Source organism: Megascapheus bottae, chromosome 12, assembly GCF_031878675.1.
Source record: "Megascapheus bottae isolate mThoBot1 chromosome 12, mThoBot2.hap1, whole genome shotgun sequence".
In the NCBI taxonomy this organism is placed as follows: Eukaryota; Metazoa; Chordata; class Mammalia; order Rodentia; family Geomyidae; genus Megascapheus; species Megascapheus bottae.
In genome coordinates this window covers 9,614,515-9,758,693 of record NC_143520.1, presented here as the reverse complement: position 1 = coordinate 9,758,693, position 144,179 = coordinate 9,614,515, and the positions used below count along the sequence as shown (strand labels likewise).

The window sequence follows — 144,179 nt, the reverse complement described above, 5'->3', positions numbered from 1 at the left end:
GACTATGTGCATATCCTAAGATCTCAAAATATACCTTCTATTTTAATTGTTTGGTATAACCTTATTTTCCCATCCTCTGAAAGGTGAGGGCCTGAACGGTAGACATTATCTGAGACAGTTGACTCCCAGGACAGTTGCTGGCATATAATATGCACTCCAGAAATGTTCAACCCATGAATGAGTGAAGGCATTTCAGTGCCCTTCACGGATCCCAGTAGACTCGCTAGGCCCAGTCATCCCCCATGGGCCATCACTGGCTCTTAATGTTCGGATTGGATGTTTTCAAATGAATGATCATGCTTTCTTAAATGTATCTTCCTTCCTACAAAGCTATCAATCCCGGTTTCTCTTCTGAGTTTGCCCAACACCTGACTCTGTCCCACCAAATATCTGAGTGACGAACAGAGTGAATGGACAGATTTTCAAGTGAGGAGCCACAGTGTGAAGATGCCTGCCATTCATAGGCTCTTGGCCATTCTCAAACTCCTCTGAGCGCGGTTACATCTGGAAGCCTCCAGACAGTGTCTCTGTGATCCTGGGTGCCTTCTCTCTATGACCACGTGTCCGCTGTTGCTTAGCCCTCTTTTTCGCTTAGCTCTTGTCAAGGCAGGGTCTGCCCCATGCAAAGATTATTGCTGCTTAAAATTCATTCCTGAGCCCAGGTGCATCCATGAGAGCCTTCTGCCAGGTGACCTCACTGCCCCTCAAGCCCCACTGTGGGTTCCCACACAGGGAGCTGTGGGCACTGACACCCAGCCCCTATCACATTCCCTGAATCCTAAAGAAAGCAATGAAGTCCCTCCTTCCTCCTACAGGAGTGTGGGGTTGAAATTCCCTTTTGTGTGATACATGGTCACCTCCCCACCTACCCATCCCCCCAAAAAAATTCTAGTTCTGTGACATCCACCTATAGCATCTATTTCCTCAGGATTTGTGTACAACATAGCCTCTGTGACACTTTCACAGGCCCCTCTCCCCTACCCCAACTCCACAACCTCTAATATCAGGTAATAGCTGAAAGTGTCATATACTGTTCACATTTAATCATTACCGCAACCTTGCGAGGTTGCTTCTGTTTTCCTGAGAAAACTCAGATAAACAGGTTTTCCAAAACCTGCGTTTTTCTTATTTTTCATTTTGTTAAGTCAGAGTCTCACTGTGCTTGAGCCAGACTGCCGTCAAACTCACAGTCTTCCTGCCTCACCTCTGAGTGTGATGCTTACAGGTATCTGAACTTCTTATGGTATTTCCCATAGAGATGAAGAATGTGATGTAGACACAAATTTTGCCTAAATTCACATCATTCCAACAGGAGATTGTGAACAGAGGCTCAGAATTGCCATGTGGCTTTGCTGCTGGAGGACCACAGAAGTGTTTGTCGGGTGAGTGTTGGCAGATCAGTGAGAATGTCTGAACATCCTGGATTCTCATTGGTGGCCAGAGCCTTAGACTATGGTGAAAGGACCTGCAGTGTGCTATGTTAAAATAAAATTCTATTTTTCTCCATGTTTCCATGGAAACTACAGTATACTTAAGACACACTAAAAGTCTCTAATGGCATGAAGGCATCTTTCTCCTCTTCCCTCCTTTCCACAAGCAAGAATAAATGCCAGAGCTGAAAGCACACGCAGGACAGCTATGCTATCAAATGCGTAAATCATGAAAGAAAGGATTCCAGTTGTCTCCTCTTGGCATTCTGCCCTGACTCCACAAAATACAACTTCTGCCAAGACTGCTCCAAGGGGGAAAAATAGCTTTCCAGCCTCAGAGGACGTAGGCCTTCTTCCTTTTTCCCAGGCAGGAGAGAGATTCACTTCCTGTTCCCGACACTATCATCAGGCCACAGCACACGCACGCACTTTCCCTGTGCTACTGGCTACTCAGTTTGGAGTTTCAATAACTTGGCCAACACATTCAAGGTAAACAAGACTCCCTACAACCAGACTAAGTTGATGTTTGTTACAATGCCATTGAGGAGATACAGAGTTTCAAATAAATTTGATACAAGAGATAGAAAAGAGGTCACACCTGTCACCTGCTGAGCCAATTGTCAACAAGGAAGTGCATAGAGCCAGATAAACTTTCTGGCACTCATCCCAGAACCCCAAGGTCCTTTGCCAACAGATAATTTCCCATGAACTCTCAGTTCTTGGAATCCTAGCACTGTAAATCACTTCTATGCACAATTCTAAGAGGAAATGCCAAAGCCTTGATGCTTTATAGATGCTGTAGAAGCATAAATAACTGATAAGACTATTTTGTTCTGTAACACTACACTACAATTAAGGGCCAAAGGAATGATGTAACTTAAATCCTCTTTCAAAAGAAAACATCTTAAATAATGGAGTGTCTTGTGGCCCATTGCTTAAAGAATTCTTCACATTGTAAAGCACTGGACTCCAAAGATGCTAAGAAGCTCATCTTCACTTGCAACTTGTGTCTCTCCTGTAATATAGGCTTTGTAGGTAATGTGAATGACAGACACTGATTTTTAAATTTTATGTTTGAGAATGGAGAGGAAAATATGAAATAATTCTTACCTTTAAGGTACCCTCAAAAGTTTTCAGAAGAGTCAGGAGTGGTAGGCCCTATCTAAAATCCCAATAAGCAGAAGGCTGAGACAGGAAGATCAGGAATTTGAGACCAGTCTGGGTCGGGCTACATGGAGGGTTCCAGGGCATCCTGAACTATAAAGATAGACAAAATTTTAAATGTTTTCAGAAGAAATAAGATGCAAGAGGGCCCTCATCTCTGTTATTATGTCAAGACAGAGACATAGTCTCTGTTTCCTGAGAAGTTCATTCTCAATGTTAGGATCCAGCCCAGAAAATATGGATGTTGACATTCTTTGACATCTCAAGATACTCTTGTGTAAGCCATTTCAAAGGTCATTGCTTTAATAATTACTTGAAAAATTTTAAACTAAAAGGAAGACTTAAAGCTTTATTCTGTTCTAATTATATGAGCTAATAACCAACTAGTACAGTTGATGAAAGAAAGCTTGCATTTTTTATAGAACTCCAGCTCATATATAATTTAAAAAAAACAATAGAACCTTAAAAGCATCATATTATAACCCTTAATGTAATAACCAGTTTAGACAGTATGCATCCACAGATATGAAGGAAAATGAGATGGAGAACTAGATGTTTTCAGATGATTTCTGGGCAGAACAGAAACTCACAATGTTCTAATGAAAGGAAGTATTTGGCTGACCTGACAATCTTGACTTCACTAAGCTTGGACTAGCCAGTACATCTTCCATTTTGGTATGAAAGAATATGAAGGAAAATCCAAAACCTAGCACCTGTGTATATTAAAAACTTTCGAATGAAAAGGAACACAAGCAAGAGTGGGTTAGGAGCAATGGCTCCAAGAGTAAAATCAGCTAAGGCCAGAACAAAGGACGTTCCAAAGACAATGGTATGAATAAAAACTGAGTAAGAGAAGTATTCTAGATTGAAAGAGATTTAAAAGATCTACAACTAAAGGCAACCTGAAGAACTTTCTTGGATCCCATTCTGACCAAATAACTAAAATAAAAATTGCCGTACACAGAGGATTCAATTCTCATCCAAAATGAGCCTGAGGAACTTCTATAAGTTTAATACTGACCACATCTCAGGTTCTGAGAGTTATAAATAAGCCCATTGTAGTTTTCAGTGCTCTCATTTTGCCTACAATTTTTAAACTACAGGTAAGAATATAGGGTCAGCTAGTTGATCAGTTAAATCTCTGTTGTATTTTTGAAAGGGCGTGCCTGGAGAAGATTGAAAGACTACTTTGTGAAAGACACATCCTCAGTTCAATTCATGAAAACAGTAGCTTTGACTTCATCACATGCACAAGTATTGATGAAGGATTTCAAGTTCAATCTGGTTGCAGTAAGGTTTTACAGTCCTCCCTGGACCTACAAGGTACTTGTTTTGGTCTTCATGTTAGAAAGGAACTAGAGCTCACAGATGCACTGTTAATGCCATTAAGAATCATCCACATATGCCTTAGTTTATCACTGAAAAAAAAACAATAAAAATGCCTACTTCCCCTGTCTCAAAATGCCTACTTGTGAGGCAGAGATAGAAGGATCACAGTTTGAAGCCAGTGCCATAAGAAAAATTAATAAGACTCTATCTCAAATAACAAGCTTGGTAGGGTAGTAAATACCTGACTTCTGGAATTGAAATCCCTTTGTACAACTACTTAATATACATACAACAGGGCCAGCAGTTTGTCCTAGTGGTAGAGTGCTTGCCTAGTATGCACAAAATCCTGGGTTCAATTCGTTGGTACCACATACATAGAAAAAAGCCAGAAGTGGTGCTGTGGCTCAAGTGGTAGAGCTCTAGTCCTGAGAAAGTCCAAGGACAGTGATCAGGCCCTGAGTTCAAGTCCCAGTTCAGACAAATAATAATAATATATATACATATAACATATAAGCAGGCATGCATACATGCATATATACATACATGCATACACACATGCACATGATTATCTTCCAAATATAGATGTTGAATACAAATTAGTTCTTTGTTTCATTTCCCTGACTTACTTTATAGAGCATCTTTATGTGATGCTATTGACAATCCATGACAGGAAGTGCAGGAACCCAGTCCCTCAGTACCGCGGTCTCCAGATATTTCCTAATCAGGGCTACGCATGGAGAATGAGAATGAGCAGAAATGCTTTCTGATGCCCAGTGACCATAACAGAGACACACAATTCTCCTTCAAATGAAACCATTATAGGCTTTTGCTGATACATCAAATCTACCTACTCTATGAGTTAAAGGAAAACAAAGCGTTCCTTGGAAGAGGTCTGCAAATCTATCTTGGATGTAGAGCACAGCAGCTCCAATTGTTTATTCTTCAGAAACTGAAGCAGAAAAATTAAAGAAAGCAGGCTAAACCCCAATGCAACTCTCCCTTCTGGACTGAATTATGTATAAGGGTGGAGAAGAAAAGAGCTTCTGGTTTCTTGGGTGATCTGAGAGTATCGCCTTTGGTAGGTGGCCAGGTGCTGAGAGCTTGGGAGTTCCCCAAGAGAAAGAAGTCAAGTGGTGTCGTGTGGAGGAGATGCAAGTCAGAAAAATATCTCCAGGTCTAAAGAAGACAATTGGAGGACATGAGTGATGCCAGATGGTTCTTTTCTATAGCTATCACATATCTTCATCAACTTCTTACTTATTTGGACTGGTACAGCATCACCTTCCAAGAACTTGCAGCAGCTGAACAATCAAAATCCTTTTTCCCTTTCTAAGCAAAATTAGATCCTAGCTTCCCTACTTCGTAGAAGATGCAGACTTGGGCTTTAGAGGGGAGCCAGCTGAATTGGCAAGGGCCCACCCTTCCACTGTGCATGGACCACAGCCATTTGCATTTTTCTAATTTTGGATTCCTGCTCCAATAGACACAGAGGACATTCTTGAGGATATCTTGGCAATCCACAGCTATGTTCATGCGTGAAGGCGCCTAGTCCCGGGTTGACTAATCCACTTGTCTAAATTACATGTCAGGTGACAAGGGATTTGCCGATTGTGTTCAGTTTGGTGTTGGGCTTTTCAACGTTTTCAGTTGCGTGAAGCATATGTTAGAATAAATCAACTGACTTTTGCTGCTAGGTTTTGGCTCTGTTTCCAGAGTGTTTCAGAGGGAAAATGGAATATGCACTCACTCAGTATGTAAGATCCTTTCCTCTCAGCTGGACTTGAAGCACAGAAAGAGCAAGAAAGTTGAACCTGCCCTGGCCTCGGTTATCTGGAATACTGGAAGCTGAAAGGCAAAGGAAACAAGAGGGAGAGGAGTCACACTAATAAAAAGAAAGAAAACTTCAACCCTGGGATCAAGAAATATGGATCCAAGCCACAGTGTCCCACATGCTTGCATATCATAAGTTCCTTCTCTAAGAATGAAGCAGCTTTTACAATAGAAATCCAGACTTAAAGATGCAGATGCCCATGGGAGGGTCTATAGTGTTTATTTCTTGAAGGATGAGTCAGGTAGTATCCTAAGCTGCTTCTCCAGAGATCTGTGCATCCAGTCATTTACAGCTGGTCAGAGAGGTCGGTGGGAGTTAGGGAAAGTAGAGCAACATCTGATGACCAGCAATCATTGGACCTGGCCCACAAGTGAAGAATGGAGGATGGAGGAGCCACAATGCAAAGAAAACACCAGTGCCCCAACAAAATAATTCCTCTGCCAGTAGCCTGAGACTAAAAAATCTTGGTAATGTTAAATACTCTATAGAGAACTTTTATGACTTCGTGACTTAGGCTCTGATGGATTGTTTTCTGCTGTGGGAAAAAAAAAAGGTAGCCTTAAATCATTTGCTTTTGCAGGTTCAGCCACTGCGCATGCTTAACTTATAGAGTTGTGACACTTTTGAGTTTGGTGAAGCTGAACAGGAACTTCTTTCCAATGCAGCTTGACCCAGAGAGAGCCTTCTATTCAGAGCCTTGAAAAGGAGCACTGAGCACTGTGACCAGCTCAAAAGTCCTAAAGACAATCAGTAGGGTTCAGGGACTCTCAGAAGCATGGTTGTATACAGATAGGCTCACAGAACACGAGAATCTCCGGGTCCCATAAGTCAGCATCGATGTGACTGAGCCCAGTGGTCCTCACCAATCAGTGAAGACCAAGACATTTGGGTGAAGTCTGGAAGAAATCGGCACTTAAAAAAAAACTCCAGGTGCTCTTGGTGATTCTCCCACGCTCCTATCAGAGACTGGGCAGTACTGAGCACTTTCCCAGCTGCAGAATTGTTCTGGTATAGGGAAGCTAGGAAGACAGGAGCTAGTGCCTTTTGAAAGAACCTGCTCATGAATAAAAACTATCAAGGCTTGTTTTCCCCCCTTTCCTATCCTATTTCAAATAACCAAATACAAATATATCCAATATATCAGATAACAAAGTAAGATATTGTAACAATATGAGATAACCAAGGGACAGCAAAAGAGATGAGAGATAACATAGTACAGGGAGGAGGGAAATGGGAACCAAGACATGTGAAAGGGTATCAATGTATGTGAATTAATGCACCTTCTATCTGGCAAATATTATGTAACCCTTCTATTAATTACAACAAAAAAATTAAAAAAATAAAATTCAAAAAAAAAACTATCAAGGCTGCTTTTAACTTACTGTCAAGTTGAGAGAGCTCAGATCACCAACAGAAAAACCCCAGAAGGGCCAAGCATCCACAGACAAGCACATACATTTTTCTTTTTCTTTTTCTTTTTTTTCATCTTAAACAAGAAATTTATTTAAACAACAGGACGCTTGGCTTGAAAGGAAAACTATCTAGGATTATTTTTTTTAAGAGTAATGTACTCCTACTTAAAGACAGATTGCCCTCCATGTAACAGCTACATGCAAAAAAAAGTAATAAAATTGTCCTTGGCTTTACAATGATAAATGAAAACATTAAAATTCTCCAAACAAGGTATGTAAAGATTTTTGTAATGTTTTCTTTTGTTGTTAAAACAGTGAGAGCAAAATAACTTAGTGAAATATAAAGATAAAAGCTGAATGAGTATGCCATTAATGTAGATGGGGATATTTTCACAGAACCAGTATTTTTCCCCATCCCATCTCCATTAGATGTCAATCAAAATATACCATTGGCTGTTTAGTTAAAAAAGAGAAAGAAAAAAGAAAAGCAATGTGCTCGTGCACATACACCAGTTACTTTATGTACAATAAAGGAATGGGGAAGGGGAAAATGAAGAACTAGAGAAAATCATACTGTGGTAAGCAGGAGGTGGTGGAACCAAACTGCAGTTTTCTATTTAAGAATGTATCCTTGGTCTATAAGAACAAAGTCCTGGAGCAAAGTAGCAGATTCCCTCTTTTAGTAGACACCTCCTGTCTGCTGCTGGAACACATCAATCCTATCTTCATCCTCCATTTCCAACTGAGCAGGTGTGTCTGTTTCATTGATTGGCTGCTCATCAAATCAGAATCTGATCCACCTCATTGACAAACCCTGTCATTCACAATAGGCTTTCATTAGTTTACTAAGTGGTGTATGCCTCTTAATCTTAAATTGCACCCCAGAACCATCCTGCCCTGCCCCCTTCATATTAATAGGATTGTTGTTCTCAGTCTTGACTCCTTCCTTGGGCTTTTCATCGAGTCTCCTCAGATGTTGCTTTACAAATGAGGTCCCTGGTCTGCACCGAATGAGCACATAGGCAGCGCCCCAGTGGCTGGAGGAGGTGCGCGCCACACATACATTTTTCACTGTGTTCAACCAGGCACCAAGTACTTATCACACAGGGAGGAAAAAGGGAAGGAAGGGAGGAAAGAATGAAGGAATGAAGGATGGAAGGAAGGTCAGAACCAAGAAACAGAACTCTAAATATTTTAGTCAATTCCTGACACCCAAGCTGGCTTTGCCAGGCGTAATCAATAAATAAATAACTAAAAGATATGCTCTACCAATCTCTAGCTCTTGGATGCTTCCCAAGGTTTTAGAAATGACCTTTTTACATTCTCTGATGGGCTGTATATTACAAAAAATGATTCTAAGGACCCGAGGAGGAATTCCTGTAGCATAGTTCTGGTGTGCAGTTTGGTGTAAGGATCTGTAAGCTTTCCACATTGCCCCAAAGGCTAAAGAGTAGCAGAACCAACAACCATGAAGATTTGGGGTTGCAAGAACATAAATGATAATGTTCTTGAATCAAATGTGGCTCTTTCATGTCAAACTATCATCATTATTTTTTTAAATTCATCTGAGTCTATCAGGCAATTATGGGTACATTTTTATGCTCTAAGGAAAATAAAAACACACACAACTAATGTCTAGAAGGGGGTCATTTTGCTCTTTAGTTTTTTCACAGAATTGGACTAAATCATGGCAATTAGTGTAACGGAAATGTTTACAGCAATCTCTGATGGCAGTTTCACTAATGTAATGATTTAGCTCAAGCCAAGTAAAACATGAACATGTATCATTAGGATGAATCAGAATCCAAAGCAAAGCAACTTTTCACATATAGTAATTCAACATACATCATCTCATCAGCAATACCAACTAAAAAATTAAGGATATACAATTAGTCAATCAGACGGTTCCTGAATTAATTAATTAAGCAAAGAAAATTAGCAAGCAAGGACAGTACTACATCCAGCAACATACTTCTCCCTCCTAGAAAAAATATTTTCCATTAATCTTAACCTAGTTATCCAACAAGCCACAAGACTCAACCCAACACCAGAGACACCAGTATTTGAAGCATCTTCCAGATCAGCTACTATGTTGATGCCCCATAAACTCATCTTCTAAAAGGTCTCTTGGTTTTGTTTCTATCTCTGAGAATTATTTGCTTTTTTTTAATCTGCCTGGAAAAGCCACATCTCAAATATCCTCCAAGGATTTAATCAAGGGTTGTCAATGGAACTATGTTGAAAAAGTTAAGTGCACTCCTTATCAGAGGGGAAAGGAAGGAATTCAGGAATTCAAAACTTAGATTGCAAGAAGACATCATCTTTGTTTTCTTTCCTTTTTTTTTCTTGGCAGTATTGCAGCTTGAATTCAGATCCTTGTACTTGCTAGGCCAGTGCTCGACCCCTTGAGCCACACCCCAGCCTTGCTTATTTTTGCTATATTTTAGGTAGACTCCTATGGCTTTTGCCCAGGGCTGACTTTTGACAGCCATCTAGGGCTGGCCTGCAGTGCAGCTGGGATAACAAACAGGACTATCACTTATTAATTGAGTTGATATTCTCACTTTTCCCCTAGTTGGTTGGTCTTGAACTTAGGTCCTCTAGAGTAGCTAGAACAATATTTTATAATGATAAAGAAATATATAACTTAACCTCACAAAGTTACAAAACACATGAAGCAACAGCTAACAATGGAAGAGACAGATTAACAATTGCACAATCAGTTTTGAAGCATTCTGTTACAGCCAGCCTCTAAAGAAAATATTAGAAAGGAATAATCAGTAACATAAGAAAGTAGGATAGTATATTGTGAAAACCCACATACTCTTATTAAAGTATAATCCTAAAAATCTCTTCACTATTTTAAAAGTATACACATACTACATCATATATCTGCAAATACAAAAGTATAAGTGCAATAACAGTGGTAACCTTTGGGATAGCACTGAATAAACTTACTCTCTCCTCTATATTTTCCTATATCTCCTCATATTGAACTATATTATTATTATTATTGCCAGTCCTGGGTCTTGAACTCAGGGCCTGGGCAAAGTCCTTGGACACTTTTGCTCAAGAGTAGTGCTTTGCCACTTGAGCCACAACACCACTTCCAGCTTTTTCTGAGTCTGTGGTACCAGGGAATTGAACCTAGGGCTTCATGCATGCTAGGCAAGCACTCTACCGCTAGGCCACACTCCCGGCCTGAACTATATTATTTTTATTGTCACTCAAAACTATATTTAAGCTCCACTTTTGAAAACAAATTTTATATACATAAAAGTGATATTACTGGTCTACAAGATCAGACAAGGACTTATTGCTAAATGAACACACGATCAAGGCACAACAAATAGCTTGATATTTAGGTTTGGAAACCAGACTATGCAAGATGCTTTTCAATTCCTTAATTTAATCAGCATGATTCTTTCTTTAATTAGCACTCTTTCCAAAGGAAATCAACATTTGCTTACAAAGACACAGCACAGCATCCCACTTTTATTGTCCGGGAGACTAGAAGACAGTAGAAGACAAATTTACAAAGAGCAGTTACATGCTGTAGCAAAGAGATGTTATCCAGTCAGTTGACCTGGCTCTCTCCCAGGCACTTAGCCCAGACACCAGGACATCTCCCCACAGAGCCTTATAGTATTAAACTGGTAGCAGACAGCGAACAAGTTTGAGGACCCAGTACACAGAGTGCTCAGGGGGTAAATTGGGTAAAGAAGGATAAAGGAAATGTCCTGTGGACAGAACCCAGTAACTGGGGAGAGTGGAGAAAATTGGGTAATGCCAGGAAATGAACTGAATCCCCCTGCCAACCCCATACCCCTTCTAAACTGGGGAAATCCTGGGGATTTTTAAATGTAGAACCACTAATGGCAGAAAGCCAATTTAGACAAATGAAGGAGTTTGCCCGAGGTCACACCATTCACATATATATGGACTAAAATCTGAGGTCAAGCCTGTTTTCTTTTAATTTTCCCCCAATTTCAAAGTGTCTCAGTGGAGAAGTTGAGTCAGGTGCCATTCTTTCTTCCACTCTAGACCCCCAGGACACCACACAAACTGCTGAGGGCAGCAGCTACAGATGGTGTTGCTCTTCCAACATCCTGAATACCAACATTTCAGAAGAAAAAAATACGACAAAACTATATCCTAACTTATTCTAGTACTTCTGAAAAAAAAAGACAAAAGCTGGTGCTTCTGACTCACATCTGTAATCCTAAGGTCTGAGGACAGTGATTCAAAGAAAACAAATCCAAGACACTTATCTCCAGTTAACCAGCAAAAACCCCAAATGGAGGTATGACTCAACCTTGAGCAGAAAAAGCCAAGCAAGAATGCAAGGGTAGGGATTCAAGCCTTATTACTGAGGTGGGATGGGAGAGTGGGGTGGGGGATAGAAGGAGACGGAAGATGACAAAGGAACAAAGGATGAAGAGGAGAAACCAAGGCAGTTGTTAGGATGTTTAACTGATGAAATCAAAGTTATGGTTGAAGACTATTGTTAAGGATCAGAGGGACCTCCAATTTGCTCAGCATCCAGAGACATTGCTCCCAGTGTTATGCCACATGGCCTTTTCCTTGTGTTACTATAGGCAGATTTGATTTAAAAGCCTGTTAGAAGGCCAGAGGGGAGGCAAGTGCCTGTAATCACAACAAAGGCAAAGGCAGGAAGGTAACAAATTCAAGGCCAGCCAGGTTTGCATAGCAAGACAAAACACAAATGTGTATATGTGTGTGTGTGTATACACACACATATATGTGCAATCATTATGTATAATTACTAAATGAAAAGTGTTAGGAAAAGAACTAATAATTTTAGCCCCTTTTCAATTCAGATAAATACTTCACAACAAAAATAAAGTAAAAGAAATATTTCAGCATTGGTTCGAAAGTTTAGATCAAATGATTCTCAGATTAAGTATTGTTTCTACCTACCTTTGCAACCGTCCAACATGCTAAATCTTTAAAATGAATGTTCATTATTACAAGAGCTTGCATTGTACCTGAGTGATTTACTTGCTTTCATAGTTTTCTAAAATGTTGTCTGATCTGCAAATGGTTGCACAAGGAAGTTACAAGTTATCATGTCCATTTATGCGTCCACTGCATCTTGACCACTCACCACTTTTCCTTCCTCCACTACCATCTACCCTCCCCAACAGCTTCCTAATTCATAGATGATTTACAATTCAGGATTTTGTAATAACAGTTGTAATAAAATGTTTAGGATGAATTTATTTTACAACTTAGATCTGTATAATGAACAACTGATTTTTAAATTTTGCATTAGTGGGGTTGTGAGCTCAGCCCCTGTACTTGCCAGACAGGTGCTCTACCACGTCAGTCACACTTCCAGCTCTTTTTACTTTATTTTTTTAAGTGGAGGATCACATTTTTGCCTATAGCCAGTTTCAGATTGTGATCTTTCTATATGCAGCCTCCTTTATGGCTTAGACTTCATGCTCAGATTATTGATTAAGATTAAGATTCAATTTCATTAACTTTATACCTGTGCAGGCCTTGAACTCTGATCCTCCTGATCTCTACCTTCTGAGTAGCAGGGATTACATAGGCTTGAGACTGACTAAACTATGGAATCAGTTACTACTGACTTTTATTTATTTGTTTTTGTCTGGGGGGAAGTAATAGGGCTCTACCACCCAAACCACATCCCCATCCCTAGGTCAAATGAAAAATCACAAATGCGTAATGTGTTAGTTACAGGACTGTCCATTTAGATATGTCAGGTAGGCTAGGAAAGTCTCTTCAACAACACAAAACATTACCTTCAGAAACATTCTGGATGCTATAGTCTTAACAAAAATTTTTATTTAAATATTATAATGCTGTAAAAAAAATGGTAAAACCATTGGCTAGAAGGCTTAGTTCACCGAACTAAGGGGCTCTACTTCCACATTCTCCAGGAGGCCTTACCTGAGAGCCTCTCCACTCACCACAGCCCACCTGGCAAACAGAAGTACAGCTAACATCATTGTGTTTGTGCAGTGATCTGGGCATTAGTTCAACATTGCTTGAGTTGATTTGGGGTTTGTTATCATATATACTTTTCCAGAATATAAGGATGACATGTAAATTTGTTAAAAACATTAAGTTGTATCAAGCAATGAAGAACTTTTTCTTTTTCTTAAGTTTAGTCATTTTAATAAAAAAAAAACATTGCCGAAGAAGTATATAACTTAAACAGCACCTAAATGTAACCTATTTTAATTTACACATATTACTTGTGTTGGGCTTTTTTTAAATTTTTTATTGTAATTAATAAAAGGGTTACATGATATTTGCCAGATAGAAGGTGCATAAATTCACATACATTGATACCCTTTCACATGTCTTGGTACCCATTGCCCTCCCCCCCACCCTCCCCACCCGTCTTGGTTTTCCCCCCTTCCCTATCAAATTTCAAATAACCAAATACAAATAAATTCAATATATCAGATAACAAAGTGAGATACTGTAACAATATGAGATAGCCAAGGGACAGCAAAGGAGATGAGAGACAACATAATATATTAAGGACAACAATCATTCGTTATATGGCTTTTGTTTCAATATCCTGGAGGTCTTTTCAATTAGCTTCATACTATATGGCCTTATGTATCAAGATTTTGCTCTATTGCAGATCTCTGCTAGTAGAGCCCAAGGTTTCTACTGATTATGACGAATGAGGGAAACCATTGAGCCTAAGATCCTTTGAATCTGGCTTACTTCACTTAATATGATTTTTTCTAAGTCTTTCCATTTCCTATCAAATGGGGCGATGTCATTCTTTCTTGTGGTGGGCTTTTGAACATCATAATGCATTTCATCATAATGTATTCATACTGGTGTATAATGTACTTTGATCATACTCTGTCATTACCCTCTCTGGTCCCTGTTCTCTCTTTTTCTCAACTAGCAAAGGACTTTTTCCACTGGAACAAGGCAGATGTTTTGTAAGAGACATTTTACACTTTTCCTTCAGTTTGAAGAGTTAAGTCCTAATCATTCTTAGGTTCTGGTCTCTCTTGCTCCTTCTCCATGGTTAGATGAAGACTCTACAGGGGGATATATCTGGCTTGGGGACAAGAGTAAGATATTTGTCATGGAAAAGAGATTTATAACTATTTTGTTGCATATGCCAAGGGATTCTAGAATATACCGGAGCAGAAATTCTTAGCATATGGTTGGAGAAATGGATATTCATCCAGTCATTATTGAACCCTGACAGAAACATACTCAGACATACTCAATTCATCACCCTGCCTACTTCTCTAATTGCAGGATTGACAAAAAAATGATCAAGAACTTTCCAATAGAACAAATTGCACTATTAATAAGCACTGAGGGAAGCCTCACCCTAACTCCTGCCTGCCAAAATCATAGAGCAAGGCCTAGCACATGGATGAGAGTCTAGGCAAGACAAATTACTCAAGTGTGGTGTGAGACATTTGGTTTTTTTAAGTTCATTAAAACTGCAAATTAGTTTAACTCTGAGACACTCACAAAATGAAATCAAGCGTGGTAGAATTCTTTTTTTTTTCAAGGTCTAATGAGGAGAATCATTAACAAAGCTTGATTGTATCATGGAAAGCACCTGAGCACGCTTTGGGGCGCATGATGGTTGATTCAATGTGTCTTTACAGTTTGAGTCTACTCCCTCGGGTATAGATTAAGGAACTGAGACTCAGAGTGGCTCAACACTTGGCCCAAAGTTTCCCCGCTTATTAGGGATTGGGTGAAACAAGAATGTGGGGTTTTCCCCAACATCTATGAAACACTCTTCTAAGGCAGATCTGGTTACTGCCTCCCTTAGGGGGTCTCCAACCCCTGCACTAATGCCAGCTGTAGTTCCTACCAGGCCAAAAGGTGTGATTGTTTCCTTGTATCTTTAGACCACACATAATGTATTATTCACCTTTTGATCCAGAGTCTAGCACAATACTTACTAGATACACAGTAATACTACTAATAGCCTGCCAGTGGGTCACTGGTTCATGTCAGGCCCATGCTACCTGCCAAATACATTACTTTGGTGCCAACTAGATGCTCTGAGGCAAGTACTATCACTAGATTGTCCTTTAATTCAGGAACTGTCCTCTGAGAAGAGGACAGAATGCCAAGGGCCTGGCAGAGCCTTGATTTTTTCTCAGTTCTGGCATCACTCCAGAAATCTTAGTTCTGTGAGTGAATGAAGGGATGAATGAATGAGCTCAATGTGAGGTACTGTGCCCTTAACCTCACTTGGGCTTTGTCATTTCATAAGTGCTGACCCTGCAAGAAATGAAGCAATTGACTCCTTCTGTCTCCACAGCATAAAGTGGGAGGTCAAACATGTGAACAAACATGCTGGGAAAACTTGTCAGTGTTTCACCCATCAGTAGTGAAACTGCTTTATAGCTTCCATGTTTTGAGGTGCTCAACATCTTAAAACACAAATACATACTGGAAATAACATAATTATTTTATGTGTTCAAACTTGGCAATGTAGCCCATGGCCTCAGGTAACCTCCCCTTTGAGAATAATGTCAAAATGTAAGTGTTAAGATTGCATAAATATGATCACAGCAGCAATAGGTCTTTTGTGCACGCCTGGTGAAAACCCCCATTAGTCTTAAATTCACTCACTCTCGTTTATTTGGAAAAGTGTTGCTATTTTTCCAGGAAAGCATTTATTATAATTAATAATCATTAATTAGGACCGGGAGGGTGTGGCTTACTGCTAGAATGCTTGCCTAACACGCATGGAATGCTGAGTTCCATTCCTCAGTACCACACACACAGAAAATGCTGGAAATGGTGCTGTGGCTCAAATGACAAAGTGCTATCCTTGAGCAAAAGTGCTCAAGAACAGTGCGCAGGCCCAGAGTTCAAGCCCCAGGACTGGCAGTCAGCATCAGCATCATCACCATCATCATCATCATCATCATCATCAATTACATTAAATGTTTATTTCGACCCCAAAATGTCATTGAGGCAAGAAAATGACTTTTCTATCAAAGTTATCCCTCACCCCACACCCATTTAACAAACTAGAGACCCAACTGGTGGAGTGAGCAGAAACAATAAAAACATAATGAATGCCCAACTTCACTGTTCCTCAATTCCAAAAGGTTCTACAAGCGGCAGCTACTGAGAAAACTACAGGGTTAAAGCCAAAAATGATGCCATTCTAAGTTTCCAATGGGGTGTCCCTAAATGCAGTCCCTATATGCAGAAGGAGGCTGTCCTTACAAGCTGATGAGAAAATTTTGTTAAGAGGCAATGGTTACAACTCACTCAGTCTAGATCTGGAATGTCCCCAAGGGCCTCTGTTAGCACCATTAGCATAAATTCGTTGTATGAAACACTATGTTTCACCATATCAGTTTGATACATGCATATCACAAAATTTGATCATATTCATCCTCCCATTAGCCTTATTTGTCCTTGATCAACTTATCATCTTCCCAGACAGTCCTCCTTCCATATCCATGTCTTTTTTGCCTCCCTAGATTCCACATACGAGACAGCTATATTGTTTGTCTTTCTGAATCTGGCTCGTATCAGTTAACATCTAGGTCTATCCATTTTTCTACAGTGACACTCATTTATCATCCTCCTCCTCTTCCTCTTCTTTCTCTCTCTTTTTCTTCCTCTCTCATAGTATAGGGATTGGAATGCAGAGTCTTGTACTTGCTAAATAGAAGCTCTACTATTTGAGTCATGCTCTTCAGCCCTTTTGACTTAGTTATGTTTCCAGTAAGATTTTATGCTTTTGCTCAAGACCGCCTAGACCATGATCTTCTCACGTATGCCACTCACATATCTGAGATGATAAGTGATTATTATCATATCCAGCTTATTTATTAGTTGAGCTGAATGAGTCTCATTAATTTTTTTTTGCCTGGCCTAGCTTCAAACTGTGATCCCCTGGATTTTAACCTCCTCAAATAACTAGGGTTATAGACATGATCCATAATATCTAACCCCATTCTACTTTATGGCTGAATAATACCACACACACACACACACACACACACACACACACACACACACACACACACGTGGTCTGTTGCCAGGTAGGGCTGACAACTATAAGTGCAGGTCACTATAGGTGATTAAACCCTGAAATGAGTGCCTTAACCTCAGATGCACAAATCCTACCACATAAACACAAAAAATGTATTTTTTTCTTTTTCTTTTTTATTATCAAGGTAATGTAGAGTTACAGTTACATTCACCAGATAGTAGGTACATTACTTCTCACACATTGATATCCCTTCTTATGTTTTTGTCTCCCTTTCCCTTCTCCCACCCCCTCCAAATCATTTTGTTTTCCCCCTTCCCTTTCCTATTTCAAATAAACATATATACAATATACCAGGTAACAAAGTCAGATACAGTAACAATACGAAATTAACCAAAGGGCAACAAAGGAGAAGATAAATAACATGGTACATTAAGAACAACAATCACTCAAGACAAAACTCTTGTTTCCATATCCTAGTGATCCTCTCATTTAGTCTCATATGACCTTATGTATCTAGGTTTTGTGCTATTGTAATCCTCTGCTAGGAGAGTCCTAGATGTGTACTAATTATTACAAATAAGGGAAACCATAGAGCCTATGTTCCTTTGGGTCTGGCTTATGTCACTTAATATGATAGAATTCTATGCTGCCTTCAGAAAGAATGACATTGCCCCATTGGTAAGGAAATGGAAAGACCTGGAAGAAATATATTTTAAAGGCAGTCTAGTATAACTCTTCCAAAGGTCAACAATTCCATAATAACAGACTTCAATAGTAGTGAACATTATGGAATCCCAAAGAATTAAAAGAATGACTAATCAATATAAATATAAACAATCAACAAAATTAAAGAAGACATAAACAATGCTCAAATGAGTTATGAGAATATAAATAAACAGCTGAATGAAAGAAGGAGATGAAAGAGGAATTTAATGGTGAATTCAGGATATGAAGATCCCAGAAAAAGAAAGCCAGGCAACTGTGACTCAAGCTTATATTCCTAACTACTTAGGAGGCTGAGATCTGAGGGTCACAATTCAAAACCATCCCAGAAAAGAAAGTCCAAGAATACACTACCAAAAAGCCAGAAGTGGAGCTGTGGCTCAAGTGGTAGAGTGATAGCCTCAGGTCTCAAGCCTTTGATTTAAGCCCTAGAACTGGTGTGCTCACATGCACATGCACACACGTGCATACACACACAGAGACACACACACAATCACACATACACACACACACATGCAATTCTGAAAAAAATCAAATTGAAATTCTGTAAAGGATATTAATTTTTTAAACCCGGTTAAAAATCTTAAAAATAGATTAGATCAAGTAGAAAAAGAATAACACGGCTTAGCCAGGTGCCTGTGGATCACCCTAGCTTCTCAGGAGGCTGAGATCTGATGATTAGATTTGAAGCCAACCAGGGCAGGAAACTCCATGAGATTTATCTCAAATCAACCACAAAAAAAGTTGCAAATGTACCTGTGGCTCAAGTGGTAGAGTACCAACACTGAGGGGGGAAGGGGGGGATAAAAAGTTCAGGATAGTGCCCAGGCCCAGAGTTCAGTCCCAGAACAGGAAACAAATCAGGGCTTGACAACAAGATAGACGAAGTAGAATATTCAGCGATTTTTTTTTTCAGTCTTGGGACTTGAATCCTGGACCTGGGCACTCTCCCTGAGCTCTTCAGCTCAAGGCAATAGCTGGAGCCACAGCGCCACTTTCAGTTTTCTAGTGGTTAATTGGAGATAAGAGTCTCACAGAGGGGCCTGGAGATTGGCCTAGTGGTTAAAGTGCTTGCCTAGCATGCATGAAGACCTGAGTTCGATTCCTCGGTACCACATACATAGAAAAAAGCCGGAAGTGGTGCTGAGGCTCAAGTGGTAGAGCTCTAGCCTTGAGAAAGTCCAAGGACAGTGCTCAGGCCCTGAGCTCAAGCCCAGGACTGGCAAAAAAAAAAAAAAGTCTCACAGACTTTAGTGCCCGGGCTGGCTTTGAACCATGATCCTCAGATCTCAGATTCCTGAGTAGTTAGGATCATAGGCCGGAGCTACCATGCCAAGCCAGACAATAACTCTTAAAAGTAGAAAAATATAAACAGAACATAAAAGATCTCTCAGATTCTTGGATATCATTGAAAAGACCAACCCTAATAATTACAGGCATTGAAGTAGAAAAAGTATAAGCCAAAGGCAAAGAAAACATAATCTATAAAATAATATCATATATTTTCCCAAATGTTGAGAATTAGATTACTCTTCCAGCTACAGAAGGCATTTGAAACATCAGACAGACAAGAACAGGTATATTATAGTTAAAACAGTAGTATACAGAATAAGGAAACAATATTGAAAGCAGTCAAATCACAGAGAAAGATAAATCCATTAGAACTAGAACTAGAACTAGTGAAACTGAAAGTAAAATCTGACAACACAGACTTCGAACCAAAATTAGTCAAAAAAGACAAAGGACATTGCTTTAAATTGGTAAAAGAAGAAAAATTTCATGAGGTTAAACAATTGAAAACATATACATTCCAAACATTGGCATACATAATTCCATAAGAAAAACATTACTAGGAATGCAAGCACAGATAAACTCTAACACAATAATATGGGAAAAATAAGTAACCCACTTTATCCAACAGACAAGTCACCCAGATTTTAAAAAAGAAATCAACAAAGGATTTCAGAATTAAATGACACTAAAGCTCAAATGAACATAACAGACATCTATAAAATATTCCACCCAATCACAAAGAGAATATATGTTTTTCTTGGTACCCAATGGAACATTCCTTGTTATAGATCATATTTTGGAATATAAAACAAGTCAAATGTAATAAAATGGCTTTCTGTGTTTTATCAGCTCACAATTCAATGACACTAGCAATCAATTGCAAGGGAAATTACAGAAAATATACAAAAACTTGAAAATCCATCAACACACATTCATTAATGAGTGGATCATCAAAAGAATAAGAAGGGGCAGAGCACAGTCGCTCATGCCTGTAATCCTAGCTACTCAGGAGGCTGAGATCTGAGGACTGAGGTTCAGTCATCCCAGGCACTAAAGTATGCGTGTGCATACACATGTGTGTGCGTGTTCATGCATGCACATGCACACTCAAGCCTCATCTCAATAGAAGAAACTGGGTATGGTGGTGATACATCAGTGACATCCCAAGTACAGTGGGATCCCATCTCAAAAGAGCTTAAGGTGCATCATCGGGTTATTGAGATCTGAAATTTTTTAAGTGTTGGAGATCAAATCCAGGTCATTGTGCATGGTAGACAAATGCCCTACCACTGAGCTACATCCTCAGCCCATCTGCACTTTTCATATAGGCACTTATTGCTGTAAGCTCAGAACTGCCTTCTGTATATCTCACAGGTTCTGGTAGTTGAGCCTTGGAATTTTAAACTTTTCCTGCTGACTTCTTCAGTGATTCACTAATGGTTCAAAACTATATGGTCTAGTCTCTATGTGTTTATCTATACTATGCAGTTTCCCTTTGTCTTAATCCTTAGCTTTATTCCATTATGATCTGATAAGATTTTCAAACAACTAATTTCAAATGAAACTTTGAAGCATAATCCATTTTAAATTGGAGATTATCAATATGGTATATACTATATAACACAACTATAAAGATAGCCAGGCTATCTATGAAATTATTATTGTAAATTCTCTTGAGAAACAAATGTAAAGTAGATGCACATTTCTCAATGTTACTCATATTATAGAAACATGTTTTCTGTCTTTATATCTTGGAACACCCAGCCAAATGTATTACCCATAGTAGACATTCCAAAAATACTTGCTTATTATCACATTAAAGTAGATAGTCTTCAGGATGTATTTTTCTACTAATAAGAAATAGTTAGATGAGCTTTATAACTATATAAGTTGAGTTGTTTTTTTTTTTTTAAAAAAAAAAAAGGGAAATGGGCACTGTGGTGCTTCTCAGTGATAGCGCACTTGCCTAGCATGTGCAAGGCCTTGGGATCAATTCCCAGCAATGAAAAACATTTGGAAGTTGTTACATAACGTATGAGAATCTATCTTCAAGAAATTCTTCTGGCTTTGTTATCTTGTCAGAAGTGCTAGTGTTTTCCTCATAGCTCAGCAACAGCAATGAAAATGGCACAGATAGCACCAAAAATGTACTTCAAGCACAAAAAACCAACAATGAAAAAATTACATGCAAATCTCCTGAACGTGACTCAAACCTCTCCCTGTGGAGAAGACGCTGTCCATCTCCATCTCTCTTCAGTCTGCCAGTTTCCCAATCACAACACACACACACACACACACACACACACACACACACACACACACACAGAGCTTTCATTGAACAGGAAACTGAAAGGCTGCATTGAGGGTGTGGTTTAGGCCCAAGTGAATCTTACCAGATGCTGTCACTTGAAAGACAGATGCCATTCTTGAGCCAAGCAGAAATTGAATTACTGGCTCAGTTAACTGAATATTTTAGTCACAACTTAGCAAATGAAAACATTTCGTGTTCAATTTAAAAAGCCAATCCTGAAAGAATGATGCCTATTCATGTTTACCCTTAATGCAACTATCTGTTCAGACTGTCTAGCAAATTTGTTGTTATGTCAATGGTTGTAGCACACCACATGATCTCCATGAACTCGACCCTTCTCAACATAGCACCATTTAAAGTCTTCTAAACTGATATGTTTATGATCTAGTGTTTTGGGATATAATGCACATGGTTGTGACAAAGCAAAACCTAAGAAACAACCGGAACTTACCACAATGAAGGATTGCTGTACCTCCTTGGAGTTTCCGCTGGTCAGTACTTTAATGGTTGAACTGAAGAATAACTAGCAGTGCTTCCCCTGTTAGCTTAAGCTGTTGTCTGGTGGCCACACAAAGAGAGACCGCCTTGCTGTTCACACAGATGTGGCTGAAAAGTCTGCACATGAATGCGATCTTTGTTAAGCCATTCTTCTCAGACACCATGAGAACTTATTTCTGTTGTTAACCAATTCCCCTTCTGAAAGCACAGTTTAATACGGTGTTTTATATCAATAGAGAGTACCAGGGTACCTTCAATGAGGAAAACATAAAGCTACATTTGAATCCCAAAGCATCTAGTATGAGAACGTGCTTCCTGTAAATCTTGTGTGTGCCTAATATGCTTGTGAAAAGATAGACATAGTCAAATGTTTCAGTTGGGTAACTGATCGTGGGATTGGATGTTAGACAGTGTCCCGACGAAGCAGCAACAGCCATTAAAATGCTGTTCTAGGTTAGAAATAATTCCAAATGCCAGGACACCCACTTTGAAGGAAACAGCATGCTCTCATTGCAAGTTGGGTATTCTGATGACAGGCACCTTTTTGTTCTACTTAGAGACGTCACCTCAATAGCTACAATTATGGTTTCCCATTCTAACTCTCCTTCAAGAGTGAACCCTCTGTCTAGGGTTCCCATCTTCTCCATTCCACTCATAGCTTCATGATCTCCTCCAAAATGATCAAAACGTCTTCATATTTTGCCTCTACCCTGGCATAATTTTCAAGAACTTCCTGCCAAATCCAGCAGGAGTACAGACACTAAGGTTCCAAAGCAGGGAACGAAACTGTGTTCTAGTTTCAGTGTCTTAACAGATCTAGAAACGACTCTGGAAATGTAATGGATTTTCTAAAACAAACATTTTTATTTCATGAACTTAACTATGTAACCCTTCATTCGTATATGAAAGCCCTCACTCTCAATTTAATGGTGCCTGGAGCGAGAGCGTTAGGGAGGTCATTTGATTCCGATGAGGCTGCCAAGGTGGGCTTCATCATGCAATCTGTGCCTGTAACAAAAGACATACTGGAGCATTATTATGCTCATGCATACGTTCACTCACCCTGTGGTCTCTCTGTTACCCTCGCCTACTTGTTCTGCCTAACACAAGCAGTGTTAGTGAAGTTGTCCTAAAATCCTTTCCAGCTCTCAATTCTTTGAATTGATGTGTGATTTCTAAAAATCTGCTTTGGTTGATATGGGCAGTAGATGGCAGGAGATGGATGCTAAGTGTGGAAGGGATGAAATTGTTAGGATCTGATCATGAGAGATAATGAAATAATGCGAAACTATCCTAAATAAATACTCAAGTACTCCCTGAGTCTTACTAGGGGAGCATAAAACCATGACCTCTTTAGATGTGGTATCACTCTGACCACTTTCTGATTCACTGGCCAACTTTTTCGTGCTTCAGTTCTGAAAAATTAAGTAGGGCCCTTGACCTAAAGGTTACGATATTGACAAACCAATAAAGCAAAAGATGGCTTTGTTGTCTGGTATATAACATCAACTGTTTCTCAAATATGTGTAAGTTATGAATTACAGAGGTTAGGTAAGCTATTAACAAAGCTGGTGACAGGCTAATAGGGTAGGTAGTATGACTGGGTGGGCTGACAAAGCCTGAAGTGCATGGCTTGGGGCTGGCAGTGGAGCTCAGTGACTCGACACTGAGGGTTGCTTTGTCATCACCTATCCTCTCCTCTCGACCCACTCTATTATACACCCATACATACATCCTTGACCACATCCCCAACTATTCACACATGAAGTAAAAAACTATATAGAGACAAAAGTAGATCAGTGGTTACTGCCTGCTCAGGAGGAAGGATGAGGAGAATTGAGATAAGGAGGGGAAAAATGCACTGGACCTAAACAAATTACTTTTCTTTTGGTAAAGACGAAAATGTTCTAATATTGGCTGGGCGCGTGATCAAGCCCTGGGTTCGATTCCTTGGCATCACCTACACAGAGAAATCCAGAAGTGGTGCCGTGGCTCAAATGGTACAGCACTAGCCTCGAGAAAGCCCAAGGCCAGTGCCCAGGCCCTGAGTTCAAGCCCCAGGACTGGCGGGGGGGGGGGGAAGGTTCTAATATTAACTCTAGTAATAAATGTACTTCTCTATGAGTATAGAAGGACCTCTGAATTATATTCTTTTTTGTTATTATAAAGGTGATGTACAGAGGGTTTATAGCTACATAAATCAAGAGTACATTTCTTTGTGTAAAATGTCACCCCTTCCCTCACTCTCTCCCAATTTTTTCCTCCTACCCCCACCCACAAGTTGTAGAGTTCATTTTCAGCACTGCACAGTGAGTACCACTGCTGCTTTTGTTCACGCTTCCTCCCTCCATTGTTGTGCCCCTCTTACATTTCCAGGGACAGGTTAATGACAAACAAGATAAAAGGTAAGTGTGAGAAGTAATGCACCTACCACCCGAAGAATATAACTGTAACCCCTCTATACGTTATCCTGACAATTAAAAAAAAAACAAAAGATAAGAAAAGAAAAACAACAATGAAGAAAAAGCCCCTCTTGTTTCCATTTGAATTATATTCTTTAAATTTAGTGAATTGTGTTGTAATATGTGACTATTACATATCAATGGAGCTGTTTTAAAACATATAGAGACATAAAAGTACCTCTCTCTATATTAATATAATAGCTATACCTGTATATACCTGTATTGATATATAGATAGATAGAGATATATAGATATATTTGGGGCCAGGCATTATGGCACATGCCTATAATCCCAGCAGTCGACAGACCATGGCCTAACAAAGCCTAGTAAAGTTAGCATGGAACAAAAAGCTGATGATGAAAAGACTGGGAGGTATGGATTATGTGGCAGAATTCTTATCTAGTATGTATGAGATGCTAAATTCAACAAAGATAAACCAACAAATAAGATAGCTGGGTTGAGCTGAAATGTCCACTGTTGAGGGTCTTATAAATAAGGAAGCTATGAAAGGATATCAGAGCAGTTAAAGCCACACCTCATGGGCTATCATTATCAATGAGGAAACAGATGCCCACTCATGGTCCCTGGGTGGGTTTCCCCACTAAACTTTCCCTCTTTGGAGCTCCAAGTCTCAGAACCCAGGCTTCATAAATGTCCTTCCACCTCCTGCAGAATAAGCCGAAGCAACAGCGCAGTAGCAGGGCCCCACCAGAATGAACTTGATGGATGACTCCATGCAGATGGGGTGGAGGAGTGCATCAAGTCTCAGGCACTGCGCTGAGGCAGGCAGCAGGGTCCTGGCTGCCTCTCCCACGAGGAAGGCATTAACATGCAGATCTAGCAGTACACTTTCCCCTCATCCTCACAACCCACCTCCTGCCAGATTCTCATCCAAAATTCTAATTAATAGCAAACCATATTTTCACACAGCTCTGGCAGTTTGAATATGCAAAGTGTCTATTCAGTGTTCCGGAGACCCTGCACACCCTTTCAGAGCACAGAGCTCTCTCTGTGTGAGGGCTCTGGTATCTGAGATGGAGACCAGTGCCTCGCAGCCATGCTCCCTGCAGCATGGCAGCTGTGCTCCCCAAAGCCAACAAAGTGGGTCCCGTGTGCAGAAGGCATGGCTCAGCCACCAGCCACCATCTGCCTGGTTGGTGGGTGCAGACCCTCAGTACAGGGAGACAGCTGCCCTTGACAATGGGGAAAAAACAGCATTTCCTCCATGCTTTTGGCAACAAGGAAAAACAGTCTAGAGAAAGATGAAAATTGCTGCAAATTTCAGATGTGGCTGCCATTATGCCTTCTCACAGCTAAATGATCACGCAGAAGGCTGGGTTGTGTTTAGCAACTGCAACAATTAGGCACATTGATATAGAATAAGACGCTAACAAGGCTAAAAGACTATTGTCCTGGACAAAAACTCCCTCTCACAGAAACTCCCAGAATAAAGGGTTCTTCTCAAAAACAACAACAACAAAAAAATCTTTGAAGACCCATCTTTTTAAAGTAAAATTACTATCACTAATTACTTTGTCATGAGCGCAAATAAAAATTACTTTCCTCAAAACTTCTAAGTCTAAATAAATATCTCTAGTTACGAAGATGTCCATGTAAATTCTAAGTGATTACTCTCAGGGAAGTTAAGAAGTACCAGGAAAACATTTACCATTTAGTTATTTACTTAAAAATTGAATGAACAACCCAAAGATTCTTTGTACAGGTCACAGGAAAAAAACTATGCAAGCACCAGTGGCTCATTTCTGTAATCAGAAAGCTGAGATCTAAGGACTGGGTTTGAAACCAGCCTTGTAAATAAAGTCCCTGAGACTCTTATCTCCAATTAACCACCAAGAAGGCCAAGGTGGAGGAGTGGCTCAAGTAGTAAAGTTCCAGCCTTGGGTAAAAAAAAGCTAAGGGACAACATCTAGGTCCTTAGTTCAAGCCCTGGTTCTAGCACACACACATACACACACACACACACACACACACACACACACACACACACACGTGCGTGCATGTGTGAAAAAATACACACAATTATTAATATGAAGAATTCAACATGTGATGGCCAGAAACCGTAGGCTCACCTGAGAACTTGAAAGAACAGACTTACTTGCTCACAACATATTATTTCCAGCTCAGGATTCCCTGGACAACTAAATGGAAGTGGGCCACTGGTTCCCAGTAGTTAGGCATAAAATAATCCACTAAGGACATGGATTTAAATACCATTTAAATATTCAAATGACGTTACTAGTAATTGGGTCTTTTAAAATCTATGTTTATATATTCTATATGTCAGCACACTCTGATTTATATATAATTTACTTATAACCAAGTGCATAATAGAGAATTTACTTATAATCACATCAGCTTCTTTGGGCATACTTAGAAAAGTCTGCAGTCTCCTACTCTGGAAGGCTCCTAAGTTCTGGAAGGGTAGAAGGGTTGTAATCAGACATACAGCTGACAGGTATCCCTGGCAGGTTGATGGGAGGTGGAGAGAAGTGCTAGTTTTTAAAGAGATGATTGGATTTGAAAATGTGCCCCTGCTGAGAGAAGAAAACTTGAGCCTCCACAGAGCTAAGGAGCCAGTCCTGACTCCACGGGTGAGCAGACGGTCCTAGAGCTGTCAGGGCACTAATATGTGCACGGTTCCTCCTGGCCCATTTCCACACTCAGGGGAGGGGCTCAGCATAGAGAGTGGGGGAGCCAGGAACTGCCTGGCAAACACAGAAGTATCTGTATGCTGCTTTTGAATATTCCCAACATTCCTGAGTAAATCTCAGAAATCATGTACACCACAGAGAACCTGTGTGGTCCAAACACCCATCCATTCCAATGGAAGCCAGCCTGGCTGGACAGGACAGCACATCTTGTTCAGGAAGGCATGCATCCTTTGCCTGATGCATTGCACAGTCACCTGTAGGGTGCCACGGACACCACGAAGCTCCAAAGGAGTATTTTTTTGTCTGCATGTCAATAAATATTTCTATATTTTAACCATCAGCACAGCATACGAGTGTGTGGGCACACACGGGTGAATGAGGGGGCCCAAATAGATGGACAACATTTGGCAAATGGGCAATCTTGTCTCATTTTTCTCTCTATTCTTTTTCTCCCCAGTCCTGGGGCTTGAACTCAGAGCCTAGGCATGATCCCTGGGCTTCTTTTGTTCAAGGCTAGTGCTCTACCACTCGAGCCACAGCATCACTTCCAGCCTTTTCTGTGAACCCAGGGCTTCATGCATGCTAGGCAAGCACACTACCACTGAACCACATTCCCAGCCCTCTGGCTATTCTTAGTATTGTTGCACAGCAAGAAAACAGAGAAGCCACATTTTGAGAGGGAAAATTGGGAATCTTTATGAGAAGGCCAGCGGACTCTTGTGAGCCCCCTGAATACAGTCAGAAATCTGAGCCATGAGAGCAGGAGAGAAAAGAAAGAACAGAAAAACAACACTAACAAACCAGATAAGCTCTGATGGAGAGCTGAAGTGGGATGTTATGTGGACCAGAAGAGAGCTAGGGGATCAGACACTAGAAGACAGGAGATGCTTGGCATGGTATAGTAATGTCTGACCTTGTCTGAACCTAAATAGGGTGAGGTCAGGGGCAGAGTCGCAGGGAGCATGAGATTTCACAACCCAAGACTGACAGGTCCAGTAACCCATTGTCCAAGTCCCTGCCATGCTTCTAGGAATTCAGGCATACCCATCACCTGGGAGGTGGGACTTCCCTGCCTCCACCATGAAGACAAGATGGCGCCAGTTAAACCCACTCCTATCATCCACAACGTGACCAAGATGGCACCAGTTAGACTCAGCATTCCTGCTTCAGTATGAGACAGTAGGTTGCAGGATCCCAAACCACGGTGATCTTTGCCCCTGCAGTGATTACTAGAGAAACTAAATGTAGCACCCACATAGCCATACACTGTCTCTGAGCAAACGCAGAACTACTTTAAAAACAAAAACAAAAATAGACACCACGCAGTCTTAATCCTGGCCACTCAGGAAGCTGACATCTGAGGATACAAGATCAAAGTCAGCCCAGGCAGATGAGTACACGAAACTCTCCAATTAACCAGCTGTGGCTTAAGTAGTAAAGTAATATCCAAGAGCAATAATAATAATAATAATAATAATAATAATAGAGAATGGAGTTCAAGCCCCAGTACTAATGTGCATGCATGCATGCACACATGTATCTACTCATATACTCCATAAACTCAACTCTCTGGCTAGCATTGAATAAATGTACATTTTTCCATCCTAATTGTTTTCAGACCACTGACTAGAATTACAGCCTAAAAAAGGCTGCTGTCATGTTCAGTATACATTTTTAATAGACATCTTTAAACATTTACACAAAATATTATCTTAAATGGCAATTCTTTAACTGGTAAATGTAATTATCTAACTTTAAAGAGGGAAAAAAACCTGACAATCAAAATATTCTGTCATTGCTTTCCCGAAGCACCTAAAATATCTTTTCAGCAAATGAAATGATTCTTTATTTTCTGCTTTTAAAAATGCATTAGGGTAATTGCACTGCAACAGACCACCTTTCCTGCTCCAAGCCTGTCTGGTAGCTCCTTCACGCGTCCATCAACTGCGTCCCTTGTCATGATAACCTGACGATCACCAGGGGTGAGTACCCCCCAACAGCGTGTTTATAAGGGTAGTCAGCTGAGCAATCTACAAAACAATTATTTTCAATGGAGATATTATAACGTGAAAAAAAAAAATCTATGAGATGTCAAGTGCTAAATGAAGCATTTATAGAACCAAGTCACATTTACTGGTGCTTTTAATCAAAGCAAATGACTTTTGCAAGCTGATCGGTCCATCGTTTTCTCCTGATTTTATTTGCTTCTTTAATAACAAAAACAGACTTTGCAATTGACAGCTTCCACTTTAGGATGAACAAAATATCATTTGTTCTTTGCACATTCTTGATTTATCACTTCCAAGTAGTTGGAATCTGTTTGCCTAAAGTCCTAAGGCAAAAAAAAGAAGAAGAAAAGAAAGAACAAAGAAAAGAAAGAAAGAAAAGGGAAAAAATGTACAGAACCTAGTCTCCTTACAAAGGCTGTCGGAAGTCCACGTTTTCCTTAAGTCCAAAGAGAGACTAAGAGACCCTTAACCCCATCTGTTGGTGGCAGAGGAGCGGAAGAACTTTTGGTCCCATGCGATTTATTTGTTCCTCTGTAAAGGTGAAAGGTCAAACAAAGTAAGTTCTTTGTCGGCTTTGCATTAAATACAAAGTACATTTTCTTTCAACATACCAGTCATTCCCACTGGAGCAGCAGGAGACTGAAGCTACTTCTCAGAATTCAATTTCAAAAGGTACATTTGTATTGTCTGGAAATTGTGTGCTGGGGGGGCATGCTTGTGTGTGTACGCACACAAGTGCACACACACACACACACACACATACACACATACACATGCCAGTACTGGGGCTTGAACTCAGGGCCTCACACTCCCCACTTGGATTTTTTCCACTTAAGGCTAGTGCTCCACCACTTGAGCCACACCTTCACTTCCAGCTATCTGCTGGTTATTTAGAAATCAGTCTTACAGACTTATCTTTGGACCACTATCCTCAGATCTCAGTCTCCTGAGTAGCTGGGATTAAATATATGAGCTACCAGTAGCCAAGCAGGAAATGTTGGGTCTACAAAGAGATAACTCTCTTAAACCTCCGGATGTAATAAGAGCCATGGACACTGACAATGAAATTCCCTATATCTTTGCAAACTGACAGTGAACACTTGTCGTCCATATAATACTGGTGGAGTCCTCAGGAAAACCATAGCCCACACTTCCCAAAGCCTTACACCAAGATGTGGTGTAAGTACCTCCGAGCGCCGCCCCACACCCCAATAGTCCTGTGAGATAAATCCTATCATTATCCCAGTTTACACAGAGGAACCAAAACCTAGGGAGATGAAGGAACCTGCTCAGCCAGCAGCTCCTTTTCCAGCTGTCCCTTGTGGATGCCCAACCATGTTCCCTGAGAGCAGGTAAGTCCTGCCTTTTCCAGGATGTGGTGGCCCCCTGTATGTGAGTAATAGCTAGTGTCTTGGACAGGAAATTCATCCCCATCTTTTTTCCTTTTTAATAGTTTATTGGAGATAAAGTTTCATGACTTTGTGGCCTGGGCTGGATTCAAACTATGATTCTCAGCTTCCAGAGCAGGTGGGATTATAGAAGTCACTCATGCTCCACTGAGCAGAGAGTTCTTAATCTAAACTTATAGTTTCTCCAGCAAAAGAAGCTGTCTTCCGTTCTATACAGTGTTATCTCCCCATCATTCCTCCAGAGAAGATGAGAGCAGATAACCAGTTCCATTTCTGGAACCCTCTCTTCTGTAGACTTAATGCATGCACATGCTCCCGTATTATGCATACTTGAGTGTACACAAACATACATACTTGCTTGATCTCTCTCTGTCAGGCAAGCACAAATGCTTTCATACCCTAACAGATTCACTCAGAGTCATGTTTGCCATTTCTAAGAAGGCTTTCTTGCTAGGAGTTGGAATGGTTGAACTTTGTTCTGGATAAGCTTTGAGGCTTCACTCTCCTTTCCCACATTCATACTGAACTGCAGTAGATGGGTGAGACCACATGTCCCTTACAAAAGGGGCTAGTATGAAGGTGACAACAGGCAGACCTGGTGGCTGGAGGTGGCAGTAGGAGGGGTAGAGGAGTAGAAAAAGCAACAGTTAGTGTCTTTTTCCTGGCTGGCTGGAGCCAGAAACCTCTTCTTTCTTTGCTGTGACCTGCAGAGTCAGGACTGAGGGTGAGGTGGAGGGAGTGGGGGGGGAGGGGCTTCCTGGTGCTGGTCCTGCTTGCTGAAGTCTGAAGGAGCATGGAATGTAATCAGAGCCAGGCACAGAGAGCCCTCCATAGGCTCTTCCAATCACAATGTTGTGATTAGCTACACTTCCTGCTTGGAAAACAGGCAGATATTACAAAGGGAAATCGTATCGTGAGGTTTAGATGAAATTTCAAATTGATTTTTTTTCAACAAAATTAAAGGCAGAAGGAAGACAGTAATCCATCTAAAATGTTCCTGCAGGCTAGGGCTTATTGAGCCTCGGAGAGAAAGGTGTCAAGATTCCTGTCTTCCTGTACAATTCCTGGAGCAATGGTTCAATAGTAGAAAACTATCCTTGAGCAAAAAAGCTCAGGGACAACAATCAGGCCCTGAGTTCAAACCCAGGACAAACACAAAAAGACAAAAGTAAAAGCAAAAAACAAAAGTTTCTCAAGATCACAAGGGCTGGGTCTCCATTTTACCTTCTTGTACACTAAATACAGGTCTGTCTGTGTAAGAATTTCACACAAATCCCAATATACACCCTATAAAATGAATGGTATAATTTCTGTTTTTACAGATAAGGAACCTAGGAATCAGAGAGGATGTAGGTAGGTAGGAAAGTCTGAGAGACTCTTACCTCCAATTAACCCCCAAAACAAAACAAATAAAAAGCTGGGAGTAGGTTCAAGAGGTAGAGTGTCAGGCTTGAGTAAAACAACTAAGGAACAAAATCTAGGCCATGAGTGCAAGCCACAGCAGAGGCAAAAAGAAAGGGAGAGTGGGGAAGAAAAGGAAAAGAACAACACATCTAGATACGTTTGAAGTCCCTGTCCTCACAAACCCCCAGCAGCACCCACCATCCACCTCACTAGCTCCAGAACACTCACTAGGGCCAGGTGTGTACAAGACTCAAATCAGATCATTTTTTTCCACTCAGAGAAATTTGGTTTTGCTGCACTAAAATTAGGAGGAGGGAGGAATATTCATTTCCCTAGAGTAGACCAAAAATAAAAATGGAGCCAACGGATTTGAAGAGGTTGTTAAGTTTTGTGAGAACAGTCACCGTACCTGGTCCTTAGTAGACATGAATGTGTGGAAAGATGAGTGAATGCAGAATGAAGTCAATTCTCTCATAATTTGGGGATGTTTCTTGGAAACTTTGGGTTTCCCAATCTCCTCCCTGTTGATATTTGAAGCTGACATTGTTTTGGGAGACCTCCTAGGCATCATAGTGCCTTATCAACATTCTCGGCAGGTTAGACAGCTCTTCGTTGCTGTGATAGAATACCTGAGAAGACAACTTAAGGGAGGAAGGGTTTCTTTGACTCACATAGCAGTGGTCTTAGTCTATGGCTGCTAGGCCTCTTTGCTCTGATGAGGTAGAGCAGCAGGGTAGAGAGCATGCAGGGTAGGAAAGCTGCTCACCTTGTGGTAGCTGGAAAGCAGAGAGAGCAAAGGAAAGGACCAGGTACATCCTTCAAAGTCCACATCCCAGTGACCTATTCCTCCAACCAGACTCCATCCTAGTCCTATCACCTCCCAATAATGCCATCAAATTATGAATCCATCAAGGAATTAATACATTGCTGAATTTAATGTCTTTCGTGCCGGTACTCGGCCTTGAACTCAGGGTCTTGGCACTGTCCCCAAGCTTTTCTGTTCAAAGCTAGTATTCTACTACTTAGCTACAGCTCTAATTTTGGCCCTTTGCTGGTTGATTTAAGGGTCTCATGACTTTTCTGCCTGGCTTTGAACCATGATCCTCAGCTCTCAGTCTCCTGAGTAGCTAGGGCTACAGGGGTGAGTCACCTGCTCCTGGCCTATGCTTCAATTATTTTCCAAAAATTGGATCAGCTTGTAACCAAGCTTTTAACACACAGAGCTTTTAGGGGATAGTTTATATTGTAACTGTAATACCTGTTCTCCACCTATCATATTCCATGTCTAATCATGCCAGCCCAAAATACCTCCAGATCATTCCAAGAGACTTCATTAAAATAAAAATTATCCCCGATTGACAACCTCTGCAATGTCTGATTGTTCCTGAATTATTATTTGCACTACCCTACATCAACTTTTTCCCAAAAGCAGTATTTTTTTTAATAACCTCAGATTTTCTGAAAACTTCATACTTCTTTTCAGGACTCTTTTCTAATATGTTTATTGAATGGAGATGTAAAGGTATAACAATATTAAATTTCAGAACACCAGGAATCCCACAGCACACTAGGAATATCACAAATAGTACACAAGACTTTCAAAATTAAACATTACATATAAAAAGAGAGAGATCCATTGAGCATGGTAGGGCATACCTGAAAATTCCAACTTGAATAGGTTAATATAGGAGGATTCTTAGTTCAAGGACAGCCTGGGCCATAGTGAAAACCTGTCTCAACAAAATACTATATATACATACATATATACATACCAGGTGGGGGGGAGAAACCAGAACACTGTAATGCTTCTTCTAGATGCTAGAAGACAAAGTCAAAGTCAGCACTTATTATGCATAGCCAATAGCTTTTTAAGCATTGGACCTCAGGTTTCTGACAGGACAGGACAAGGACAAGTAACAGACTAACATAATAAAGAATGTACAAGCACTTGACCCAAGTCCCCAGGGAACCTGTGCTATTATCTGTCTGGTTTGTACCTGCAGGAATTTAATTGATGAAGGTGATTGAGTGACAACACAGAGGCAATGCCACCACAGAAGAATGTCTCTCTTAACATTTCCCAAGAGGAGAGGCAGCACTCCAAACCATCCAGGTGGCATGTTAGGAGGCACTGTGGGGTCAAGAGGTCAGGAGTGATGGGGAGGCAGAGTCGGACCTTTTATTGGGTTTTCTGAGGGAAAAGCAGGACAGGGCCAGGCAGATAAAATGGCTTAGGACTATGAGGTTTGAATAATGTGTGGGGCTTAGAGGGGTTATCTCTAGTTGTCTGGGACCTGTCTCTGGATGATTTGGGGCAGAAATACTAGTCAGTGTGTTAAAAATGAGCTAAGGAGGTGGTTCAGAGCTTGAGCCCTGGAATGCAGGGAACATGAAAACCACTTTGGCTTAGTTTGGCCTCTAATGAATGGACACTAACTAGACAAACAAAGAACCTAAGAAAGCACAGTTGGGAAATCACTGTCCATAAAATCTAAGCCGATCTTTGCTTAGATGAAACTGGATACAACATGCTGAGAAGAAGATTGCTATTAACACATCCTAGACTTATTCATTTCCTGGCTACATCTCTGAAATGTGCTGCGTATCCGCAGGCTCACCCACACTTCTAGTCCTAGACAGGAGGATTGTGAGCTTGAGGCCAAGCAGGGAGACTATGTTTCCAAAACTAAAAAGCAAAGCAAAACAAAAAATTCTGTGTGTAATCTATTCATTTCTGTCAGTACTGAAAAAATAAACCTTAAAAATATGCTCAGCTTTGGCCTATTGGTAGAATGCTTGGCTAGTATGCACAAACACCTGGGTTCGATTCCTCGGTACCATGTACATAGAAAAAAGTCAGAAGTGGTGCTGAGGCTCAAGTGGTAGAGCCTCTAGCCTTGAGAAAGTCCAAGGACAGTGCTCAGGACCTGAGCTCAAGCCCAGGACTGGCAAAAAAAAAAAAAAAAAGATGTTCAGCAGCATTAACAAATCCAAACCATTTGTAATTCATGGGTTTTAAAATTCCACTCACAAAGGCTGATATACTATTGTAACTTCCAAGATTTAAAAACCCCAGTGGCTTTTATTACAGAAGTGTAAATAATCCAGAGTCAAATATTTTTTAGAAATTGAGAAAACTTTATTTCCCCAGGAACATTAGAAGCATCCATTTTAAAATGAGAACAACTCATTTCCTCAAGTTAATAAGAATTAATCATCTCAAATCATAAATAATTAGAGCCTGCTTTAATTCTCATATGCCATATCAGTATGAATTATGAAATGAGAAAAAAGAATAAAATTGGTTTAATGTGTTTTAACTTAAAAATGAATGTGACTCTCCCAGGTCCTGATGGTTGAGATTCTTTTAAGAAAGTACAGTGTCTTGGAGATGGTCTCTGCCCAGACACTCACACTGAGTTGTATTTCTGTCCCAATATGATTTCTACTCATGGACAGTGACACTGAGCAGGCTAACAAGCACTGGTTGGGCTGGGATGTAACCATATCCATGTATATTCCTCTTTTGGCGCCTTGTACTCCAAGAAACACAAAAGAGCCAGAAGATCATGAGATTTGAACCAAGAATGTGTAAGCAGTGATGGAGGGGGGAGGGGAAAAGAATTCAGGCTTAAGACAAAGGCCCAGGGGGAATAGATAGTCTCTGGAGGCATTTTAAGGAGACTAAGCCAGTGTTCTAAGAGAGGGCCAGGCCCCTCGTCCTGGTTCAGGGGATGGAACGTAACCTCAGGAGACCTAAGAATCATCTGCTCTCCACTGACAACTAGCTCACCTTGGTGCTGATTTATCTGAGAAATGTACCATGACCCTTGCCTCACGTAGGCAAGGGAGAAAGGAGTCATGAAGATTAAAAGCATGGATGTGTGTTAGCTCAAGTCTGGCAGGATGAGAGTTTGATAAATATAAAATGGCTTTAAATCTTCACAAATGTTACATTGGTATTCTGAGAGAAGACTGGAGATAATTCCTCCATTTTTAACACAGGATGCTGGGTTGGCACAGGCAGACCAGAAAGAGGAATCATCCATAGGAGGTGGGCAGTGGGCTAACAGAGTTGCAGAAGGGGGAATAGACAGAGAGAGAGGACCCAAGAGGAGGGTTTATGATTAAAATGTTACAGTATAAACCAGGTGCTGGTGGCTCATGCCAATAATCCTAGCTACTCTGGAGGCTGAGGTCTGAGGATGGCGGTTTAAAGCCAGCCTGGGATGAAAGTCCATAAGATTCTTAACCTCCAATTCACCACCAAAAAGCTAGACAGCAGAGCTGTGTGAATCAAGTGGCAAAGTGCCAGCTTTGAGTGAAAAAGAAAAGAGGCAGTATCCAGGTCTTGAGTTCAAGACCCAGTACTCGCAAAAGATGTTACAATTTAAAGCTAGGACTCAGAAATGAAATCCACTCTGCAGGACAAACTGCTAAGCTTTACTTCTAATCTATTCCTCAAAAGACACTGCTGAGAAGCAGGTCTGGCATAATGATAAGCAGATTTTAAAGACATTTCAGCTGGAAGAGCCCTGTAGTTTAAAAAAAGAAAGAAAGAAAAGGTTATTGAAATTTGATCACTGAGTCTGAGAGTTATACTGGGCAATCGAATAATTTCTACTTTTTTGCTGAATGTGTTTTCTATTTCTGTCCTTCTGTATTAAAAGTTTACAGAAGTCAATTTTCAATTAGCTTTGTTCACAGAGCAGAGAGGTGACACAGATAAAAAACAAACTCCAGATGACACTAAAATGATTCACTAGCTCCCAGGTTCACGCTTTGGCCCCTGCACCGCCCCTTTCCCAAGGCCTCCAATCAGCATCTGCAGCCCCCTCCCCCACATCCAGTATGGTATCAGAAGGGGACAGTGGGTCACACAGATAATCTAACTCAAGGGTAATGGATTTGACTACAATTTAGCATTGATTAATTATAGTGTCCAATTTTAATTCACTGCTATTCACTAACTAATTAGGTAAGGTTTTTTCCACATTCTATTTTTGGTACAGAAAATTCTAAGCATAGGTACTTTAAAATTAGCAGGTGCCATTGAAAATTAATAATCCCTCATACTCAGCCCCACAATAAGTGCAGTATGAGGGTCAGGAGACCTAGATTCTTCCCAGTCCTCCCCACAGCAGGGACTTTGTGCCCCCAGATTATAAACGTGGTCTTTCTGGGTTTTGTTGTTTGTTTTTTTTTCTGTCTGTGAAGGGAAGTCTGAGCCTGCTTCCACAGCTGGTATTTTAGTCTGGGTCACAGGTATGATGCATGTTGGTCCATAGATTCACACGTTCATGCCAGGTGCAATTTCCCCTCAAGAGACATCTGGCAAGGTCTAGAGATGTTTTGGTTATCATGCTTGTGGGGACAGGAGTAGGAGGGGTGGTGTGTGACATTGGGACCTAGTGAGTGGCGGCTAAACACTTCAGCATGTCCAGGATACTCTTCCAAATGCTAGCAGTGCTGACATTCAACAGCCCTAATACATAGAAGCTATTTAGACACAAGTCAATAGTCCCAAGAATGAGAAATAGAATACAGAACTTAAAGTCACAACAGGGGCACCAATGATTCCTATTTAGGACATTTCAAAATGAGACAGTCTACCACAAGGTGGAAGCATCAGAGAGCTACAAAAATGGAGAAACCCTCAACCCACAGGGGGCATATCACATGGTTCAAGGGTGACATTAAAAAGGAAGGATGACAGGTATTCTTTTGCAGAAAGCTGCCTCCCTGTGGACACCAGATCATACATCTCTACCGGGGAAGGGTTAGGCTACAGCTATTGTGAATTTTGCTCTGGAGAATCTCCCCAGAGTAATGCATTTCCAAGTTCTTGTGGGGCAATGTCTGGGAAGAATAATCTATACACTCCACCTCCCAGCCTGATTTTGCAGGGACCCTGCAGTGGAAACTACCAAAACACCAGCATCCTCAGGGAAACATTCACCTTGAGCATCTGCCAGACTGGAGAATGCAAGCCATTCACACCCAGTTCTCAAGTAAGAACTCCACTCCATCTCCAACTCCATGCCATCCTTTCCTTCCCACCTCCCATGGGTACTCACCTCCAGAAGAAGCCTAGAAGTTAGAAAGTGGAGATTGAAGAAAGAAAAAGCCACCAATCCCTGCTTCATGGCAGATGGACTGAGATGAGGGCAGCAAGAAAAGTCTTTAGTATGTTTTGAAACATTGCTTATATACAGTAGATGGGATTCTATTCATAAATTGAGACTGTTTCAGATTAAGTTAATGGTAGGATTTTCTACTTCTTAAGTGACTACAGCAATCCTAACATCTGTCAGAGCTTTTATCCAACCAAAACCTCACCCACTGAATACATTTTAAAGAGCACTGGAAGTCAGAAATACATTTCGTTTCAATTACCTCTTACTCATCACAGTTGTTCAACATACCAGTTATATAAACAAACTTAGATAGTGTTCCTCTAGGAATGTAATCAAGACTTCATATGAGCTCTTTGCCTAAGTGAAACATGAAGAGGAGGAGGAGCAGAAGGAGAAAAAGGAGGAGGAGGAAGATCCTTTTTTGTTGTTTAAATGAGATACTAAAAATTTCATAAAGTAACTTTTCAGTTCCTAAATTTTTGAGTGTATTTACTTGTTTTTATTGTATTTTATTCTCAGGGTGATGAATAGAGGGGTTACAGGGTAGTGGGTACATTGATACTCCTTTCCATGTTTTTAATCCCAATTTCCCTTCCTCCTTCCCCCTCCCAATCACCTTGTTTTTCCCCTTCCCTTCCTTATTTCAAATAAACAAATTAACTTACATACAATATACCAGGAACCAAAGTCAGATATAGTAACAACATGAGGTAAGCCATAAGAGGAAAAAAAAAGAGAAAAGAAGTAACTTCACATAGTACATTAGGAAAAATAATCACAAAGATCAACATCTTGTTTAAATATCCTGAAATTCATTTCACTTGGCTTCATCCTATATGGCCATATGCACATAGCTTTTGAAAGAAAGATTGTGATCCTCTGCTAGGAAAATCCTAAATGTATATTAAGTATTACAAAGGAGGGAAACCATGGAGCCTATGTTTCTTTGGGTCTGGCTTACTTCACTTAATATGATTTTTTTCCAAGTCTTTCCATTTCCTTATGAATGGGATGATACCAGTCTTTCTGATGGCAGCATAGAATTCCATTAAGTGTAGATACCACATCTTCTTGATCCATTCATCTACTGAGGGGTATATAGGTTGATTCCATAGTTTCGCTATGGTAAATAATGCTGCAATGAACATGGTTGTGCTAGTAGCTTTATGTCCTTGTTTATGGACATAAATGCCCAGGAATGGGATTATACCCATTAATATCCCAATGTCATTTTTTAATGAAATAGAGGAAACAATCCAAAAATTCATATGTAATAATAAAAGGCCTCGTACAGGAAAAACAATCCATACTGAAAAGCAATATGGTGGTTCCTCAAAAGAACAAACATGGAATGCACCTTCTACCTGTCAAATATCATGTAACCCTTTTATTAATTACAATAAAAAATTTAAAAAAAGAACAAACATGGAGCTCTCTTATGACTCAGTTCCTAATTTTTAATCCATTTTATTGAACTCTGTCTTGAAGCTTACCTGACTGTCACCAATACAAAGCTCAAAAATTAACATATAATAATGCATTCTTCTACCACTTAAGAGCCCTGGCTTTTATGATCTCTGATTGACAAAAAAAATGAGTTGATAACATGAGCATGTGTCATATATCCAGCTCTTGACCCACATTAACTTCAGCTGCCCCCTTTGTTAACTATAGGATCCTGCTCCATTGCAATCCACCTTAACCTAGTCCAAACAATAGAATCTCAATTTATATTTGCAGGGGCCTGAAGTAATTTCCTCTGGGTGTCAGAAAGGGCACAAGAGTAAAGATATCATGCACAGCAAGTGCCAGTGGCTCCCGCTTGCAATCCTAACTACTCAGGAGGCTAAGATCTAAGGATCACGGTTCAAAGCCAGTCTGGACAGGAAAGTCCATAAGACTCTTGTTTCCAGTAAACCACTCAGAAAGAAAGCTGGAAGAAGCACTGTTTGGCTCAAGTGGTAGAGTGCTAGTCTTGAGCAGGAAGAGACTGGGGGATAGCACTCAGGCCCTGACTTTAAACCTCTCTCTGGCAAAAGAGAGAGGGGGGCGGGAAATCATGCAAAACAGAAAGATGATTTGACATCTTGTTGTTGAGTTCATCAACAACCACAAATAATACCTCATCTACAGATTTTGTGGGGGATTAAATACTATTCTTCAATATTCTCCTCATGTGGTTATAATTGAAAATTAAAGGAAAGCTGGGCATGGTGGTATACATCTGTGATTGCAGCACTGAGGAGACTGAGGCAGAAGGACTCAAGTTCAAGGCCACTGTGGACTACATAGTGAAAGTCTGTTAAGAGAGAGAGAAAGGGAAAGGGGAGGGAAAGAGAGAGAAAAGGGGATAAGGAGGAGAAAAGGAGGATGGGAAGGAAGGAAGGAAGGAAGGAAGGAAGGAAGGAAGGAAGGAAGGAAGGAAGGAAGGAAGGAAAGAAGGAAGGAAAGAAGGAAGGAAGGAAGGAAGGATAAGCAGGACACAGTAAAACTCAAAAGCCTATGCCAAGCCTTTCCCACCCCCTCACCGCAGCCCTGGAATCCCTGAACAGCTCTTCAAGATACCGGCAAGTCTTGGGCTGCCTATTCTAAACTAACAGAAGGCTCCACACTTGTATTTCCTTATCAAGGAATGTCATTTCTGAACTAGAGTAGAGCCTGGAAGAAACAAATTGCAAAGCCAAGAATATCCTAAGAGAAGTGTTAAGACATAACTTTTTAAATGTCAGATACATAGATAGATGTTCAGAGCTCAGGCTTTTCTTCTCATCCAAACTCATGTCGTTATCAGACTTCTGTCCTAGAAATCGTTTCTTACTTAGAAAGTGTGCAATTTCCAACCAGCCTCAGGAGCAGAGCTTAGGATTCAAAGGGTGCCAGTTCAGTGAGATCACTGTGAGCACAGATTTCAAGGTAAGTCTGTTGGTGGTTCTTGTTGTTATTGTTGTTTCCTAATGACCATTACCATTAGATACATCTTAAGAAACAGAAAAAAAATCTGATTTGGATCCAGATTTTTGTTTTGTAATGGAGTTTGAACTCAGGGCTTTGCCAGACATGCCACTCGAGCCATGCCTCGAGCCATTTTTCATTTAGTTATTTCTCAAGTCGGCTCTCACCTGTTTGCCTAGCTGGTCTATTTACATCTCCTTCATAGCCGGGATCACAGACAGGAACGACCACGCACTGAAATTGGTTGAGATGGGGGAATCAAATTTTATTTGTTGAGATGGGGGAATCTCTCAAACCTTTTTCTGGACTAGTTTCAAACTATGATCTTCTGTATCTTCTCAGTTTCCCAAGTAACCAGCATTACAGCTGGGAGGCACCATATCTAATGGGCTCCAGTTTTAAGAAGAAATCACATATAAAACATGAATATGGGGGCTGGGAACTCGGCCTAGTGGTAGAGTGCTTGGCATAAACAAATACCTGAGTTCTATTCGTTGGTACCATATACATACAAAAAGCCAGCAGTGGTACTGAGGCTCAACTGGTAGAGTTCTAGCCTTGAGAAAGCCCAAGGACAGTGCTCAGACCCTGAGTTCAAACCCCAGGATTGGCAAAAAATAAATAAAAATAAAAACAAGAATATGGGACTAGTAATGTACTTAATGGTAGAACCATGAGCTTGTCTGGCTAACGCTTGCCAATCTTACAGGAGTAAAATAGGACCCACACTCCAGAGAAACCAATAATAAACTGACAGTAAAAAGGTAACAACCTCTCCATAGCATGTCCAAGAATTAAATGATAAATTAAGGAGTCATTTTAGCCCCTAATCTATGGTCCATATTTGCTCCGCAAGGTTCATAGTGATAGTTTGCATCCTGGCTTATAGGAAGAAGATAATATAATCTAACAAAATAAAATAGAATTGAATATTGCTGACGACCCAACGATGGCAAGAAGACCGTGATACTTCCATGCTTTGTTCAAGGGGCTTTTTCCAAGGTCAATGTGAGTTTCACTGTATGGATCGTGTTTATATATAAGATACAAGCACTTTTTAAACTGTCTGAAAATACTGGTAATCTGGAAACTATGACTTGCTTAAAATCATATACTCTGTGATATCTTCTCAATAGTCCCTGTGATCTTCTAATATGGGGAAGTGGTTTTTACCAAGCTAACCACCAGCCTTGAAATACCTAATGATGCCCTGAGACGGAGGGAATCATTCCAAATTGCTCTAAATTGAACTTCCCATGGTAAGAACAAAGGGTGACACTTAACTCAAGGCCAACAGCCATGGGCCTTGGGGGGTCCAATTTTCCACTCAGGACTCCAGTCTTGGGAACTTCAGGATTTTAAAATACACTCTTCTCAATCTGGCATGCAGAGTGAACTTGCCCATTTACCCAGAGAAAGAGCCTGTGTGGTGGTTTGCAATTTCTCTGAGATTCCTCTCCCCTCCCCTTTTCTATTTTACAACAAGCTGGAGACCTCCAGGCTACAGATGGAGTGAACTAATGATCAAGTCACTGCCATTTGCCATCATTTATCCAGACAGACATATTTCAAAGTACTTCCCTTAAAGATATGCCACTTCATTCTCAAAATGTATACACTCCCTCTATGTCAGATCTGTTACAACCCATAATAAGTAATGAAGCAAATTGATCCCCTCTGGGAAAAACTAGTTTATTAGGTTGTTTTGTTTTTTTCTTGTTTGCAAAAGATAGAACTTCATTGGAGCTAGCTTAAGCAAAGAAAGGGTGTATTGTAAGGATTTTAAAAGTATTTTAGGGACTTTAAGAGTAGTTAAAAAGTCAAGCTTCAGAAGGAATGAGGTTTGAAACGTTATAGAGAACCACCTCAGCAACCACTTCTGTTACCCAGTCTTCCCCCAGGAAATGGCCAGCACCCACAAGTCCGCACTGATGTGCTTTCCATTCAGGGCATCACTGACCCCAATTTCACTCTCTCAAAGAAGACATCTGATTGGCTCAACTTGGAAGATAGGCTGTCACTCACCCAACCAATTGTGGCTTGAGGGAGGGTTCATTTGTTCAAAGGTATCCATTCCCATGAAACAGAGGGATGGAGGAAGACTGGGGTGCACAAACTGAATAGATCAACTTTAAAACAAGTCATTCTTCAGGAGTAGTAAGTCCTGTGCAGAGCACCTGTGTACCACGAGAGAGTTATTTTGTAAGTTTTCTTCAAATGATCTTTCAGTATTCAAGAAGATGGGGTGATGGCTGGCACTGGTGGCTCACATCTATAATCCTAAATACTCAGAAGGCTGAGATCTGAGGGCTGTAGTTTGAAGCCAACACTGAGCAAAAAAGTCCATGTGACTCTTCTCTTCAATTAAAGAGCAAAAAGGCAGAACTGGAGTTTTGGCTGAAGCTGTAGAGCACTAATGCTGGCATAAGGCAAAATATCAGCAAAGTAAAACCCAACCAGAAGTATGGACAATCAGCTCCCAGTAATTCTGGAGGTTTCTTGAGCGAATTGGATGTTCAAAAGTTCTACAACCTCCTAGAGTTCCAGATCATTTCTCAGATTAGCATATATTTGACTTAAAGTGACAGTACTTTTTCATTGACTTTGATTATTTTGAAGCTAGTTTCAGCTTCCTTTTCATAAGGCTTTAGACCCTTTTCTGACAGCTGTATCCCCCACCAAAATCCACACTCTCTGTATACTGTCTGACAATCCAGAAGGAAATTCTATGTGGCCAGAGATACTGGCAATAAAAGATGACAACATGAGTCTTGGTGCAGTGATGCACAATTGTAATCCTAACTATACTGGAAATAAGGATAGAAGAATCATGATTGAAGACTAGCCCAAATAAAAATTCAAAAACTCAAGAACAAGCCAGAATGCAGTAGACACACCTGCGATGATATCTATGTAGGAGGTGAAGGTAGAAAGATCACCAACAAGGCTGGTGAGGCAAAAACTCAAGACCCTGTCTTGGGGAAAAAACAAAACAAAAACACTGAAATCAAAAGGTTGGTGTTGGACCGGGAGTTTGGCCTAGTGGTAGAGTGCTTGCCTAGCCTGCATGAGGAGCCAAAAGTGGTCCTGTGGCTTAAGTCATAGATCTCTAGCCTTGAGAAAGCCCAAGGACAGTGCCCAGGCCCTGAGTTCAAGCCCCAGGACTGGCAAAAAAAAAAAAAAAAGATTGGTGTCATAGTGTTAGAGCACTTGCCATTTAAATGTATAGGAAATGTGAGCAATGTAGGGTAGTTGATGATGTTAATATCTTACTGAAGGGTGTAGATCTCTTGAGAGCCCTCCTAGTTGCTGTCCCTTCTCTGTCACCTTCTTGACCCCATACTGAAGTGACAGGAGATGTTCTCCAAACCCAGCAAGCCGGATGCCTTTCTGAGAAAAGTACAAACTTGAACAGCACTCTCTGCATGGTAACAGTAACTGGGGAACAGTCTTAAACCTGCTCAGCAGCTGCAAACCAAGAGCACCATGTATGCATAACAAAAATCAAGTGCTGACAGTGATCCTGGGCCCACAAGCAGACCTCATGTGGAAGAGGATGGCTGCTGGAAGACTCTACCACCTTCAGACAGAGGCTACTTTCTGGCTGTGCTCAGATAATTGAGTTCAAATGACTAGCACCCATTTGAGCTGATTTAAGCACGGAATAGTTTACTGAAAAGATGTGTACCTACACTTCAGGGTTCTCCAAGAAATCTGGAGAAGCATGTTCACAAAACTGGCAGGAACAAGGAAGCAGACTTTCCTGGGCAACAGCTATAAGTCATTGCCCCACTTTTTAACAATAGAAATGTCTGTGACACAGACCCTAGTCCTAGAGGCTATCAGGCTCTCCCTCCCAATTCGGTTGGGACAGGTGTCAGTGGCTCATGCCTGTAATCCTGGCTACTCAGGAGACTGAAATCTGAGGATCTTCGTTTGGAACCAGCCTGGGCAGACAAATCTGTGAAACTCGTCTCTAATTAGTCAGAAAAAGCTAGAAGTGGAGGTATGACTCGACTGGCAAAATGCCAGCCTTCAGTAAAAAAAAAGTCTAGTAAGAATATGATATCCTGAGTTCAATCCCTAGTACTAGCACACACAAAATAGTGTCCAAAATGTATTTTGTTATAGCAACAGAAAGCAGACTAAGATGACCATCCTATTTTAGAAGGCAAGTCTGCTTTCTGTTGCTGTAACAAAGTACTTGAGAATGGATCACTTAGAATAGAAGTTGATGATACCCATGGCTCTGACGGTGGGCATGTTCTTGAGCATGCCGTCAGCATGTGCTGTGCTTCTGGTGGAGGGTCGTGTGCTGCTTCTAGCACGGCAGAGGGCAGAGGTGATGAGACAAAGCAAGTGGGCAAGCCCACTTGGGTTTCTTCATCTTCTAAAGCCACCACAGAAGAGCCACAGGGCCCATGTTCATAGTTGTATCTGATTCTCACATCTCCCCAACAGCCCTTCTTCAAACATCATTAACAAATGACTTGAGGACTCAGTTTTAACACACAGCTTATGTGTTCTCACACACAGCCTAAACCTGCTCTAGGAAAGAAGCCTGAGTTCCTGAGCAAGTTGGAACTCTCCACTTAGAATATTCTACAGTTCACAGATGGAGTCATAAACTATTGCATCTTGGACTACTTCAGAATTAAATCTACAGATGTTGACGAGTACAGCAAACCTGAACTGCCTGCTTCCAAATGCTGTCTTCATTCATATCAATTATCAGCACCTTCTGGGGCTGCACTCGGACTCTACTTGATCCCCTACCCAATGCGCGTAATTTGCCAGGTAGCTGACTGCCTCATTGCACCTCAAGGCTGTGATGGGGTCATCTCACCTCAGGAGGGCACCTGGCCTCCCTGGGCCAATGAGGAGCACATTGGAAATTCTGCTGAGTCCCTGCTTTCTCTCACAGCCTGAGCTCAAGTTACAGCCATTTACTTTTGCAGCCTCTATTTCCAGGGTTAGGTCATGGCTAATTATATCTAAAAATGAAGACACTAACCAAGTTTACTAGGGTCTTGTCAAAATGATTCAGGAGCTACCTCAAATAGCTCTCACCAATCAATCAAAGTTATTACACAATTTGAGTGTGAGACAGGAGAAAGTCAATAAGACGCGGACATTACTTACACCCATGAATTAGGAGGATCACTTTACAAATCACAATAGTGCACTGATCACACTGGGAGCCTGTTGGAGAACCAATTTGCTATTTTGAAAACAGACAAGACAAGTATTTGTGCCCCTCTCTTCATTCAAGTTGTACCACTGGATCATCAAACAATAGATAGAGAAAAATGTCTCTGTCTGGACATATTCTGGCTTAAAGAACAAAGGGCAATGACAAAATTAGAAAACCATCCCTTTGCAACAAACGTCTAGTTGACGAGTGAATTGAAGTCATGATCACCCATGGCCACTCTAATCACAGAGCGGGTCACGTACCATGCAGCACCTAACGAAGGAAGTGGTATCCTGGGCAACTGTAGTCCTTCCAAGAGAGAGCATGAAGCCTGATGCTGATGAAGTTAGCCCCAGTGGCCCATTTATAAGAGGTACAGTTTCAAAGGACTATTTTAAGTGACACTTTAATATTCAATGTCACCAGGTGTGGTGGCTCATGCATATAATCCTAGCTACTCAGGAGGCTGAGATCTGAGGATTGAGGCTCAAAGTCATGGGCACTAAAGTCCATGAAACTTATCTCCAATTAAACCACTAGAAAAGTGGAAGTGATGCTGTAGCTACAGGGGTATGGTGGTAGCCCTGAGTTGAAGAGCTCAGGGAAAAGTGGCCAGGCCCAGAGTACAAGCCCCATGACTGACAAAAAAGTATATATGTATATGCATTATATATACATATATATTGCAATCTCTGGGTGTCAAGACTCTGGAAAACCCTATGGGATAATAATTTTTTCCACAGTAACAATAATAAAAGTTGCAAGGGAAAAGGAATATAGGCAGGCTTTCAGATCAAACACTCTTGTTTACTCACCACCAAAGCCAAAACAGGAAGTCAGGTACTGCTGGCTTACATCTGTAATCCTAGCTATTCGGGGGACTGAGGACTGAAGATTGTGGTTCAAAGCCAGCCTAAGCAAAGCAATCCAAAAGAAGAAGAGGAAGAAAAGAAGGAGGAATGGGTGAGGGGAGATGGAAATGTGGTTTATGTATACAAATACAAAGCTAAGTTCAAACCTGATTACCATCAACAGAAGGAAGAAAGGGAGGAAGGAAGGAAGGAAGGAAGGAAGGAAGGAAGGAAGGAAGGAAGGAAGGAAGGAAGGAAGGAAGGAAGGAAGGAAGGAAAGAAGAAGAGAGCGAGGCAGACAGACACAGACAGACTGACCTACCATTGTGATACATGTCTGTAATCCAGCTACTGGAGAAGATTGCTGTACACAGCAGGGTAGCCCAGGCAACAGAGTTACTAAGATCCTATCTTGCTATCATTAAATTTAGCAAGACCTTGGACTAGGGCTACAGTGGAGTTGCACCCATTTCTACCTTGTACCCATACAGGGACCAATGAATCAATCTGAAGGTTTATTCTCCTCCACCTATGGCAATGACTGCCAGTATAATAACAGTGATAGATGTAAGGCCATGGACTACCTGTGCATGCAGCTTGCTTATGTCCTCGGGCCTAGCCTGGGTTTGATCTCAAATCTTCCACTTCTGTTGTAAAGGATGGTTACAACCATCTACCAGTCCTTTGACCTGGTAGAGCTGATAGAACCCAGTACAAGCCAGCTCCGTGATCCCTGGCCACCATGTTCTGACATTCTGTCTCCATTGGAACCCAGCAGCAACCTCAGTGTGGTTATTCAAAGGCTTATAATTCTCTGATCAAATTAGAATTCTAGAGATCAGCATAGCAATTGCCAAAAAGTAATCCACATAGTGTCTTTTCCCACTACTGATTCACCTAACACCATTAGGACTACTGAATCCTGGGACAAGCAAATTCAAAGCCTGGACTACCAGCCCGGACCAGCGGCAGAACCCCTTCCTGCTCTGAGAACCACTCTAAATTAGTTTATGTCACCTAGTAGTTGGATCACAATTGGAGCACATGACTTCTAAGACCCCAAAAGACCTTCCATATGTTATTCTTTTCTTTTTGTGGTACAATGTATAAGAACTTGATCTAAATTATAAATGTCTACAAAAATCCATGCAGGCCATTATGCATATATATACACACAGACATTGCGTAAAGTACGGCATATAGAGAGGATGATTCAATGGTATAACTCCTTTGAACAGCCAGCCTACAGTTTAACAAAATGAATCCAGGAAGTGAAATATGTGTTGGAAGGGTCAATGGACAGAGGGATGGGGGAAGAGTGCTGGGTCATACAGAGTCAAACATTCAGTGCATATATATGAAAATGGAAGCAGGTAACAAGGTGAGGCTTGAAGAAATGGAGGAGAATGGTGGAAGGGGTGACATTGATCAAGATGCATTACAATCAAAACTTGACATGTTGGGGCTGGGAGTTTGGCCTAGAGGTAGAGTGCTTGCCTAGCATGCACGAAGACCCCTGTTCGATTCCTTGGTACCACATGCATAGAAAAACCGGAAGTGGTACTGAGGTTCAAGTGGTAGAGCACTAGCCTTGAGGAAAGCCCAAGGACAATGCTCAGGCCCTGAGTTCAGTCCCCAGGACTGGTTTAAAAAAAAAAACTTGACATGTTAGATTGAAACCCCTTTACACAACTACTTAAAATATTTTTTTTAAATTGAAAGATATTGACATTGACATTGTCCAAAAAGAAATATACTCATTACTTGACTTATATAACTATAACCTCTCTGTATATCACTTTTATAATAACAATAAAATAATTTTTAAAGATACAATAATTTTTTTCTTTAGGGATAGCCAGCACACTCATGAGCACTGATCTGTTGAAATTTTACTTATATAGCAAGATCCTAAATTGCCAAAAAGTTTATATCCCAGTCTCACAAGTATATTTCCAAGGTTTCCAAGGTACTGGCCAGTCATTTCTTCCGAAGTGTAATGAACATAGAATAATCAACAAAGTCCACAACGCACAGTTCTATCAGATGTTCAGTGGGGCAGATCTTTTTTAACTATATTGTAATTGAACTAGGAGAGCGGAGTGAATGTGGTCCTAGGACAAAGCTCGAACTGGATAGTAATGTTGGCTCCACTGAATGAAAAGTATTCTTGATCATCTATTTTGACTGTGATTAAAAAGCCACCTGTAACCCTAGCTACTGATAGTCTTACATCTGAGGATTGCAGTTTGAAGCCAACTTGGGCAGGAAAGTCCATAAGACTCTATCTCCAATAAAAACTACAACTGAAAAAAAATAATCCATTAGTAGAGCTGTGATTCGAGTGATAGCATGTGCTAGCCTTGAGCAAAAGAAGCACAGTTATAATACCCAAACCCTGAGTTCCAGTCCCAGGACTAGCATCAAAACAACAACAACAAAACCCGACATTTACCAAAGCAGTAGATAGGCCATGTACCACAAACTCAAGGCAATATGAATCTGCCCCCGCAAACATATATTCACACAGTGAGATACAATGCACCCCCGGGGATAAGTCTTGGTAGAATTTGCAGGGGCTTGCTGTCATTATTCAGAATTTCCCTGGTTTTGGTAGAGGCTGAACGGGTCACTTATATATACGACACGGACAATCTCTCATCTATCTTTAAGGGTGGCATGAATGTCAGCATAGCTTCCAGAATATACTGCTTGTTACTTTCTGTCTTGATAGCAGCGGGGGGGGGGGGGGGGGGGGGGGAGGGGAGGAGAGGGAAGGAGAGGAGTTCATTTCAGAAACTCAACAAACTGACAAAATCTAAGCATAGCTTCAAGAACTGGAGAGTGACACTGCATGGGTCAGTAAGACGCATTAGGACTGAACCTCGTCCAGTGGACCACCTATTACAGCGTCCCACTGTGGCTCTCTTGTAGGGTGGGGTGGGAGGTGGGGAGAGGAGACTGAGATAATGATCATACCCTGCTACTAACAGCACCTGAGATATTTGTATTATTTCTCTTTCCCCAGTACCCAGTTACTCAACTAAATAACTGTAGGTCTGTTTGGGAAAGACCAGGGAAAACAGTTACTATTTACTCTTATTAGGATACTATAGGATTCTTTGTCCTGACAGCCCAGATTCCTTCTCAATCAAAGGATTCTGGGTTGAAAAACTAGCTGTGATCCAAATACTGCACAAAGGATAGAGGCTATTGGTTGGAGCAAACACTTTCAGCCTCTTAATCTCCATGATCTATTTCAATAGTTTAAACTAAGTAGGGTTCTTATCGACTGATGACCATTAATAAATGGACATCATTTCCATCTTTGCTTGTATTATGTTCTCCACATTTTCCTGCCTTCTCTCTGTAACTTGGCCATTGACTGTCATTACAAGCATTGCTCTCACACAAACTCAAGATTTTAGAGATCACCACACTCAGATCTCTGCATCTTATTAGGCAACATCACATTTGTGGGCTAGCTGTGGTGGCTCACACCTGCAATCTGATCTACTCAGAAAGCAGAAATCAGGAGAATCAGACCAAGCAGAAAACTCAGTGAGACCATCCTCCCTAATCTTAATCAGCAGAATATATGTAATTTCAGTTGCACAAGAGGTATCAAGGTCCAAGGCCAGCCATAGGCAAAAAGTTGAAACACAGTTGGATTGGAGGCATGGCTTAAGTGGTGGAGTACCTACCTAGCAAGTGTAAGGCCCTGAGTTCAAACTTTAGTCCCGCCTAAATAAACAAGTAACATTAAAAAAAAACTTTAAAGAAACTGGATATGTGCAGAATGCATGCATAGAGACATGGGTACATTCACATGTGCATCCCAGCTGCTGAATGAACAGCACTTGGGGGGGCGGGAGGCTGCAGGAATTGTAGTAGCTCTTCTGGGATCTCTCATTTTTCAGGCCCCCACACTCCCCTGTTAAAATGGAGCAGACAGAGCTGCTGGAAGATGTAGCAGCTTCATTCCAACTGAGCACTAACAACGTGCTTTTAATAGAAAGCAAACACCAACTGCAGCTGAAGTGCAGAGCACGCTGTCAGATGGCCACTCACAAGATACTTGCAGCAAATGACACACGGGCCACCCGATGCGTCAGAAACTCGACCTCACTGCTGACAGCACAATGCTCCCCCTGAGAATGCATCCTCCACTTCCCTGGCAAAACATGGCTTCCTAAATGAAGGAGGAGGCACCGGCAAGGTGGGCTCTTATAAATTTGGGCCACCTTAGGTTTGTCCCGAAGAGGAGAGGAGGTCAAAGTTGGCACTTGTGATTCAGAGGTCTCTGGCTCAGAGGACAACTGGATGTGGCAACAGTGGTATGGCTGAAACAGACACTGGTGTTCTGGCTTCAGGGCCTTCCCCTACCCCCAGCCCATTTGCTTGCTTAGGTTTGTCTTCCTTTGTCCTTTTCTGCCTCTCGTGATACAAGTATGCCACCCACCATCTATTCAAATGTCCTATACAATTCCATCATGCTCCTCCCTGCTCCCCACACCGAGCCTGCTGCAACTGCATCTATGGAGAGAAGCAGACATGTAGGGAAGGGGGTGGGAAAAAGGAAGCAATGCCTGTAATCCCAGCTCCTCAGGAAACTGAGATCTGAGGATCAGGTTCAAAGCCAACTGAGAAAAGAAGGTCCTGACACTGTTATCTCCAAGTGACCAGCAAAAAACTGAATGTGGAGCTGTGGCTCAAATGGTAGACCACCAGCCTTGACAGAAAAAAAGAGAAAGTACCCAGGACCTGAGTTCAAGACAAACACACTCAGAAAACAAATTTGAGAAAATCTTTTAGCAAACTTCTTTTGATGCTAAAAGTGCTGTGGACAACTCAGTTGGTATACCTTTGATTTAGAAAAGCACTTCTAAGTCCTTTTCCCTTCTTAAGGATTTGCTTATTAGTGAATATGATCATAGACTGGTTTGAAAGACCACTAAGTGGGTTTGGAACCACTAATGAATGCTCTTTTAATAAACCTGGATGTTCTCCAAGTTCCACAAGATGTAATTGAATTCAGCTTTGCTGTCAGACGCTGCTTCTTTCAATACTGCAAGTCGCTTGGAGTTTATTGGGGAAAGCGGATGGCTCTCAGACTCCCAGCAGCCACTGGCTCTACAGCTGGACTTGTCTCACAAGTAGCACTCATTTTCTCATTGATTCAACGAGCAAGAATAAATATGATGGACACAGGCCCTGCTTTCCAGTATCTGAAGATACAGAATAGCCCAACTGGGGTAGGAAGGCACAGTAGCAGACCAATCCCTTTCTTGGAGTGGGGATTTCCAGGCATGGAGAAGGTAGAACTGAGGCTGAGTTCTCTGGTATTTGCCTAGTAGACCAAGTGAGGCCAATTTATTTACAAGATGGGATGAGACCAGAGTGATCTCACAGAGGCACTATATTATTTGGGATCTGCAAGTCATTCTTGTAGCTGGGAATGAAGCTGGGAAGAGTTGGTGAGAGAGGCAGGTGGGGGCAACATGTAGCACTCTGCTTTATCCTAAAAATAGTGGGGGGTCTCCCAGTGTGGAAAGCTGAGGGGCCAAGATAAATACAGGACAATTAATACAGAAAACAGATCTGAAAGCTCAGTGTGGATGCAGGAAGGGCAACAGGAAGCCGAAAGAATTCAACGCAGGGAGGGCTGGGAGCATGGACAAAGAGATGGCATGCAGATGTGAAGGAGGCGGGGTAGATGGAATCCATCTACTCTGTGGGCATGTGGAGGGAGGCCTGGAGGTCTGGAGGTGTGGGGCTCTTGGCTGAACTATCTGGAGCACAATGTGTCTTCCCCAAAAATAGTGAGCATGGGAAAGTCAGTGCTGTGTGGAAGAAGGATGGATTCTCTCTTCCTGGTTTCTGAGTGTGGGGGCACTGATGAAGAAGGAACAGGACATAGCAACAGAATCTCCTATGTATATATGCAAAATATATTGTCAAGTTATAAAAAAGAAAAATCACCCAATCCACCATTGTACACACAAGATTTCTGAATAGCTGATAAAGCCAATAGATCTGGATGTAGTAAGTATTCAACTGTTACTCATTTCTTTGCAAACAAGCATTTAAATTCCTTTAATTTAAATAAAAATTGAAATTCCTACATACTAAGCCACAACATAAGTCTTAACACGTCTCAAGAAAACCCTATATTCTTTACAATATAAAAAGTTTAAGAAAAATGAATGACAAGCCAATCAACCACTAGAAGACTGGAAGTGGCACTGTGGCTCCAGGGCGAGAGTGGTAGCCTTGAGCTAAAGAGCTCAGGGATAATACCCAGGCCCAGAGTTCAAGCCCCAGGACCAAAAAAAAAAAAAAAAAAAAGACAAAATATAATCTAAATAGTTAGACTTCTAAATTTCCAAATAATTCTTAAATTAAAGTTAATATCATAATAAAAACTAGAAATTAAAACTGATTGTAAATGTATCAAAATTTACAAGATAATACTAAAACAATATTTATAGAGAGAAATATTTGGTACTAAATGAAAACAATTAAAAAGTTATTGAGATTGATTAAAATACTTAATGAATATGTGAAAATGCAACAATAGCTTTCTCCCTATAACTAATATAAGTTAATGAATATTAAAATAAAATAAAAAATTATTGGGCTAGGATGTAGCTCAGTGGCAAAGCGCTTGCCTAGCAAGTGCAACATCCTAGGTTTGATCCCCAATACCACTGAAAAAATTATTGAGCTAAAAATTCAAACAAGAATATAAAAGAAAAATGCAGGCGTAAAACTTCAAAATCCCTCAATGTAAAGAAAACAACGAAGAGCAAAAATTAATAAGCTATGACAAGAAAACAAAAGCTGAGTGACTCAGATTAATAAGAGATAAAGTTCTTGCAGGATGAATAAATTTTGTCAGAAAAAGATGACCAATACAATGGTTTCCCTCATCTGAAATAATTAGTACACATCTAGAACTCTCCTAGCAGAGGACTACAATAGCTCAAACCCTAGACACATAAGGCCTTATAGGATGAGGCCAAATTAATGGACCTTCAGGACATGGAAACAAGAGCTTAACAATGAGTGACTGTTATTCTTTATGTATTATGCTTTTCTCTCTTCTCTTATGTTGCCTTTTGGTTAATCTCATATTGTTACAGTATCCCACTTTGTTACCTGGTATATTATATAGATGCTTAGATGTTTATTTGAAATAGGAGGGGGAAAATGAGGGGAGGGGGTGAGAGGAGGGAAATGGGGACAAAAACATAAGAAGGGATATCAATGTGTAAAAAGTAATGCACCTTCTATCTGGCGAATATAACTTTAACCCCTCTGTACATTAACATTTTAAAAATATTAAAAAATAAAAAGATGAGCAATAGGGGAAGAAAGGGTATTGCTTGTATACAGAAATGTGAAACTGAGAACATTATGCCAGTAACACCAAACAATTAAACAAAAATGAGTCATTTCTCAGAAAAAAACCCAAAATGAACAAAAAAGGAAAAATAAATATAACTACTACTTTAATAGCTGAAACATACTCAAATTCTGCAAATATCATTTCAAACATTGCCAACAATCAAAGTAATTCTTACACCAAGATATATTATAATGCCATAAATGTATTGAAGATAAGAATAAATCCAACAAAAAACACACAAGAAAATATTATAAAGGTGTAACAAAGGACATAAAGATATCGGATGCATAAAACTGATCATTTCCCCCAAATCATTCTATAAATTCAATTTTCTCCTAGTCAGTATCCTAAAAGAGCAATTCACATAACTTGACAAGGTGACCTTGAAATTTAGAAAGAAGAGTGCAAAAAATAACCAAGAAAAATCTAAATATAGATAGACTCATCCTCTAATCAAGATTATTATAAAGTAACATGTAAGCCAGAGCTGGTGGCTCATACCTACTACTTGCCCTCTCTATGCAGAAGCTGAGATCTGAGGATCTCAAAGCCAGCCCAGCAGGAAAATCCAAGAGTCTCTTCTTACCTTTGATTAGCCACCAAAAAGCCAGAAGTAGAGGTAGGGTTCAAGTGGTAGAGCACCAGCCTTGAACAAAAGAGCACAAAAGCCAAGCAAAAGCAAAAGTTCAACTCTCCCTCTCCCTCTCCCTCTCCCTCTCCCTCTCCCTCTCTCTCTCTCTCTCTCTCTCTCTCTCACACACACACACACACACACACACACACCCACTTAAGACAATATAAATAAGAACAAAAAAGAGAAAGAGAAAGAAAACAGTATAGAAAAAACCCACCCTACTTATATGAGTCTCTCCACAGTGGCCCAGTGGCAGAGGAAACAGGATGGATTGCTTAGTAACACACGGACAACAGGCCACATACAGATTCCTACCTCTTCCTGATGGGCTAACAGCATGCAGGTAATAGAGATCAGACACATTTCTATTAGGATAGCAGAAGATTATAGGGAAAGAATTCTTACATTTAAAGCCAAAGTACAATCCATAAAGAGTGATGTGAGATTTGATTATGTTAAAGTAAAAAATCTGAGCTGAGATGCAGCTCAGTAGTAGACTGCTTGCCTAGCTCATACAAAGTTCTGGCTTTGATCCCTGACACTACAAGAAAGACAGAAAGAAAGACAGAAAGAAAGAAAGAAAGAAAGAAAGAAAGAAAGAAAGAAAGAAAGAAAGAAAGAAAGAAAGAAAGAAAGAGAAAAGAAAAGAAAAGAAAAGAGAGAAAGGAAGAACTTAAATTTTGAAGTTTTAGAGCCAAAGTTGTAGCTCAGTGACCAAGCCTGTGATTAACATACACAAGGAACCTGGGATTGATTCCAGTACCCCAGGAAAGAAAAGATGTTTGCTTCTTAGATGTCACTAACAAAAGGTTAATGTCCAGAAAATAAAATTGGGGACTATAAATAGCCCCAAATATTTTTGTGGAACAACCTGGTGATCTTGGGTCAACTGAAGACCCGGTTACCTTGTGACCACTAACATGCTTCTCAGGAATCTCAGAAAACCATCCCCCCCACACACACACCCGGGCTCAGGTCCACAGCTATTCATTCCACATCACTGTCATAAGAACAGGAGATGCAGAAGCAACCTCTTGTGTGGCTCAGAGTCTGACATCCCAGGATGTGGCACTTTGGCCTATTCCATACTTCTAGGTGAAATGAAGAAAACTACATAAGTCAAAAGTCACTCTGACATCCCTTCTTTCTCCCTGAAGCAGGCCATAAAAGAGTCACTGATCCTTCTCCCCACAACGTATGTCAGAAGACCTTTACTCCAGAAGGCCCTACGCCATACCAGCAGCTAACAAGAAGGGCCCTGCTAAGTCCCCTTGCCTTTGTTCATTGCCAGGAGTTGGGGAAGGGAGTGTAAGGGGAGGGATTTTTATTTCTTTTCCTTGGGATCCTGAGAATTAAGAGTCTCTTGCTTGCTAAGGAAGCACTCTACCAATCCAGCCTTTTCCCTCTCATTTTGCCTTTGCCCATGAAACAGCAAGGTTCCCATTTTTGAGTGTCATTTCATTAAGTTTCTCAAACAGCTATTCTACATCCTCAAAGTAGCTCATGTCTGAGGGGAAGTGTAAGTGGTTTATCGGTGCATAATGCACTTTGTCAAAAAAATTCCTCTCAGTAATGCGTATGTCCCTTTTGTCGTGTTTGGGGACATCAGTTAATGTCAGGAGCCTGACAATTCTCTGAACACATGCCTTTGACTGGAGATGCAGGCTGACATATGCTGACACCAGGGCCAAGCTTTCTCCTCATGGCTCAGTCCTCTTTCCTTGCTCTCCACAACATTCTGCTGCTGGTTCCTCATTTCCTGCTCCTTTGGAGGACCGAGTGTAAAAGAGTGAACCTTTAGCAGACCTTTCTTTGCTTTCTATAAGAAACCTACTCAGAGCTACTCATTAAGAATGGTAAAACAATACTATTATAATCCTCAACCCAACATTCCTATAGTTATTACATGACCAGGATTTTAAAGAAAAGTCTTCGACCATATAAGAAATGATAACACCTTAGTATTAAAAGACAAGACCAGGATATAGAAACAAAAGCCATATAATGAGTGATTGTTGTCCTTAATGTACTATGTTATCTCTCATCTCTTTTGCTATCCCTTGGTTATTTCATATTGTTACAGTGTCTCTTTGTTATCTGATATATTGGATGTATTTGTATTTGGTTATTTGAAATTGGATAGGGAAGGGGGGAAAACAAGATGAGGGATGGGGGTGGAGGGAGGGAAATGGGGACCAAGACATGAGAAAGGGTATCAATGTATGTGAATTAATGCATCTTCTATCTGGCAAATATAATGTAACCCTTCTATTAATTACAATAAAAATATCGGAAAAAAGACAAGATTTTAAGTGGTATTTTCTCCGCTCTTTTTCTTTCTTTCTATTAATAAGAATTATACGGAACTAAATGAAGCTCCATTTTCAAAGAAAACACACAAGTACCTATCACAGACAATGAGATGAGGCAAACCTATCCTGGTTGTTTAGAAGGGCTGGGCTGACTACAGAGAAATAAACCTTCCTTGTACTTCATACACAGAATTTCTGTTGGCTCCCAAATGGAGAAGCAGTCCACAGCTAGAGTGCTGAGGAATATTGTGTAACCTAGGCTCAAATGGGCTTCAGGTGGCATTTCTTGGCTCCACCAGAATCATTGACCCAGGCTAAGTGGATGTTAGGTGGTACCCTGGCCTCATGCCTGAGGACAGGTGAATCCTCACCTGCGCTTTTCATTGGAATGTCAGAGGGAGTCAGTTAGTCACAAAGGCATTAGCCAAGCCCAGTGGGAAAGTTGAACACATCCTTTGAGCACAGAATTGTTTCCTAAGAGCATAGCCTATATATCCAGAGAGGGACAAAAACACACACCAATTGAAAAGCATCTAAAGGGGGAAAATGCCACTCAAAATACATGGAGGGAATTCTATTGCATCCCTACAAAGCCTGTGTGAGGGAAAAACAAATATGGCTTGTTTAGAAGAATCTAACTTTGAGATTTCACAAAAGACGCAAAAGGGGTCATCTATAAGGAAATATCTCTGACATTTTTAATATCACTTTTTGTAAATGGGCCAAGCCAAAGTGAGCCAAGAAATCAGGAATTTTATTATATTTTCCTTGTAGGGATCAGTTCAGTTGCACCATCCTTGCTCATGCTTGATCTTACCACAGTTAAACCTGTTTCTGCTTTTCAGATAAACTTGAAGGAGAGAGGGTGGGGAACACGGAAGGATTATGGTTTTAAATGTTCAAAGCCTTCTCTTAAGCACCAATTCTAATGAACATTTAAAGGGTACTCCAGAGCAATTCTTCCAAACCCAAACCAGAAACGACAACCCAAAGCAACAAGAAATCCACCCATCAGCAATCCAAGAAGGATTAGAGGCAAGCCCAAGGGAAAAAAAGCTCTGTGATGACAAACTGCAGCAGTGCCTTTACTTTTAAGCTCCAGAGGTACACTCTTGACTGTGAAATGGCAAGAGTATCAGGCACTCTGAGCTCCAACAAAACAATCTTCCCTGCTTTCCCCAAACTTATAAATCCAGGAAAAGATCTCAAAGAATTTATCAGCACAGCATTTTCACAAATCTAACCTTGGCACTGGTTCCCAGGGGCAGCTCACAGGTGCGATGCTGGATCTTATCTGGAAGCAGATTTCTGTTTTGATAGTCTGTAGTGTTCATATACCTGGAGCCCATCTACATATATCAACAGGGGAAAAAAGGATTCTATTAACAGTAACAACTGCGTCCTATTCAGTGATTGAAAACTGCAACTATGTTTTCCAATCTGCTCTCCGAGATGGAAGTGTCATCATGTGGAATGAAGCCAGAGGATTACAGCTCCTGCGCTTATGTGCCCACGAGGTCCCCTGTTTGCTGCAAACCCAGCGATGACTTGATTTTTAAATTGGTTTCTGAACTCCTGCCTGGAAAGCAGGCACGGTGTATTTATTCAAGAGGAGCTCTGCAGAGGTGAAGCAGGTAAAACACAGAGAGACTCCACAGAACTTCCCCCAAACTGCCTGTCACTCATTAAACATGTTTCATCTCATGGCGCATGAATCATTTCATTTTTAAGCACTCTTTTATTTCCTTGAAATTTATCTAAAACTTTATTAGATTCAACTGGCACAGTCCTGACAGACAGCCTGCATACATTTACCACCTTCCCAGCCGAGACGCATAAAACATTTAAAATCTATATTTGATCTGACAACAGCAGCTCTGTGTTTGAATTAGAAACAGATTAGACATAATTGAAGATAAAGAAGACGCAAGCACCACTCCCATTTTGGTGAAGTGGGCTTTAAATGATCAGATTCATCCAGAATATATTACCAAGAAACATTGAATTGTTATCTTTAGACAGCCTTTTCTAAGAGTTTACAATTTCTCAGTTCAGTGAAGCTTACCACCAGCTTGTTATCAGAACAAAAAACGAAAAATCATTCGGTTCAGGGCACAGACCGATTGCACCTCAAAAAGTACACATTTCCTTCTGATAACAGACACTTCATCGGACAGCCAAAGGGCCTTTCATGCGCGACCCTTCCCGTCCTTTCTCTTCCCAGGTCATTCCTGGGTAGACAACTCACAGGACAGGCCATGTTTACCAGTAGGGCTGTCTGCCAAGCCCTGCCTCTGTCCCTTAATTAAACACACACACACACACACACACACACACACACACACACACACACAGCCACACACAGCCACAAGCAAAGCACATGAACACACACACAATTTTTTTCAGTTTATTGACATACTTTATAAAATAAAATGGCAGATTTTCATTCCAATATCAGCATATAAAAACTTCACAGTACACAGCGATACAAACTGACCAATATTAGGTCTGAAGGTAGCAAACCAGTCTAGGGCAAAGCAGGTAGAGGATAAAATACTTCGTTAATCTCTCTACAATATATTGGTACATTCATTAAATTCCTCAGTTACAAAAGTCACTGAGTTTCCACTTCTTGATTTTCCATGTTTTTAGTTTTAGTTGAGATGGATTTTGTCCTGTTATCTAGACTTTCCAGGAACTAGCAATCCTCCACCCTCAGCCTCTGTGGTGTTAGAATGGTAGACCTTCACTGCCAAACCAGGCACCAATACATTGTTATATCTACCTTACATAAAATTAATGCTGATAGACAAAATAGCTCGTGTACCAATCTAAAAATATTTCAGGTAGCTCAAGGATTTAAAACCAACGAAGGAAAAAGCTCTCCAGGAATATTTTTTTTTTGATCAGTCGTAGGACTTGGACTCGGCCTGGGTGTTGTCCCTGAGCTCTTCAGCTCAAGGCTACTGCCTTATCCCTTGAGCCAAACGCCACTTCCAGTTTTCTAGTGGTTAGTCACACACAATTTTTTTAATTGTCTTTTCTTTGCCAGAGTCTTTTTACCTTTCCCATTAGAAATGTACAGTTGAATTCTTTATATAAAGAAATGTATAATATTTAATTAATGGTTGTTAAACAAATTAAGTTTAGGTACCATAGCATGCTTGGGTTTGCATTTGGTTTTGTTTTTTGGTTTTGTTTTTGTTTTTGTCTTTTTTTTTTTTTGCCAGTCCTGGGCTTGAGCTCAGGGCTTGAGCACTGTCCTTGGGCTTTCTCAAGGCTAGAGCTCTACCACTTGAGCCTCAGCACCACTTCCAGCTTTTTTCTATGTATGTGGTACCGAGGAATTGAACCAGGGTCTTCATGCATTCTAGGCAAGCACTTTAACTACTAGGCCAAAATCCCGGCCCTGCATTTGGTTTTGTAAAAAAAAATAATAATAATAAGATTAGGGAGGAAAAACTTCTCCTAAGAGGCAACTGACTAAATATGTACCATCTAGGTTACTGACTTAAATATATGCATACTCATTTTCAGTATGGAATATAAACACTGTTATGAAACATCAAATCTCAAGTTTTGTAAAGATGAAAATAAGGAACAGAAGGGCTGGGATGGGGGCAAAGTCTGCCTACTTGGACAAACTCCTGGACTCCAGGCCCAGCACCTCAAAAACAAAATACAAAAAGGAAGGCTAAAGGGAAAGCACTGAATTAGCTTGAAAAAATTAGAGAAGGGCAGGGTCCAGTTAGATCATGGAAAGCTCAAAACATTTTCAACTAAAGTCAAAATCTGAACTTTCATTTTTCAACCAAAATTTTCTGGCATAAGAAAGCAATAAATTTTATAAGCAACCAAAAAGATGATTGCTTTCTGTCTCCATCTCTAACTCTCTCTCTCTCTCTCTCTCCCTCTTTGTCATTCTGCCCAGTATCACACAGAAGCTAAGACATGTTAGAAATTTGCTTTGTGAAAAATAATAGGCCTGGCACCCAGTAGACATTCAGTAAGTACTGGTGGAGTTAAATGACCAATCTAGTGATTGCCTGGCTTTGCTTGGATGATCTGCTAGCCATACTTTGGTAGATACTAGCTCTAAAGTACATTTTTAAAATTTTCTGTGGTACTTTGTTCCCTGGGAGCATTTTTTATTCAAAACAAAAAGAAGAAAGAAAACCTTAAAGTGCTTTGTGATTTCCAAATAATTCAAATTAGTCACAATTAAAATTTGGGAAAATCATCAACACCTAAGAATAAGACTGAGTGCAGGAGGCCGGGGGTCAGGTGTGTGTAAGCTCAACAGAAGGAAGGGTTTTTAACCATGTCATTCCTGAACAGCAGAAAAGAACCCAGATTTAGGAGCCAAATAGACCTTTTTTTTGTTTGTTTGTTGGTCGTAGAGCTTGAACTGTGGACCTGGGTGTTGTCCTTGAGCTCTTCAGCTCAAGGCTACCACCTTACCCATGGATCTACAGTGCCAGTTCCGGTTTTCTTGTGGTTCATTGGAAATAAGAGTCCCACAGACTCTATTGCCCCGGCTGGCTTTGAACTGCAATAATCAGATCTCAGCCTCCTGAATAGCTAGGATTACAGGTGTGAGCCACCATGCCTGGCTTAGACCTATATTGAATACTAATCTTACACTTTTAACCTGCTGGGTGAGCAAAGGACAACTACTGGACCTGCTCTCATCCCTCCCCCACCCCAGCAAATGCCCTTCAGGGCTGCTCCATTAAATGAGGTCACTTTCATTAAAACAGCTACTACAAACTTGAAAACACAGGGAGATCAATTAGAACTTATCATATTACTCAAACAATATTAAAATTTGGGGTTACATTTCTCAAATGCATTTGAATAGCAATATTGAAATGAGAATGAGACAAAAATAAAGCCATTTTTTAAAAAATGTTTGCCTAACATACATAATATTTTTTTTTACCAGTCCTGGGGCTTGAACTCAGGGCCTGGGCACTGTCTTTGGACACTTTTTGCTCAAGGCTAGCACTCTGCCACTTGTGCCACAGCACCACTTCTGGCTTTTCCTGTGAATGTGGTTCCAGGGAATCAAACCCAGAGCTTTGTGCATGCTAGGCGAGCACCCTACCACGCAGACACACTCCTTCCTGATGCCCAACATACATAATTTTACAAATATGCTTGTAAAATGTGAAAACAAATTCAGATTGCAAATTCCTACCCTAATTTTCTTTTCTTTTGGAGTTTTAGATATTGGAGCATGTGATTTTTGTACAACGTGGTGAGTTTGAGAAGTAGCCACTTTCTTTTCCTGGTGAATCTTGTGGTTCTGGTAAGATTCTTGATAAGTCTGAGGACTTTAGGGATACATTTAAATTTGAGTTTGGACTGCCAGGAGCTGGTAACATATGCCTGTAATCCTAGCTATTTAGGAAGCTGAAATCTGAGGATTGAGGTTCAAAGCCAGCCTGGGCAGAAAAACCTGTGAGGCTCTTATCTGTTCTTAACTAGCACAAAGCCAGAGATGGAGTTGTGACTCAAGTAGCTGATCACTAGCCTTGAGCAAAAAAGTCAAGTGAGAGCACAAGGCCCACAAGTGAGTTCAAGCCGCAGTACTGGCATACAAGAAATAGACAAACATACAGCCAGCAGGTCTGACATTCCCTTAAGCATGACTGGTGATGGACTTTTCTGTTGGGCAAAGTGATGCTTGTTGTCTTGTCCCTAATGAAGCCATATACGTCTATCACTCACTCTGCAGCTTTACCAAGGTGTTGCCATACCCCTCATGCCACCCCTTTCCTTTCCCGGGATACTGAAGTTATATAAAGTCCTTTCCCTAGGGGAACCAACATACCCTTTATTCTCCTTGAAAACACTTTCCTGTAATGCTTCCAATCTGCCTAGAAAAAAAAAGGTACTTGCCAAATTTGGTACTTAGTTCTTCAGACACATGAATTGCAAGCCAAAGGTTTTCTACTTCACAAACCTTCCCATCACGCAATCGCATTCACACACACACACACACACACACACACACACACACACACACACACACTCACACACACATCTTCACTCCTTTAAATATTTACTCATGTCCTTCAAAAATCCCACTCACAATTTGAAATTGCAGGCTAGATTGCCCGCTTTGACAGACAAATTGAGGTGACTAAAACATCACACTTTATTTATGTACAGATTTCTTCTTCTTAAATATATTGAAAAGCAAAATAGTTTCAAAATTTGAAGCTTCTTTGGGAGAGAGAGAGAGAGAGAGAGAGAGAGAGAGAGAGAGAGAGAGAGAGAGAGAGAGAGGACACAGGGAGGGAGGAATGGAGGGAAGGAGGGAAAAACGGAGGGAGGGAGAGGGCTATAACAGAACCCTCTGATAACAGCTTCAATTTCACTTCCAACAGAATCACTTCCAATGGGATGAGCCTCCAAGTTTTTATGACATCTAAGCAGCCATGATTATGAATCAAGCATGGATGGAACATTGGAACTAATTAGATGGCTATCAATTTTTCAGTGCTTTTCATTTTTTTGTAGCAACTTGCTATTTTGTGGATGGCAAGAAAGGTTTGTATTCTAGGAAAGAGAATGGGAGTTGTGTTTATGAAAGGTTTCTTCATTTAATATGGACTGGTGATTTTAATGAGCCTTTTAGTCATGTAAGTAAAACACAAAAGCTTACCCATTATCCTCAGGAAGACTGAGTGTAGAAGTAACTCAGTGCTCAGGCTTCAGGTTGAAAGACTGAGTAACCCATTGGAAATATCTACTGGGTTCCTTGGCTGGAGAAGAGACTCAGCAAGGCTGTTCCCCACCCAGATTTAGGCCACTACAGCCTGAAAAGTAGTGCTTCTTCTTGTGAAGCTGGGACTTAAGGCTACTGGGGATTTGCAGGCCATATCACCTCTTCAGCTGACCCAAGGGACACAACAAAGACCCTAGGCCAGCTGTGGCACCAATCCAGCATGGACTAGAATAAGCAAGGTTTGAAGAATGTGTGGTGAACGCTGGTCATTCAGGTCCCCTCTAGAGGAGCTGATTCCATCCCCAAGGGGGTGGTGCAGAAGCAGGCAAAACCAGAGGTTCCCAGAAGTGAACCTTCTGGGAGGGCGGAATATGCATTGGCAGACTGGATTCTGGTTCTGAATGCCCTTCTGACGGACAGGGGTGAAGTGGCAGCCCCACTCCACCACCACCACCACCACTGGGAAACCTGGGGCTGGGGGGTGGGGGTTCTGATGGTTTTGTCTGGAGCTTTCAGAATGGCCCTTCTGAGATGTGCTCAAAATCTACTGTGTTACCCAGTGCCTCTGATCATCAGTGAAAGTGAAAATCTGCCTGGGCTGTAAAAGGCAATGGAGGCCAAAGGTCATTAGAAATAAAGGGAGAGCCTGACATCAAGTCAAAGCCAGGTAGAAAGATAGATTATGGGGGAAAAGGTAGAGGAATCTGTTGTCAGGAACATTCCAAGTATTTAGGTGCCCTGATTGCCAGTTATTCCCATTCTGGGATAATTGACAGGGAACCTTGAGGAGGATTGACTCCTGGAAAGGCCAAGGGAAATCCATGTGGTCAGTAAGAGAAAATAGCCAGCCATGAGTGTTGGGTATATACAAAGAAAACTAAAAGGGAAGGTGAGATCACAAGGTCTCTGGAGTGGGGTGGGGAATCTTCTATAATTAAAATTCCCAACTCCACCCTGTAGACTGGACTTAAGGGTAAGAAATCTCATGAACAATCTCAATAAGCACTCAAATCCCAAAGGTTCACCCTAAAGACAACCCACTTTCAGTCTATTGAAAGTATATCTGCAAGGAGTGCTACTGCAGATTAACTAAAAACAGGAGGAAAACCTGGCCCCTCTGCCTCCATTTTGTATTGGTCACTGCTCTGAGCCGTTCTCTCCATAGTCACTTTGCAGTCACCTTGGATTCCAGAAAAGACAGAGCTGATGGATAAACATCTTTGTGACAAAAACCTAAATCTTCCCCTAAGGAACAGCAGAGCCTTGCAGGACAGATCACTGCCAAATGAGAATAATTACCTGTAAGGGTCAGACTCCATTCTGGAACTAGACAAAAGGTCTCATGGGAGCCATACATCACTTTCTTCAAACGAGGACAGCAATCACAACTGCCCTGGAACTCAGGAGAACCAGAACTGAAATCATGACACCTGCAACCAGAACTCTTCAGTTAACCATATCTTCAACCCTGTACGCCGACTCTTCCTCTATTTAAATACAATGCTCCCATCTGTTCTCCAAACATGACTGAAGATCAAGTGCCATCTTCCTGTGGTAGGCCACACATCACAAAATCAACATTCTTTCTATGCTCTCATTATTTCTATTGGGCTTATAATGACCAGATCTAAAATTAATTCCTTTCCTAACAAACTTTCCTATTTTCACTACATTGTTGTTTTGGGTTTGGCATTTTGTGTTTTCTTGTCTTGCTGAGATAGAAGGTAAGAATCGGATTAAGTTATTTCATTTTGTCATACAAAATGGCTAAGGTGTCGCCATGACTGCGTGATGGCTTCAAGTTTGATTGATACTGTGGTGTTTTATTTGTAACATGAAAGGTGCTGAAATCAAGAGATCACCTGCAAAAAGGCACACAAGGAATCTTTGTTCTTTTTCCTCTCTCCAAATTCAGATCAATCTTCTTTTCTGAGATTTAGGAGGAGAATCAAACGACCTCTACCCAAAGAAACATCAGAGAACTCTATGAAGATAAAGAATTAATATTGGCCTAGCTCTGTGCTAGAACATGTATCACTAGTATTTTCATGGATGCTCTACTCCTTGCCTTGTACTTAGCCACTGAAAACAAAGATGTCTGTGGATTACAGAACATGGTCATGCCTTCATAGAGAAAACAAGACTTGGCAAACACTGTTTTGAAGAACTAAGTGGAGCAGTTAATCTCAAGAAAGAAAAATACCATATCCCTCACTCCATAATTTGATGGATTTACCACTGATTTTAATACATCTCTGGCTTAATTCCCATCACACGTAGCAAACACAAGGTCAAGTGTGAGTTAACAGCTGCCAGGAACAGAATTTAAAGGCAGCTTTGGATCTAAAGGATATTGCTACATCATTTCCCTGTGCTTCTTCAATTCCAAACACTTTTATTTACTGCAGAATATCGAGTGGGGTTCATTTAAAGCAAATATAGTTTTCCAGTAAACTCTTGTGAATAATTTTTAGATAAGTTCTGTGTAATTAAAGGGGAGAAACTATCTTACCTTATTTAACAAGCTTCATAAACTGGACACTAGCTTGATTCTGTAGTGAGGTTTTTTTTTTTTTGGTCTATTTCTTTCACAGCTTTTCTGAGATTTAATGGACATATAGTAAGTTGGACTTATTTAAAACATGCAATTTAATATGTTTCAAGGTCAGGTACGTGGCTCATATTTATAAATCCTAGCTAGGTGAGAGGCGGAGCTCAGAGGATTATAGTTCAAGACCAGCTTGGGCATAAAAGTTCAGGAGACTCTTCTCAACCAGGGCTGTGGGTGGCAGTGTATGCCTATTATCCCATGGGTGAGTCAGTAGTGCCTACTGTCATCCTTAGTGTCAAACAGAAGACAAGTAGATAGCACACGGCCCAAGCCAGCTCAGACATAAAGCAGACCCTGTCTCAGAAATGACTGATGCATAGCACAGAGGGGTTGGAATATGGCCTGAGTGGTAGAACACTTGTCTAGCAAGCTTGAGGCCCTGAATTTGATCCCCAATGCTGCCCAAAAAGTAATAAAAGTCAAGATTCACATAAAACCTATGAAACCATTATCTACAATCAAGGTAGTGGGCAAATCCTTTGTCTCAAAAGTTCCCTCAAATCCTCTTTATTTTGTTTTTTACTCAATTTTTAGTCAAGGAGAATGAAAGAATCTACAAGGTCTTACTATACACCCAGGAAGTCAAATTGCTGAGAAATCTATTTCTGAGCCTTATTTGACTTTTATTTTGGGCAAGTTGAATAAATATGCGCAATTTGTTGACAATGCATTCATAAATGAAGATACAAGAAATCTGTCTTTAAATTGCATCTTCAAAGAAATCATTTCCATAAGTAAACTCTATTTGTCCCAGGAAGTATTAGACAACTTGAAAAAATGGAAATTGAAAAGTAAGCAATCATACCTTGAAAGGTTCCTGGTTTCCATCTCTTACAGGTCTGCAAATTTCTCAGAAGCTGAACTTGAGAAAAACAACAGGAATATTGGGGCTTTCCATCTGTCAGCCTGCATGGGGGAGGGGAAGCCTCAACCTGTTTTCATTTCTTGGAAACCACATTTTATAACTGGTTTGATATTAAATGTTAATTAGAAATTGCTTAGTGATAAATCTTAATGTTCCAGATAAAATAATGTTAATACCACTGTGCATACCATAGTGCAAATATTTTTCCTCCATTGGTCTCTATGACAACTGGATTTGTAAATCTCTAAAACTGCTCCTTACTAACTATGAGGACCCCAAGAGAAGACAATGAACGGCTCAAAAACTCAGTTTCTCCATCAATACAAGGGGATTCATGGAAAGACAGTTTCTGTGAGGATGAGTCAAGAAGTGCTTCATTACTGTTAACTACCATGATAATACACATATCACCTTTCCTGATTGTGCCACAGGTTAGAAGTGAGAGATAAAGCTTCCATTCTTGAACAAATATCACCATCATAAATCTTTAGAAGAAACAGCTATCATTTTATGATACATGGACATTCATCTAAGACTAAGTAAATCAATGGCTTTTCCAGCTCACTTTGGTTTAGGAAGATAAGAAAGCATCACTCACCAGCTAGAAAGCGAAGTCCTCCAGTGCTGGAGGAGCCAGTGTGCTCCCAAGGGAGACCTCTGTGCCCTCCTGCTAGGCTGACAAGCAGATTCCAGCTAAGTCTGAAGTAATTCCATGGGTTCCAAGACAGACAGACCTAAAAAAAGACACAGGCTAACCTGGGAAATGTTCTGTCACTATGTAATTTGGTGCTACAATCCTGAAACAAGTATCCATCACAGTTTATCCTAAGGAAATCATCAAAATGTAGAAAACAGGGCAGGAGTTTGGCCTAGTGATAGAGTCCTTGCCTAGCATGCACAAAGACCTGGGTTCAATTCCTTGGTACCACATATATAGGAACACCGGAAGTGGTGCTGTGGCTCAAGTGGTAGAGTGCTAGCCTTGAGAAAAGCCCAAGGACAGTGCTCAGGCCCTGAGTTCAGGCCGTAGGACTGACATAAAAAATAGAAAACAGTTTTAAAAAAAAATAAACAACTCGGCATACATAGGAAAGCAACTGTAATCTAAATACCCTCAAGGTTTCTGATGCAGGTGATCATAGGCCTGATCTCTTTCTCTTTGATCCCTCCATCACGTCTAGCTAATCAGAAAAAAAAAAAATATATATATATATATATATTCACATTCCTATCATTCTCTTGAATCAGGACATAGTCAGATGGGAGCTCTGACACCTGATTACAATGTAAACTACATTCCTTGTATGTATTGGATAAGGAATTTTGTGATAACAGTATATGTCATAATTATATTATAGACTGCAATAGCATGTCCCAGTGAGTTACACATAATTATATTAAAGCAGTATTTAGGGCAATTATATCATTTGTTGGATTGTTGTAATTTCATTAAGTGTAGGAGCCTGTAATGGATTAAATTCAGAAATGCTGAAGTTTTACAGCGTCTCTCCTTGGAAAGTATTAAAGACATATAAGGTTTGTATTGTTCTGCTGAGTCCCAATTAAGAACTGAGTACAATAGGGAATTTGATGCAATTTGTCTTACACAATTCTCTTTGGTTTTCTTCCCCACCCTCGACTCCAAACCCATACTTACCACTTCCTTTTCCAACAGGCTTCAGTCACTGGCTCCAATCTTCCTGCGTGCATTGAAAAAGATATCATCTTGTTTTCTCAGGGGCTTCGTGTATTGTAGATTTTTGCTTTGTTTCGGTGATACTAGGGTTTGAACTTAGGTCCTCATTTGTGCTAGGCAGACGCAGTACCACACCACCAGCCTCTTCCTTGCACTGGTGATTTTCAAGACAGGATCTTGCCGAATGCCCTGGTTGGCCTGGACTGCAGTCTTCCAACTGTGCTTGCCTTTGCTGCTAAGGTGACAAGCTCACTCCACTGTGCCCAGCCATTGTTTCCCCCATAGATTGGGAACACTTCAACCACACCTAGCCATCATTTAGGGTGGAGTCTTCTCTGTCCTGGTCCCAGATCTCCAGTTTCCTCTTCCAAGGGGTAAGGATTATTGGCTTTTATCAGCAAGCCCAGATGTGGTTTGTTTTTACAGAGTGATAGCTAGCCCTTAAGAAAGCTGCCCTGTGAACCATTGGCACCTGGGAGCTCCTTGTACCTGCAGACCCACAAAATTAGGATCCGCCTTTGAACAAGAGTTCAAGGTGCTGCTTCTGATCATGCAAGCTTGAGAAGCTGCCCCGTCCCCGGCCCCCCAAAAGTCTAGAGAACACTAACCTGACTTACTTTCCTCATAATGAAACCAAGTCTCGGAAATGAGCTCAGTGGCCCTACAGCTGGTGATTAGTCGAGTCATGCTAGAGTAAGAATAAAGCTTTGCTCTGCTTCTCCCTATTGTGATGAACTAACAACTCCATTTAATAGCAAATTCTGCTTCACACACTGCGATCTCTTTGAAGCCACTCAATGGCACCACAAATGAAGTTATTCATGTCCCCATTTTCCACAGCAGAAACCAAGACAGAGGCAGAGATTTACTCCATGTGAGAATTAATCGTTCCAACACCAGAGCTTTCCAATACTGTTTGTGCTCCTAAAACAGTGCTTTATGTTTCTAAGCCATGTTTTTTAAAATAGTAGGAATATCCCATCGAATACTTATTTCCCTGCTTTGGGGCTCCTTCCTTGGCCCTCCTATCCACATGGGCACAGGACTGAGACCTCTGACTTTTGCTTTGTCCACCAGCCTTTTATGTATCTCATTGAATTTTCAAGCCTTCTATGGGCCGAGCCCTACATGATGTCACCAGGGCTTCCATTTGAATGAAGGCTTTCATCTTCTGGCAATGGAAGCCCCATGAACATACTGTTATTTCCTCAGTGTCCATAGAAAGTTGGGGACCCTGCAGAAGCTGGCATCTACACTCTAAGTTCTGCCCCATTTATCTTCTTAGTTCATTCAGGATACTGTCACAAAATATCATTTACTAGCTGATGTAAAAACAATGGAGAATAACCAGGCTTCAGTGACTCTTGCCTCTATCCTAGCTACTCAGGACAGTAAGGATCATGATTTGAAGCCAGCCCAGGTAAGAAAGTCCATGAAACCCTTATTTACAAGTAACCACCAAAAGCCTGAAGTGGAACTAGGGCTCAGGTGTCACAGTACCATCCTCAAACAACAACAACAACAACAAAAAATCGAAGGAACCACAAGTTTAAACACAAGTACCTACATACAAAAGTAACACAAGTAAATACAAATTTAAGAAGAAAAGTGATTTGTCACATATCTGGAGTCTGAAAAGTCAAGGTGCCAGCAGACTCAGTGTCTGCAGGGGCCCACTTTTTTTCATAATGGAACGATCTCATTGTTTCTTTTCAAATAAATACTTTATTTAGTGTGATATATAAAGAATTTATTGGTGATAGGTGAAGTGGTAAAATACAGGAGTGTCAGAGGGACTAACAATGGGAAGAGAATGTGTAGCAATTTCTTATTTTGTGGATTTTTTTTTATACTTGCACCAGTTTCCCCCCTACAAATTGTAACAAGTTTCCAAACCCAAGATAATTTACTTTTCCCATGGGAAAAGTACATAGTCTATGCGCAGTTCAGATGCAGATCTTAAGCTATATTTTTTAAATTATATACTAATTGATCTTAAGCATAGGTGAGAGATCATCTAATTTATACCTAAGTCTACACAAAGCTGGGACATAAGAAACAGTCCACAGATCATTTAGAATTGCAGAGTCAAGACAGTTTGCTGAATTGAATACTTCTTCTATCTATAATTTATCTGTGTGGGAAGAATAAGAGAAGTCAAGATTTTCAGGGTGGGAGTGACACCACGTGGCAGAAGGTTCTGCAATTTTAGTCTTGGCATTTCATGAGTGGTAGCCTCAGCTCATCAGAAAATAGACCTCCTTCAAAGACATCTGCCAATTCTGGTAGAATCTCAACTTCAACCTACATGCAGATGTTTTTACTGTGCAGCTATACCAGTCAAGGTTAACCCTATTGAAGATATTGAGGCTCTTCCCTGAATTGGGACATGTTCCCAGGAGGTGTGGCTTTTTCCTCCCTACAGAACTCCCTCCACAGGCCCTGCCTTCCTTCTGCAAGGAAGGCAGAGGGAGTTTGGTTTCCTTCACTTGTTTAAGTTGATCCTTTCCAAAAGAAGAGCTCATGATAGGTCTGCATCAGGAAAGAAAAAAGAAGCACCACTAGTACCAGAAAGGGTGCCACCAATTTCATATTCATTTAGTGCCATAATGCAATTATGATTTTTAAACAAACAGATACAGAGAAATGGAGAGGCAAATGATGAGCAAATACAGTCATAATACTCAATGTAAAAAACAGAATTAGGTAACTCAAGGAGATGAGCAGATTTCTAAACCAAACTTCAGACTCTATTACAGAGCTATAGTAACCAAAACAACTTGGTACTGGCACAAGAACAGGCGTGAGGACCAATGGAATAGAACTGAAGACCCAGAAATCAACCCACAAACCTATGGCCACCTAATCTTTGGTAAGGAAGCCAAAAAAAAAATAGAATGGAAGAAAGACAGCCCCTTCAACAAGTGGAGCTGGCAGAACTGGTTAAGCACCTGCAGAAAACTAAAGTGGGATCCTTCTATGTCACCCTGCACCAGGATTAACTCCAAGTGGATCAGAGACCCTGAGGTAAAAGTAGATACACTGAAAATTTTACAAGAAGAAATCGGAGACACACTAGGTCTCCTTGGCACAAGCAGAAAATTTCTTAATAAAGACCCAGAAACAACAAATCAAAGAAAGTCTGGACAAAGGGGACTGCATTAAACTGCAGAGCTGCTGTATGGCAAAGGACATAGCTAGCAAGCTAAATAGAAAGTCCACAGAGTGGGAGAAGATCTTCACCAACCATACAACAGACAAAGGCCTCATATCTAAAATACATCAACAACTCAAAAAATCGAATCACTCCAAAAGTAATCTCCAAAGAAACAACCATCCCATTAAAAGATGGGCCAAAGACTTAGAGAGTCTTCTCTGAAGAAGAAATAAGAATGGCCTATAGACACATGAAGAAATGCTTGACAACTCTGGCCATAAAAGAAATGCAAATCAAAACAACTCTGAGATTTACCTTACTCTACTTAGAATGGCCATGATCAAGAAATCTAATAACAACAGATGCTGGAGGGGATGTGGCCAGGAGGGATCAATACTACACTGTTGGTGGGAGTGCAAACTCGTTCAACCACTATGGAAAGCAGTGTGGCAGTTCCTGAAAAGACTAAACATAGAGCTCCCCTATGACCCAGCAGTTGGCATTTACCCAATCATTCAGAAACAAGGACATACTAAATCCACTAGCACAATGATGTTCATTGCAGCACTATTTACCATAGCAAAGATATGGAACCAACCCAGATGTCCCTCAGTAGATAATTGGAATTCTATGCTGCCATCAGGAAGAAGGACATTGCCCCATTTGTAAGGAAATGGAAAGACTTGGAAAAAACATATTAAGTGAAATAAGCCAGACTCAAAGGAACATAGGCTCAATTGTTTCCCTCATTTGTCATAATCAGTATAAACCTTGGGCTCTCACAGCAGAAGATTACAAATAGCTTAAAACCTAGATACAAAGGCCATATACGATGAGGCTAAATGAAAGGACCTCCAGGATATGGAAAAAGACCCACATAATGGGTGATTGTTGTTCTTAATGAGAATGAGAATCTCTTTTGTTGTCCCTTGGTTAATCTCAAGTTGTTATAGTATCTTACCTGGTATTCTGGTATACTGTATATACAATTATTTGTTTATTTGAAATAGGAAAGGGAAGGGGGGAAACAGGATGAGGGGAGAGGGTAGGGGGAGGAAAATGGTAACAAAAACATGAGAAGGGGTATCAATGTGTGTGAAATCATGCACCTTCTATTTGGGGAATATAACTGTAACCCTTCTATTAATTACAATAAAAAAAATTAAATCCCTCAATAACAGATCCTTATAAAACAACCCCATTAATGAGTGGGCTAAAAATTAAAAAGAGACTTCTCTGGAGAGGAAATAAGGATTATGTATATATATACATATGTATATATGTATATGTATATATTTGTAATTGTACAAAGGAGCTGCCATTTGATAAAGCATTTTATGGATACAATGTATTGATCAAATGTCAGCCATTCAACATTTTTACCCATCCCTCTCCACCCATTCCTTCTCTCATTTTTCTTAATTTTGTAGGCTATATATTGAATCTTGACTGCATTCTCTTTCCTATTTCTGACTTTTGGTGTTCTTTTGTTGTTGTTGTTGTTGTTGTTGTTGTTGTTGTATTTGGTGGGTCATGGGGCTTGAACTTGGTCTTTTGCTCAAGGCTAGCTCTGCTACTTGAGCCACAGCACCACTTCTGCTTTTCTCAGTATATGGTACTGAGGAATCGAACCTAGGGCTTCATGCATGCTAGAGGAGCACTCTACCACTAGCCTGAACTCCCGGCCCATCACTGTCAATATTTTAAAACACACTGGAAATATATAGACCAGCTAGCGTGATCATGAAGCCATCATGATTTTGAGCTCCATAGAAGAGTGATCCCCTATTGTCCCAGAGATGGGCCTTTTTTGCAAGCGCATCTCACCTACATCCATGTAAATCTTTTCTGGAAGTTTCAGTTGAGTAGTTGAAATTGTAGAGACTTTAAGAGTCTTGTCCAGTCCATAGTCTTCCCTCCCTCTCAATACTGAATGGGCTAATACTTCCCTTCCCTGGCTCTGCACTACCATTTCACAGCTGATCTACCAACAGCCCTAACTCTGTATACTAACATGTGATGTGAGAAAATGGCTGCAGTTCATTAGGAATGAGCCTGTGAAAACATGGGGGAAGCTACATGTTTCTATTATATTAATGAACACGCAAATGCAATCAAATCAAATGGATAAGCACTGTGTCAAGTTTTTACAGGGAGAGAATTGCATTTCACATGCATGAAAGCAACTTCCTTGTAACTTACAGAATACAAGACTAAAAATAAGCACACTGGAGAACCATTAAAATATTTATTTTTTGAGATAAATTAGAATTCTGAGAGGATAGTTTCATCAAATGATTTGTGTTATTCTAATTTTCTTTCACAGATTCAAAATATTCTACCTACAAGTTCCATGGCTAAGTAGTTGAGCTTTAAACATCAAACCGATTTCTTATAACATTTATCACTGATTTTGAAAAGGTTTAATAACAAGTTGAAGTTAGTCCCTAAATATCTTCTGATTCTCTTGTTACCAACTTCTTTATATAACGGTTTATAGATGTTGATCTTAAAGGAAAAAGGGATTATTTCCAAGGGAAGAGCTTAAAAAGATGATGTTAGACTCCGCTACAATTTGGTATCTGTCCTTTAAGTGTGAGATGGAGTCCTGCCACTCATACTTAGCATACAGTTCTAAAGCTCCAATACCAAGAAATCACCCATGGAGAAGGAACTGTTTCATGAATTCAACTTTATCATCCATCCAATAAATAGCTATATTTCCTCAAGCACCTTTGATCCTGGTGGACTTTTTTTTGTGGGTCCTGAGGCTTGAACTCTGGACTTGGGCACTGTCCCTGAACTCTTCAGCTTAGGCTTCTACCCTAACCTTGATCCAAGCCCCACTTCCCATTTTCTAGAGGTTAACTGGAGATAAGAGTCTCAGGTCCTTTATGCCTGGGCTGGCTTTGAACCTTGATCCTCAGCTCTCAGCCTCCTGAGTAGCTAGGATTACAGGTGTGATCCATCGAGCCCGGCTTGATCCTGGTGAATTTTAATGGTGACTGATTGCTCCTTGCTTGGGGTTTATGGTGCATTTCACTAACACATCTATCTGAGCTCTGCGCTTTCCTAATGGGAAAATAAAATAGAAAAAAAATAGTGAAGACTGGGTGCAGGTGGCTCATGCCTATAAGGTTTTAGCTACACAGAAGGCTGAGAATTAAGGATAGAAGTTTGACACCATCCCAGAAAAACAAATCCTTATCTCCAATTAACCAGCAAAAGAGCCATAACTGGAGGCATGGTTCAAGTGATACAGTAATAGCCATGAACTGACAAAGCTAAGCAAAGGCATGAGGCCCCGAGTTCAAGTCCCAGTACCATCAAAAGAAAAAATGAGAAAGTAATGAGGCCAGCAATTTCATTTAAATCCAGGAAGAAGCTGACTACCTATCAGACCTTCAGTCTTCTAAAGTTTAGTTCATAACACATTAAGTAAGCAGAAGAGTTACATTGAACAAGAGCAATGTTAATCAGATTTTGTATTTTAAAAAATCATACTGCAAGTACAACAGAAGGTCTTGTTATTTAACTGAATATATTGTGAATCATTTGGCAAACTAGAGAATTCTTTTGGAAAGGGAGAAAATTTGCCCACATAATTTATAATTCGCATGGAACTAGAATAACATGAATTCAACAGAACCTATGTTGGTTTTCTTCAGATCAGAAAAACATGCACCAAGTCTCTATGTAAGGAGCAACTGGATTTTTGCATCATCCGTGCTCATAAATCACCAGAATTACATACTAACGGCAATAGTTCAAAAAAGTGAAGGATTTCCTCCTGCAGCATTGTCTTCTCACTACCTGAAGAGCTCTAAGTAGGCCAAGAATCTTGTAGCCACCATTTTCAAAGACCTCTCTGCTACTTTTAATGTGAACAACTTGGGCCTTCCCCAGCCTACAGCAGCCAGGATACCAATGCTGTAAAGAAGACAAAGCCAGATGAGACGTAATTGCCTCACGTACATAATGAATCATTGCCCCCCCATATCTATTTCTTTCTTGGATAGATACATGGAAAACTCACCAGTGTTTATGAGTAATCTGTAGACCTTTTATTCCCATTCAATATTACATCATCCTTAAAAGCAAGATGAGGGGAAAAGTAATGAGACTTGAGGATGATTGGGGACAATATTTCCATTAATCCTAGAGCGCTGAAATCTTTCTGATAGCACTTTTTTATACCAACACATCAGTCACATTTGAAATGTCCACCTATATGTACAGATACTAAAAACATGTAAAAATAAAATTAAGTTTGAATAGTAAAATGAGAGAACACAAAGGTAACCTTCATCTACTTCATTCTGACAGGAACGAAGGTAGAATTCAAAATGGCTTCCTGGAAGTGAAGGTAGAATTCAAAATGGCTTCTGAACATTTATAAACTTGAATGTGTGTTTAAGAGTTTGATCAAGTACCTTCACACATACTATATCATTAAATCCTCCCCCACATAAATGGCCAGGACCAGGTAGATGCTCTGATTTTATTTTCTCTTCCATGAAGCTGTACTGGAGCCTTGTTGTTTTACTCAATAGGATGTGAAGTGTAGTACAATGTCCTGCACTTTCAGTCCCAATCCTCAAATGCCCCCTCATCTTTCTTGCTCTCACACTAGTTATCAGCCAGCAGAGTGCAAAGAATCAACAGAGAACACCAAGTAGGCCTCGTCGAATTGTGGAACACAGTGAAGAAGGCCCAGGACTCCTGAGTCATGGCTCACAGCTTTCCTTTTCTTACCACACATGCTCCTTTGCTCCCACTGACAACTGCTGGCTTTGTAAGAGCAGGAAATAAGCCCTTATTGTGTTAAGCAAATAGGAAAGTAACATAATTGGAAGTGATGGAGAAGGAAAGGGGAATTTTAAAATGAGCACACAGATTCAGGCACAGGATTGGTTTCTACATTAGGAAAATGAAAGTGGAGTGTGTTCACCAACATAAAAGAAGAAAGTAACCAGGATTCTTCCTGGTTTATTATACTTCACCATCAGTTTGAGTCCATTGATAACTCTTCGATAGTAACTGGGAATTTCTCCAAGAGTCATGTTGATTATGCCCTTCAGTCCTAGAGACAGGAAAACAAAGTCAGACAAGAGTGAGTTATTGCCTAAGTGAAAATTCTTTGACAAGTCTTGAATGGAGGAGGTAAAAGGCAGTTTGGAAAATGCCCCAGGAAGGACTACCATTTGTTGAAAGAAAAGCAGTATCTGACGCGTCTTTTCTAAGGCGTCTAGCAATTCCCCTTACAAATGAGGCTTTGATGAGATGTTGGCTCCTCACTGTGATATTTTTATTGGCAACATAGTTCCAACAAGTTTGGAAAGTCATCTCATTGTCATTTGGGAGGAGCTGGGTCCAGAAAAAGTGATGAATTTAGAGTTGGTCTTGATGTCTTCTATCAGACGCTGGTTCTGATACTGATATGAACCCTAAAACATCCTGGACAATCCAGGCAAAAATCAAGTAATTGCAATGACAACTCCTATTCATCAAATGAGACTCAAGGTAAGTTCTGCTTGCTTGGTAATGACTAGAAAATGATAACTTAGTAGAAAAGAGCACTTAGAAAGATTTGCTTTTCATCTCGGCTAATTGGCCTCTTCATTTGTAAAGGAGCTTCAGGTTTCCTTTTTCACTTCAGTTTTTGACTTTAATTATTATAAGAAGGCTCTGCCTAAACCAGAGAGATAACCTTAAATCCTGGGTGGGGTTAAGACTGCATAAGCACTAAAATAAATTATTTGTATATGCATTTTTCACCCTTTCTATGCCCGGCCATGTGAGTTCTAGAAAGATTGTGAAAGTAACACAAAACAGATTCAATCTTGCCAAGGAAAAGTGTCTTTAAAACAATGCAACCTGGTGATTAATAAGAATCAGCAGTAACGTTTCCATAAATGTGATATATTGAGCCATACTTCTACAGTTGTCACTTAAATCTTTTTTTGTTGTTGTTTTTGTTTTTGTTTTTGCCAGTCCTGGGCTTGGGCTCAGGGCTTGAGCACTGTCCTTGGACTTTCTCAAGGCTAGAGCTCTACCACTTGAGGCTCAGCACCACTTCCGGCTTTTCTGTATGTATGTGGTACCAAGGAATTGAACCCGGGTCTTCGTGCATGCTAGGCAAGCACTTTAACCACTAGGCCAAACTCCCGGCCCTGTCACTTAAATCTTTAAAGGAAATTTCAGTGGCATACTCATGGAAGTGGGGAAAATCAACACTTACTAGGTTTTGCTAAGCAAACAGGAAAAGCATGCACAGCCACTGCTTTGGTGTACAGGAGTGGTGAGCACATTTGGGAAGGCTCACTGCGAATTTAGCAAGCCAGATAATAAGTGGACCAGTCTGATTTACCGTAATGGCCATGTTGTTTCTGGAAGTGTCAGGCCTTGATTGGCTGGCCTATAGATAACCTTCCTGGACTACGTAAACAAGGTGAAACCAATCACTTCCCTGACCTCAAATGAGGGATTAGAAGTAGTTATCCAGCCCACACTTGGATTCAAACAATGTCTTTGGAAGACTCTCCAGCCTTGCCTTTCCTCTCTCACAGAGGGTTCCTTAGATCTAAGTTCTGTTCTTGCAGTAAGGACAGGGCTCGAAGGGACTATTACCTGAACCATCCGAAGACTGCTCAAAGTCTTCGTGCCAGAGAACACAGACCCTGCATTCTTTACCATGAGGGAAAACAGAGCATCTCAAGAAAACTCAATCATTGCTCAACCCATATGGCTCTCAACAAAACAATTCTAGTTGCTCTTAGATTTCTGGGTGAGGTTGTTCAGTTTTGAACAACTTATAGAAGTCATCTCCACAGTGCATGAAAACCTGCCACATGACATTGTGTAATAAGGAAAAACTCAACTATGAAGTACATGGATTTGGAATTAAACTGAATGAGATGAGTTTAGCTCTGTTACCCTCTGTTATAACTTGGGGCAAGTTTGTATCTTGTGTGTCTTGCTTCCTTTCTATAAAACAAGGAGCCTGATAGTTACAAGAATTATAAATAACTCCAGGATATGGAAACAAGAGCCATATAATGTGAGACTGTTGTTCTTAATGTTATTTCTCATATTTTTTTGTTGTCCCTTGGTTATTCTCATAACAGTATCTTATCTTATTATCTGATATATTGTGTATATATTTATATGTTTATTTGAAGTATGATAGGGAAGGGGGAACACAAAATGAGTGGAGCGGCTGAGGGGAGGGAAAGGGGGACAAAAACATGAGAAGGGTATCAATGTTTGTGAAGTAATGTACCTTCTATCTGGAGAATTACAATAAAAAATGAAAAAGAATTATGAGTAAATAACATCTAGTTAGCTTATCAGAGTACCTGCAGAGTAGTAAAGGCTCAGAAAGTATTAGCTATCATTATTACTATTCTGTCAGCTATTATTACCCCACTTCAGTTACCAAAGTAAATAGGACTGGGGGGCAAGGAGACAGGGGGTCTCAAATGCAAGATGCTCTTTTACAACCTAATTCTACTGAGTGATTAATTCCAAGCTATAATAAAGAAAACAGAGGTATTTTAGACAATAAACATAAAGTTTTATTAGTCTCTATTTTTATCCTTTGAAATAGAAAATAAATCCTTATAAGCAGAATTTAAGCTTTGCTTATATTTGCTAGACAGGTATTCTTTTTCCCATATATTTTTTACTGTAATTATTAGAAGGGTTACATTATATTCACCATATAGAAGGTGCATTACTTCACAAACACTGATACCCTTTCTCATGTCTTGGTCCCCATTTCCCTCCCCCATCCCTCCCCTCATCTTGTTTTCCTCCCTTCCCTATCCGACTTCAAATAACCAAATACACATATATACAATATATCAGATAACAAGGTGAAATACTGTAACCATATGAGATAATCAAGGGACAGCAAAAAACATGAGAGATAACATAGTACATTAAGGATAACAATCACTCATCATATGGCTTTTGTTTCTATATCCTGGAGGTCCTTTCATTTTGCCTCATCCTATATGGCCTTAAGTATCTAGGTTTTGCCCTATTGTAAACTTCTGCTAGGAGAGTCCAAGGTTTCTACTAATTATGACAAATGAGGGAAACCATTGAGCCTATGTTCCTTTGAGTCTGACTTACTTCACTTAATATGATTTTTTCCAGGTCTTCCCACTTCCTTACAAATGGGGCAATGTCCTTCTTTCTGACAGCAGCATAGAATTCCATTGTGTATAAATACCACATCTTCTTGATCCAATTATCTACTGAGGGACATCCGGGTTGGTTCCATATCTTTGCTATGGTAAATAGTGCTGCAATGAACATTGTTGTGCTAGTGGATTAGTATATCCTTGTTTCTGGACGATTGGGTAAATGCCAAGTAGTGGAATTGCTGGGTCATAGGGAAGCTCTATGTTTAGTCTTTTTTTTTAATATATTTTTATTGTAATTAATAGAAGGGTTACATGATATTTTCCAGATAAATATGTTTAGTCTCGGGAAGCATTACTCCCATAACCTGACTTACTGGAATTGGAACCTCTTTGTACAACTACTGCATAATATTTTCTAAGCTTGGTTACACTGCCTTTTCACTTAGTTAAGAAAAAAAAATCAAAGCCTAAAGCCAAAATGCATATAAAGGGTGCTTTTCTGAGATCATGACCATGTTAAACCATGAATGGCATGTTTTCCATGACATTGGTGTCTACAACAGGCAGTAGGCAATAAGGCAGAGCTTACTAGTCCTGCCGGCAGACAGGCTAACTGGGTCTTGATCCATCGACATTCTCTCCTTGGAGTCTGAATATAGATTCCACCAAATGTTCAAGCTGGTTCAGCTTTTCTACAGCTTTCTGTTCTCACCGCATCTGTCAGAGAAAATAGTCCAAATTTACCTCATGGAGAATATCTCTTTCAGGATGCAAGTATGTCAAAACTTCAGATATGTCAGGATCCTTCAAAATCTGTAGGCATTGCGCTTCCTGGGAAACAGCTGAGAGCTACCCACGTCCACAGCTTGACTGATTTTAACCCTTCCCACTGAGAGGATGATGTCTCATTATAAATCGGGAAAAATTTCCACCCACCGTCTCACACTCAATGAGAAATATTTACCATCCCCATCAGCTCCTGCTAGCCTTCGAGCTGCTCTGTGAAAAGTGTGAAGGAGGCTAGCCAGGGGAACTGAACCACAGCTGCCAACCTCCATGGTGGAAAAGATGTATCCCTTGAAAAATGTAGGCTGTCACCATAGAGATCCATGTCTTAGCAGCTTTCCACTCTGTGCAGAAATTGTCAGGAAGACTGAAACAAGAGCTTCAAATGGCAGTGGGCATTTTGTCACTTGTTCCCTCAGATACCGAGAGAACTTTGCTGTGGGTGATTGCTTTCCATTTCCCATTTACCCAGCCAGCCTAACCTAAAAGCAATCGGAACCTACAAAAGACACAATCCTGCCTGTTAATGACAGATTCATAAAATGGGCCAGATGAGCTTCCAATCAACGCTCAAAGAAAACGCAGACATGAATCTCTGGGAGGGAGATTGTTGGCACAAAACACCTCGGATTGCTCCATAGTCTTACTCTCCTCCTGTGAATTCCTATAGCACTCATTATCCACCACACACAATTTAGCACTTGATTATATACTGTCTCATATTGTTCTCTAATTGTGTTGCCATCTAGAAAAGAGGTAGAGTTTCTTGAAGACATCATTTCTTTCCTACTATGATTTCCATAATTGTCCCTTACATCTCTGGTCTCATCATTTTTCTCTTTTCATGCTATAGACTTCAAATCTACCCAGATGAGGAAAAATAAAATTAACACCTTCCAAACTAAAGAACTAATTCAAGAAAAGCAGAGAACCTGGTCAGAAAATAGGCTAATATTGTGACATCTCTACAGAAAGTCTCTCTACAGATAAGAAATGCCTCAAATGAGCAGACTTACCAGAGTCTTTTGGCTCTTCTGGATTTCTCATACCTTTTCAACCTGGAAAGGAAGCTTCAAAAATACTGAAAGGAAAGTGGATCTGTGGCTCAAGTGATACAATGACAGCCTTGAGTGAAAATGACAAACAAGTACACAAGACTCTGAGTTCAAGCCCCAGTCCCTCTCTCCCACAAAAATCTCAGCAGCAATATACTAAGACATATCTACCAACATGTCTACCTTATCTGTAGATTAAACTTAACATCATAAATGCATCAGCTGCTTGAGATTCAATCTGCAGACACAGTTTCTAGAAGGAATATATTATACCTCCCCTCATCATGACAGGCAAACAACCATTTTCATGTAGTTTTGTAAAAGCCACGATTTTTGTTAATCTGGACACTTTGTATAAGGCACAGTCAAGCTCACTGTGAATGCCTTTAAAATGAGCAGTGTGAAATCATCTTCAGAAAAGCTTCTGACCTTTCTGGACTAATCCACATAGGCCTAGCAAGAGCTCAATGTGCCCGAAGCAGAAAGACCACGTGTGCCAGGGCCAGGAGCTTCCTTTGTGTCTCACGAGAACATTTCAGGTTCTCACTGACAAGTTTTTGTGAACATCAATGTACTCTTTAAAAAGAGAAAAAAAGTGGTTTCTTTATAATACTTATATGTGACAACTAGAAAAGGCAAAATTCAATGCCACATGAACATCTTGACCCTCCTTGAAGGTCTCCGTGCTCACAAAGGATTTGTGGACAGACAGGCAAGTACCTCAGGAACGATGCTCACGTCCCTGCCTCGGGGCAAAACCACCCGTTTAAACAGAGCAGAAGAGTGAGGCTTTGTACTATTTTTAAACTCCTCGGTGAGAGAATGCCACCACCTCCTCCCTGTTCACGGTTTATCAACTGGCTGCTTTACAGACTTATTCTACCTACTAGTTGATTCGTGCTTCAGCAAGATGGGGCCTGGGCTGCACAATTACAGATAGTGCAAAATGAAAATGCAAATCTCTTCATTAGAAGAAGAGGGAAAGGGGGAGGAAAAGGAGGAAAGGGGGTTCTCAAGATGGTGACAAGTGACCAATAAATGGTAAGCAACCCTGAGAAACTGGCCTGAGGAAGACTGTGGTGGTTTAAACACTTGGAAGTTCACTTTGGTCCATATGTATGTTCTTCATGGCAGAATGCTGTCTACTTTTTGTCCTTTGTCCACTATCTTCCTCATTAGAATGTGGAGACAGCTGGGCACCGGTGGATCACACCTATAATCATAGCTACTCAGACAGCTGACACTGGAGGGTCACAATTTGAAGCCAGCCTAGATATAAACGTCTGTGAGACTGTCTCCAGATAACCAGAAAAATGATGACTGGAGATGTGGCTCAAGTGGTGGAACGTCAGCAAAAACAATAGTCAAGCAAGAGGCTCTGAATTCAAGCTCTAGTACTGGAATAAACAACAACAACAAAGAGAACATGAGCATGGCAGACAGTGTCTTCTAGTTAGGAAAGTACTGCTGGTATTTAATGAGCACAAAGCGAGTATGCAATTTGCAGAAAGAGGACCAAGGCAGCACTGGGTGAGAAGCGAACAGGAGGGAGGGAGCAGGAAAGTCCATCACCTTGAGTCCACCCTCAACCCTTCCTAGCAGGCATCTGCTCTTCGTTGCCTTGTTTCCCATGTACCTATTTAGCCCCAGCTGTGTCATGACAGGTAGGATTCAGAGAACACCAGGAAAAAATGTCATCAACACTGCTGAGGACTTGTCACAGTGTCCCCTCTTCTTTAGTATCATAGCCTCCTTTGCTTCATCTAGAATCTTCTAGTTAGCAAGAGGCGCTGAGACTCGGACTGAACCAGAACAGTGCCGGAACCATCCCTCCCTTACCATCTTCACTTTTCCTCTGGCTGAAGTTCAGGTGTGGGGACACCAGCCTTGGCTTTCCCCTCAGAACGTCAGCTCTCACATACCCTCTTAAGGCCTGACTGTTTCATGACTCTTCAGGAAAAGATCCACTAGCAACTCTTTTCAGTGTCCTTCCATCCAAATTCCAAAGGCTGACCCACTGCCTCTCTACACCAGATCACAGGTAGACCTCCAGGCCTGCAGCTCATTGCTTTAGAAGAGCAAGCACTCTTGCTCTAGTCAATCTCATTTGAGGAAAGAGGAAATCATGGCACATGATGCACATTTTCCTGTTAAATGAATTCCTTTCCTGAAGAGAGTCTCACTGGGACCTATTCACAAGGAACTTAATTTATCAAATTTACCTGTCACTGCCCAGTGACAGGCTGGTGCTGAGACCCCATCCCTCAGGCCACACACTTGGATTGAAGAAGCAAAGGCCTGGGATGCAGAAGTCAGGCTCTGCTCAGTAACCAGGCACTCTGTGTCCACATCAATGCCTTACTTGTTTTTATCTTGCCTTTCAAGCAAAACACCAGAACTCTTCAGTCCAAAAGAACATGAGATAATCTTTTCCAAATTCACCAATGTAGGGTTCTACTATATGTTCCCTATGCAATAAAGCTCAATTCAAAGAAATGCCCTTGCATGCTGATGTTTAGCCAGAAATATGACAAGGAGCATTTCTCTTCCAAGATCTTCTGCCTTCCTGCTTGCCATGAGAAAGGAAAGCTCCTTTCCCGTACTCCCTCCTCTCAACCTTCTCCTCCCTCCAACCGAACTTTCCTGTGGTATTTCCAAACATTTCCTTATGAAACTGGGTAAAACCTAAACAATCAAGTATAGAAAAACCGAAATGTTGTTTCTGAGCAATTCAACACCCAAAAATAAATTTGTGCCTGTGTGTTTGCTGTGTGTTCTGGAAGAAAGCCCAAATTATTATTCATTTTTTTTTTTTGCTCCTGAACTGGTTTGTCCACACCTGTGAAAGGGAGCCACCCTTCTGTCTGTGAAATAGTGGGGGTTATTGTTTGGTGAGCGGTCAAGTTTGGGGTATTATTAAACAGTACTGCCCCAAGGGCAAGAGAGGTACCTGAGGGATGGGTTGCCAACAAAGGAAGCAGTGATCAGCCAGAGGGACTTGATGGGTGATGGGCACTGAGGCCTTGGCAACAAACTGGACGCCAATGTCCCTCGTAAGAGAGCCAGAGGGCAGGGAAATAAAAGCTAGAGGGTCCAGCAGGAGGATCAGAAGGACTGATGTAGATTGGCCTCGTGGGAGAAGATGGGGCTGGCCAGCACCTGGTTAGTAGCGCGCCAGTAAAGAAGGAGTCTGGAGTTTGCAGTATGCCCACTCTGATTTGCAACTGGATGGCCCTGAGTAGGTAACTGGACTTCTCTAGGCTTCAGTTTCTCCACCTCTGAAGTGAGGACAATCATAGTTTGAATTGATCGGGCATCTTGTACAAAGCAGTTCTAAGTGACAGAGCTTAGCAATAGAGCCAGGTGATCAGTTCTTACCTACCTTTTGGAGTTGTTATAAAATAACGACCATTCATAAGATCCCCTGAGCTTCCAAAATACAATAGAGAAACCGCAAAGGAGGATTTATCCATTTAAGATTGAAATGGGTTTGACTATCTAGCCTCTGACAGTGTCTTTGGCCATTTTCTGTTGTTATAGCAGAGTATTTAAGATTGAACAACTAATTAAGGAAATATATGCATTTCAGCTCATGATTCTATAGGCTTGGAAGACCAAAATTGGACAGTGTATCTCATGAGGATGACATTTAACATATTACTGTAATGTAGCCAAAACCTGAGGGCAGTGGATACCAAGTAAAAGAAAAAGAAAAGCATTACTAAAAAGCAGGCATTCATCCATTCATGAGGCCTTCATGAATCCAACACCTTTCAATCATCCCCACCTTTCCAACACTGAGGAAGTGGGGGTCCCCTGTGCATGAATTTAGGGACTACACTCATACCATAGCCCTGTTAGTCACTAACCAAACAGAATAGAAAAGAAGAGCAGGGTACAAGGGAGGATATCCAGATTATGGAGCCATAGAAACCACCAAGCAACATCAAAGAGGGATGCCAGAGCCAGGAAAGGTGTCCTGAAGGAAGTGACAGGAAGTAATTCAGGGGAATCCACAGGAAATACCTTCTGCAAGAAGCTTTAATACTATTTCATGAATGATTGGTAATCCTGGTAGAAACACTAACCTAAAAGTACCTAGAACTTAAGAAGTTTGATATTGTGAAATATGTTTATTTTTTTCTTCCCTACAGACAATTCTGAAAATTGTTGAACTCTCTAGAGAGTCTCTTGCATACAAATCCCCTAGATACTGAGCATCTACCCAAATATCCAGAAACAACGCCATTCTAAGCCTACCAGCACAACTATGCTTATCACAGCATTATTTACCATAGCTAAGATATGAAACCAACCCAGATGCCCCTCAGTAGATGAATGGATCAAGATGTGGTACTTATACACAATGGAATTCTATGCTGCCATCAGAAAGAATGACATCACCCCATTTGTAAGGAAATGGAAAGACTTGGAAAAAAACCATATTAAGTGAAGTAAGCCAAACCCAAAGGAACATAGGCTCCATAGTTTCCCTCATTTGAAATAATTAGTACACATTTAGGATTCTTCTAGCAGATGATTACAAAAGCTCAAAAGCTATGCACATATGGACATATAGGATGAGGCTAAGCAAAATAAACTCCAGATATGGAAACAACAGGTTTATCTTTGTGATTGTTGTTGTTGTTGTTGTTCTGTATCTGATTTTGGTACTTTGTATATTGTATATGTTTATTTATGTATTTGAAAAAGGGAAGGCAAGTGGGAGGGATGGGGGATGGAAAGTAGGAGGAAAACATGGGAAGGGGTAACAATGTTCATTACCTGATGAATGTAATTGCAGCAGCTCTGTACATCCCCCCAACAATAAAATAAAATTTAAAAATAAAATCCCCTAGATATGTCAGGATGAGGGCTGATTAACAAAAGAACCAATTAAAGTGATTAAAGCATTGGGATTTTTCAGTCCCATTTGCTACTTCTACAGAGAAGAGAAGGGCTGGAAGGTTGACTTGATCATAAATGGTGAAAGATGAAATCGATCCTGTTTACTAATGAACGCATCATAAAAGCCCAAACACATTGGGATCTGGCAGCTTCAGATAGATAAAGGTTCTTGGAGACTTCTGGAGGAAGGCCCACCAGAGCCCCTTCTGGCATGCTGTGCCTCAGGCCTCTCTTTATCTAGATAGTCACCTATCTAGCATTCACCTTGAGTAATTCAAGTATTTCCTTGATTTCTGTGAGCCACTGCAGTAAACTGAGCTCTACACAAGTCATGAACACTCTGATTTATAGTATGTCAGAAGTACAGGCTACAATCTACTGTTTGTGACTGGGATTTGACTGGGATTTGACTTCAACTGTGGGATCTGATGAGATCTACTGATCCAGGGAGTGTGTGGATTGCATGGAATTAGAAGACACCTGATTTGTGTCTACCAGAGAATTCTTGGTGTGTAGTCTCAGATGTGTTGAGTTGAGTATCTGTTTAAGAGAGACTAGGTAAAACTCTTTTTTTAGTTCTTCTCTTGCCTTTTCTTTCCTTTTCTTTTCCATACTCCTCATAAGTATACAATCCAGAAAAGTCTGGACAGAATAAACAGCACAAGCAAAATCCAGAAAGATAGCTATTAGGACACCTTGGAAAAGCAGTGGAAAAAGAAAAGAAGACCAGGCACTGGTAGCTCACAAGGCTGAGATTTGAAGACTTCGGTTTAAAGCCAGTCTGGGCAGAAAAGTCTGTTAGATATCTATCTCCAATTAAGAGACAAGATCAAATCTGGAGGCTAGCCCAAGCAAAAGCTAGCTACATACTATCTCAAAAACTAGCTGAATACAGTGGTCTATACTGAGCATGGTGGACTACACCTGTAGTCCTAGCTACTCCAAAATCAGAGAGAGGTATGAGAATCAAAGCCTACATGAGCAAAACTATGAAACTTGAACTGGAAAACAAGCTGAAAGTAGAACTATAATGTCCTCAAGTTATAAAACACTGCCTCATAAACTCAAAGCCTTGAGCTCAATACTCAGTACTCAAGAAAGGGAAAAGGACCTTGCATTCTCCCTTGACTTGTTCACTCAAGGCTGGTGCTCTACTACTTGAACCATAGCTTCACTTCCAGGATTTTTCTGGTTAAGTGGAAATAAGAATCTTTCAGATTTGCTGGGCACGATGGCTTCACACCTATAATCCTAGCTACTCAGGAAGCTGAGATCTAAGATCCTGGTTCAAAGACAGCCTAGTCACTAAAGTCCATAAGACTCTTATCTCCAATTAACCACCAGAAAATCAGTAGCCTTGAGCTGAAGAGCCCAGGATAAGGCCAGGCCCAGAGTTCAAGTCCCACAATCAACAAAAAATAAAAAAAATTAAAAAACAAGAATCTCTCAGATTTGTCTGCCCAAGTTGGCTTTGAACCTTGATCCTTACATCCTCAGATCTCAGACTCCTGAATAGCCAGGATTATACACATAAACTGCTAGAATCTGACTGGAGATCATTTTTATTTTTATTTTATTTATTTATTTATTTATTTTTTGCCAGTCCTGGGCTTGAGCTCAGGGCCTGAGCACTGTCCTTGGACTTTCTCAAGGCTAGAGCTCTACCACTTGAGCCTCAGCACCACTTCCGGCTTTTTTCTATGTATGTGGTACCGAGGAATCGAACCTGGGTCTTCATGCATGCTAGGCAAGCACTTTAACCACTAGGCCAAACTCCCGGCCCTGGAGATCATTTTTAATATTAAGAATACTAGATTATATTCAGTATATTAGATTATTCTAGCCATGAAATAACAGAATGCATCTTTCTTTTTTATTGTATTTTATTGTCAGGGTAATGTATAGAGGAGTTACAGTTACATTCGTCAGGTAGTGGGTACATTACTTCTTGAACACTGATACCACTTCTCATGTTTCTGTCCCCCTTTCTCTCCCTCAACCCTCTCCTAATCATCTTCTTTTTCCCCTTCCCTTCCTTATTTCAAATAAACATATTAATAAATATACAATATACCAGGTACCAAAGTAACAACATGAGATAGACCATAAGGAGAACAAAAAGAAAAATAATTTCACATAGCACATTAAGAACAACAATCACAAAGATAAACCTCTTGTTTCCATAACCTAGAGTTCATTTCATTTAGTCTTATCCTTTATGGCGGTATGTACATAGCTTTTGAGCTATCGTGATCCTCTGCTAGGAGAATCCTAGATGTGCACTAATTCTTACAAATGAGGGAAACCATGGAGCCTATATTCCTTTAGGTCTGGCTTACTTCACCTAACACGATATTTTTCCAAGTCTTTCCATTTCCTTACAAATAAAATGCTTGTTTCTTTCTTTTAAAAAAAGCCTCCAATAGGAAACTGTAGAAAATATTCTATAATCTGTAACTATTGTTATTATCATTTTTACTATCACACAAAGATGCTTTTCCCCTGAGACCGCCATTCACGGCCTGCCTCTTTCACTCTTTACTCTCAACCCCACCTGTCTCCCCTGTCTCCCCCTTGTTTCCCAAAAGTAAGCCAGCTTCCAGATGTTTCTGTCTGTCCCTCTGGCTAGACCCCTACAAGGTTGACTCCACTCTATTAGCAAATTTCCCTGAAACAGAACCTCCTGCTTCTACTCCTACTTCCCTGGCCCTGCTTCCGTTTTTTCCTCCAAACCACTGCATGCATTATTACATCACACCGTGGCTCATAACATTTGTTGAAGGGGGAGATGGCTAGATCTTCATCATGCCATGGGAGGTGACTGAAAATATTCCATACAGCACATAAACCAGCCCTTGTTTTCAGTCTCAGCCTGACTTCTCAGTCTGGCCCTTTCCCACAGCTGGAGAGCTGAAGGAAGGGAAAGAACAGGACTGGAGTTACAATGAGAAGCATCACAGCGGACAACAATAATCAGGTATTAAAATTTATCCTTGTGCCAGGAGCTTCCTGACCACTCAGGATTGAGGTTCAAAGCCAGCTCAGGCAGGAAGTAAGGCTCTTATCTCTAATTAACTACCAAAAAATAAAGGCTAGAAATGAGGCTTGCCTACAAAAGCTCAGGAACATTGTCCAGAAATGGACCTAACTTCTCCTTTGAACCTTTTGAGCCATTCCCACACTTCCAATATCCTTCCAGGTCTGGCATGGCTCAGCCCCAAAGCAGCCAAGCATCAATTCTGTGAAGTATTCTCCATGTCCACAACTCATCCTCCTGTGAACCTCTAGCATCTGGTCAGTGAGGATCCATCCCCACCCCTGCCCCGAAACACACTCTGCCCCCGAACAGTCCTCTTGCAGCCTTTATGATGACTTGGCTTTTCTTGTGTTTGTGTCCTATCTCCTCAGCCTCACTAAGTTCTATCTGAGCAGAGATTGTGGGGTGCTTTTTTATTATTTAAGTTGTTGAACAAAGGAGTTGCCATTCAACAAAGTGGTTTATAATACAATGCATCTTGATCAATATCAACCCTTTCAGTGTTCTCAACCATCCCTCCCAACCCATCCCTTCCCTTACTTTTTCTTTTTTAATGTATTTTATTGTAATTAATAGAAAGGTTACATTAAATTTGCCAAATAGAAAGTGCTTTACTTAACAATCATTGCTACCCCTTCTCATGGTTTTTGTCCCCATTTCCCACTCCCTACCCCCTCCCCTCATCTTCTTTTCCCCCATTCCCTATCCTATTTCAAATAAACATATATACAATATATCAGATAACAAGGTAAGATACTGTAACAATATGAGATAACCAAGGAACAACAAAAGAGATGAGAAATAACCTAGTACATTAAGAACAACAATCACACATTATATGGCTTTTGCTTCCATATCCTGGAGGTCCTTTCATTTTGCCTCACTCTATATGGCCTTATGTATCTAGGTTTTGCCCTATTGTAAACCTCTGCTAGGAGAGTCCAAGGTTTCTACTAATTATGACAAATGAGGGAACCCATTGAGCCTATGTTCCTTTGAGTCTGACTTACTTCACTTAATATGATTTTTTCCAAGTCTTTCCATTTCCTTACAAATGGGACAATGTCCTTCTTTCTGATGGCAGCATAGAATTCCATTGTGTATAAATACCACATCTTGTTGATCCACTCATCAACTGAGGGGCATCTGGGTTGGTTCCATATCTTTGCCATGGTAAATAGTGCTGCAATGAACATCGTTGCGCTAGTGGATTTAGTATGTCCTTGTTTCTGAATGACTGGGTAAATGCCAAGGAGTGGGATTGTTGGGTCATAGGGGAGCTCTATGTTTAGTCTTTTTGAGGAACTGCCATACTGCTTTCCATAGTGGTTGAATGAGTTTACACCCCCACCAGCACTATAGTAGTGATCCCTCCTGGCCATATCCCCACCAGCATCTGTTGTTATTAGAATCAAGATTTTGGCCATTCTAACTGGAGTGAGGTGGAATCTCAGAGTTGTTTGATTTGCATTTCTTTTATGGCCAGAGTTGTCAAGTATTTCTTCATGTGTCTATAGGCCATTCTTATTTCTTCTTCAGAGAATACTGTCTTTAAGTTTTTGGCCCATCTTTTAATGGGATGGTTGGGGGGTTTTTTTGGAGATTACTTTTGGAGTGATTCAATTTCTTTAGCTGTTGATGTATTTTAGATATGAGGCCTTTGTCTATTGTATGGTTGGTGAAGATCTTCTCCCACTCTGTGGGCTTTCTATTTAGCTTGTTAGCTATGTCCTTCGCCATACAGAAGCTCTGCAGTTTAATGCAGTCCCACTTACCCAAATTGTCCTTCCCTTACTTTTCTTAAATTTTGTAGAATACACATTGAATTTTTGAATGCGCAGAAATTGTGTTTTGTATTTTTCTTTTTTCTCTCTGTCTTGGCACATCACACACATGGAAAGTTCTTGCTCAAGTTGTCCAACTCCAAGTTCTAGCCCCTAAATCATTCTATCACTTCATTTGAAAAGTAGGATAAGCTGGACACGGTGGCTCATGCCTGTAATCCTAGCTACTCAGGACTCTGAGATCTGAGGATTGTGGGGTTCAAAGCCAGCTCAGACACTAAAGATCATGAGATTCTTATCTCTAAGTAATCACTAGAAAATGGGAAGTGGGGCTGCGGCTCAAGGAATAGGGTAGTAGCCTTGAGCTGAAGAGCTCAGGGACAGCACCCAGGCCCAGAGTTCAAGCCCAATGACTCACCAAAAAAAAAAAAAGTAAGATAGAGGATAAGGAGGTCAGAGAGATGAATGGAAAACAATATGAAATAATCAAAGTGATACTCACAGGACACTATGTTGGAAATGATCATTACAACTTGGGGGAAAGGGAGTTGGGGAAAGGGACAGCAGGAGAAAACAAGAGAGTGGGTAACAGCGTTCAACAAGAATGGTACACATTTCCTTACTTATGTAACTGCAACCCCTCTGTACATCACCTTTACAATTAAAAATCTAAAAAGGAAGGAAGGAAGGAAGGAAGGAAGGAAGGAAGGAAGGAAGGAAGGAAGGAAGGAAGGAAAAGAAAGCAAGAAAGCAAGAAAGAAAGGATGTAAGGTCAAATTTTGATGAAGTTTGAAGTGAAGAACCCAGGATTAATAAGAGAAAAAGAACAATGGGCACTAGTGGTTCACGCCTATAATACTAGCTACACAGGAGGCTGAGATCTGAAGACTGAGGCTCACTCAGTCCAGTCTGTGAAACTCTGACCTCCAATTAACCACTAAAAAGTCAGAAATGTAGGTATTGCTCAAGTGGTAAAGCACCAGCCTTGAAGAAAGAGGTAAAGGACAGTGCAAGGCCCTGAATTCAAGCCCTAGTACACACACACACACACACACACACACACACACACACACACACACGGAAAAGGAAAAGAGCAAAGCGTTGCCACCTATTTTAGCAATCCTCTATGCTCCTTTCTCACATGCACCTCATGACTAAACAGTAACTCCTTGGACACAGTCTGCAGGGCAGCCCTCCAGATTGCCCCTGTGGCCATTGTGTTACATTGCTTGAAGGACACAGAAACCCAATTACCTGAAAGATCATAGAATCAGTGATTTTTTTTTCAAGCCGGAAGAATGTAAGAAACTAAGAAAAGTGACCATTTCAACCCTCAAGTTGAATGTCCCCTTTGAAACTGTGTTAAACTCTGGAAATGGTATAATAGATGCAGTGTGAGAATATGTAAACTTTCTTGGGAAGAGGATTTATAAATTGAGGGGTCAGTCTGCCTAAATATTAGAGATGGCTATTCTGGACTAACAGATGTGACAGTCCCCAAAGCTCTGACCAGAAGGTTAGATGGAGTGATCCAGGAAATAGAGCCGGCTGTGTGGCAGCCAGAATTATGACCCAATTTTCCTGACTTGTAGCTGTCACTCCACCTGATGCCTTTTTGTTGTTGTCATTGTTATAAAGAGATTCTCTTTGTGGCACTATTTGCTCTAACAGGATTTGACCTGCGGTGTTCTGGATGCTTTGTTCTGTTACATTTTAAGTATCTTCCATTTGCCTGCTTTCCTTCACCCTAATCATGCCCACAGAGATGTAATTTTCTCGCTTCTCTTTTTCTATTACCACCTTATTTGGCCTTTGCTCGCTGTCTTTTCTGCAACACATGGCATGTCTCTGGGTGCCCTTTTGTCCTTCCGTTCTGATTTTATGAGAAGTATTTATTTCCATGTTTTCTGTATTTGCCTGGATGTATTCTTACCCAGCCAATGCTAAAACTCTTCTGTCTCAGCGGGAAGCTACTGCTCACAGCAATTACGCCTGCTGTCTTCTTTTCATTTCCCTTCAGCTCTTGATGAAATTGTGCTTCCAGAAATCCTATGAATTCCTTCTCACATTCTTATGTAACTCGGTGTATTTGCCCATTTCTTTTCCCTCCAGATAGATAGATAGGTAGGTAGCTAGATAGATAATTGTCACAGTGTGTGTATGTAGACATATATGTATGTATAGATGTGTGTTTATACATATAGATAGTAATATATAGCATATATAGAGTGTGTGTGTTTGCTTTGGCTTTTGGCTCATTTTCTCTCCAGATAATTTGGTCGTGCATGTCTGTCATGATCTGTATCCCTAAGGATGACATGAGTGTCCATTACGTTGTGTTTGTCCTTGTTTCATTCATAGCAAGTCTGTGAACCTACCAGATGCTTTGATGGTGAGCCTATTTCCTGGGAAGTGGAAGGGTGGGAATGTTTTTTCCCTTGTTGTTGTTGTTGGGTATTCTATTTTTTTGGGGGGGGGGGGTACTTGAGATCAAAGCCAGGACGTTGCATTTGCTAGGCAAGGCACTGGCCTACCTCCCAGCCCTGTTGTTGAGTATTCTTTTGAGGAAAAGGAATGTTACTTTGGGGCAAAATCTAGGGCTAAAATTTGGTTGTGTTCTTACCTTCTAAGTTACATCCTTCAAAGAGTTTGTGCCTTGCTGTATGTGGTAATACATGCCTCTAATCCCAGCACTGAGAACTGAAAGCCAGAGGCTCTCAAATTCAAGGCCAGCCTGAACTACAAGTTCCAGGCCAGCCTGTGCTACATAGTAAGACCTTGTTTCAAAATAATAAACAACAAAATAGAGCTCATGCCTTGTATATGTATACGTGAGTCTGGGAATAGTCTAGAGTTTATTGATTAGCTTTCTATTACTGTAGCAAAATTCCTGCGATAATCAGCTTAAAATGAAGAAAGTTTATGTGGGCACAGTGACTCATGCCTGGGACTCTTAACTTTTAGGCAAAGATCAGGATTGACATTTGAGGCCAGCCCAGGCAAAAAGTTCATGAGACTTTTTATCTTAACCAATAAAAGCTAGGCATGGTGGCAACACCTGTCATCCAAACCACACAGGAACCATAAATAAGATGATCACAGTATATATATATGTGTATATATATATACTGAATATATATACATATATATGTATATATATATCCACATATAAAGTGCAAAAGGGAAGGAAGGAAGAGAGAAGAGAGAAAAAGAGAAGGGAGGGGAGAAGAAGGGAGACAAAGAGAAGGGAGACGTGAAGGGGGCAGGAGAGAGAGGGAGGGAGAGAGGGAGAGAGAGGGGGGGGAGAGAGAATGAGAGAATATAGGAAGGCACAAATTACTTCCTCTGCTTCCTTCCTCACAGCCTGAGCCTCCCATTTCCAACCTCCAACTTCCCCCATTTTTGCTCCGTGTGAGTTGAAATGGTGTGTGTGTGTGAAATTACAGCCTAAACGGGCCACGTCTGGGAGTGAACCGGGTGCCTTTGCCTAGTCTGAGGAGTTTATGCAGAGTGTACTGGGTGCCCTGCCCCGCAGAGGCTTCTGGGCTCTGACCTGGGCCATGGGAGGCTCAGGCGCCACTAGGACAATGAGGCTCAAACAACAGACAGGATGCAGAGGCCTGTACGGAGGAGGGGGGAGACAAAAACTCATGGGAGGAAAAACCCACAGCAGTGCCAACCTGGGAAGTGAAACAAACAAAAGACAGATCAGAGACTTCGGCTCATTTCATCTCCAGCCAGCTCTGTTCTTGCTGTTCATGTCATGGGGCCCACCATTTAGGAGGTATTTGGGGGTGCTGGAGGGCTCTCTGTGGCTACAGAAAAAAAAATCTTTTCTGTGTGCTGTTTGGGGAATATTCTTTGAGTTTTTGTTATTTTCCATTTTTCTTCTGCTGCTTTACAATACCTTTTCTACAGGGACCACAAATCCCTTCACAGTGCTTCAGGTATCTTTGTAAAATGGAGACCCATTCACGCACAACCTTCTCAAGATGTGTGGACCAGAAATAAAGCACTCACCCAACTCATCCAAACCCCAGGGTGTTCCATTCACTGAGGACTGTGAAAGGGAAAAAGAACTGGGGGCCAGGTACAACGAGTCATCTCCAACTCCATAATTACTGAGGGGAGACACATTTCAAAACCAGAGGTGTGGAAGCGCAGTGTGGGATGGAGGTTCTTCAACACTGGGGAAACCATCACGAACCACACCTCCGTCATAAATTAATAACACAACCCAGACTCCAGACTCCAGCCATGACTGTTCCCTGAATTTCAGAGCACAGCAGAGCAGGCTTCGAAACGCAGACATGGAAATTCATCCGCCCCCATCAAAAGCTGTTTAGCATCCTTCTAACTGTTGACATGATCTCATTAATCTTCTAAGAGTAAGAGACAAATCTCCACATTCCATCCAATTTTATGAGAAATTCAATTCAGAATTCAACTAAAATCATCAGCACCTGTCCTTCAAAGAAATAATATTTCCTTGTCCCAAATGGCTCTTTCAAATCTAATTAAAGAAACAGTAAGAATTGCATATTCTGTTGCTTTCCATGCTCATTAAAAATAGAAATATTTGGGTCAGGAGCAGAGCCTAGTGGTAAGAGTACTTGGCTAGCATGCACAAAGCCCTGGGTCTGATTCCTCGGTACCAGATACTAAGAAAAAAATGAAGTGGTGCTGTGGCTCAAGTGGTAGAGCTCTAGCCTTGAGCAAAAAGTGTCCAAGGACAGTGCCCAGGCCCTGAGTTCAAGCCCCCAGACTGGCAGAAAGAAAACAAAAAAGAAAGAAAGAGAGAGAGGGAAGAAATGCTGGCTAGAGTGTGGCCTAGTGGTAGAGTGCTTGCCCAGCATGCACAAGCTCTGAGTTCAATTCCTCAGTACCACATACACAGGAAAAGGCGTAACTAGTGCTGTGGCTCAAGTGACAGAGAGCTAGCCTTGAGCAAAAGAAGCCTGGGACAGTGCCCAGGTCTTGAGTTCAAGCCCTGGGACTAGAGGGGGGAAAAAAGTAATGAGGTTGGGTAGTGTTACATGCCTGTAATCCTAGATCAGGATGACCAAAATCTGAGGTCAGCCTAGGCAAAAGGTTCGTGCAACCTTGACAACAGATAAACTGGACACCACAATGTATATGTATAATCTCAGCCCTGTGGGGATTATAGATACCCAGGCGAAGGCATAGGTAGTAGAATTGAGATCAAGACTAACTCAGTGTTTAAAAAAAAAAAGGAGGAAAGAAAAGAAAAGGAAGGAAAGAAGAAAGGAGGGAAGGAAAAGAAAGAAAGTAAAAAAAATTCTACCTAAAAAAGTGAGCCGGGCACTGTAGCTCAAGCTACTCAGGAGGCTGAGATCTGAGGATCAAGGTTCAAAGCCAGCCAGGGCACTAAAGACTGTGAGACTCTTCTCTCCAATTAACCACCAGAAAACCAGAAGTGGCACTGTGGTTCAAGGGGAAGGGTGATAGCCTTGAGCTGAAGAGCCTCGTGACAATGCCCAGGCCCAGAGTTCAAGTCGCACAACTAATAATAATAATAACAACAACAATGATAACAAAAGCAGCCTTAAAGGTCTAGAACACAAATACCTGCTGGCAAGACAGAAACTCAGCTCAGTCTCTAGTATTGTACAGGGAGAGGGAGAGAGAGAGAGGGAGAGGGGAAGAGAGAGAGAGAGAGAGAGAGAGGGGGGGGGGAGGGGAGGGGAGGGGGGAGAGAGAGAGAGAGAGAGAGAGAGAGAGAGAGAGAGAGAGAGAGAGAGAGGGAGAGGGAGAGGGAGAGGGAGAGCGAGAGGGAGAGGGAGAGAGAGAGAGAGGAATACCATTATCCTGACATTGATTTTAAAATTCATACTATTTATAATCATCACCAATGAGTTTAAATGTATCTGTATCCATATAACTTCTAAGGAAAGAGCCCTCATCATTGTCCCATTATTCCTTCAACATAGCAAAACTTAAACTTGAATCAGATTTCTTTTCCTCTTTTAGCCTCTAAGTATGATGAGGCCTCCAATGGCCAATGCTAGTCTTTTCTATATTGTTTATCTTAAATTCAGATGCTTCCTATGCATGCATGAAGCTACCTTCTGTACTTTTTAATCCAATGGCACAGAAATCAAAAATAGTCTTCACAGATAGTATCTGAAATTTCCCAAGAAATAAAGACAGAGCATGATGAGTTGACCTGACTCCTCCAGGATCTGTTTATCATAATAGTGATAGTCTATAATCAAACCTAGAACACATATATCGTAATGAACCTCCAGTCAAAAGTTCTCTACTGACCGTACCTGTGATGTATACCTGCAATCCTAGCTCCTCAGGAAGCAGAGATCTGAGCATCATAGTTCAGAGACAGCTTGGACAAGCAAGTCCAATTAACTATCAAAAAGGTCAGAGAGTGGAGCTGTGGCTCAAGTGGTAGAACTCTAGCCTTGAGCAAAAAGCTCAGGCCCTGAATCCAAGCCCAAGCATAGGCATGAAAATAAATTAATAATAAATAACTTATTACACATGACTATACTTCTTCCCAATCCTTCAGAAAGAATTACCTTAAGCAAAATAAGACTGTTGTTTCAGCCTTTTTTTTTTTTGCCAGTCCTGGGGCTTGAACTCAGAGCCTTGGACACTTTTTGCTCAAGGTTAGCACTTTGTCACGTGAGCCACAGCACCACTTCCGGTTTTTTCTGAGTATGTGGTTCCGTGGAATCAAACCCAGAGCCTCGGGCATGCTAGGTGAGCACTCTACCACTAGGCTATGCTCCTGGCCCTCAGCCTATTTTCATTCCTTTCAAACCTAAACATTATTTTTGTTAACAGTTGTAACGCCAAGTGCTGGTGGCTCATCCCTGTAATTCTAGCGACTTAGGAGGCTGAGATCTGAGGATCAAAATCCAAAGCCAGCCTGTGCAAGAAAGTCCCTGAGTCTCTCACCTGCAATTAACCAGAACAAAAGCCAGAAGTGAAGATGTGGCTCAAGCAGTCACGTGCCAGACTTGAATGGAAACACTAAGTGACAGGCCCCGGACCCAGAGTTCAAGGCCCAGTACAGGAACACATATACAAAAAGTTCCCTAAGTTACATGTGACTAGCTCAGAAGTGAGAGTAAAGGCTGCACTTCCAGTATAATAACATAAACCCATCTCTTAGGCAAGCCCAGGACTGTATTTTCAACCCCAAATTGCCAGAAGTCTGGTATGCAAATGAAGTGGAAATGAAGTGCTCCCTGAATAGGCATTAAACAGGCTTTAGGAGGAAAGACAGTAACCATCCATCATTTCAATGGTCCCAGCCCAAAGGTGCTTGAGTCACTTTGACACGGCTGTCTATGACAGCTTCATAGGCCTTGGCTCAGGCTGGTGGTAAAAAGCAAATGAAAATGGCGTAGTGAGTCACCAATGGCTGTGGTCCAGGCCTTTCACCCCAGCTGGCACAAGAAATTCTTTTCCACACTAGGCCTGCCTACATGAGGAAGTATTTTATGTGACTTGGCTTTAAGTGGATACTATACAACCCAAATAGAAAAAAAAAAGCCAAATCATTTACTGTTTGAAGCCTGAGCAAGGTTTTGGGAGCGATCACCAAATACACAAGCTCTGCTATGGGACAGCATGGAGACATCTCATCGGACCTTTGCCCGCTTGACCATAAAGATAGGGAGAATGGCTACGTAGTCGTGACTTTTCTCTATAGGGATTAAGAATAAAAGCAGCCATTGTGGGGCCAGCCCAGGACTAATATTGGACTCCTGTTTCTATCTTCCTCTAGGAAAGAAGTCTCCTGCTGGAGGTTCAGACCTATAATCTTAGCTAGCTACTTAGGAGGCTAAGAGTACAGCAGTCCCACCTCAGTCATGATTCATATGTTCATGGAGGAACACAAAGCCAAGGTACTGTAGCTGGGATGGATTGCCACACCCTACTACCAAACCCTCAACGTGACAGGAACTCAGAACTTTGTTCCACAAGCTGATCTGCAGGTATTTCTTGACTGTCGGGAGTAGTCGCACCATCTGCCCATGTGCTTCTCTCCTGCTTTGCATTGTTGCCTGGAAGAGAGGGTGACATGTAGCTAATGAAACTTAACTTCTCACCAGTTTGGGAGAAAATTACCAGTAATATGGCCTCATGAATATGATTCTCTTCTGATATTGCTAAGAGAATTCCACTTCTTGGATATATTGTTGAATGAATATATAATTAATTGAATGCTTTACTATGCCTTAAGTCTAATAAAATTCTATGTCTAGGGCTGGGAGGTTAGCCTAGTGGTAGAGTGCTTGCCTAGCATGCACGAAGACCCGGGTTCGATTCCTCAGTACCCCACATACATAGCAAAAAGCCGGAAGTGGTGCTGAGAAAGTCCAAGGACAGTGCTCAAGCCCTGGGCTCAAGCCCAGGACTGGGGAAAAAAAAGTCTATGTCTAAATGTTGGCATCAACATATATATTCTTAGCCAACTGCCAGTGGCTCCGTGAAATCCTAGCTGCTGAGATCTATAGGATAGTGACTCAAGACCAGCTAAGCAGAAAAGCTCTTTAGACTCTATCTCAAAATAGTCAGTAAAAATCAGGGCTGGAGTTATTGTTCAAATGGTAAAGCATCAGCCATGAGCAAGTTAACCAAGAGAGAACATTTGGTACTGACATAAAAAAGCACTACTAGCAGGAAAAAATAATATATTTCCAGGAAGTAGATAAATATGCACATGGTACAGTCAGCCGATCTCATATATGGGTTTATTTTCCAATAATCTTTTTCTTTCAAGAGTCTTGATTTCCATCCCCTAAATAATATTTCTTAGGAAATGAAAGCCAATAATGTAACTTTACCTTTTCTGAATCTTTATGATTGAGTCAGATGTCAGTGGCTCATGCCTGTAATCCTAGCTACTCAGAAGGCTAAGATCTGAGGATCACAATTCAAAGTCAACAACCCTGGTGGAAAAGCCTATGAGATTCCTATGAGCTGTGACTCAAATGTTAGCCTAAAGCAAAAAAAAAAAAAAAAAAAAAAAAAGGTCCAGGTCCTAAGTTCAAGCCCATCGTTAGTACACACACACACACACACACACACACACACACACACACACACACACACACACACACACACACACCCCACAGAGCCTTAGAAGAGCTGGACCCAGGATCTCTGTGCCTTTAGAGATCTCCATTTTCTCTCATATCTTGCTCTCCTGAGAACCTCCTTCCTGCAATGCCTTCATCCACCCACTGGAGGCAGAGCCTCTCACAGTTTATCTACACAGAGTCAAAACAAGAAACTAAAGACAGGCTTCTCTTCTAAAAAAAATAAACATATAGACAATATAGCAGGTAACAAAATCAGATATAGTAACCATATGAGATTAACCAGAAGTGGAAAAAAAGGAGAAAAGAAATAACTTCACACACTATTAAGAACAACAGTCACAAAGATAAACCTCTTGTTTCCATAACCTAGAGTTCATTTTGTTTAGTCTCATCCTGTGTGACCATATGTACATAGATTTTGAGCTATTGTGATCAAGATGATTGTGTGAGGGTGGGGGGAGGGAAAGGGGGACAAAAAACATGAGAACGGGTATCAAGGTTCGAGAAGTAATGTACCAATTACCCGATGAATGTAACTGTAACCCCCCTATACATTATCCCAAAAATAAAATTAAAAAAACTTTTTTAAGACTCCAATGTAAGGGCCGGGAGTTTGGGCTAGTGGTAGAGTGCTTGCCTAGCATGCATGAAGACCCAGGTTCCACTCCTTGGTATCATATACATAGAAAAAGCTGGAAGTGGTGCTGTGGCTCAAGTGGCAGAGTGCTAGCCTTGAGAAAAGCCCAAAGGACAGAGCTCAGGCCCTGAGTTCAAGCCCCACAACTGGCAAAAAAAAAAAAAAAAAAGAATCCAACGTAGATGGAAGGTGTGACATTGTCCAAAAATAAATGCATTCTGACTTCTGTGGTAACCCTCTGTATATCACCTTTACAATAACAATAAAAAACAATTTTTTTAAAAAAAGACAGCCTTCTCTCCTGATTTTGGAAGTGCCAAAGGATGATTCTGCATGGTTTAGTTCAGGACACCTGCCAGTTCTCAGACCAAAATCGCAATTGCCATGAAAAACAGCACCATGGCTGGTCCAAGAGGCTTTCTCTTAACTTGGCATAAAGTATCACACTGGGGAATTTGAGTCCAGAATGTGAAAGTGCAACTCTACCAGATGCTAGTGTCTCATGCCTGTAGTGTCAGCTACTCAGGAAACTGAGATCCAGAAGATTTTGGTTTGAAGCCACCCTAGGCAGAAAAGTTCAAGATTACATTTCCATTTAATCAGAGAAAAAGAAACCTGAGTGAAGGCATGGCTCAAGTAGTAGAACACCAGCTGAGAGCAAGTATAAGATCTCAATTCCACCACCACCACCAAAAAGAAAAAAAAAAGGCAATTCTAATTGGCTTGGTTTGTTCTGTTGAGACAAAAATCTCCCTATGTATTCCAGGCTGGCATCAAATTCTCCATCCTAATGTCTTAGCCTCCCAAATTTTGGTAGTACAGGTGTGTACTACCTCACCTGTCAAAACTCTCTTTTCCTATTACAGCAGTCATTTCCCAGATCCTAGTAGATTACTTAGCAAACAAAATAGTAAAGGCTCACCTCACTTATAGGATAATCATAACTCTAGTGTTCACCAGGTCAGATACTAAGAAGAACTTTGAGCCTTTTAAATGAAAGCCGTGTTTTCCCCAAATAAAAGTAATTCATAATAATGCAACATGAAAAGGAACTGATTTTGCCTGATATCAGGCAACTATGATTTTTCCCCATTTTTATACCTCTGATATTCAAATAGTTCTTCTGAATCTAATACAAAAATCTCTCTAATACAATCTCTCTCTCTGAGGCCACACTAAGGGTTTTACAGAGCATTGATGACTCGCTGTTCTAATTCTACAATGTCGACCATGCCTGGGAAGCTAAGTAAAGACCCATAAGAAGTAGTTAGAGGAACTACTTTTCCTTCATCACACAAGCATACTCGAGCTAGCACTAGCTGGAGGATACGGTGTTGGCCAGCTGGGTCAGTCAGTTTTGCATAACTAGAAGGAAATATTGGAGGCAGTACATTTATGAAGAAAAAAGATTTCCTTAGCTCACAGTTTTGGAGGGTCAAAGTTCAAGGTCAGGTGGCCCCATGAATTTGGCCTCTGGTTCTGGTAGAGGATGTTATCACTTAACCAGCAAGTGGAGGTGGGGGGGAGGTGCGGGGAGTGGGGGGCGAGGAATGGGAAGCATGCTTGCATCTTTAACATTGCATTCTCACATTTGAATCCCTTTGGCTGACAGGGTTTCTAATGGAGCCTGGGACTTGCCATTAGGCCCACCTTAAAGGCTTTACTACTTCCCCTGCCACTACGCTAGGGACCAAACATAGACCCATGGAGTTGCTCAAATCACAGCAGCACCACAGCAAAGTGACCATAGGATTGTGCCACAGAAGGGCTGGAGGCTGGCTTTCTAATCTTCTCCAAGAGTGCTACTGCTTTCAGCCAGTTTCCTCACTATCTAGTCTAGAAAAAATTATTTTTTAAAAGGCCCAGAGTTTGGCCTAGTGATAGAGTGCTTGCCTAGCATGCACACAGACCTGGGTTTGATTCCTTAGTACCACATATATAGAAAAGCCGGACATGGTGGTGTGGTTCTAGTGGTAGAGCGCTAGCCTTGAGGAAAGCCTCAGGGCTCAGGCCTTGAGTTCAAGCCCCAGGACTGAAGGGGGGGAAAAACTGGCCAGGGCCCGGGAGTTTGGCCTAGTGGTACAGTGCTTGGGTTCGATTCCTCAGTACCATATGCATAGAAAAAAAGCTGGAAGTGGTGCTGAGGCTCAAGTGTTAAAGCTCTAGCCTTGAGAAAGTCCAAGGACAGTGCTCAGGCCCTGAGCTCAAGCCCAGGACTGGCAAAAAAAAAAACAACTGGCCAAGTGCCAGTGGCTCATAACTACAATCCTAGCTACTTAGAAGGCTGACATCCAAATGTCACAATTCAAAGCCAGCCTGGGCAGAAAAATTCATGAGACCCTTTATTTCCAATTAAGCACCAGAATCACTGGAAATAGAGCTGTGGCTCAAGCAATAGAGTGCTAGCCTTAAGCAAGAAAGCTCAGGAACAGCACCCTAACCCAGAGTTCAAGCCCCAGAACCAGCAAAAATTAAAAACCAGTCCTTGGGCCAGTGGCAAACTTTGGGGCAGCAAAGAAAAAAAATCTTACTTTTCTCACTTCCAAAATGAGACTCAAATTTTACAGACTTGCAATTCAAACCAGAGGCAACAATCCATTTACACTACTCAAGATATAGAAGCACCTGGCAAACAGAAATCATCTTGGTTGTTTTGTTTTGTTTTGTATTTGTTATTATTAATGAGCTATACAGACTGGTTATGATTCCATAAGTCGGGTTATAAGTACAATGTTTCTTATTCAATGTCACCCTTTCCTTCATTCTCCCCCATTTTCCCCTCCCATCCCTACCCTCAAGTTACACAGTTGATTTTTTTACATAATATCTCTTTTTATTATCACCCCTTGAGGGAACACGGCAAGCTGGGCTGCCCTGTGTGGACATGAGGTCCAGCAGAGTGGGGACCACAGGGTCCAGAGAGAAGCCTGGGTGACCAGGAGTAGAACAAGCAGGAAACAAGCCAAGGCCTGGTGAGAACCCAGCAGAAGAGGCCAGAGAGGAGGCTTCAGCGAGTCAACTGGACTCAAAAGACAGGCAGGACAGGAGCAGACACTGTGTGACCCATCAGTGACCTTGAGGACAGATCCCAAGAAAAGGCTGCAGATCTTGCCATGAGGATTCTCTCCTAGCAATCCCAGCAGCACTTGGAATGGAGGCAGGAGGGTATTAAGTTCAAAGCCATAGACAAAGTTTGTGTTAAAAAAAAAAAATAGAGAGACTGGTCAAGTATGGTGACTCATGCTTATAGTTCCAGTTTTTCCAGAGGCTGAATAAGAGAGATCATGATGTGAGGTCAGCCTGAGCCAAAAGGTAATGAGACCTCTTTCAGTCAATAGCTGGATGTGGGGGCAGACTTCTGTGATCCTAGCTATTGAAGAAGACATAGGTAGATTGTGTCTGAGGCTAGCGGCAGAGAAAAACATAAGACACTACTGAAAAAAAGTCCAAGACTCTATCAAAGCAAAAAAAAAAAAAAAAAAAAGAGGACTGGGGCTCAGGGAGTTTGGCCTAGCGGTAGAGTGTTTGCCTAGCATGCACAAGGCCCTTAGTTCGATTCCTCAGTACCACATACATAGAAAAAGCCAGAATTGGCGCTGTGGCTCAAGTGGCAGAAACTAGCCTTAAGCAAAAAGTGTCCAAGGACAATGCTCAGGCCCTGAGTTCAAGCCCCAGGACTGGCCAAAAAAAAGAGGACTGGAAGCCTGGCTCAAATGGTAGAGCGCTTAACAAGAATGAGGCCATGAGTTCAAACGCCAGTATCAACAAAAATGGAAGAAAGAAAGAGAAAGAAAGAAAGAAGAAAGAAAAGGAGGGAAATGGAGGAAGGAGGAAAGGAGAAAGGAAGGGAGGAAAGGAGGAAGGGAGTGGGAGGGCAGGAGGGAGGGAGCAACAACAACCAAAAGGACTCTCCATTTGCAAGACAGTAAGTTAAACCTTTGCCACACTGGGATGTGTCCTTCCCACCTGAGACTTACAATACAATGGAAGAAAGGTTGCCGAGATCAAAGGTCAGTAAAAAACACTGTCCTGTGCTGATCCTTTAATCACACAATCCCAGGATCTCACTCCATCATCAATCCCATTTAACTGAGGGTGGAGTGGGAGGCAAAGCCTGACCAGACGCAGGGTGCAAACTTCTTCTGCTGAGACCAGGAGAGATGGAGAATAGATGCTTCAGACTTGGAAGAGTATATTATTCAGCTTTCCTTGTTGTAACTAAATGCCAGAAACAGCTTAAAAGAGGAAAGGTTTACTTGGGCTCTCGTCTTCTCAGGCCAGCCCATGGGAGCTGGGAACTTCGTCTGTGTGAGGGGTCATGGCCATAGTGAACGCAGAGCGAAGCTCTGTCTCAAGGTGGCCCAGGAGCAGAGAATGGGGGACCCCTGCCCAATGTACTGACAGGGGGCAACTCCATCACTAGGTCCCATTCCTGGCAGCAGTGCTACCTCCTATCCACCCCACAGGCTGCCAGGCAAACCTTCCACCAGGGACCTGCAGGGCCCAATGGGGAAGCTCAAGGCCCAGGGCTTCCTGGAATGGCTGGGGCCTGGAAAGTTGGAGGAGGACAGGGGTGATGCAACCCTTGTCACAAGGCTTTCAGGCCTGAGGCTGTAGCAAGTCAAGGTGGCTGCCTTCACCCACCCAGATCAGGTTGGAATTGAACTTAATACCCTCCTGCCTCCTTCTCCCAAGCGCTGGGACTATTAGGAGAGAATCCTCACAGTCCGTCCACCCAGGGCTCTGGCCCCTGAACTGTTAGTACAGTTCACTGCTGGTGGCTTTCCACTAGAAACATGCATAGCAGTACCAGCAGCAGGGAGCTGATCTGGATAGAAACCCAAGCCCACTGGGCTGGACTCTGAGTCCAGTCTGCATTTTCCCAAGACTCCCACACTGTCCTCTTTAAACTTCAGTCTGTAGAGAGAAAGAGACTTGTGCTGAAGCCTGGCTCAAATATTCTAGCTATAGTGTATACATCAAACTCTACATGAGGCTAAAAGGTGGTGGCTCACACTTGCAAATGTCAACTGCTCCAGAGGCAGAGATGGGAGGATTTTTTCTTTTCCAGTTGTAGGGCTTGAACTCTGGGCCTGGGCATTGACCCTGAGCTCTTAAGCTCAAGGCTACTGCTCTACCCCTTGAGCCATGGTGCCACTACTGGTTTTCTAGTGGTTACTTGGAGATAAGAGTCTCATGGACTTTAGTGCCTGGGCTGGCTTTGAACTGAGATCCTTCTATCTTAGCTTATAGTTTTTGTTTGGTTTGGTTTTTTGGGTCAGTTGTGGGACTTGAACTCTGGGCCTGGGCGCTGTCCCTGAGCTCTTCAGCTCAAGGCAAGCATTCTACCACTTGGAGCCATAGCGCCACTTGTATATGGCAGGCTCTTAGACTCAAGACAGCAAAAGCTCAAGACCCTAAAGTCTAACTAACTAATGTAAAAGGGGCTGGAGATGTGGTGGTCAAGCACCAAGCTAGAAAATGCAAGACCCTGAGTTCAAATCCCAGTTACACACACACACAATTCCAACCAGACACCAAGGACTCACACTTACAATCCTAGCTATTCAGTAGGCTGAGATCTGAGGATCATGGTTTGAACCCAGCTGAGGCAGAAAAGCCCATGAGAATTTGATCTCCAGTAAACCACCAAAAAGCAGGAAGTAGATCTGTGGCTCAAGTGGTAGAGCACCAGCCTTAGCACAAAAGCTCAGGGACAGTGCTCACATCCTGAGTTCAATCCCCAGAACTGGTGCAAACAAACAAAAGAACAGAACAGAAGATACTGTACAAAAGGACAAGTACTCATTATCTGACTTGTAATTTTAATCCCTCTATACATAACCTTTATAATAATAAATTAATGTAAATTTTTTAAATTCCATATGAAAGATAGAAGGGAGGGGGGAGGAAGGGAAGGAAGGAGAGAAGGGAAGGAGGAAGGGAGCAGCAAACTAGACAGGTGCAAATGCCTGGCTCCCAGCAGTTCATTCTCCTACATTAGAATAGAGATAAGTACGCAGAAGCACACTCAATGCAAGATGGCATCATTAGCATAGAGGAATGCCCAGTAGGAAGAGAGGGTGAGTTTGCAATTGCAAATGGCTGAGATGATGTTAAATCAAGACCAAAGGAAGTAAGGAGGTGAGCTACATGGTAATGTGAGGGCCAAGTGTTACCAGCAGAGTAAAAATGCCAGTGCAAAGGTACTGGGGCAGCAGTGTCCCGGCTTGCTTGAGGAATGAGGAGGCCTATCTGGCTGGAAAGGTACTGACGAAGGAATAGAACTCCAGGAGTTGGCATAGATTCCACTGGGCCTCAAAGACTGCAATGAGTTTTGCTTTCTGCAGGAGGGAAATAGCCAGCAAAGAGGGCTCTGAGCAGAAGAGGGACTGGGTTTGGTGCTGTTGAGCTAGGCTTGCTGTGGTATCCATGTCGCAGAGAAGCTAAGCAGGCCGAACAGCTGGAGGTGCTGAAAGCCAGCAGAACTAAGAAGAGCTCCAGAGTGGTGGAGAGGCTGGTGGAGAGCAGGGACGCTGGATGCCAGCAGGGAGGCAGACCCAAAAGGATTTCCTGGCTGTGTCGCCAGAGGTCCGCAACATCACCTGTGGGCAGGGAAATGGTGGGCAGAGCAGGCCACAGTGGCCTGGAGGAAAACCTCGTGTCATATTTTCACTCCACCTGTGCCAGCAAAGGACATTGGTGCCACCTTCCCTGACTACAGCATCACTGAGACTGAGCTGTCCAGACCAGGAGAGACACCTCACACCCCATCCATTCCAGCCATCCATCATGCCATCGTGGCAGAGGAGCAGCTAGCCTTGGTGAAAACCAAGGGCTTCTCAGCCCTGCTGTGGCAGCGCCACGGCTCGGGTTATCTCAGGAGGAACTTTCAGTGAATGCCACCTGGTACAGCCAAGTAGAGTTCCTGGCTGCCTACACCATCACCAACACAGCTGCAAGAGAGGCAGCCCAACACCGCAGGACTTGACTGACGTTTGAAGAGAGACCTCCCTGGCGCTATGAAGAAGGCTCAGTGCGTGGGGGCTGTAGTCATATAACGTAACACTGATCGAAACGAGCTCCAGGAAATGGAAATAAGAGGGGTTTTTTCCAATGATATGCAGAATATTTCATTGTTTCTGAGGAGACAATAGACGGTTTAACCTCCGATGGGCTCTTACATATTGAAGTTGTCCTCTCTTTTCTTTTTGTCTTGTTTGTTCATTTATTTGTCTTGAGGGGGTTGAAGAAGGGGCCAGAAATGGAGGAGCAAAGGATGAACAAATGCAGCAATGGCACTCACTAGACACTAGGTTGACAATGAACTGTACACCTTGTGGGTGAGGATGGAGGGAAACACTGGGACGGATTGAGGGAAAAGGTCCCATGGTCCAAAAAGAATATATTCATTACCTCACTTACATAACTGCAAGCCCTGTTTGTAACCATTTTAAGGATTAAAATATAAAAAAATACACCACTAGCTCACTTTGAGATGCCTTCCTTCACCAATTATGCTTCCAGTGCCCTCCGGATTTCATGTCCTCAAAACGTCATCCCCAAGTGCAAAATAGTAGTGGAAGGTGAATGAATCACGCAAGCTCCACCAGCAGAGTTGGCTTCATCCACTTGTGGATTTAGTAACTGGGGATGCCTTTGTTACAAGTGAGCTCTCTCTGGGACCCTCACCTGCTCCACTCCTGCCATGTTGTGATCCACCCTCCTCACTAGATGCACAACAAAAGCCAGGTACCAAGTTCTTGGACTTCCTCACCTCCAGAGCCAATACGCTAAATAAATCTCTGTTCTTTGTAAATCATCAAGAGTCTAGTGTAGCAAAGGAGACAGCCTGACCTACTCATCTGTGTGAAAATAAACATGCACAACAAGTTCTTTCACTGGAAGGCAGTATCTGGATATTTTCTTTTAAAATGAGTCAAGATGCCCCACAACAGATGAATGGATAAATAAGATATGGTATGTGCATACTATGGGATATTACACAGATATAAAAATAAAAGGTGAGGGCTGGAAGTTTGGCCTAGTGGTACAGTGCTTACCTAGCATGCACGAAGACCCAGGTTCGATTCCTCAATACCACATATATAGAAAAGCCAGAACTGGTGCTGTGGCTCAAGGGGTAGAGCACTGACCTTGAGGAAAGCCCAAGGACAGTGCTCAGGCCCTGAGTTCAGTCCCCAGGATCGGCAAAAAAATAAAATAAAATGGAATTTGCAGGAAATGGATGCAGTTGAAGAACGTCATATTGAGACAAGAGAAGCTCAAAAAATAGAGTGATGTATGTTTTCACTCATATGAGGAAGTTATCGAAAACATACATTTCCTATACATACATACATACATACACATATATACATGTGTACATAAAATATACATACATAGTTATGTACATAGATAAATATGGGTCTAACTAAGGGACTGTGTAGGCGGAGAAAGGGAAGGGGGAAGTGAAACAGTGAATAATACAGTGGAAGTATACATAGAAACAGTACAAAGTACCTCCATGAAAGCTGTCATCCATGGGTGGTGGGAAGGTGAAGGAAGAGGCTTGCGAGGTGAGGGCCAGCAGGAGGGGCTGCACTCAGGAAGGATGAAGTCAATTGAACACGGTTGAAATAGATGGTTTGCAACTATGAAGCTTGAACAATGAAATCTGGTCAAGTAGTTTAGGGAAGGCCGGGAGGAGAGTGAGAGAGGGGGGTGACTGGCAAAATAGATTGTAGACATGTGTAGAAAGATATCAGTGAAATCCCCTTTTATAACTAATTTAAACTTTTTAAAACGGCTTTTAGCCTTTTGCAATACAGACAATGGAGATTATGCTTGATCAGGATTTATACAACTTTTCTGCAAACGTGGTAAGTTGCTGGTACCCCTCATATGTACCAGCATAGGAGGAAGGCTGGAGACTTTCCCACTGCATTCGCTTGCATTGTGTGAAAGTCTTGAGATGAAGCCCTGCTCAAACCCCTCTCTTGGAAGCCCTTCCCACCCCTGACCTGATTTTTGGAGAGTGGGGCTGAGATTCAGCTGGGACCAGCCAGCCTCCACCTCCATGCCATGGGAAATTGACTGGCAAAAAGAGCAGCCGTCACTGGCCAGGCTCATAGAGGCCGCATCAGCTACTCTGGGGTTCCATGAGAAAAGGACAACCATAGCACCTGTGGGCTGAGACTGCTTTCCTCCTGATCAAAGCTCAAGTTGCTCCAAAGATCTGAAATATCTGCCTGAACTTTCAAAGTCTTTCTTCACCCCTAACTAACTCCATTCTTATAAAGCCTTCTAGAGCCAATTTCCAAAAATGTTTCTTAGGAAGCAGATATCTGTATGGTAGGAAGGACATATTAGGCACATATATTCTGGTCCTTATAAAGAAGTGAGCCCACTCATTCTCAGCCATAACTAGATGTGACAGAGGAATTTGTGAGAGGGGGAGGAAGTGTTAGGCTCATTCAGAAAAACAAGAGCTAAGTGCTAATGGTTGGAGCCTGTCATCCTAGCTACTCAGGAGGCTGAGATCTGGGGATTTGATAGACGACTAGCCTTGAGTGAAGGAGTTTAGGAGTTTAGGGATTGCACCTAGCACTTAGTTCAAGCCCTACAAATGAAAAAAAAGAGCAAATCTTTGTTAAACAGTTATGGTTTCTAAAAATGTCTCAGTAAGACTGAAAACAGCAGGTAGCAGATGCCAGCCTCAAGAACAGTGTGGTATAATCGCCAACTCTTTCATCCAGTGCTGGCTTCCTCTCTCCAGAGATGGTGAAAGTACATTGGAATAATGGTAAAGCCTTCTGTCTAGATAAATGCACCCCAAATGAGACCGGTCTGCATACTTTGTTTATGAGGATTTCAATGATATGCAGAACATTTAATTGATTTGGAGAGGTAGTAGAAGGTTTAGTCTCTGATGGGTTCTTACATATTTAAGTTCTCTACTTTTTATTTTTTTTCTTGGACTCGGGGCCTGGGCACTGTCCCTAAGCTTTTGTGCTATCCACTTGAGTCATAGCACTACTTCTGGCTTTTTAGTGGTTAATTGAAAAGAAGAGTCTGATAAACTTCCCTAGCTGGCTTTGAATCTCAGTCCTCAAATCTCAGCCTCTTGAATAGCTAGGATTATAGACATGAGCCACTAGCATCAGTCCTCTACATCCTCTCGAGGACAGAGTGAGAAAGAACCATGTCTCACTTTATACGGATCTGCGGGCCATGTCAACCTCAAATAACTCAAATGGGCATGTTCTTCAAAGAAACAGGCTCTCTTTACTTTTGACACTTACTGGGCATGTATGTACACATGTATGCACACACGTGCATGGGGAGAAGAACTTTGATAGCCCACAAATCCTCTCTGTGGGCTTCCAGGGGTATTCATAAGACAATGACACAGGAATCTTGTCAGCCTTTCACACACCCCTGGCCACACCCCTGCCAAACTGCCAGTGTGAGTGGGACCTGAGACCCCTACTAGGACAGCTATGTTGTGCTTCTAAGTACAGTTTCTGTTGCTTACCATCTCCCGCATTATACAAGTGTCCTTTAGCTAATTCTTGTCCAGCACTGCTGGGGAAGCACTCACACGAATGATGGCATGCACTGCAGGTGAACTTGCCAGGGAGGGAGGGAGTGTCTTTTCTGAGGAAGCAGAAAAGCCCAGCTGAGATCACCAGATATTATTTCCCCCAAAGCTTTCTGCATTCTCCAGCAACAGACTGCATGGCCCAGTGTGCCAGAAAACACCATGTCCAAAGCCACCCAGCACCCCTCCTTCCACACACCTACCAGGCATCTTAGAAGCCCTCTGCAGCCAGGACTGCTGCCCAGAGCTTTCTCCCCGGATGCTCAGGGCCCGATGCCAGCTCCCCAGGAGACCATCCTGTCCTTAGCTGGCCTCCGGCTCATCTCAGCTCACGACTGACCCATTTCTCCAACTATCAGTCAGAGACATGCTGCTCCCTGTCCCACACCACTCTTCCTAAATAAAAACACATTGTGTCTGTTTCCTACCATAGAAGGAGCTCAACCCGTCCTCTGGGAGCTGGTGGAAGCTGGGGGCTGAAGCCGCTGTGCTGACAGGGACGGCCTCCGCAGTCCTGTCCATAGTTCTGCAGCACAGGCTCCCAGCTGTAAGTCCTGCAAGGCTCCACTTCGGATTTTCCATGGTTTCCTTTCCCTCTGTGGAAGCCCGTCCCTCCTGTTTATTTTTAGATTTGATTTTATGCCTTGGAAGAGGCCAAGACTGGGGAATGTTGGTGGGGACAGAACAAAACAAAACAAAATAAAACAATCCTTCCTTTTCTTTTTTAAGTAAAAACAGATGACAAAGACTAGTCAGTCATGGAAAATAAAAGAAGTCACATGTCTCTGGCTACATCAGACCCAACTGATTGGAGCATGCTCACCAAATCTCCTCTGCCTTTTCTGTGTGTGTGTGTGTGTGTGTGTGTGTGTGTGTGTGTGTGTGTTTTGTTTTGCTGTACTGGAACTCAGGGCCTTGTACACTCACTTAGCTTTCATGGCTGGCACTCATCACTGAGCCACACCCCCAGCCTGGCTTTTTGCCAGTTTGGGGAGATGGAGTCTCATGGATATTTCTGCCAAAGTTGGCTTAGAAGCTAAATCATGAGATCTCAGTCTCCAGAGTATCTGGGATTGCAGGCATGAAACACCAGCACCCAGCTAACGTGTTCTCTAATCAAATTCCTTGTCTCTGCTCCCAGGTAAGTCACACTGAATGGAATGTAGCATCTGTCACAGTCATGGCATTGAGCTCCATTTTGTACTGTGCACCACTTTCTTATTCTCTCCTGTGTAAGAAGGTGGCTTTGAAGCAGGAGTGACCAAAGGACTGATTTGAAATGATTAGAGGAAGCCAGGACGTCCAGGTGAGGTCAAACTCAATCATATGCCTGTCAAAAGGCAGGCAGCAAAACAAGTGTTCCCAAAATGTTGTCCTGCTCAATAGGAAAAACAGGACTCTTGATTACAAATGACAGAAACCCAGCTCGAAGTAGCTCAATCAAAGAGTCGGATTCAGAGACTCACATAGTTGAGGGTGAGATTGGCACACACCTGTGATCCTAATACTCTAGAGACTGAGGGAGCAGGATCAAGAAGTTGAGGTCACACCATGAAACGAATGTGGGGGGAAGGAACAGACAACATGAGGAAGAATGATAGAAGGGCTGCCTCTAATCAAGAAACACGGGACACTTGGATGACATATTAAACTGTCACCCCTATACAATCTTTTCTTTCATTTTCCTTCTTTCTTTTTTTCTTGTTCTTTTTTGTAGTTAATTGGAAATGCGTATCTCATAGGCTTTCCTTCCTGTGCTAGCTGCTCCTCAGATCCCAGCATCCTGAGTAGCCAGGATAACAGGGATGAGGCACTGATACCCTGCTTTTGTTTTAACCTTTGAATGTTCAGGAAAAAAAAAAAAAAGAAAAAGAAAGAAAGAAATTGCAGGCCAGCCCAGACTAGATGGTAAAATCCTGTCTACAATGAAACCAAACCAAAAGAGATCCTATCCCCACCTGAGAAGAGCAGGGATGCTGCCGGATATCAGGGGACTGGGACAGGCGCGTGTCCCAATACCATGCTGTGTGTGCTCTCAGACTCCCTCTCTCTCTCTGCCTCTCTCTCTCTCTCTGTCTCTCTGTCTCTCTGTCTCTCTCTTTCTCTCTCTCTCTCTCTCTCTCTCTCTCTCTCTCTCTCTCTCTCTTTCTCTTTCTCTCTCTCTCTCACACACACACACACACACACACACACACACACACAGTTCTGTGATTTTTCATCCTCCCCCACTTTTGTCCATGTAGTACAACCCCAAACTTTTCCCTATTCCCCAGATTACCAAAAGAGAAGGATCTACTCTCTCACCAGTTCCAGCTGCAAATCCCCCAAGCAGTGACTCCACTGGCCTGAAGATAGACGAGTGCCTGCTCCTACAATGAGGGGAAATCATTCAGGCTCCTCCCCAACCCCATCATCTTAATTCACCTCCTCTGAGCCTTGGCTTCCCATTGTGAAAGGAAAAGGCCAGTAGGGGAGACATGAAGAAAACTCCTTTCAAAGAACTGCTGCTGGTTTTCCATAAGTACCCTATGGAAAAGGCTGAAACAGTGTCTGCCATATTGAAGCACCAGTAACGGTGCATTGTTCTCCTGAGGTTTATGTGGAAGAAGGCGTCAGCATGCAAGAATGGAAAGACTCCTCGAGGCACAGGTGGGTGGGTGGAGAAGAGGCACTATAGCAGTCATTCAAAGAAGGGGAAGGGAGCTTTAAATCAACCGCATGCACAAATCACCCCCAAGTTCTGTGTTTTAGAAAAGGAGGGGCAGCATTAGCTTCTGGGGAACCTGCAATGTCAACTTGACCAATTAATCTGTAGCTAGTGAGACAATCTTTGCTGTCAAGAGGAAGATTATCTCAGCAGAGTAACATTTTAGGGCCAATATAAAAAGAATTGTAAAAGATTTAGATTTTGATGAAGGCTGACGAGCAAAAGCTGCCTTTTCTTCAATTCCCTTTTTATCACATTTTGGAGTCAAGCCAGTGAACGTACCCAGCTGTGTCGCCCAGGGTTTGACTTTATGACCATTTCTACAAAATGCTCCCTGTGTTGCCTGCCCTCAGACACTTTACCCTTCAGTTTTATGGGAGGACTTGGTCGTAAGATTCCTACACCTGTGGTGCATAGAATCCATCTGTGTTATGATTTCCCACCTGTGCAAAGCTCTAGCTCAGTGGCTTGGCATTTTACATGGAATCAATTTGTCTTACACAGATGCCTGTTCTTTTCAGGAGTGTGAGGAGTGACGCTGGGCTTGAACTCAGTGTCTTGTGTTCTTACTTGCCTTTTTTTTTTCTCTCTCTCTCTCTCTCAAGACTAGCACTCTACTACTTGAACCACAGCCCTACTTTTGGCTTTTTTGTTTGTTTGTTTTTTGGTCAGTCGTGGGGCTTGAACTCTGAGCCTGGGCTCAGAGCTCTTCCCCTCAAGGCTACCGCCCTACCCATAGAGCCACAGCTCTACTTCCACTTTCAGTTTTCTAGTGGTTAATCAGAGATAAGAGTCTCACTTTCTTTTGTGCCTGGGCTGGCTTTGAAGCCACCATCCTCAGATCTCAGCCTCCAGAGTAACTGGGATTACAGGCGTGAGCCACCAAGCCCAGCCCTGCTTTTGGCTTTTTGTAGGTTAATCGGAGATAAGAGTCCCTCAGGTTTGTCTGCCCAGACTTGCCTGAAACCCTGATCCTCAGATCTCAGCCTCCTGAATAGCCAGAATGGCAGGTATGAGCCACCAGATGCCCAGCTCTGATACCTGTTCTTGATAACCAATATGAAATGTGTAAACTGGTGGTACAGAAACAAACTCTCCCCATCCACTCCCCCTGTGCCTGTCCTTAGTTAGCTGTGGTATTGCCCCCAGCATCCATTCCTCTGGTTTGTAACTAACCCTGACAACTCACCAGAACTCACCTGCCCTGAGTTTCATTTCTCTGAACACACGAGGGCTACACACAGTAGTAGCCACCCTCTCCACCACCTGTGTTGTGCAGGGTCTTCAGAGAGAAAGTCATGACTTGTCATATTCAGTCAAACCCTGGAACTTCAACTACGCCCAGAATCCTGGCCCCAAGAGTGGTCTTCTGTGAAACATCTCACTTCAGTACTTAGCAATCTTCTCTGACTCACTGTATCCTTGATCTTAACCAAAGGCCACCTGGCATTGCAATGAACTTTTATGTGTGCATGTCTGTGTGCCCATTCGCAGTACTTAACACCACACTATTACCCAAAAGGGTCCACTGACATGGACACACAGGAGTTGGTAGGATGCCTTTCTATACAGGTTTGCATTTTTTGTCTTTAGACTTGAGTCTAAAAATGGCAGATGCTGGTGTGACATTGTTGGGTGTTCTCACATCCGTCTGTCTCATGACTTGGAGAACCTAAGAACGTGGAGATAGAGTGAAACAGGATGGCACTGAGCTATAGGCAGGCACAGGACAGACATGGAGGAGCACCCCAAAACCTGGTCCACAGGTGCACATCCGAGTCCATCACATTGTGTCCCTCCAGGGACAACTGTCAAATGACAGGCTCTGCGCTCCAGCGCAAGCCATCTACTCTCCCTGAGCCCAGGGAAGTCCACAGACTTCCCACCTCCTCACCCACAGAGCCCATCCCTGCACCATCCATTCACAACTCCTCAGCTCTGAACCCCACTATTTATTATTCTAACGTATTATTTTAAGATACTGTTTCCAAATGTCCCTAAGGATAAAAAACAAAGAGAAGATGTCTGCTGAAACCAGTCCAGGCTCCTCTCCTGGAGCAACTTCTTGAGCAAGGATCACTGACAGCGAGCTCTACAACTTGAACAAGGCAAGTGGGGTGAGAAAGGAGTGCTGGGAAACACTACTGGTTAAGGCGGTGCTTCACTGTGTGTGGTCCCTGGGCAGAACCATCAACATCACCAGGGAACTAGCAACAAAATGCACATTCTCAAGCTCCTAGATCCCCTGAATTAGAATTCTGGGGCTGGGGGGCAGAAGGGAAACTTACCAGCATGCCAGGTGTTATATATGAAGCTTGTGAACCATTTTGTCTTTGGGAAATGATAAAGAGGCAGAAAAAAAGGATTTTTAGTACAACTGAATACCACTCACCAGAGCACAATTCACCCACACCCCCAAATAAGGCTCAGGTTGATGTGTTAAGTTTCCAGGCCTTGCTGCACAGTAAAGTCACCTGGGGAACTTGTAAAGCTCAAGCTTCTCAGTAGCAACTCTAACCACCCACATCAGGACCTCAAAGTGGGTGGAGGCAGGTGGCAGCATGCAGAGAAGTCTGAGACCAGACCTGACAGTTTCCAAACAAGCAAATGAGAGACTAGGATAGCACAGAGAAGGACTGGCCGAGTGTTTTCTCCTTTATCTGGGGCTGAGACATAGATCTTCCGACCACTGCCTCCTGATTTTGAGGATTACAGGCATGTCCCACCATAACTGGCACTAAAATTTGCTTCTTTTTCATCTCACTTTGCATAAGAGGCGAATTTTAAGAAAAAAATAAATGAATCATTTATTTATGAATCATATTCATGTCTCTCTATGTCTCTTTATGATTACCTGGGATTTTAAAGCAAAATGTACATAGAAAGGAAGTTCATTGGTAATGACCTGAGGATATAAATACATATTTCTACATGTTTTGTAATAATTCAAAAATTAAGCAAGATATATTGCATTCATAATGGATTGGCTAAATGGCAACTCCCTTATAGAACTGATTAATCATGCTTACATTTATTTATTTATTTATTTATTTAGCCATTCTGGAGCTCAAACCTATTGCCTTGTGTTATATTTCATCCTAATGAGGCATATAAAGAACTTGCCTGAGTAGAAGTACCAGCTTTGCTGCTTTCTTACCCACCTAAATATAATGCTAGCTCTGTAATCAGTGTGTAGTTGTGTAGGTGAAGATCCAGATTCATAGCATCTCAAACAAAGTAGCAAAGCAAAGACTTTGAAAGAATGCCACTTAGGGAGATGAAATGGTGAACCTCAACTCGATGGCTCAGGAACAAACACGTGGCTAAGAATTTTCGTTTCCTAGGACTTGAAGTGTGGGCGTGGACTTGAAGTGTGAATTTCCTGGATTACAGGCCCCTTGCAGACACCGCTGGTGTGTGATCGCCACCTGTCATCTGAGATGGCAGCCAGGCCTCTCCCCTACCCTGTGTACTGCCCAGACCAACAGCTAGGGAGTGGAGAGGAGGCATGGGAAGAGATGGTGGCCCGGAAGGACACACCATGGAAATATTCTGCACCACTTTCCCTGTATCATGCTGTAGAATACAGAATGCAGCTTCTAAACGTCTGGAGTCTCTGCCACATTAGTAAAGTGCAGGCTCCAATACTGGAACTGCATTTAGCACATTCTAATTCTAGACCACCAAGTCCAAACTGATTCTGACTTTTCCTGATCTCTTCAAGGGCACATTATCTGTCGCCACCTGGGGTAGTTCAAATCAGCATTACCTTGAGAATACATTGTGCATCACAGAAGCCCTGAAAACAATCCCCGTTAATGTCAGACATGTGTCCAGGCATACTGAAAGAACTGCTCCATCTCCTGGAAGCCTGCCATGCTTTATTTGGTAAATGCCCTCAACGAGTACATCAGTTTTGCAAACCTGGGCCTCCTTCAAATGCTGGAAGAAGTCAGCTATTTGATGAACCCCACAGTGAAGATTTCCAGCTGTAATGTGAATAGCCACACTTTTCATCTAAATCCAAATTTGAAATCAGAGTTTTCACAGACTAAAGACACACTCAAAATGCAAATCTCGTAATGGGTCATTATTTGCCTTTAGAAATCTCATCTCAGCTACTGCTGTGTTCTCTTGCAGAGATCTCACTGGGTTTTGTGCCTTTGCTGCAGAAGCCACCTCTAGGTCTGGCACGAGACAGATGCCGAATGGCTGTCTTCCTTCTGTCACTGACCATGAGTCAGTGAAGGAATTCATTGTGCAAGGACACACAATCTTATCTTCCAGATGCCAACTTGTTCAGAGTATAAAAATACTGTAACAGGCCACTCACAGAATAAGATAGGCAGCGATCCAATCACAAGCTTACACTACATCAGTGACTTCACACTCCAATCAGGGCTGCACGGTTCATAACAAGTCAACAAGGAAGCCTAAAATAGGCAGGCTGCTCCCCTCCCACGCCTCATCCTCCCTCACCAAGCCTGGTGCGCTGGCTCCCTCAAGTTGACAAGGAAAAGTTCAGGAATCTAAACAGTTCTGTTGAGCTTTAGAGGAAAACACAATGGGGACCAGGATGGCTTTTCTATGTGTATTTTATGAGGAATAGCCCGGCCATCACAAGAGGTAGGGAGTCCAAAACCTCAGCCTGTATGAGCACATTTGCCACCCCACCACCATGAGCAAACTGCTTCTTCCGTTTTATATTCCTCCTCCCCTCCCCACACCCACACCTACACCCACCTTTGAATTTTAAGGGAAAGAAAAAAATGATAAAATCAGGAGCCCATAGATCCTCTGAGACATTTACCTTTAAGCTGGACCAAGCCACTACCCATGTATCACAGGCAAAAAATTTCACCCGGGCAGGGAAATGGACTAAAGTGGCTTAATGGATATTTTCCATCTCTAATTTCCATGATTAAAAGAAAGAGGTTGAGAGGGGGTACATGTGGAGCCTATTGTGAGTTTGCCAATGAATCCTAATTTAGATCAAAGAGAGTCTATGTGACACTGAACCATAAACACCCTAGTGTGCGTTACTTCAAGGAACTTGTTAGTGTGTTCCCGATGGCTATTATGTGATATAGTTGCGCTCCATAGCCTGCACCCTTTAATTACTAATATAGGAGAAAATCCCATATAAGAGGGAGGAATGTAAATGAGACCTCTGCTCTTTTGAACCTTTTTATGCATTTGCCAAATTAAAATTTGCTGTGGATTTGGTTTTTCCCTGATCACTGTCGGTAGTGATCATTTGGTTCATGGGATTAAATCGGACTTTTCCAAAAAACGATTTCCGATCTCTGTGCAGATTTCAGACCTTGATGTGTGCTTTGCACTGAGACGTGGATCATCAGAACCAGATTGGGGAACAACTTTGAAGTGTTCAAAGGTATGGAAGAAATCCTCTTCCATTCTCATCTTTCCCTCGACTGAACGTTGTTCAAGTGCAGGTCTGAGGACTTCAACTGAGAAGAGGGCCCAGGAAGCCCAAGGCATAATAGCCCACCACACTCAGGCACTACTTGTAGAGTTTGCCTGTTGGCTGCTAGGCCAAGGAAACCATGTTCTAAGGACAGTGGTCTGCATCAGCAGGCATAACCACACACTACTGGGGAGGATGCTTGCCCTGAGTGGTCAAGCCACAAATGTCCATGGGAACCACATGACTATCATAATACTTCCTTCTCTAGGACTCTTCTGCCCTCCACCCACAGACAGGAAAAAACAAAACAACACAAAACAAAACTGACAACAGCTTTGCACTTAAATGAAGAGCTGAGTGAAGGATCAAGTCCTGTACAAAAGCAATGATAATTACAAGACAGAATGGCAATGGAAGAAACCAACCAATCAGTGAGATGTGCCTTGCCCCACACTGGCATCTTGTTCAATAAAGCCAACTCCTTCTTTTGCCATCTGTCTCCTACTACAAAGAGATAATAATAATAAAACCATTGCTTAATGAGTAAACTAAGTAGAGGATAATTCCCTGGAAGATATTACTGGTGTTCTTCTCCAAAGAATGCCCCATTCTCAATGAGGCAGACCCTGCAGGGGAACGCTTAATCGTGCACAAACAGGGATGCCCCCAAATCAAAAACCAATGCAGCATATGTCAGCATTTAAAGCTCCATCAAAGAAACATCCAACTTTTCAGCTGTAACCCAAATATAAATTTTCCTTACCCTGTCAATTAGCAGATTACAAAACTTCTGTAGCAAGAAGCCCATTCTGCCAGCAAAGCCAAAGTGTTTGGAATGGGTCCAGGTCAGACAGATGGTGTGGAAAAGGGGTGCAATGAAACATTGCCTATCTGCGAAGTCAACCGTTCTTTCGTGCAGCAAATGTAACCTTTGAAAGGCTGAGCCTCAAGGTGAAGTACATTGCCACACAGCTGGAGAAGCATACAGATGTCTAGATATCCTATGGTAGACATGACAAACAGACACAAGAGTGTGGTTTCAGGGAAGCAGTCAAAGAAAGAAGGTGCACAAATGTTGAATAGTTGGTAACTTATTCTTTAACACCTAAAATGTCCTTTCCTGCACACTCTAACTGAGCAAGCAGAGAAAGACGAGTCCTGCCTTCTCCAAAGATTGTTTCAGTTGGGCTAATAGAAAGCTCTTGCTCTCTTAGGCATACTAGTTATACCACATGTAGTGAAGTCTAGAGCTATGGGGGAACACAGAGGATGTTTGCTGTACTACTACTAACTGCCACCTATATGTGTCATAGCCTATTAGCAAAATGTATTCACCTGTCCTTCACACCAACCCATTGCATGCAAAAGCTTGATGTAAGAGTTAATAATTAATAAAGCTACTATACATAGTAATAGCAATAGTAGGTCCCTGAATTTAAAAGGCAAGTTATAAAATGAAAATATTACTTGGTAGCTTAATTTTTTTAATTTAAACTCTTTTAAGATCACACACACTTCTAATATTAGCATGCAGAAGGCAGAGGTAAGAGGATCAGGATTGTGAGTTCAAGGACAGCCGGGCTACATAATGAGTTTCAGACCAGCCTGGGGCCACATAGCAATACTGTCTCAAAAACAAAAATGTCAAAGAAGCAAAACAATTTAATTAACTTCAAATTATTTCTACATCAGCTTGGTGCCAGTGGCTCATACTTGTAATCCTAGCTGAACTCAGAAGGATCAAAGGTCAAGACCAGCCCAGGAAGAAAAGTTTGTGAAACCACCTGGCAATCAATAGCTGGGCATAATAGTATATGCCTGTCATTCATTCTACCTGCTTGGGAGACCAAGATCAGGAGGCTTATAGACTTTTTTTTGTTTTGCAAATTCCATCTTCACATAAAAAGCTACATATGATAGAGTGCATCTGTCACCCTAGTTACAGCCAGAAGGAGGGTCAAAGTACAGGAATGGACAGGAAGAAAGACCAAAAAGAGCAAATCTCCAAAATAACCAATGGGAAAAAATGGCTGAAGGCTTGGTTCAGTGGTAGAGGACCTAACTAGAAGGCAAAGTCATGAGTTTGTGCCTCAATATTGAGAGACAGTTTGTCTGTCTATCTATCTATCTATCTATCTATCTATCTATCTATCTATCTATCTATGTATCTATCTATCCATATGTGTTTTGTATACATATGTATATACACATGTATACATATATGATATATGTATACCTAATATGTATATACGTATATCTATATGTATGTATACATATATGTTTCCATAAACATATATGTATACATGTATGCTTATGTACACATATGTATGTGTATATACCTAATCTATATATATCTTAAATGTGTATGTATATTATATCCATTAGATCAATAAAAACATTTTTATTAAAGAATTTATTAACATTGATTTTTACATCATATTTCATATGACAAGTTTAACAAACAAGTATTCAAGAAGGGAATCTCTATATAACATCACTGGCACTTAGTTTTCAGAACTTAATCAAAATTAGGCTAAGGGTTTGTATGTCATAGATACATATTAGTTTATGAAATAAAACATTATGTCTATAGAGTCATAGGTTTTTATGTCTATATAGTTATGTTTATATTTCCATTACCATGTCCATAGCATTGGGTATGCGAATATTGAGTCCTCGCTCTCGTACTCTTTGGATCTAATAGCCACATATTAAGGATACCATGAGCCTTTTAATGAAAACATTTTTGCTGCTAGTTCTTTAATTATAATGTTTCAACTCAGTCACTAAAAAGAATCCTGCAGGACATCATAATAAGAATAATTATTCCTAGTGGTCAAGAGTTTGGCCTACTGGTAGAGTGCTTGCCTAGCATGCATGAAGACCCCAGTTCGATTCCTCAGTATCACATACATAGAAAAAAAGCCAGAAATGGTGCTGTGCTCAAATGGTAGAGCTCTAGCCTTGAGAAAGCCCAAGGACAGTGCCCAGTTGAAGGCCCAGGACTGGCAAAAAAATAATTATCCCCATTATTTTGAAGGTAAAAAGAAACCAGACCACCTTCTGTCAGTAACCCACATAGCTATTCCCAAGTGTCTGAGTTCACAACCTGTTTACTTCCCACTCCACTACAATGTCCCCAAGAAAAAGGGTGGTTATTTACTCCAACTTCCAAGTCAAGCTTTTGTCTGAGCACTGTCCTTGGGCTTTCTCAAGGCAAGCACTCTACCACTTGAGCCACCGCACCACTTCCAGCTTTTTCTATGTATGTGGTACCAAGGAATGAATCGAGGTCTTCATGCCCACTAGGCAAGCATTCTACCACTAGGCCAAACTCCCAGCCCCAAGCTTTGTCTTTTGATGGTACTGGCCTAATATAAAAGGCCCAATTGTGGTCAGGCAGCAGTGGTTCATGCATATTATCCTAGCTATTCAGGAAGCTGAGATCTGAGATTGCAGTTCAAAGCCAGTTCAGCCAGGAAAAGTCTATACAACTCTTATCCGAAATTAATCATGAAAAATCTGGAAGTCAAGCTATGGCTCAGGTGGTAGAACCCTGGCTTTGAGCACAAAATTTCAAGGATAGCACCCAGGCCCAGAGTTCAAACCCTACAACAAATGCGTGCACAAACACACACACAAGGACCAGTTGTATTTGTATCATGTTAAATCATGCTGTTGGACCAGGAATTTGGATGCCTATTAGCCAAGTGACAGACACAAAGGCTGGCCAAGGCACTTTTGATTTCCATCTTGGTCTTCCCCCAACAAAGATTCTTCTCCTTGCCTTTCTGTCCACTCACCTGTAACACTAGGCCGACAGGGCTCCTACTTATATAAAAAGAACACTGCATTATCCCACAAAATTGCTTTAACAAAAGGATGGAAATATCTTCTTGCTTCATATAGAGGCTGAGTTTTCTTTGACCTGATCCTGACCAAAGACAATCAGAGAGAACTCTAGGTCACGCTCTGTCTACAACGCCCTGATTAAAGAGAGGGTACATGGCATGTGTATTTGGCGCAGTAGCAGTTTCAAAACCGAGGCATGCTTGTTGACCTATCAAGCATGGTGTGGAATTGTATGACTACTCCTATTGTTTGCATTTCAGAGTGACCTAGATGATAGATGATCAAATGATTAAGGCAACAATTAACTGGGTCATCAGTTTAGCCTTTACAACTCAGTCCCCTGCCCTATCTCCAGAACCCTACAGAAAGGAAAGGAGACAAACAAAAGCCTCATAGAAGTAACAATTGCCTGTTATAATGTTGGCAACTTGGAACTGACAATTATGCTGTTAATTGATAGTTATTTCAATGAGTTGTCATGCTTGTGGGTTGTTCAGATTAGCAATGTTGTTCTGCATTGTGATTAAACGCCTGGGTAACTGCATAAAAACTGCCGTGTTCTACTGCCATCCCCTCTCAGCGCAGAGGAGAAAGGGGACCAGCCTTTCTCAAAGACCCTACAACTTTCAAAAGATGCTGCAAGTTGCAGACTTGTTAAAATACAATCTTAGGCAGAAGCATAGACTAATAAACTGCAATGTCTAAAGAAATGTCCTTGTATGAAAATAAAGTATCAATTAGGAAAGAGTGACAGTCAGTGACATGGCTACTGAGCCTGCCAAGGAAAAAATTACTCCTTGAAAGAAACAAGGCTAATAGACCCACTGCTGGTACTCTCTCAAACTCAGGACAGGCAGCCGACTAAAAGATACTGCTGTTTCCTTCTTAGGGATTAGAAATCAATGCAAAAACAAACAAATACCTCAAAAAGATATTGTCAAAGACCACACTGTACTTATTAATGCTATATTTTCCTTTTAAATTTTTATTATTTATTTTTGTTGTGGTACTGGAAATTGAACACCAGGCCTCATATATTCTAGGAAAGCACCGTGTCAAGCAGATAAATACTAAATCTTAAAGAAAAAAGGCCAGGTACATACCTGTCATTTCAGTTGAGACCAGTCTGGACTACATAAAATAACCCTGTCTTGGCTGTGGCTCAAGTGGTAGAATGCTAGCCTTGAGAAAGCCCAAGGACATTGTTCAGGCCCTGAGTTCAAGCCCCAGGACTGGTTAAAACAGAGGGTGAACCAATGTAACTTGATGCACACAAGGTAATATGTTGGAAATGAACTCTACAAGTTGGGGGAGGGAAAGTGGGGGAGACAACATTGGGGGGGTAACAATGTCAACAAGAAATGGCTGCACTACCTTATGTATGTAACTGTAAGCCCTGTGTACATCAGTAACCCTGACAATAAAATTACATTGAAAAAGAAAAAAAAAGACCCCGTCTCAAAATGAAACAAAATCACCAAACATCTATGCACTTATACTCACTATACATCATACTCAAATATGTTTTGTAGCTTTTTTTCATACAGGTAGTGGGCATGAACTCGGGAACTCAGGTTTTTGCTTAGCTTTACCCATTCAAGGCTGGCACTGTACCACTTGAGCCATACCTTCACCTCTATCTTTGTGCTAGTTAACTGGAGATAAGAGTCTCTCAGATTTGTCTGTAGGGGCTGACTTTGAACCAGGATGTTCAAATCTTAGCTTCCAAAGTAACTAGGGACAACCTTAGCTATCAACTTTTTGTTTTTGTTTTTCCTGGTTCTTCTTCTTCTTTTTTTTTTTTTTTTGCCAGTCCTGGGCTTGAGCTCAGGGCCTGAGCACTGTCCTTGGACTTTCTCAAGGCTAGAGCTCTACCACTTGAGCCTCAGCACCACTTCCAGCTTTTTTCTATGTATGTGGTACCAAGGAATTGAACCCGGGTCTTTGTGCATGCTAGGCAAGCACTCTACCACTAGGCCAAACTTTTGGCCCCCTTGTTCTTCTTTTTTAAAGAGAGGCTTTTGTTGGGTTGCTCAGGCCAAACTCAAACTCTTAGGCTCAAGTGATCCTCCTTCAGTGTCAACAGCTGAGACTACATGTTCCTATTCCATTTAATTTTAACCATGCAGAAGCTTTAAGCTGTCATTTTATTAGAAATAGGAAAAGGTGATCTTGGGTATCTGCTGACAGCAATTCAAGTAGGCTCAGCAGGCTCCTCCTCTGCCATGGGCAATCCTGGCAGAAAGATGGTAGTGACTCAAAGCGGACACAGTGACCTGTTGGAACTAAACAAGGTCTAAAGTGCATGTCCATAGTGTTTTATTATGAATGTGCCCTGAAAGCTTTCAAGTTATTGAAGTTATTTCCTCTTAAGTCAAGTTAAAAAGTCGAGCAATAATTCTTGGAAAATAGAGCAATGTTCTTTTTCAAGACAACTTCTTACATATTTTTTCTCTTAGGTGCTAGGAATGAAACCTAGGGTCTTGTAAATGCTAGGTAAACCAGGATTCTTTGAAAGAGTTCAAGGCATGAAAGATTAAAAAAATATATATGGGAAATGTCACAGAGTGGAAGAGACTAAGTAGACATGACAACTAATTGTCTTTTGACGGAGTCCTGGAGCAGACTTTACTGGAAAATCTGGTGTAATCTAAATGCAATCTTTGGTTTAGTGGTTTGTGCCCACTCTAATTTCTTAGTTTCTTTATTGCACGATTGTCATGGGGAGTAGAGGCTCATTGAAGAGAAGGAGACTATGTTGAAAATAAACTATACAAACTGGGTAGAAATGGGAGGGAAAGACTGGGAATGAGAGAAGGGGTGACATTGTCCAAAAAGAAATGTAATTATTACCTGACTTATGTAATTGTATCCCCTCTTTATATCACCTTTCTAATAATGGTTTTTAGAGAAAACTTAAAAATAAAAATAAAAAAAGGGGAGGAGGGAAAGGGGACAACTCCAAATCCTTTTGATTGATGACATATGAGCACCAAGAATTTACTAGGTTAGATGCACATTGATTTGAGATTTTTGGTCATTCCTACACAAGGACCCAACTAAATTTAACATACCAAACAATAAATGTAGAAAAGAATAATGAAATCATAGGCTATTGAGAGAAAAGAAGGGGGAAAAGTTTCAGTGAAAAAAATAGGAATTACCTTCTACAAAATACTGGAATAGTGTCATCTATATTTTTTTAAAAAAAAATCAAACCAAACTGCCCAAGCACTTGCAAGCACGTCCCTCTTTGGCTTTGTTTCCTTCAGCGTTCCCAGTCAATGACAGAACGCAGGTGTGAAGACAAAGGAAACTGCAGCTCTCTATCCTCAAGCACTTCTTACCAATGTGTGTTGCTGCCTTGGGTCAAGATATTGTGAGATTCCACATGGTCCAGTGCAAGCATGTTTTCTCAACTGTCAGGGGATGAACCCAGGGCCTTTTTGCACACTAAGCCAACTCTACCACTGAGCTTACATCCCAGGTGCATGGTTTAAGACAAGGCTGAACTCAAGATCTCCCTACCACTGGCTTTTGAGTGTTGGGTTACTTAAAGTTCATCTAAGACAATTCTCCATCCAGCCTAAAGAATCCAGCCTAAGCAGAATATGCATGCTTAGTTGCTTTCTAACTTGGCATTCTTTTTTTTTTTTTTTTTTTTTTTTTTGCCAGTCCTGGGCTTGAGCTCAGGGCCTGAGCACTGGCCTTGGACTTTCTCAAGGCTAGAGCTCTACCACTTGAGCCTCAGCACCACTTCCGGCTTTTTTTTTCTATATGTGGTACTGAGGAATTGAACCCAGGTCTTCATGCATGCTAGGCAAACACTTTAACCACTAGGCCAAACTCCTAGCCCCTAACTTGGCATTCTTTTCTGTGTTACTCTTATCTTTCCTTCCTACCTTTCTTTCCTTTCCTTTCCTTTCCTTTCCTTCTCTTCCCTTCCCTTCCCTTCCCTTCCCTTCCGTTCCCTTCCTCCCTCCCTCCCTCCCTCCCTCCCTCCCTCCCTCCCTCCCTCCCTCCCTTCCTTCCTTCCTCCCTTCCTCCCTTCTCTCCTTCTCATAGAATCTATTAACACAGATTCTTAGGCTGGCCTTAAACTCTTAATCCTCCTGAGTGCTGGTATTACAGATGTGTACCACCATACCCAGCTCTCTATCCAATTCTTTTTTATTTTGGTCTTTTGCCATTTCTCTAGGTAGGTTTAAAGGGCTCCTTTTATTCTGCTGTAACATCCTGTCAACACTCCCATGGTGCTTTGCACTAAAAGGGAACAACTAAGGCCCAGGATTCACAGGGAGCATGTTTTTTCGCTCACATACCTCAAGTCTCCTGTTATTTTCATTCAGTTGTAAAAGACCAGATGAAATAGCTTTGTGAATATCACTCTTCAGCTCTACTCAAAGGAGAGGAAAATTGAGATTCAGTGCACAAGTCTGCAAAAAATAAAGTTTATAACACCCTTAATGGTGGATGCAGTTGTGGACCATGAATCTGGTCTAAATCACTAAAATCCATAAAAATAGTTATAATATGTTCATAAAACACCTCTTGCGAGACTTTCCTTAAGAAACTTTAGAAGGTAATAAAAACAGAAGATAATGGGGAAGGCAATTAACTCTGGCAAAGCCTTGATAAGCTCTGCTTTATTATCTTAATTAGGTAAATCCTGAATGCAGTCCCCGGAGACACACACCACCTTCAGCAGCTTTCCAGTACCAATGGGCAAGTCTCAACTCATCCTGCCACCAACCTATAGCCAGGTTTCATGCTGGAGTTTCATGACATACTTTCCATCTTTCCATACATTCCTGGACCACTAAAAAGAGTGACTCAGAGAACAGCTCCTGTCACTGACAATTCAAACTTTTAAAGGCCCAAGTCCCATGTGGGAAATTTCAAATTAAAATCAGACTTATGAAACATTGTAAAAGAGACAAAGTCAAAGCAAAACTAGAGGAGAGGAAAATTATCAAACAGGCTTTTTAAAAACTCCAACCTCTTTTATCTAATTTAATAAAATTAGAAGTTTTGAAGAAATCATAGTTTCAGAAGTTTCAGAAAGCCTTTCTTACTTTTTCCATTCCGTGATTTTTTGTTTTATAAACTTCTAATAGTCTTGCTGTCCTCCTCAGGCTTCCCAAACTCATTAAGTGTTCTAAATTATTATGAAATTTCTCACTATATTGCGCTCTTTACAAAAGGAGAGAGGTAATTGCGCAGAACAGTGCAATGTTTGGTAAATAATGACAAATACTACATGCACATCTCTAACAGGAGCCAATTTTAACATGATAAAATAAAGTACTGAATATCAAGTTCTCCTAAGTACCCATTTAACTCAATAAATAATTCAAAGGTAAGTAGGAAAATCTACCAACTGTTAACTGTCAAAAATATTAAGAGAGCTCCAGGCAAGTGCAACATTATGGGATTAATTTACAGAAACTGCTTGCTCTGTATCTTCCTTCCCATATCTCATTCAATACTTTCTCTGCTGCTAATACCTTTTAATGTTTAAGAACCACTTTAATAATTTTGAAGTAGAAAAAACTGATTAGTTTATTTCTGTAACAAGAGAATGTCATAAAAGACAGCTGGCCTAAAAAACATGCAGAAGATGATGTGGAATATTGTCAGGGCCATAATAATCTGGTAGTTGGAAAATAATTTAGGCAGCAAGCAACGTGGTCTGCTTACTCAAACCACAAAAAAATCTTAATTAAAAGAGGGAATGGAAAATAGTGTGGATTTCTCACACACACACACACACACACACACACACACACACACACACACACACATACACGCACGCACGCTCACGCATAAAAAGCAATGGGAGACAAGTTGGGGGATAAAATATGCTTACAAATGTCAGCATAGAGAACATGGATTTGAAGGAGGAGGAAGAGGAGGAGGACGAGGAGGAGGAAGACGAGGAGGAGGAGGAGAGGAGGAGGAGAGGAGGAGGAGGAGGAGGAGGAGGAGGCAGATCAGTTGAGACCACTGCTTTTAGCCACCTGGTAGCGAAGAAGTCTGAGGAAACCTAAAACATAAGGCTTAGATTTCATCTCATCTACTTTTATTCTCCTCCCTCCCCCGCCCAGTACTGGGACTTGAACTCAGGACTTGGGAGTTGTCCCTTAGCTTTTACACTCAAGATTGGGACTCCATTGCTTGAGCCACAGCTCTACTGGTTGATTTGGGTGTTGTTGCTTTGTTTTCTTAATAACCTGCCCAGGCTGGCTTTGAACCACACCCTTAGATCTCAGATTTCTGAGTAAGTAGGATTACAGGAGTAAGATGGGCGCCTAGCTCTATTTACTTTTCTAGCTGAATGAACATGCAAGTGGCAGAAGGAAACAGAAGGCAAATAAAACACAAGAAAGAACCATGTTCTAACAAACCACAGAGCTGCTTTTTCTTTTCTGATTTGTTTGCAGCAGAAATAGCAGAAGAGATATATGTTGTTATATGAGATAATTCTATATATCATTTCATCTATATAATGAATAAAATGCTAGAGAAATTCCCGTGCCTTTTATTATAATTGATTCCACTTCTTTCTTCTTAAAGTTCAAAAATTTGAGACTTTCTAGTTCACAAAAGATATAATCCCAAGGTCTTGAAAAAAGTAGGTCAGCATAACTTGGTTATATTTAATTATCAAACACCACCAGTGCTGTACTGGAGGGACCAGTTATTTTTCTCTCTTTAAGGTCAGACTCTCCAAAGGGAGGTAACCAAGGAAAGATGGAAAGCCTATGAGAAGCAAGAGGATGCACTGGCTGCCTACATGCTAGCCAGGAGCTGGAGACATGGAAGGGCTCCATGCCTCCTGTTCCAGCTAAGGGAGTGAGAGAGTAGGCTGATGTAGACACACAGGACAGTTCTTTGCTTTGGGCTCAAACTGGTCATTCCATCTATATATGCTTTTCCTTGGGGTGGGAGTTGAGAATAGATATACTCTGCCATATCAGTGGTCATTATCTGCTCTACGACACACAGTAGGGCTCCCCAGTAGACAATTTGCTGGCTGGGGCCGCAAAGGTACTAGAAGCAGTTCAGGCTGTAGGAATGCAACACTGGATGAAAATGTTTTATAATTTCTTTTAAAAATCAGAATAGCTGGGCACTACTAGTTCAAGCCTGTAATCTTATCTACTCAGGAGATGAAGATCTGAGGAACATAGTTTGAAACCAGCCTAGGCAGGAAACTGTGAGACTCCAATTAACTAGTGACAAGCCAGAAGGACACTGTGACCCAATGGCAGAATCTTGAGCAAAATTACACAGGGACAGGGCCCAAACTCTGAGTTCAAAGCCCCAGGACAAAAAATCATCAGAAGAGGCCGGGAGGTTGGCCTAGTGGTAGAGTGCTTGCCTAGCATGCATGAAGACCTGGGTTCAACTCCTCGGTACCACATACAGAGCAAAAAAGCTGGAAGTGGTGCTGAGGCTCAAGTGGTAGAGCTCTAGTCTTGAGAAAGTCCAAGGACAGCGCTCAGGCCCTGAGCTCAAGCCCAGGACTGGCAAAAAAAAAAAAAAAACAGAAGAATAACGAATCAAAAAATTCTACCTCTGAGTATATACCCAAAAGAATTTAAAGCAGGCATTCAAGTAAGTGTTTATATAGAAATGCTCACAGCAACACTACTCACAATAACAAAAAGGGAAAACAAATGTCTACCAATCAATAAGTAAATAAACAAAGCATGGTATATACATTTTGTGGGGTATTATCAAGTTATAAAAATGGAGGAAGAAGTACTATAGTACTATTACATTTTATAACATGGCTGAGTCTCAAAATCCTCACATGAAAGGAAAGAAGCCACACACAAAAGTGTGCACATAAAACACATTCACATAAAACATCCATTCACATAAAACATCCCCCAAAGGGAAACCCATTGGGAAATAAAGAAAGCAGGCTAGTGGCTCTCGTAGGTTGGAAAAAGAGGCTGATAGGAAATGTCTGCTTAGTGGGTACCGGAGTTTCCTTTGCAGTAATGTTTTAGAATGAGAGGCAATGATTGCACATACTATAAATATATTTAGTGCCACTAAACTGTACACTTCATGATGTACTGCATGATGTCAATTGCCAATAACAATGAAAACTGCCATCCTTACAAAAAATAAATATGTGAGTGTATGCATGTTTATTGACTTGATTCAGCCCTGCTACAATTTATACATATTTCAAAACATCACATAGAATTTTTTCAGTTGAAAATATTTTAAATGATACTGATGAAATCATAATTCATGACTGAGCTTCAGAAAAAGATATTCACTTGGGGCCGGGAGTTTGGCCTAGTGGTAGAGTGCTTGCCTAGCATGCATGAAGACCCAGGTTCAATTCCTCGCTCCCACACACACAGAAAAAAGCCAGAAGTGGTGCTGAGGATCAAGTGGTAGAGCTCTAGCCTTGAGAAAGTCCAAGGCCAGTGCTCAGGCCCTGAGCTCAAGCCCAGGACTGGCAAAAAAAAAAAAAAAAGATATTCACTGTACATTAACCATTTAAATAATAAAATATCATATTGTAAATGACCAGTACAATTTAAAATATTTTAAATGACCATTTTATGTTGCAATTTTTTATCTCAATTAAAAAAAGAGGGAAGGGATGACATTGTCCAAAAGTCATTACCTGATTTACATAAATGTATCCCCTCCATACATCACCTTTATAATAACAATTTTAAATAATGAATTCAACTCAGATTTACATTCACCGTGTATCAATGTAGTCACATTTTTTGGGGGGGAAGGGTGGTCAGTCATGAGGCTTGTGCAATGTCCCTTATCTCTTTTGCCCCAGGTCAGCACTCTGCCATTTTGAGCCACCGTTCCACTTCCAGTTCTCCGGAGGTTAATTAGAGATAAGAGTCTCACGGACTTTCTTGTCTGGGTTGGCTTTGAACCTTGATCCTCAGATCTCAAACTCTGAGTATCATTATTATTATTATTATTTAAATTTATGAAGCAGAGCCAGGTACAAGTGGTTCATGCCTATAATCCTAGCTGTTCAGGGAGCTGAGATCTGAGGGTTACCTTTAAAAGTCAGCTGAGGCAGATGCATCCCAAACTCTTAACTCCAATTAACCAACAAAAGGCCAGAAGTGGAGGTATGACTCAAGTGGTAGAGCACTAGCCTTGAGTGAAAAAGACAAGCAAAGAGCAAGAGGCTCTGAGCTCAAGCTCCATTACCAGTTTAAAAAGAGAAAAGGTGTATTAAAGAGTCTATAGGCCAAAGCATGTAGAACTCACAAAAGCCATACTCGGCAGTCCTGGCCAATAGCACGGAATATGGACACTGGGTCAGAGCGGAGGAAGGGAGGAGAAGGCAAGTGGCTGGTGCCCAGCAAATGAGGGAACACGTGCCCAAGAGTTTGTTTAGTCCACAAAGGCACAACCACACTAAAACTTGGATATTACATAAGAAACCAATCAAGAGTTTCAGGCAAACTGATATTTTTAAAGATCATGCAAGGCTGCTAGATGGAGAATAGATTTGTTGAGATCAAGGGAAGTTATGGAGAGACTAAATGGGAGGATATGCCTGTAATCCAGGCAAAAACATGCTATCTTCTGGCTAGGATGTTGGCAGAGGAGAGGTAAAGCTGCATGGCTTTGAGACACTTGAAATATCCACAGGTTCACTTGCACATTTCTGCCATGGCATCCAAAGGCACAGGAAAATGCCATTCACTAAGATAAATGCTGAAAGTCATGTTTAGGAGAGGACTTATAGAAATAAAGTATCTGGGGGCAGGGTGGGGAATTCTATAGTTTGGGTTTTGTGGTGCTGGGAATTGGAGTCACACGCACACATACACAACCAAGAGCTTCACCACTGTGCTACATGCCCTGCCCAGGAAACGAGTGTGGAACACAAAGGTCAAGGTACCTGTGAAACTGCCAATAAAGGGCCAGCAGGCAATTCAGTATTTTCACCACCAGATCCAAGCACCCAGAAGTCAGTCAGGATGTAAATGTGTCAGTAGTATGGTGTTTGGGAACAGGAGGCAACTGTTGATCTTTTCAAAAATATTTTTAGGAAATGATGGGTAGAAATCAAAAGGGAGGACTGATCTTAGGTCCCAAAAGAAGGTGTTAGTAGCCTGGTGGTAGCTTGGTGGTGGGGAGAGAGAGAGAGAGAGAGAGAGAGAGAGAGAGAGAGAGAGAGAGAGAGAGAGAGAGAGAGAGAGAGAGAGAGAGAGAGAGAGAGAGAGAGAGAGAGAGAGAGAGAGAGAGAGAGAGAGAGAGAGAGAGACAGAGACAGAGAGAGAGACAGAGAGAGAGACAGAGAGAGAGAGAGAGACAGAGACAGAGAGAGAGAGAGACAGAGAGAGAGAGAGAGACAGAGAGAGAGAGAGACAGAGAGAGAGAGAGACAGACAGAGAGACAGAGAGAGAGACAGAGAGAGAGAGACAGAGAGAGAGAGAGACAGAGAGAGAGAGAGAGAGAGAGAGAGAGAGAGAGAGAGAGAGAGAGAGAGAGAGAGAGAGAGAGAGAGAGAGAGAGAGAGAGAGTATGTCTTGGGGCTTGAACTCAGGGCCAGGGTGTTATCCTTCAGGATTTTTTTTTTTCTCTTAATGCTAGTACTCTACCACAGAACTCAACTCTGCTTCTGGCTTTTGGGTGGTTAGTTAGAGATAAGAGGCTCAGGATCTTTCCTGCTCAGTTATCCTTGAACTTTGATCCTCAGATCTCAGCCTCCTATGTAGCTATGATTACAGGTATGAGCCAGTGGACCTTGGCTTGGAGATGTGTTTTAAAGTATATATTAGCTACATACAAAAGAGTTTCATTGTGGCATTTCCACATATGTACACAATTTATAGCAGTCAATCTTCTCCCATCCCTCTCCATTAGTTCCCTCCCCACTTACTAATATAATTTCAATAGGTTTCATGGCTATAGCCTCATAGTTACCAACCATCTTACTTCACTATTGCTGCTAGTACTTAAGAGAGAGAGGCCAAGCATGACCTAGATCCTACTGCAGCACAGTGCTGATGGTCTAGCAACTTTATACAAATTGTGGCCTCATTAATTTCTGGTTCTTCAGAAAAGAACAGTTTGCTCCGCTCTTGCAGAGCAAACCAAGGAGGAATCTTACACTTGCACTTGTTTCCTTGTAGTTTTCAAAAGGTAAGGGGGGAAGAGTTTCAAGAACTAAAGATGTGATTACCACCAGTATGGGCCCAAAAAGCCAGCTTTGGATGCTAAGAATATACCAGTTCCAAGACACTGTCTCCTGGGAAGTCCTTTGGCAGTTCAAACTCAGCCCAATTCCATGATCCTCCAGCACATTCCGTGCAACTGGCCTTGTCCCCATCAACAATGCTAATAGCTTTACTTCTTTCCTCCCAGCCTCTGCTCCCTGTCCTTAGTATATGTTCTGGGACATGAAAATTAAACCTCTCCCTTTATCCTTTGCCAACTGAAAAGAAAATCATCCCAGCAAAGCCCAGAACACACCAAGTCATGGATTTGGACAGTACTTACACCTAACCTCCCTTCCATTGTGTTCATCATCACATAAATGACTTACAGGATACACTACTTTTCCTCCTTTACCAGCTGTGCTTACACAGTGGGGTTTTGTGCATATGCTTTGACTTTGTAGTTTCTAGTTTCCATTTCAGAATTGGCCAGCCAGTAAGAGAAATCCCATTAGTAACTTTTTGGCCTTTATTTTTATCCTGCTATGAATTTGGCCTGTCAAATGAGCCTCAAGTTGAACACTAGAGTGCAAGCAAGGAAAATCCTACATTCTTTCCTCTGGGGTTGTAAAGGGTTTATTAGGTGCCCTCATGAATGTAATTGCCAGGGCAACAGGGCCTCAGCTTGGGCTCTAGAATGCTTACGGGGTGTGATGTTGCAGATGTCCTATCTGTTGCAGCTCTTAAAGGACCAAGTTTAGGGAGGAAAGAGGAAAGACAATAAAGCTAGTCTTTCCCTGACTAAAAAATACATGAAAACTTGGGAAGCCAGATACATACATACATATATATGTGTGTATACATGTACGTATACACACATATGTATATACATATATACACATATGCATATATATACATATATACATATGTATACGCACATATATATATCCATCCTTTGGGACAGGAATCAAAATGACCATCATTTTATCCCAGTGCTGAGCATGCTTTCAAATGTTTGTTAAAGGAATAAAGGGCAACAGTCCCATAACTTCTATGAAGACACTTGAGTGTGATACTTTACCTGTGTCTGAATAAATGGAGATAATGCCTATTCTACCTATCTCTAGTGTCATGAGGCTCTAGTAAGATTACATGTGGGCAAGAAAAGTAAACAGATGTCAGAAAAGAGCAGACCTGCCTACCACAACCACTTCTATTTAACAAGAAACTGCTGGTGCAACCAAATATTTCCGAAGTAGAGGGTAAGAGTTGGAAATGATGAGACAAATGCTTCCCCCTCCTCCTTCTTCTTAGAAAGGGTTTCACTGTACAGCCTGGGATGGTTTCAAACGCCCACTCTTCCTGCCTTGGGATCCTGATTGCTGGGATATGACCGTGCGCCACCATGCCGAGCTGAGATGAACCTTTTGAGGACAATGTAACTGGCTACATAAAAAATCTTACTGAACCAATAGACCCTTTAGAAAACACCACAAGCATTCATATACACCATATTGATCAACTTGAACATTTTTTTAAAAGTCTGATTCCTACAGCAATAACAAAAAAGAGTAATTTACCAAGTCAGCCATGAAGGTCATGCTGTAATCCTAGCTACTTGGAAGGCAGAGATCAGGAGGATTGAGAAGATGGGGAGGACTGAAGTTTAAGTAAGGATAGCCTGAGAGCTGGAGTGTGGCCTAGTGGTAGAGTGCTCCCCTAGCATGCATGAAGCCCTGGATTCCATTCTTCTGTACCACATACACAGATAAAAAGCCTGAGTGGTGCTGTGCCTCAAGTGGTAGAGTGCCAGCCTCAAGCAAACCTCAAGGGCAGTGCCCAGGCCCTGAGTTCAAGCCCCAGGACTGGCAAAAAAATTAAAAAGGCTAACCTGAGCAAAGACACCATTTCAATCAATAAGGTGCTGGGCATGGTGGCAAGTGATTGTCATCCTAAGTGCTTGGAAGATATAAATAGGGTCATAGTTCAGATTCACCTGGGCATAAATTTGAGAACTTATTAAAAAAGAAATAACAAAAGAAAAATAAGCTGAAAGCATGGCTCAAGTGGAAGAGCCCCTGCCTGGCAAGTTAAGATTTAAATAAGCAGAGAAATACAGAATGTGTAGGATGATAGTATCCTCCTTCCAAATAACCTAAAAACGCATGCACTTTCATGAGCCTAGGACTCATGCCTATTACTAACCACTCAAAAGGCTGAGACCTGAGAATCTTAGGTTTAAGACAGTCCAGGTAACAAATCCATGACTCTTCTTTTTAACTAACCAGCCAAGAGCTAAAGCTGAGGCATGACTTGAATGGTAGCCATGTGCAAATAAGTGGATCAAACATGTGATTTTTGTTGTTGCTGTTGTTAGTGGTATTGGTGTCTGGTTTTGCTTCAAGTTGTCTTTTTCTTTTGAGGAGAGGCTTTAAGTGGTGGGGGAAGGGTGACACAGTAAGGGAAGGTGGAGCATGAACAAGTGTAATCATGCTATTCAGTACACATTATGTGGAAAATGACCCACGTAACTTGTGGGCAGACAGAAAACTGGAAGAAAGCAAAGGAAGGGGTGACATTGTCCATAAAAAGAAATGTACTCATTACCTGACTTATGAAACAATAAAATTGTGAGCTTTTTAAAAGCTGATCAGGAACACAGGGCCTGAGTTCAAGTCAAAAGAAACATTTTAGCATGATTGCTTAAGTAACTTTAATAATTTAATCCTAAAACTGCAGAAAGAGGTAGCCAAAACAATTTTGAAGGACAAGAAGAGGTGAGCAATGGAGACTTCTTTATCAAGTAACAACACTTAAAACCAAGCTTTCTGAACAGGAGGAAGGAATACAAGTGAGATCTTGATAAATGGAAAATGGCATCATATAATCAGAGGAAAAGAAAGGCTAGTTAGTAATGTGCTAAGACAACTGATTATCCACAGTAACCAACTTCACATGACAAACAAAACTGCTTTTAAACTGGATTGCTAAGCTAAACAGAAAAGCAAAATCATTAAAGCTTTTGAGAAAAATACTATTTAGGACATCAAACAGAGAACTTCTTCAGAAAGACAAAAACAGGGCTCAGGATGTAGTCAAGTGGTAGAGCACTTGCCTAGCACACACATGAAACCCTGGGTTCAATCTCCAGCATTGGAAAAACAAAAACTCCAGAAAGACAAACAAGTCACAGCTCACAGATATAATCAAACATCTGCAAAAGCAAATGAAAAAAAATTGAACAATAAGACTCAAACTGAGAATATATTAACATCTTTAAAATATATACATGCAGAACTTAAGAATATTTTGAAAGATCAACTCAAAAATACAAATAAGCCAGGTGACTCACACCTGTAATCCTAGTTACTCAAGAGGATGAGATCTGAGGATCGCTGTTCAAAGCCAGCCCAGGCACTAAAGACCTTGAGACTCTTATCTCCAATTAATCACTAGAAAAGGGGAAGTGGAGTTGTGACTCAAAGAGTAGGGCAGTAGCCTTGAGCTGAAGAGCTCAGGGACAGTGCCCAGGCCCAGAGTTTGAGCCCCATAACCCACAAAACAAAAACAAAAACAAAAAACAAGAAGTCAATAGGCCCAAATAGGTCATTCCCTTCATTGGAAATATGAATTGTAAATGTATGAAGATAAATAATCTCACCCATACAATTAAAACCACATGAAGATGAAAATCACATGAAAGTTAAGATCAGTGACCATTTCACTCATCATGTGCAGTAGCTGCATGGTACCAGCCTCCAGATGAAATCACAGTTCCAAGTTAGCCTGGGCAGGAAAGTCCGTAAGACCTCTTTTATTTTGGGGTCTCAGGTCGTTTTGTGCCGGAGCTGGCTTTAAACCTTGATCTGAGGATCTTAGTGTCCTGAGTAGCTAGGATTACAGGCATGAGCCACTGCACCCAGGGAGACTTTTTCTCTCTCCAGTTAACCACCAAAAAGCTGAAAGTAGAGCTATGGCTCAAGTGGTAGAGTGCCAGCCTTGAGTGAAAAAGCTAGGTGATAACACCCAGGCCCATAACACACACCCAGAGACAGAGACAACAGAGAGAGAGACAGACAAAGTGGTATTGTCAGCTCCATTTTGTAAGGTAAGAGAACTGAGGCTCAGAGTAAAAAGACAACAGAGAGCCCAAGGTCACATGTAGGCAGAGCTAAAATTCAATTCCAGGTGTGTAGACTCAAATCCATATTTACTTAATCAGTTATTCTGCAAAATGCCTCACCCCTACTAAATAAGAGCAAAGCACAGACATGGATATATGAAAACAGGGTGTCCTAAGAATTGTAGAGGGATTTCTAAGCCCTCTTGACAATTTTTTTTTGGGGGGGTCATCCTATTGATCTTCCAAGACTTGCTGTAATTCATCCAAGCCCTATATGAAGTTGTCCCTCCATAAAACTTGAATCAGATGGCCCAAACCACTTTTTAATATTTTCTACTACAGCAAGTCACTATTTCAATTTACTCTGTTTTGAAGATTCAAACTATATCTAATATGTGGATGTTTTAGGTGGTATTACTTGGTAGCCTAAATGTCCTTTGGAGAAAAAGTGGAAGAGTCTCTGTAAGGTTATCTTAGGGAACCCCACAGGTAGGAAATTCAGACAGGCACAAAATACTGGAGAAGCAAATGTTAAGGTAGCTACTGATTTGTCACCTTTGCTTTGTTCTCTGCTTCAAATGCATATTCCAACTGTGACTTCCCAAGACATCAATTTCCAAGCCCACAGTCTCAGGAGAAATAATTTGCTCAACTTCAGCCAAATGTCTTCTCCTTGCCCAATAATCTGTAAAGTTCCTCTCTGCAGGGAAAGCAGCCTAAACAGTATTTCTACCACTTCTGGGTCTCCCCATTTGTATAGTTGAAGTCTTAGACACTGGGGGTTAAGTTGTATTTAACAGCCTTTCCTAATTTTTAACATCAAATACTAAATTTTACCTCCCTCAAACAGGCCTAGATTCTTTGGTTGACTTTCAGAACTGCTAGAACAACACTCTACATAGGGGTGATTCAACATTCTTTCCTTTTCCCCAACCTTTCTGAGGGAGTCGTCAACTTCAGAAGAACCAACTTAAGATTTTGCATTGAAAACAAGACCTCATTTTGAAGGAGAAATATCAATGTATGAACATTCATCAAACAATGAAATTTAAAACATTGATCCTTTCGCTACTGAAAAAAAAATCTGCCGTTTAGGAAGAATGTTGAGTAGAGACCAAGAGAGTAATAGAGGAAGACGGTAAAGGAAAAAATAGTGGCAGCAATTGATATCATTTACTATCTCAACTACTGTAAACCCAGCACTTTGCTTAGTGCATTTTAATCCTCCTGTATGAACACCGTTATCCTTTGTATATATAAAAATTGGGTTTTAATAAGGCACTGAACATTAGCCAGGTACTTTGCAGTTCGTGCTTTAACCCTGAGATGTGGAGTACCACTTCAAAGTCAACACAGGCAGCAGTCTCCAAAGCAGGCAGCAAAAAGCTGAACCAAAGTTCAGCTCAAATGATGATAAGACTGCCAGTCCGCCAAAGCTGAGGCCCTATTACCTATATGGCATGCAGTTTCGCATGGGATTTAGAAGGGAGGTGTCAAGTTGGGTTAGGAAGTGTATAAAGATCTCAACATCATTTTAAAAATCAAAATCATATCTCAAACATGTCATAATAAATGGTATAGTTTTAATTACAGCATATAATGCAGGTTGTATGGGAGGCTTGTTTTTTGATGCTAGTGTTTTAACTCGGAGCATAGTCCTTGCTAGGCAGTTATTTACTGCTTGAGCCTCGTCTCCAGCTCTATGGAGTTTCAAATCTACGCCCAGGGCCAGCAATGTAGCTCTGTGGTATAGTACTTGTCTAGCATGCACAAGGTCCCATGCATCATATCCAATACCACAAAATAAATGCATTTAAAATACATTTGTCATGAGGGACTATTGTATGACATCAAACAAAAGTGAGTTCTGTCACTACCTTGACACTTTTGTTTCCCTGACAGCCGCTCTGATGCCAGCAGTTCCTGAAGTGTGGTTGTTTCCTGCGTTTATTCCTTAGTTCAGATTCCCAGTGTTCAAAAACTCTGGGCTTGAAGAAATTGAACTTTTCTGTGAAGGCCCATGACATCAAGACAAGAAATCTCATAAAAATCACAACCAAGATTCTTCCACTTAACCTTCACAAACTGCCCTATCACTTACTGTCCAATTCCATTTCTAATACCTGCTTTTGCCAGACATCCCATATAGAACGCTTCCTTCTTTCTACAGCACTTGGTATCTGTGACAAGTATTACTTATCACATACTTGATTAAATGCATATCTAAATAAACAAGGCAAGAATCGTTTTCCAACAATGAAGTCCACGGAATTGTCAAATTCTGCCCAAAAAACTAATTTTTGCTTAGTCACATAAGACTCGTCGTTCAGAACGATGAGGTTGAAAATGTTTATCAAAACTACTTAAGAGGCATTCTCATTCTATCTCTCTGTCTCTCTCACACACACACACACATTCTAGAGAAGAGAAAGAATAATGTAATTAGGAATTTGGAGTTTTTAAAATACTGAGGTTTGAACTCAAGACCCGACACATTTGCTAGATAAGCACTCTACCACTTCAGCCACAACCCTAGCCAGTCCTTTCTATTTTCATTTTTTAATGTCTCTTCTCATGTTTTTGCTTGGTCCAGCCTGGGCTGGAACCCTATTTTTGCTTCCCATTTAGATGGGCCGACCTATGTATACCACTGTGCTCAGTGAGACTGCAAATGTGTGCCACATACTTGACCTTTAAAAATACCCACCCTGGGGCCAGGAGTTTGGCCTAGAGGTGGAGTGCTTGCCTAGCATGCACGAAAACCCGGGTTGGATTTCTCAGTGCCACATACATAGAAAAAAAAAGCCAGAAATGGTGCTGGGGCTCAAGTGGTAGAGCTCTAGCCTTGAGAAAGCCCAAGGACAGTGCCCAGGCCCTGAGTTCAAGGCCCAGGACTGGCAAAATAAAAATAAAAACCTTCCCAACATTTTCTAAAGCATTGGGTTTTCACAGTACATTTGTCATTCAGTTATTGTAGCTGAACTTTAAAATACATATTATTTTCATTGTCCTCAAGGTTATTTAGAAGGCATTTGGCAATAGGGTGTATCTTTAAAAAAGTTTATTATGTGTTCTCTTAAAAAAAATGTCTAAGTAAGTATGTATCTACTACATAAGATAAGATGAATTGGGGCCGGGAGTTTGGCATAGTGGTTAAAGTGCTTGCCTAGCATGCAGGAAGACCCAAGTTCGATTCCTTGGTACCACATACGTAGAAAAAAGCCAGAAGTGGTGCTGAGGCTCAAGTGGTAGAGCTCTAGCCTTGAGAAAGTCCAAGGGCAGTGCTCAGGCCCTGAGCTCAAGCCCAGGACTGACCAAAAAAAAAAAAGATAAGATGAATTCCAGGGACCTGAGTGTAGTCTAGTGGTAGAGTGCTTGCCTAGCATGCATGGAGCAATGGGTTTGATTCCTCAGTACCATATACACAGAAAAAGCCAGAAGTGATGCTGTGGCTCAAGTGGTAGAACATAGCCTTGAGGAAAGCCCAAGGATAGTGTTCAGGCCCTGAGTTCAAGCCCCAGGACTGTCAAAAAAAGATGACTTATTTTGGCTCATGCACTCTGGGCCTGAGTACCACCTCTGTCTGAGCTCTTTTTACTCAAAGCTAGTACTCTACCACTTTGAGCCACAGTGCCACTTCTAGTTTTCTGGTGATTAATTTTAAAGGTAAGAGTCTCACAGATTTTCCTGCCTGAGCTGGCTTTTAACCACAATCCTCAGATCTCAGCCTAGTAACTAGAATTACAGATGTGAGCCACCAGTGCCTGGCTCAGATGAATTGTTCTTAGGTGATATTTTACTTGAGGCACAGGGGATGGCCTGCATATGACTATTACTGGCAATGCAGTAACTCTAGCCATCACAAAACAAACTGGCAAAAATATTAAATGGTCTACATTCATTGACACCTACTGATATCATAACTAGGGAAAAACTGACTTCAGAGTGATTCTTCAAATATTACATTACTGGAATGTAGTCAACCATTGAAAAACATACAAATAGAAACATTTAAAACAGCTCAGACTTAAGGTTTAATGCTTCAACTTAAGTAAGCAATCTAACATTCACTAACTTTTCCAGTAGGTTATATTACATTCTCTAATACAGTCAACAAAAAATCTAAAAAGCTAATTTCATTGCATTCTCTGAACTATGATAGTAAATTCTGGGATCAAAAGTGTGCTATGAACAATGTAACTTCAGTATTACTTAAAAACAATCTATTACTCTAAAAGGACTGTCTTCTGACATAGTAGACATTTTGTAATTCTTTCTGCAATCTTAAATAAAAAATCACCTAAGAATTACCTAAAGGA

General features: G+C 41.4%; 1 long non-coding RNA gene and 1 pseudogene across 1 annotated transcript; both read right to left on the bottom strand.

Moving 5' to 3' along the window:
* Window positions 1-7,845: 7,845 nt before the first annotated feature.
* Window positions 7,846-13,165, bottom strand: LOC150056195 (small ubiquitin-related modifier 2 pseudogene; annotated as a pseudogene).
* A 64,333-nt stretch (window positions 13,166-77,498) lies between these two features.
* LOC150056194 (uncharacterized) lies at window positions 77,499-136,358 on the bottom strand. Its single transcript, XR_016537302.1, has 4 exons — window positions 136,127-136,358; window positions 128,883-128,996; window positions 81,261-81,388; window positions 77,499-77,601 (listed from the first exon to the last, which is right to left on the bottom strand). It is a non-coding gene; the product is annotated as an uncharacterized LOC150056194 (long non-coding RNA).
* Window positions 136,359-144,179: the final 7,821 nt, after the last annotated feature.